General features: G+C 42.1%; 3 protein-coding genes across 4 annotated transcripts; 1 reads left to right on the forward strand and 2 right to left on the reverse strand.

The window, feature by feature from the left end:
- Positions 1 to 21720: 21720 nt before the first annotated feature.
- On the forward strand, positions 21721 to 35289 carry CHORDC1 (cysteine and histidine rich domain containing 1). The gene is made up of 11 exons (XM_039353142.1): positions 21721 to 21878; positions 24844 to 24893; positions 25633 to 25689; positions 26096 to 26256; positions 26601 to 26701; positions 26936 to 26994; positions 28005 to 28075; positions 28205 to 28310; positions 31118 to 31237; positions 32844 to 32906; positions 33987 to 35289. The coding sequence occupies exons 1-11, from the start codon at positions 21815 to 21817 to the stop codon at positions 34137 to 34139; spliced, it is 1005 nt and encodes a 334-aa protein (XP_039209076.1). The 5' UTR covers positions 21721 to 21814; the 3' UTR covers positions 34140 to 35289.
- A 5649-nt stretch (positions 35290 to 40938) lies between these two features.
- On the reverse strand, positions 40939 to 84284 carry LOC120312430 (N-acetylated-alpha-linked acidic dipeptidase 2-like). Of its 2 annotated transcripts, XM_039353143.1 has the most exons (19): positions 84154 to 84284; positions 76953 to 77064; positions 75798 to 75984; positions 74385 to 74486; positions 70394 to 70519; positions 68795 to 68981; positions 68071 to 68164; positions 65162 to 65260; positions 61113 to 61198; positions 59658 to 59777; positions 58456 to 58538; positions 55843 to 55906; positions 51684 to 51751; positions 50651 to 50742; positions 47795 to 47885; positions 44967 to 45231; positions 43844 to 43925; positions 42988 to 43080; positions 40939 to 41489 (listed from the first exon to the last, which is right to left on the reverse strand). In XM_039353143.1, the coding sequence occupies exons 1-19, from the start codon at positions 84233 to 84235 to the stop codon at positions 41282 to 41284; spliced, it is 2241 nt and encodes a 746-aa protein (XP_039209077.1). In that variant the 5' UTR covers positions 84236 to 84284; the 3' UTR covers positions 40939 to 41281. The 2 variants fall into 2 exon arrangements, with proteins under 2 accessions (XP_039209077.1, XP_039209078.1); XM_039353144.1 differs by lacking the exons at positions 74385 to 74486; positions 75798 to 75984; positions 76953 to 77064; positions 84154 to 84284 and having other exon boundaries at positions 68795 to 68923; positions 70394 to 70514.
- A 6109-nt stretch (positions 84285 to 90393) lies between these two features.
- Positions 90394 to 121605, reverse strand: LOC120312431 (putative N-acetylated-alpha-linked acidic dipeptidase). The gene is made up of 14 exons (XM_039353145.1): positions 121470 to 121605; positions 119629 to 119722; positions 118588 to 118686; positions 110954 to 111039; positions 110084 to 110203; positions 107899 to 107981; positions 107060 to 107123; positions 104078 to 104145; positions 100501 to 100592; positions 98694 to 98784; positions 96999 to 97263; positions 93272 to 93353; positions 92962 to 93054; positions 90394 to 90798 (listed from the first exon to the last, which is right to left on the reverse strand). Exons 3-14 carry the CDS (start codon positions 118680 to 118682, stop codon positions 90558 to 90560), a joined length of 1380 nt encoding a protein of 459 aa, XP_039209079.1. The 5' UTR covers positions 118683 to 118686; positions 119629 to 119722; positions 121470 to 121605; the 3' UTR covers positions 90394 to 90557.
- Between the last annotated feature and the right edge of the window lie 5864 nt (positions 121606 to 127469).

Genomic DNA, 127469 nt, shown 5'->3' on the forward strand with positions numbered 1-127469 from the left:
GTCTATGCTACAGTGATAATTACAGGACCAGTTGTGTTAAAGGGAGTTAAAATGCAGATTTTATGGAGAAAGGTTACAAAGAAAAGGAGTAGGGAAAAATATATTTTATGTATAAGCAGAAAAAGATGGGCCCATGTCTTACTTTCTAGCAATTTTGTAGCTGTTGTTAATGATATGCTATATTTATTCTTCTGGGCTATGCTCCATCGCGCATATCTCAGAAAACAAATATATATATTGTTATGCCATAAGCTAAATAAATATATATATACATTACACCTAGATTAGTAAAACCAATAAAATATAAATGTTAAAAAGATCTATGTTCAAATATCAATGTCTAGGACATCTAACCATAGAAGCATCATTTATATTAAAAAAATTCGGATTCTGGCCTGATATATGCCCTCAGCTTATAGCTGGTCACAATGTGATCTACAGTTTGATGTGGGAGGATACTGTGCCCCATTTATACAGAGAGTCCCAGCAGACACCGTGTGAGATGCAAATCCTATTCAGGATTGTCCATGGCTGATGTGATAGCTCAAAGCCTGACACCTTTTTTTGTGGAGTCATTTATATATCTGCCTGTGTCTGGGTGTTCGGTGACCCATTTGGCTTTCCATTGGGAATTAATGGAAAAGTTGCTGGGCAGTTGCTATGCAAGTGCCAGTGGGAGCTTCCTGGATTTGAATCTTCTGCCTGCCTAAGTATGGGTACAATTTACATTCTCACTGACCCCAAATGAATAGAATAGAATAGAATAGAATAGAATAGAATAGAATAGAATAGAATAGAATAGAATAGAATAGAATAGAATAGAATAGAATAGAATAACAGAGTTGGAAGGGACCTTGAAGGTCATCCAGTCCAACCCCCCCCACCCAAGCAGGAGACCCTACACCATTTCTGACAAATGGCAGTCCAGTCTCTTCTTGAAAGTTTCCACTGATGAAGCTCCCACAACTTCCGAAGGCAAGCCATTCCACTGGTTGATTGTTCTGTCAGAAAATTTCTCCTTATTTCTAGGTTGAATCTTTCTTTGATTAGTTTCCATCAGTCTGGCCTTCAGGTGCTTTGGAAAATAGGTTGATCCCCTCTTCTTTGAAGCAGCCCCTCAAATATTGGAACATTGCTATTATGTCACCCCTAGTTCTTCTTTTCATTGGATTAAACATACCCAAGTCCTGCAACTGTTCTTCATGTTTTAGTCTCCAGGCCCTTAATCATCTTCATTGCTCTTCTCGGCACTCTTTCCATAATCTCAACATCTTTTTATAATATGGCGACCAAAACTGGATGCAGTGTTCTAAATGTGGTCTTACTAAGGTTGTATAAAGCACTACTAATACTTCATTGATCTTGACTCTATCCCTCTGTAACTGTAATTGGTAATTGTTTATACAATGTTGCATTTATTTCAAGAATGGCTGAAAATCTTCTGATTGTCACAGACTCTTCTATGTAACATGTTCTAGATATTTTTGAAGAATTAATACATTTAATTAAAAACTGCCTCAAATAAAATATCTGACGTGATTTAAAATTTGAAGTATATTTCATACCTCAGATGCAAAGAATATTTCGAATTTTCATTTGTGGCAAATATCAGCAATTGATTGAAAGCAGTTTTTAATTAAATGTAGGTTTATCTCACTGTCATGGGTCAATTACGAGAGGAAGATTATAACTTTTAGGAATTAAAACCAAAGGTGTACGTTTTAATAGTAAATCCTAGATGTCAAGTCAAACGTCTGGGGCTTCCATGGATGTGTGGGATTATATTGTGAACCCCTCAGAGTTAAAAGAATAGAACTGATTTATTAATCCAGATCGTGGGCATAAATGCATAGCTTAAATCATCATTCTAAATTGAAATAGACTTCATCCCCCTTATTAGGGAAACTTTAAGCAGTTTTAAAGTAATCCCCTCCCTTCATCTTTCTGTGGAGTCCTTAGTGCTCTCTGAACTTAGTTGTCTTCTTGTAAACATTTGTTCAACCCTGAGCTGCAAATATTCTCTTCTATTGGTACCTTCATGTTTATATATCATTTCCTTAATTATTATGTGCTATCAAAGAAGGGGACAACAGAGAATGAGGTGGCTGGATGGAGTCACTGAAGCAGTAGGTGTGAGCTTAAATGGACTCCAGAAGATGGTAGAGGACAGGAAGGCCTGGAGGAACGTTGCCCACAGGGTTGCAATGGGTCAGACACGACTTCGCAATTAACAACAACAATCAAATTGGTGTCAACTGCTAGCCACTGCATGGGTGAATTTTCTCCATGCTGATCAATTGATCAATCAATCAATTCATCAGAATAGAGCTGTTATTCTGTTATTCCCATCATTAGAGTCTTGTCCAGAGAGTTAAGTCTTTGCATAATGTATTCAAAATAGAATAATTTGAGCCTGATCATTTGTGTCTCAAGAAACAGTTTGATTTGCTCAATGAACCATTGCTTTATTTTTTTGGTTGTCCATGAAATTCTCAAGAATATCCTGCAACTACAAAGCATCAGTATTCTTTCCAACCTGCTTCTTCAAAATCCACCTTTCACTTGCATAGAGTGTCACAGAGAATAGTGTTGCTTCCAGGATTCTGATTTGAAGGTACTGGGTGAAGTTTCCTTAATGTCCAAGCTAAATTCCCTACTTTCGTAAGGAAATAATGTGGAACTTTGCATAGGAGATTTTTTTTTCCTTAGAAAGAATTTTGGTCATGGTTCTGACGGATGAAACTCTTCAAAGAACTTTTAGGCATTGTTTACCTTAAAGAATCTTTATTTGAGAAACATAGCATCGGCACTTACATAGCCAAAGCCAAAATCTGAATTCCCCTCCCCTTGAGCACATAGTATCAAAGCGCAATTCCCTCCTCTAATTTACAGTCATAAATCACATTCTCCAATTAGTTTGAAATGCAGGCTCTCCCTCCAGTTCTCCAGCCCGCCAATTCTTATCATCTCTTATTTAAAAAGCCTTGATTCTCACACTGGTTACAGTATTATTATGTCTAACTAAACTCCCATACACATTCCTCCTTCCCCCCCCCCCCCAGTATCATCTAATTCTAACTCTAAGAGTAAAACATAAGAAGGAAAATGGTTGGATCTCCATATGTTGTCAAAGCAAAAACATCCGATGTTAGCAACATTGACAATTTTCCCAACACAAAGTTGTTCGAAGAAAGAAAAATTAAAAAGCATTTCTGACCTCAGAAAATATATAAAGTCCTTGACTTACAACAATTCATTTTATGACTATTCAAAGTTACAATGGCACTGAAAAATGTGGCCATTTTTCACAGTTACAACCTTTGCAGCATCCCCATGATCATGTGATCAAAATTCAGACACTTGGCAACTGGTTCATATTCATGACCATTGCTGTGTCCCAAGGTCATGTGACCACCTTTTTTGTCACCTTCTCACCAGCAAAGTCAATGGGGAAGCCAGGTTACTAACCTATCAACTGCAGTGACTCACTTAACAACTGTGGTAAGAAAGGTCGTAAAATGGGGCAAGACTCACTTAACAAATGTCTCACTTAACGACAGAAATGTTGGGCTGTAAGTGTGGTCATGAGTCGAGGACTGTCTGTATGCTTTACTTTTCCTGGACACTAACTGAAGATGCAATATCAAAGGTCATGATAGTATATTAGGCACCCTGGATTCCATACAATCAAGTGGGTCCCTATTTCATTCAGATCTCCTTCAGGGCCTCCTTGTATTCTCGTATCATCTTTGTGCGTCCTGCTTCCTTACCAGGAAGGAAATATTTCACAAAGCTGAGGAACAAAGAAAACTTTGGCGTTGTTGTTCTACCTCTCTCTCTCTCTCCACAGCTAAATTCAAACTTTTCTCTGTCTGATGATCTACCTCAGGGGTCTTCAAACTTGGCCCTTTTATGAATTCCGCCTGACTGAGGAATTCTGGGAGTTGAAGTCCACAAATCATAAAAGGGCCAAGTTTGAAGATCTCTGATCTACCTGAATCCTGAACAGGAAAGGCCGCAAGGCACCAAATCACAAATGAGGTGTCTCTCTAAGGTGGGGCTTTTAACTAGGCTGGCGTTCATTCCAGCCTCTGTTTTTTCTCTTTTATTCATCAGAAGCCTTCCAAGAAACTGAGGGTAGCAACCAGAGAGGGAATAAATATATATATATATAGAACTGATTCTGCCTAAATACAGATAACTGAGCCACAAATATTATTCATTATTTTTAGAAGGCAGGGGAAGATCACACAAGATCACTTGAAGGAAGGCAGAAGCAATTTATTTTCTGTGGTACTTACATTCTTTGGTTAGCAATGGCTGTAGATTAAAGCCTATTTACAGGCTCAGTGTGTATTGTGAGTTTGGGAGAAAGGAGGACAGAATAAATTATAGCCTTTGGCAAATAACTGGGAAGCTGACTCTCTCGTGTTTAAGATGATCGTTCCTTTCTGAATCGCTCTGGGGAATGAAGCAGCAAAGGACTTATCGTCAGAAGAATTCTGAGAGATTTACAAGAGCAGCAGAAAGGATGGCCATTTTTCCTCCTGTTTCCATGGCAGAGCTCCCTTTAAACAATATATATAGGGAAAAGTATTGCAGGCCAGGAAAAATAATACTTGGAAAGGTTTTTGACCTATTGGCTCTTTGTGGGCATTCTTATATCTAAGACAAGGATGAACAAGCTGAGGACTAGAATGATACACATCCCCAAACACCATTTGGTTAGATCACGAGTGTCAAACTCACCATGTCATGTGATGTGTCGCGACGTATCACAACTCTTTTTGGATTGCCGGCAATTGGGTGGGCATGGCTTTAGTATGAGGAAACCGGTCCACAAGCCAGCAGTTTGACACCCCTGGGTTAGATGAAGGCTCCAAAGAATGTAATTGGACTCAGTTCAGTACAGCTCACTTAGCTCAACTCAGCTCAACTCAGTTCAAGTCATCTCATTCAACTCATCTAGCTCAACTCAGCTCAACTCAAGTCAACTCACTCAACTCAATTTAGCTCAATTCAACTCAGCTCAACTCACTCATTTGAACTCAACGCCACTCAGTTCAATTCAGCAAAGCTCACTCTGATCAGCTCACCTCAGCTTACCTCAGCTCACCTCAATTCAAGTCAACTCACTCAACTCAATTCAGCTCACCTCAACTAACTCAACTCAGCTCAGCTCACCCAACTCAACTAAGCTCAGCTCAATTCAATTCAACTCAACTCTTGGTGTTCGTATAGATCAGATGCTTTAACTTACAATCTTGGCATTTCTTAGTAGTATCGAAGTCCCAAGCAAATCCATTCTTGCTGAACGTTTTGGTTGTGGCTTTGTATTGTACTTTTGAGATCTGACATGTTTGGCTAGGTGCTTCTAATCTTCCCCCACCCCCCAAAAAAATATAGCAATTAATTTCTGGTCATTTTGAGACAAAAGCCTCTATAGTTATCCCTGGAAAGTGTTCAGAGAAATGTAAATTATAAAGCTGCTTATTAAGCTAAGCAGCTTTGGACTTGGCTTGTACTTCAGTAGAAGACCAATATGAGGTGTGACACATAAAACCCAGGTTCAGCTTTGATAATACCATTGTGGTGATCATCTTCTTCACTTTATTGTAATATACCCTCCAGACATCTTTGGTGGAATTATTAGGGTGGTAGACTAAATAGAGAACTTCAGGGGAGGGGATCCCTGGGAGAAGGCAGTGAAAAACCAGTGCCATATTATTCCCAAGAAAATTAATTCATGAGATAAGCAGGAGGATCTTGCAGGAATCTTTTTTTTATTTAGCCTAATGACTATACAGGTAATCCTCAGCTTATGACCACAATTGAACCCAAAGTTTCTGCTACTAAGCAAGGCAGTTGCTAAGTGGGTTTTGCCCCATTTTACGATCTTTTTGCCACAGTTCTTAAATGAATCACTGCTGTTGTTAAGTGAATCGTGGGGTCATTAAATGAATCTGGCCTTTCTGATTGATTTTGATTATTGGATGCCAGCTGAAAAAGTCACAAATGGGGATCACATGATCCCAAGACAGAGCAACTATCACAAATACAAGCCAGCCTCCAAGTGCCTGAATTTTGATCTTGGGAATGTTGCAATGGTCCAAAAGGCGAAAATTGGTCTTAACTCACTTTTTTTAGTGCTGCTGTAACTTCAAACGGTCACTAAACGAATGGTTGTAAGTCAAAGACTACCTGTATACAGAAACCTCTTGTCTGTATCATTTTATCAAGGGTCATTTTTTGGGGTACTGGGCAAATCAATTCCCTCTTATTCTTTTTTCCTCCTGGTTTGTCATTCAATTGACGATAGAGAAATTTTCTTTCAGTATTTATTTTGAAAGAGAAGAAAAAAATCTGTGAAAATCTCACAGGCAGATTATGGCATTCTTGCACTGGAGAGGTGGCCAGGGGCTGCGTGTGAATCATGTCCTGTCTTTTGTTGGGAAATTGTCTTCCCAGAAATGTGCCCCCCCCCGGTTCTTACACGTATGTTAAAAGTGAAGACATTAGGATGTAAAGAGTCCCTATGGAGCTCTTTAATATCGGGCTTATTATCACTTCTAACCAAGAAACCTGCATTTCATCTCCTTCCTGGATAATGGTAGCACAGGAAAATAGGAATTTGCCCATCTTGCTTCTCTGCCCACAAATTTTACCAAGAATTTTTAAAGACCATCTGGTGACAAATGTCCATCATTTTATCACTCGTCTACTCTCGAACTAGAATTCTGAAGGGTTTTAAAATCTCCCACAACATTGAATACTGAGGTGAGCAACGTTTGTGTGATGGTTAAGTGTTCTTCCTTATTAGCTTTGCAAAAAAAAAAAAAAAGGAATAAAACACCAAGATTTGTAGGAGATCAAATGGGATGTGATTATGTGGCCAGTGATAACAGGATTGGAAAATTTGGCCTCGTTTGCCAAAGCATTCAATATTACGTTAATTTCTGCTAGGAGACTAAGAAATTACAGCACCACACTAGAAACCAGTGAGTTCTAGTTCCGCCTTAGGCATGAAAGCTGACTTTGGGCCAATCATTCAGAGACTGTGAGTTCTAGTCCTGCCTTACACATGAAAGCTGACTGGGTGACTTTGGGCCAATCACCTGGAGACTGTGAGTTCTAATCCCGCCTTAGGCAAGAAAGCTGGCTGGGTGGCTTTGGGCTAGTCATTCTCTCTCAGCCCAGAATCACAGATCCTCTCGAAAAAGAGCCTTAACGCTGGGAAAATCTGGCTAAATTTCAGATGTGTGGACTAAGTCAAAACCAGAATTCACAGTCTCCTGGTTATTGGCCCAAAGTCAACCAGCCAAATTTCATACCTAAAACAGCACTAGCACTCACAGTCTCTTGGTTTAATAATAGTGGTTCCCAGTATTTTTTTTTATCAAATTAGCTATTTTCTGGGGCACAAAATAGTCCTAAACAATCTGAAAAGAGTTTGGGTTTTCTGACAGATTAAGTTACCAAGTGGTTAAAATTAACCAGGGTTAGCATGCTGTGTTTATGAAGCTGCTGGATTGTTTGTTGATCTGGAAAAAAATCCCACTGTGAATTTATCAGGAGGCCTTTCTGAATATGTTTACCCCAGATTGCCGCTCTTGAGAGTTATATCTAGGTTAGGATTAAATCAAACCTAAGAACTTCTCATTTCACAATGTTTTCATTGATACATTTTTTTTTCTGTTTATATTCCTGTGAGAGATATTGACCCATTTTATCTTCCAGCCTATAGCATCTGCTTCCTCTTGTGCTATTCTCTAGTGGGAAACAAGCTAGCAAAAATAGCTAAATCCAGGCATGTTTGATGCCCGGCTGAGAAGTCAAAGAATCACAGGCTCCTGGTTGCAAAATCATGTTTGCCATCTTGACTTTTTTGACCACTATCCCCCATGGTCCTATCTGCTAAATCCCTCATCATTGCTGATAAAGCTCTTGTGGAGTAGAGGAATGTGATAGATTAACTTGATTTATGCAGGTTTTATATCTGGGATTCTTTTTCTGTTTGTTTTTGCTTGCTTGATACATTTTTATGCCCTGAGTCTTCCTACCATTTAGTATCCAACTGCAACATTTGGTGTTGAAATGCAGATACCTAGAAAGGACTATGTCTGGGTCTGTTCGGGATTTTTCTTTCTCCCTTGCAGAGCTATCTTCATAATGAGCAAAAGAAAAAGGAATCTTACACTGCCACCTTTTGGAAAACCTGTGTCTTCCAGGGAGTTAAATTTTATGTCGCTTTTGTAGGCATTTCAATATCTATGTTTTAATAAATGCACAGTACTTTGATTTAAAAATGGGGAAGGAAAGAAGGAAGGAAGGAAGGAAGGAAGGAAGGAAGGAAGGAAGGAAGGAAGGAAGGAAGGAAGGAAGGAAGGAAGGAAGGAGGTGGAGGCAGATAGGGAGAGAAGAGAAGAGAAGAGAAGAGAAGAGAAGAGAAGAGAAGAGAAGAGAAGAGAAGAGAAGATTCTTTACTGACCAAGTGTGATTTGACACACAAGGAATTTGTCTCCGGTAGGAGAGGAGAGGAGAGGAGAGGAGAGGAGAGGAGAGGAGAGGAAAGGAAAGGAAAGGAAAGGAAAGGAAAGGAAAGGAAAGGAAAGGAAAGGAAAAAGACACACAACACGATTGGGAGAATGTATTATGTGGTTGCTTATACAATTGACATCTGGAGGTAAGAAAAATAGAGGCAAAAAAAAAGAATAGAATAGAGGCAAATAAATATTTTCCATCACTATTTCTACCACCTTAGAAAAAGACATCCTGAATTTGTCTTCAGACATTATAAATTAATGATTTTTTTATTATTATTCCCTTAAATCGTGGACAGGACACTTGCTTCTACAGAATCATTTCATTCAGTTACCTACGTTCCTGCTTACCCTCACAGAGACTTGAAAGCTCTGTGAAAAAAAAATCATTTTTGAATGGAGATTTCTTTCTCACACTTCTTTTTCCCGTTGCCTATGCGCGATGTTAGAGGGTGTAAGAAAGAAAAAAGAAGGGCCTCAGAATAGGAAAGTCTAGTTGGCCTGATCCAACCACATCCCCAAAGGGGCTTGGCATACAGGATGCTGTACTAAAGCTGATAGCCAGCTTGGTCCAGTAAATATGAACCACTGGATGTCCCCAAAGGGAAGAATGCATGTCACTGCCCTCTAGCCAATTGCAGTCCCCAAGGAAAAGAACTCCTGCCTTGCTTCTTTCTCCAGGGTGTCAAAAATAGCATTTTTTTATTGTTGCAGTTATTGTAATTTACAGGTAATCCTCGACTTACAACAATTTGCTTAGTGACTTTGAAGATCACATGACCCTGGGACACTGCAACCATCATAAATACGAGTCCGTTGCCAAGCATCTGAATTCCGATCATGTGACCCTGGGGATGCTGCAATAGTCATAAGTGTGAAAAATGGTCATACGTCACTTTGTTTCAGCGCTGTTGTAGTTTTCACCAGTCGCTAAATGAAGGGTTGTAAGTCAAGGACTACTTTTAGCAGCTTCTTCAGAACTGTATCCCCTTGGTCTGATTTTGAGCAAATATCTATAATCTATCAATCATCTATCTATCAGTGAGGGTGAAGGTTTGTTATCTGAGCTTGTGGATTGGTTTCTGAATGTTTCACTGCAACATTATATTGGGATAGGGATAGGGATAGGGATAGGGATAGAGATAGATAGATAGATGGATGGATGGATGGATGGACGGATGGACGGAGAGAGAGAGACAGACAGACAGACAGAATGACATTCCCTAAACTCTGCTGAAGATGTTACCTGGTCTGGTAACAAAACATTCAGAAACCAGCCCACAAGCTCAAAGAACAAACCTTCACCCTCACTGACAGACAGGCAGATGATTGATAAAGATATATAGATATTCCTGCAATGTCCTTCATTACTATAAAATTGTAAGCCATCTCAGAAAGATTCAGAAAGGACATATACAATCCTTCACTTGTAAGCACACACAGGCACCCAAAAAAAGATTATAGTTGTGTTTGGAGAGATCTTTTCCTCCACAATGTGGACTGTTAAATGTGGCAATTTTGAGAAACTTATAGATAATGCCTTTCTACTATGGTAAACAACTTATGTTTCATCTCCCTCCTGATTCTGGTCCAGCTAAGGATAATTGCCTGGAAATTCTCTTTACTAAATTGTCATTTTTTCTCCCTTGGACAGACTTTATTGCATTTCGTGTTATGGAGAGTCCACAAAAAAAGATTTTGCCTTGCAGCAAATCTTTGGGGTGTGAAATTCTCCTGTTTCTGCACTCAAACAATGACACTCCACAGATGAGTTTGTTATTAGTATGTAAGGCAAATGCCCTCCCCCACAAACTGGGGGGGGGAGGAATTCCATATCGATTGAATTTATGAAGTTCGCCATGCTATAATATCACAATTGCTCTGAGCAAACCCTACTGCACTGGAAAGACATTAATTTAGAAAATGAAATGGAAAGGGATAGAATTGCAGTGATTGTGTTGCATTTAGAGGTAGTCCCCGACTTACAACCATTTGTTTAGCAACCGGCTTTCACACTTTTGACCCGATGCAGCATCTCCATGGTCACGTGATCAAAATTTGGGTGCTTGGCAACTAGAATGTATTTATGATGGGTGAAGTGTCCCAGGGGGTCATGGGATTGCCTTTTGCGACCTTCAGTGGGGGAAGCCAGATTCGCTTAAGGACCACATGATTCTCTTAACAACTGCAGTGATTCACTTAACAACTGTGGCAAAAGGTCATAAAATGGGGTGCAACTCAGTTGACAACTGCCTTGATCGGCGATCCATTACGGTCGTAAGTTAAAGACTACCTGGCATCCATTTCTCCAAATGACAGATTATTCGCCAAATAATTACCCATGAATTATGGGTGCCATCATAAGAAAACCAAGAAAACCATACATGCTTGGGGAAAGACAAATGGTGCAAACCAATGTTTCTCAACTTTGCCGTCTTGAAAAGGTGTAGACTTCAACTCCCAAAATTTCCCAGCCAACCAGGCTGGCTGGGGAATTCTGGGCATTGAAGTCCACATATCTTCAAGATATCGAGGTTGAGAAACACTGTTGTAAACAGTGGCAAATAACTCTGCAAAAAAGCCTGGTTTAAATTCAAAATCAGGCCTTGTCTGGGTGTGGGAGAAGCTTCTTTCCTGTCCTGTAAATATTAGCCATTTTATAATGCTTCCCAATCTTTCCCTAACCAGATATCTCTTCCTTTCTCATCTCAATTTGGGGTCGGTTTTTTTTTTAAATCCTTCTGTTTAACTACTCCTTCCTCTTCTCTCCTATTTTTTTGCTTGTTTTACCATTTCTGCTGAGAGGAGGGAGATAAATGCATGGATGGGTGATACGTTTGGGTGCCACCATATTTCGTACATGACAGAATACTTAACATATGCAGATTGGCAGTCAATTAACATTATAAATGGGCTACCTTCCCTTACAGGCTATTAATTTTAATCAGTCATTAAAATTACTGATTTGTCATTTATAGTATTTGGCGTTCCCCATCCCTGCACCATTTAAGCTGGGGAAAGAGAGTTACACCACCACAAGTAAGTTTAAAGCACTCATGTATGAAAGGGGGGGGGAATTGTCAATGAGTGTGTGTGCATATGCACAATTTTTCCTGAGGGTAAAGAATTGTCTTAAATTTAGAATAGAATAAAGAATGGAATGGAATAATAATAATAATAATAATAATAATAATAATAATAATAATAATAATAATAATAAACTTGGAAGGGACCTTGGAGGTCATCTAGTCCAACCCCCTGTTCAGGAAGGAAACCCTATACCATTTCAGACAAATGGCTGTCCAGTCTCTTTTTAAAAACTTCCAGTGTCGGAGCATTCACCGCTTCTGGAGGCAAGTTGTTCCACTGGTTAATTGTTCTAACTGTCAGAAAGTTTCTCCTTAGTTCTAGGTTGCTTCTCTCCTTGATTAGTTTCCATCCGTTGCTTCTTGTCCTGCCTTCAGGTGCTTTGGAGAATAGCTTGACTCCCTCTTCTTTGTGGCAGCCCCTGAGATACTGGAACACTGCTATCAGGTCACCCCTCGTCCTTGTCTTCATTAAATTAGACATACCCAATTCCAGCAACCGTTCCTTATATGTTTTAGCCTCCAGACTTCTAATCAGAATGGAATGGAATGGAATGGAGTGGAGTGGAGTGGAGTGGAGTGGAGTGGAGTGGAATGGAATGGAATGGAATAGAATAGAATAACTTTATTGTCACTTTAAATGTACATTGATCAGCATATATTAAAATGAGATTTCGTTGCATACAGCTCTCCAATATACACTGCGTGAACATAACAATAAATAAATAAACAAATAAAATTATGCATATACTCACATATGCACACATATATGTGGCCCAGAGAAACAACACAGTCTAGTTCGGATGTATACATACATATACACGGTAAGATAAATGAATCTGGCGAGTTTACCAGACGGATGGCATGGTTTAAATTTGCCTGCATGGTTTAAATCTGGTAAATGGAAAAAGAAACAGAAGGAAAAGCAGAGTTTGTTGTTGTTGCTGTTGTTGTGTTGTTATGCTCTTGTAGCATCTTAGAGGGGACTGATAGCCAGTAATTGGGAACACGGCACAGGAATAGCCTTCACTGGATGCATCATTAACTTAGGAAAAGTATGAATGTCAATAAAAGGAAACATTCATATAATTCCACAGGACTCCTAGTGTTTCCCAACATAGGCAACTCCAGATGCAGAGCTGTCAAAAGGTCTAGTAAAAATAAATTCAAGATGCCGGCTCCTGTGATGCCATCGAAGCTTTGCCTGTTCTACGTGCATTGCGCATGAGACAAACATTAAAAACAAAACAAAAAAAATTTGAGTGCCTCATCATAGCAGCCATTTTGACTTTTTCCATCACACCTTGTGGACAACCAGGTTCAGATGTGTTAATTTCAATTTCCAGAATTCTTAGTAAAGGCTTGGAAATTATGACAGTGGGATTTGATAAATCTGGAACTGACCAAGGTTTGACATGCTGAGTTAGAATTCACATACAGCGAGTCTTCAAATTACAGCTATTTGTTTGGGGACCATTCTAAGTTACAACAGCACTGAAAAAAAAATACCTTCAAACTGGTTCTCAGACTTATGACCATCCCAGCATTGCCATGGTTACGTGATTGTGATTCAGATGCTTGGCAACTGGCGTGTATTTATGACAGTTGCACGATCCTGAGGTCATGTGATCACCGTTCGTAACCTTTCCAACTGGCTTCTGACAGGCAAAGTCAGTGGGGGAAGCCAGATTCTCTTAATGACAAGTTTTCACTTAACAACTACAGTGTCTCACTTAACAACCTTCGCAAAAGGTCATAAAATTGTTCACGGCTCACTTAACAACCACCTTGCTTAGCAACAGAAATTCTGGTTCCGGTTGTGGTCATAAGTCAAGAAATAAGCTTGACCTGAAAGCATCTTGAGATGGATCATGAATGTGTGACAGTGACACACATTCTCCAAAATTTGTGAAGAATATATTCATTTCTGAACTTCCCAAAAGAGAAGAACCTGAAATGTGCCTTTTAAAAAAGAATTTAATGATGCAGGGATAACCAGCAATAATGTCCTGTATCGAGACAACAACATCTTTGTACTGTATAAGAAAAAGGGTGGGCAAATCTGCTTTTCCTGAAAGAGAAACTACTGAGAAAAAGGAGGTCATGGTATGAAAAATACAAAACTACAATGTCTAAAAATTCAGATATTCGGAGTGGCACGCATGAAAATAAATCAAAATATTCATGTAGAAGTTTGACAGTCAAACGTATCAAGATATACAAAACTGAAAACAAATAATATGAGTGACAAGTTATAGCAAGTATTTTTGCAGAGTCAGAAAAATGATTGACTCGTTCTCCTAAGCCTAACAGTGATCATTTATTTATATTTTTACCCTGTCTTATTTTTACAAATAACTCAACTGGTGGTGAACGTATCCAACACGCCTTCCTCCTCCTATTTTCCCCACAACAACAACCCTGTGGGGTGGGGTGGGCTGAGAGAGAATGACTGGCCCAAAGTCACTCAGCCAGTTTTCATGCCTGTGAATTCACCATCTCCCACTTTCTAGCCCGGTGCTTTCACCATGAGACCAAACTGGATCATCACTGGTCAAGCTGAGGAGGAATGCAGATTCCAGAATATTCCAGAATCTTCAGCCATGGCCGGAGAATTCCAAGAGGTGACGTCACCCTTGTTCAAGGTACTTACATCTGGCAGGTTTAGATGTTCCCCATGTGCCCTTAACTGTACAATCTACCATACACCAGATGTTTTTACACTATGTCAGCATTTTCATAACAGATGTGCAAGGCTTTTCTCTGGCAGACCCAATGATATAGAAAAAACTCCCTGAAGATTTAAAAAAAAAAAATGGAAAGCCAGACAGTAGTCCAAACAATTTAAAACAGCTTTTAGGTAGTTATCAGTGTCCCCCCCCCCCCAGATGTTTGGGAGAATGGGGAAGCAAACATCAGTGCAATAGCCTGGATAACATTACCTCTGACACATGTAACCATCTATTTTTCACTGCTCCAATTATTTCATAAAATGTCAGCATCTTAATTCTAACAAAAGGATTTATATTCCCTGTTCAGTTACAGATAAATACTACCATTCTGAGTATTTACCATCCCACCTTCTCTGCTTTTATTTACATAGCCTAATTCCCTCTTCTTTTTAAATAAAAGTTTGTTTTGACTCTGAAAGTTATCCTTTGATGAAGTAATTGCTAGAGGATTCCCCCCTCGCTCCCTCATCCTTAATCTCTCTTTAATTCCTGGCTTAATTTTTCTTTTTTTGTAGAAAAGAACAACAAAGAATCTCTTGGCCTGAAATTAATCTCTATATAGTGTCCCAGATTTTCATGACATGTGAAAAGAACAAAATACATACCAATTTCAGGCTGGGTTCTTCTATTACCATATAAAACATAAACACACCGATGTGTGGATCCAATCCAACGATGGAAAAACCTGAGACCAAATTGCCTTGCATTTCAGTGGAAATGGAAACTGAGTTTTGACAGTTATCAAAACGAATTCTGCACAATCTGGGAAACAGCACAGTTGGAGGCCACTAACATTTTTCCTTTCCTTCTCAAAATTCCTCAAAAGGCTTTTGTTCATGAAACAGTCAGAGGACTACAATGTGCGATGCAGATAAAAATGGGGCACATACCTAACCAGCTCTGCAAAATTAGAAAAGCTGCAAAGGAAAAGAAATTGACAGACACGCCAATCAATTGCATCTATATTCGTTTGCAGCTTTTTCTAATTTGTAGGGTTTTTTTTTCAGAATTTCTCTTAGAATGTATCTATTATGCAGGTGTGTGTGTGTGTTTTTTTTCTCTCCCCCCCCCCATATGTGTGTCTGAGTATCCATCTTATCTGAGCAATATGGACAAAACCACATTGACTGCCACAGTCTGAGTATAAAACTCTCAGAGAATGCCAGCTGAGTTTCTGACAACATCAAGAAACTCTAAAATCTCAACTTTGTCTTGAGAAGCTGCTTAAATAAAGATTAAGATCCCAACAAAACATGGGAGATAAATGAAAAATCCTACATTGTCAAGAGAAGGGCCCCTTGAATATGCTAAGAATGAGAATTACAGAACCTGCAAACATCCTCCTGTCTGAGTTCACACATTGCATTAAATCTTGGCTTGTTATCCCATGAATTATTGAATAAATCACAGGTGGCTGAGTTCAGCTCTGGCAAACCATAAACCAGTGGTTTACAAACCCACGGGGACTATGTTTGCCCTGAAGAAACCTGAGGACACAATTGTGACTTAATTCACAGCATCAGCCACTGTCATAACAAAGTTAATTCAATTTTAAAAGCTTTAAAATGGCTTCTAGTGTGACCCTTGTAATAGGCAACCACTATAAACGTCCAGAATTTCCCATTAGATTAGAATACACACTGAACTACTGTACGGATGAATCCCTTTTAAGGTGAATAAATTATTTCCCATATGGCCTCCTAGAGCATTGTTGGGAAAAGAATTGGAAAGAGTCCCAGAAGCCCTCTTCTCTGGGCTATACCTAATTTACTTATCCAATTAAGTGGAATTATGTTTATTTATTTGTTCAATTATTCCCCGGCTTTATTATTTATTATAACAAAGTTGGAAGGGACCTTGGAGGTCTTCTAGTCCAACCCCCTGCTCAGGAAGGAAACCCTATACCCATGGTGGCAAACCTATGGCACACGTGCCACAGGTGGCACGCAGAGCCCTCTCTGTGGGCACTCGCACCATCGCCCCAGTCCTAGGCCTTCAGCTGGGTTTTATAAAACCTTTTCACTTTAGGCCATTGGTTCTCAACTTTTTTAATGCCGCGACCCCCTACCGGTCGTAAGTTGAGGACTACTCAACCGGTCGTAAGTCGAGGACTACTCAACTGGTGCAGCACCGTTTGCAGAATGGGACTTTTGGCGGGCTCAGCAGGGCAGAGACAGCCTGGACAATTCCTATTGGCTTTTGAAAGCCAATAGAATTAGACTCTATTCAAGAGAGTCTATTCTATTGGCTTTCAAAAGCCAATAGAATAAAAGGGAGTAGCACAGCTAAGGAAAAGGGGAAAAAAAATGGCGGACTGCGTTTGGTGACCCCCGTGAAATGGTCGTTCGACCCCAAATGGGGTCCCGACCCATAGGTTGAGAACCACTGTTTTAGGCCTCCACCGCCATGTGCAAAAAAAGAAAGATTCAATCAATCAATTTCAACTTCTCAGAGGAAAAAAAAAGATCTCGCAAAGTTGGAATTGATTGAACTTTTTAGTCCCACCCAGTCTGCTGTTACCACTGCAGCCACACCCACCCAATGGGCCACGCCCACCCGGCACTCGACGATACATAGGTGGGTTTTGGGTTGCAATTTTGGCACTCGGTCTCTAAAAACTTCCTGATGCCTTAATCACTGGACCAAACTGTCTCTCTGTAATGTTGGGGTAATTATGAAAGGGGCCTCAAGGAGCTGTCTATTCAGCAGGATAACTCTCTGAAAACTAAACAGAACTGGACAAAATTTTGCATGGGGAAAGATGCAGCAAAAGAAAGATGAAGTCTCAAAATTAGACCATTTGGGGGAAGAATCCCATTTCAGCATCCCCATGGTCACATGATCAAAACCCAGATACTTGGCAACAGGTTCATATTTATGATAGTTGCAGTGTCCCAGGATCAACTTTTGACATCTTCTGCCAAGCACAGTCAACTATGTTACTAATAAGGTGACCAATCGTGCTCGTTTAGGGAGGACAGTCCTTCTTTTGTGAGTTCTGTCCTCTCTCGAAAAGTGTCCTCCTACATGTCCTCCTTTTCAATTTTTGAAGACTAATTTCCGTATTCGATTGATGCCGATCCGATCCGTTGCGTGTGATGTGACGTATTTGTATCTGACATTCGTCAAGGCTCGGTACAGAGCAGTGAGACACGATTATGAGACACATGTGCTCCGCACAGGAGAATTGTTTTGAGAGAGTGTGCTGCGCGCAAGCTCGCGCGCAAGTGGCTTTGTTTACTTACCAAAACGCGACATGGCACACACGCACGCATTAGACTCACTTCTTTCTCAGTGAATATTCAATCGTGCACAGGTGAGCACAATAATTCACGTTTTATTAATTCGTTATCTATTTAATAATTTCCAAATATGTATAATTTTATTTACAAGTTTATTCGCTTATGTTATTGTTACAAATGTTTTTATTATGCATTTATCATATTATAGTGTATTCTGTATTATTGTTACAATGAATAAAATGTTTTTTTTTATTTATATTTTTTTTCTTCAATTTATTTGTGTCCTCCTTCTCATTGTAAAAAAATTGATCACCTTATTACTAACTTTACAACTGCAGTGATTCACTTAACAACTGTGGCAAGAACTGAGCCCAAAATTTCCACTGCTAAGCTAGGCAGCTGTTAAATGAATCGCTGTAGTTGTTAAGTTACTGCAGGGGTCTTCAAACTTGGCCCTTTTATGACTTGTGGACTTCAACTCCCAGAATTCCTCAGCCAGCGTGCTTGGCTGAGGAATTCTGGGAGCTGAAGTCCACAAGTCATAAAAGGACCAAGTTTGAAGACCCCCGAGTTAGTGACATAGTTGATAAGTGAACCTGGCTTCCCCATTGACTTTGCTTGTTAAAAGCTCCCAAAAGGGGATCACCTGACCGCAGGGACACTGCAACCATCATAAATACAAGCCAGTTGTCAAGTCCCTGAGTTTTGATCACATGACCACAGGGATGCTGGTCATAAGTATGAAAAATGGCCTCTAAGTGACAACTACCAGTAAAGATTGGAAAAGATTTCTGAAGCAATGCTTTGTATTTGATACCAATTTTGCTGCTTTTAGGCTGTTTCTTTTAGCCATAACTTTCTCCCATTTGCTTTTTTCATGAGGAAAAAATAGTTTTTCCCATTGAAAAAAAAGCAACTAAATGAGCCCTTTGGGGGAGTTAATTAGCTGAACTGATTTATTGGCTGGGTTTGCAGGCAGTTAAAACAGGAACAGATAATCTGAGGTTCAGGATGTTTATTTAGTCAGCCAGCTATTGCCTGAAAGCATTATGGGAAACAGATGATCGTGTTAAACCACGATATGCTTTTGCCTAAGCATGAGAGGTTATGTGAACATAGAAATTATACTTAGTTAAAATGGACTGAGGTTTATGTTACTGTATGAAGTCCATCATTGATTCTTCATTTGGTCTTGAAGTTGTTTCTCACTAGACCAGTGTCTGTTAACTTTGTCAAGTTTAATAAGTATGGACTTCAACTCCTAGAATTGCCTAGTCAGTTTGGCTGGGGAATTCTGGGAAATGAAATCCACACATCTTCAAGTTGCCAAGCTTGAGAAAGAAGGCCCTTAGATACAATTAATGTTAAATGTCTGGAGGTGTGTAACTAGAGCTCAAATAAAACTGGACTTCTCTGCAATTGAATCAAATATAAGAAAGGCTGAGCGACAAAGAATTGAGGCCTTTGAACTATGGTGCTGGAGAAGACTCCTGCGAGTCCCTTGGACTGCAAGGCGTTCAAACCGGTCAGTCCTAGAAGAGATCAACCCTGACTGCTCTTTAGAACGCCAGATCCTGAAGTTGAAACTCAAGTACTTTGGCCACCTAATGAGAAGGAAGGACTCACTGGAGAAGAGCCTAATGCTGGGAAAGATGGAGGGCAATAGAAGAAAGGGACGACAGAGAATGAGGTGGCTGGAGGGAATCACTGAAGCAGGAGGCGTGAGCTTAAATGGACTCCAGAAGATGGTAGAGGACAGGAAGACCTGGAGGAATGTTGTCCATAGTGTCGCGATGGGTCGGACAAGACTTCGCAATTAACAATAGTTTCTGACTGTCATCTGAGGGCTGGGAGCAAAAAAATTAAGAGATGTATAAAGGAATAGTATGATCATCTTGGGGTTTTTTACGCAAACATACCCCCTCCCCCCAAAAAAGTTTTTACTGTTGAAACTCAAAATTCATCGTTCAGTTGCTTAGCTGTTACATTACATCTTAAGATATAGATGGCTTGGTTTGTTTCTGAGCAGCCAAATCAGAATCCAGAATCAATGACTTCCACCACAGTAATTTTCTTAGGTAGATTCAAACTAGAGAGGCCAAGAACTCAATCTTGGTAAGGAGGAAGATGGAAAATGGGCAAGGACACTCAACTTTATTTCTGAGAACTGGAAATTCTAAGTAATAGCTTCATCCAGGAGTATTCAATTTAGACCTTCAAATAGGCTGGTGTTTTCTGAATTAGATCCTTGAGTGCCATCTACTGCTACCTTTATGAACTTCCAATATATTTCAACCAAAATCAAGTATTCAAAATTTAATTACAATGAAAGGAGCTTGTTATTGCTTATCATTTTATATTTCATAATTTAAACACAGGAGAAACTAGTTATAAATACAATACATACAACAGTATTCTTAGCTATCTGCAAGGAAACCCAAACAAGGCAAATGGAAAAAACATACATTTGGCTGGAAAAGAGACCAGCCTAAATTCTGCCCTAACAAGATGGCAGCAAAAAGCTAACCTTGGTTGATCTTGAAAGATGCTAAGCAGGACTGCCAGGCTACCGTGGGAAATCAGCACACCCTCCCCAGAAGGAAATATTAAAGAGGCAGAAAAGCATGCCCAGTTTTTTTAATAGCCCAAGTCTCCCTCCCCCAAACAGAAACCAGCTCTATAGAAATGCAGATGTAAATAATCCAGGAAAGTTGGAGGAAGCTTACGAAGACAAAGAAACCTAAAATCTACATACCCCACCCAAACTCTAAGACAGAATTGGATTAACCCAGATGCACACTCAAACTCAGATCAAAGTTCATACAACGGGAACAACTCCAAACAAGATGGTATAAAAACCCACTCCCTACATGTGCTCACTCTTTTTTCTTCCAGAGCCATCTTTCTGTCTGGCTCTCTTCTTCAATAAACTGCAAACTTCTTTCTAAAGCAGTCACCATGTTGTTTATTCCTGGCTTGGACTGAACCATGATGAAGACTTTTCCTTCAACCATTGAATGAAGGATTGTCAGAAAATCCCATGAAAAATAACTAGAAACTCCAACAGCAATGTTCCAGTATCTGAGGGGCTGCCACAAGGCAGAGGGGGTCATGTTATTCACCAAAGTATCAGAGGGCAGGACAAGAAACAATGGTTGGAAACTGACCAAAGAGAGAAGCAACCTGGAATTGAGGAGAAATTTTCTAACAGTGAGGACAATTAACCAGTGGAACAGCTTGCCTTCAGAGTTTTTTAAGAAGAGACTAGACAGTCACTTGTCTGAGATGGTATAGGTTCTCCTGTTTGAGCAGGGGGCTGGACTAGAAGACCTCCAAGGTCCCTTCCAGCTCTATTCTATTCTATTATTATTCTATTCTATTTTAAACTATTTTCTAGCTCTGCAGAGTTGACATAGATTGAAATTGTCCGCCTCTTACAGCCTGAATCTGTGCTGATGGGTTCAGAAGTACTTCTACAGTTGTGTTTGTACTGTGTTTGTTAAAGATTAAAGCTCCAATTATTACATATAGAACATAGAACATCATCAAAGTTGGAAGGGGCCTTGGAGGTCTTCTAGTCCAACCCGCTGTTCAAACAGGAGATCCCTATACCATTCTAGACAAATGGTTTGTCCACTCTCTTCTTAAAAGCCTCCAGTGATGGAGCACCCACAACTTTAAAGCGTCCCGAAAGCAATTCCTTCTCCGCTCCTCCATGCCTCTCTTCTCCTCCTTCCTTCTCCTCTCCCACCTGTATCTTGCGCGCCCATTGCTCTTTGTCCTACAAGCAATCCGTTCACACGTAACACCTTTAACCCGGTTCCTGGACTGACTTGATTTCCCGGATTGGTGCAAGACCCAGAACGGACCGCGCTAGCTCCGCTACAAACAAACATTTCTTGCCCAAGTTAATAATCGCCAGGATGAACTTTGCAAAAAACAGCTGCCCGACTCGCCTCTCTCCGAGCAAACTTAAACTCGCGCCCTAAGCCTGTCCGCCGCTCCAAAATGCGCATGCGCCGCTCATCTCCCTCCCATTCCAAGCGCCGGTGGGTTCTGCGCCTGCGCCCACCGGCTCAACTCCGCGAAGTTTCGCGAACGTTCCCGAAAGTGCCGATTGGCACCGTCCGGAATGAGGAAGAGGCGGCGACTTCCTTCCTGTCAATCACTCAGTCAATAGTGCAGGATCGACCGGCTTTGCTCCTTCACCCGCCATGGATCTGCTCTGCTACAACCGGGGATGCGGGCAGCGCTTCGACCCCGCCACCAACACGGAAGGTGAGCGCCTTTCCCCCCGAATCGTCGCCTTCCCGCCTTCCAGAGAGCGGGAACTCTAGTCCCCATGGTCCGCAGCCAGCACGGCCGGCAGAGAGCGATGGGATTTGGAGCCACAGCTCCTCAGGAGGGAAGGCCGTGTTACGGGTGCTTATGGGGATGGTAGTCCCGCTAGTCTGGGGAGGGCGAAGGGGGTTGTGGAAACTTTGTGGTTGGGGGAAGGTTTAGCCTGCCTGACGGATTGTGGGGGAGGCGGAAAAACAAAACCTCGGAGGAAGGGAGAAGCCTACCAGAAAGCCCCTCGAAGATAGATGGACTTCAACTCCCAGAATCCCCCAGCCAGCCTTTCTGGTTAGGGAATTCTGGGAGTTGAAGTCCACCCGTCTTCAAGCGGCCCAGATTGAGAGACATCGACTTGGAGCAGGGGTTCTCAACCTTGGCAACTTTAAGACTTGTGGACTTCAACTCCCAGAAGTCCTCAGCCAGCAAAGCTGGCTGAGGAATTCTGGGAGTTGAAGTCCACAAGTCTTAAAGTTGCCAAGGTTGAGAACCCCTGACTTGGAGCCTCCTTTGGAGTCCAACTTGACCCCTGAATTTCTCTTGACCACTCCGGCTAAAGTGATCTGTGGTGATATAAATAAAATAAATGTATTTATACGTAAGAGCGTAGGTACACCCGTATGTATGTGTGTATATATGTATGTATGCATATAGCATACTTGTATATGTGTTATGTATGTGTACACTTTTGAGAGCAGACAACAGAATTTCATTTTTTAATGTGTGCCAGTGTGTCCACAGTAAAAAAAAAAAAAAAATGACAAAGGTTATCTTAAATAAAACAGAATGGCAGGATTGTCTTCTTCCTGGATGGTGTTTTGACTTGCCTGCTAAATGGGCAGCTGTGGAATTTGGTCTGACTCCATTTGGACTGTCAAGGTCCCCTAAGGTCATTAGTGCTAATCATCGGTGGTAAACTCTATATAACACGGTTTTACAGTGTTCAACAACACAGGAGTGGTCCATAACTGCCTTTTTGTAGAATGCTCTTTGACTTCTTCATCTGGTACACCTCAACACCTGTCTGGCCTACAACCCTGGTAGTCCACTTTTGAGATCTGTAAAAGTTTGCTAGGGATAGTAAAGAAGAAAAGAGAGGAGACTTATATACAATTGTTATACACAATAGGCTTTCAAGAAATACACAGAAACTTAAGTTGGCTGGTGCTTTGGTCAGCTTGAGATGTCCCCTTAAGATGTCCCCTGCGGCCAAAAGCTTGATTATTGTCATAATTGTTCATTATCTGATGGATTTTAATTTTTCAGTTGTATGAATCTTATGATTGCTTTACATTCTGTGTTTTTTAATTGCCATAAGCTGCTTTAAATATTGTAATAAGCTGAAATAATAGTACACATGTACTTCTCACCTATTGGCAACTCCACAATCCCTGTAAATGATGTTTGACAAGTTCCAGCAGGTGAAAACATGTGGGTTCTTCTGTGCTTTATTAACAGCTTTCCCCCCTTCAGATCTGGATCACTGCACATCCCTTGTAACATAAGATAGCATTTGGGATATTAGCAATTTTGTGTGTGGGGGGGGGTGAGCATTCTTAGCCCCCTTTTGCATATGTGGAAATGTTTAATTATAACTTCTAATACCTAAACTGAAATCATTGTTAAGTACTTTTTGGAAGTTGCAAATATGTACATGCCTATCTTTTTCTTCCATGTCTCTTTTCAGCAGCAGTTTTCACCACATCTTTTTTAACCTTATGATATTTTGTGATAATGTTAAAGAAGAATACTTTGTCAGAAAGAAACTGCATGGATTGAATGGTTGAAACACCAGCAGACTGTGACCAGCAATCTCCTTCCATGTCTTCTACCTTTGGGAAGGCTTTAATTGTTATTTTTCAAAATGTTTTCCCGAATGGAGTTCTTTGTGGCATGTGTTCATCCTCGATCAGTAAAGAATTGGCAACAACATAGCAGAGGGCTAGTGAATGTAATGTACAGTCATTTTTAATGTGTGCCAATGTGCCCACAGTAAAAAAAAAATGACAATAAAGGTTATCTAATTCTCAATATTTATAGTAGCTACTTTCTGTAAAGATGCGAACATTGAATTGGTTAATACTGAAACCTCAGTTGTGAATGTGTTTGTCAGACGATTCAAATTTTTTGCTCTGTTGCATGTGCGTGAATGACCATGAAATCACTGCAGATACTGATTGCAGTTACAAATTTTGGCAAGTAGGCAAAGTCACAAATACAGAATAATGTGAATAATGTGAATAATGATAATCTACTATATTTATCCCCATCCCCTTATCTGATGTTTAGATGTCATTGATTGTTTTGCTGAGTTCTTCCTTTTTTAAAAAAAAAACATGATTTAAATATTTGTGAGGTAATACTAATATTTCTGCGGAGTTTATGTGGTGGTCATTAAGGAAGAACTTTATTTCTCTTGCACAGTTAATAGTTCAACCCTATTTTAGAACATAACTTTAAGCAATATGCATGACATTCATGTGGAATGTACACTTATAATGCTTGGTGGGATACGTGTTGTACAAATGAAAGTTTAATATAACAGAATTATGATTTACTAAGAAAAAAATCAGTTATATTTCTTTATATAGCAAATATTATATACTGTGGCAGTAATAACTAGAGCAAATATTATTATATAATACACTGCGGCAGTAATAACTAAATGACATTCTCTTTCCCCGAATAGCCTACATTCTAAATTTAGACTAACAGAACCCAGCAGAGATGAGAGAGAGGGAAGGACAATCAATCAGTAGAGAAAAGGAATTTGTAGGGAATTGCAGGCTTTGCTTCATATCTTGAAAGTGTCACTGTTGCATAAGACTAAATTGTTCAGCCAAATATTGCTTCATATAAAGTTACTCACTGCTGAGTTTGGCTGAGCTATCTTTTTTTTCTTTTTTAGAATCATGCACATACCACCCAGGTGTCCCTGTCTTTCATGATGCTCTTAAAGTAAGTGGGCAAATATAAATTTTTTCAACAGCTTTTAAAAAACTGAAACTAAATCATTTAATTCAGTTAATTCAAGTGTCGACATGACCTCTGTCAGTTTTCCTCAAATAACACTGACCTTCGGTATAAATACAGGCTAAATCATGGGGGGGGGGGAGAAGGAAGGTTGGTACATGCAGCCAACTGAATTGTGTGGAATTCTTTTCAGTTTATTCATTTGGGGGGGCTCAGTCGGGCAGAAGGATATTTACTAGATAATGATTCATATTTTGTAAAGTTAATTAACTTGTTTCATTGCTTAATCAAGCCTTAGTTTGATTAAGTACAAACAGAGATGAAAAGAAATGATGCAACTGAAAGACAAAAAATAGGAACCATGTCAAATAACTTAAGAGGAATATAGCACCATCAGATTAGCGTAAAATCTTCTTCTTTGTAGTTCACATGATTTTTAATAATATTCACCAGAAGCTGGAGAGCAACCATCCTAGATGGGAGGAGGGCTCAAGAAAGGATTTAGCTTGGTCTCCCTAACTAAACACAACAGGTCTAGGTCTAAACTCCTTCCCCTTGAATCACTTAGACCTTATTTGGTCTTTTCTAGACAAAATTTGCCAGTCTGGGTAGATTCTTGTACTATAGGCAGAGAACAATAAGGTAGCTCTATACGTGTGGGTCTGGTTGTTTGCACCTGACACTCGATAAGATTTAAATGTTCAATGTTGCCATATTTTTATAGGGCTGGTCGTGCTGTAAAAGAAGAACGACAGACTTTTCTGATTTCTTAAGCATTAAGGTATGTATTAGCTATGTAGGTTTTATTTATACTATAGTATGATATTAGTGCTTGAGTGCCAAATTCAATCAATTAAATTTTCCAGGAAGGCGAACACATGCAAATGCTGGCTGGTTTTATTTAATTTCCTACATGGCACATGGTGTTTAAATGGAACTCTTACTATCTAAGCTTTTTAAAGCACAGGATCTCTGCTGTCCTAACATCTTACAATAGGTGAAGAACAGAAGTTGGTGTAGGTGTATACATATGATTACTCTAGTTGAAAAAAAAAAAGGAATATCCGTTTAACCAAGCATACAAATTAGAATGATAAAGAATCTGAAGGCTAATAAGAAAGGAGACATTTTCAATTACATCGATAGAACTGAGTAGCAATTTGTATTAAACTGTGTTTTTACAACAGGGTTGCACCAAGGGCTTCCATAATAGTGAGAAACCCCCTGAACCACTCAAACCTGAAGTGAAAACTACTTGTGAACAAAAAGAATTAACTGATCTGAAACCTAAATTTCAAGAGCACATAATTCAAGCACCAAAGCCAATAGAAGCAATTGAAAGACCCAGGTAACAATACTACGATAACACCAATTAAGATTGGCAATAATGTCAAGTCAACTTCATAGGTTATAACTTCATTTTTGTTATATTTATTACTGGCTGTCTAAGTAAGCATAATGTGTTAAGTGTATTTTATTTTACTTTTTTCCCTGAAGAGAAGAAACCCAAAATATCTTTGTAAAGCAACCTCAGATAAAATTGTAAACCTATAATATAATCCTTTTTAATGATAATAACTACCAAGAAAATTAATATGAAGAACTCTTTTTTAACTTCTTTTAAATATTCAAAATATTTAGTTGTTGAGACTGAATAATTAAAATGATGCATTTTTCCCTATGATTCCTTAGTTCTGATGAACCAATGAGCTGCTTGCAGTTGAAAGTGTCAGCTTCCTTGAAACAGTCATTAGAAAAGCTAAAACTATCAGCGGAAAATGAAATAAAAAAGGGTATGTAGCTTAGTAACATTCCAAAGGATTTTTACCAGAGAATGTGTTGTGTCCATTATTATTATCATAATACTCCATTCGTACAGTGTGCACGGTGTTTTCATGTTTGAAAAGCAAACATCCTGGACACAAAATACTCACTACGAGTGCTTCTCTGATCTCTTGTACATCCCCCCCAATTTCTTTTAAGCATGAAAACTTAGAAACATTCTAAAGAGAGTTCTTATTTTACAGAAGATGATGGCGATGAGATAAAGATTGGGACTATGTGCAAAAATGCAGGTTGTTCAAAGGTAAATATCTTAAATCTTAGATAAACAACACAGTAGACCTTCTGTTTTATTTCAAGTGGGTTTTTTTTAGTACAGACCTGCTAACCAATATTAGATCAACATATCCCATGAATAGGGGTGTGTGTGTGTGTGTGTGTGTGTGTGTGTGTAATACAGCTGCCTAGCATGCAAGCTGCCCAGGTTCGAATCCCAGAGGGGTATGACTAGCTGATGAGAGCTAAAGAGCTTGAAATAGCTATACTAGTCTCCCACTAACTCTTCGTCAGCCACAAACTTTTGAATTTACAGTATTCACAGTATGTGACGTCTGCCTGCAAAACATGTTCCTAGATTGGAGCAAAACGCAGAACAGACTGATTTATATTTGGTAGACCGGTGCTTCGCCCAACAGATAAGATATATCAAAGTGCATTTTCTTGCATTCTGAGCAAAGGGAGTTTTCACCCATTTTCTTATTTTTGAACACACGTTAATCAAGCCAACAATATTGTTAATTTAAACAAAGTCTAAAATTGAAATATTGGTCCAAATCTGCATAGCTAAATATTTTTCCAAAGTCCCTCAAAAAGAGCCACAGAAAAGCATTCCCTCCTCCCCCTTTCTTTCTCCTCCAGACAGCTGGAGGACACTTGGCTAATTGCGAGGCTCTCTTAGCTAATGACCAGTGGGAATTGCAAATTAATAAAAACGGCTATGAACCTGCATCACTTCTTCCTGCTTGGGAAGCATTGGGAAACAGAATGTCTATGGAGATTCCCAGTCATCCAGGTCACGATGGTCCCAAGGGTGCTTTTTCAAAAGGCAACTGAACTTTGTTTTTTCTTTGAAGACGTTTCGCTTCTCATCCGAGAAACTTCTTCAGTTCTGATTCAATCAGAATCAGAGAAGTGAAATGTCTTCAAGGAAAAACAAAATCCAGTTGCCCTTTGAAAAAGTACCTTTGGGACATTGGGATGCAGCCTGCTATAATTCAGTGGCTAATGAATTATTTTCTGCTAACGTTTCCCTAGACATTTGAAGGACCAAGCAGCACAGAAGATGTGTGTATTTATCATGCTGGTGTGCCCATATTCCACGAAGGGTGGGTATTGTGTGGCTTAATTAATTCTTAAAAATTTATATAGCCAAGCAGAATGTTTGGATTACTTGCCATAATGCTATGTGATTCTATGCAGTGTTTTTTTTTTCTCCTGCTCTTTGTAACATATAGGATGAAGTATTGGAGTTGTTGTAAGAGGAAAACATCAGACTTTAATACTTTTTTGGCTCAAGAGGGCTGCACAACAGGAACACATCTATGGATTAAGAAGGATGCCGTAAGTAGTTGCAGCTGTATTGTTTGACTGGATTGATTGGAAAAATCTAAATATTTTTGGCTTTGCTTTTAGTCCATTCGTACCTTAAGATAAAAGCTTGAATTCTGTAAAATTTCATATACAGGAAAGAAGTGATAGTTTGAACAGTACAGGTAGTTCTTGGCTTACAACAGTTCATTTAGTGACCGTTCACAGTTACAATGGCACTGAAAAAAATTTGACTTATGCCCGGTTTTTCACACTTACAACTGTTGCAGCATCCCCACGTTCACATGATCAAAATTGCGAGAATTGGGTATGTCTAGTTTAACGAAGAGAAGGACAAGGGGGGACATGATAGCAGTATTCCAATATCTCAGGGGCTGCCATAAAGAAGATGGAATTAAGCTATTTTCCAAAGCACCTGAAGGCAGGACAAGAAGCAACGGGTGGAAACTCATCAAGGAGAGAAGCAACCTAGAACTAAGGAGAAACTTCCTGACAGTGAGAACAATTAATCAGTGGAACAGCTTGCCCCAGAAGCAGTAAATGCTCCAACACTGGAAGTTTTTAAGAAGAGACTGGACAGCCATTTGTCCGAAATGGTGTAGGGTTTCCTGCCCGAGCAGGGGGTTGGACTAGATGACCTCCAAGGTCCCTTCCAACTTTACTACTTTACTAATTCTTTACTAATTTACTTACTAATTCCTATTTATGACGGTTGCAGTGTCCCAGGGTCATGTGATCAGCTTTTGCAACCTTCTGACAAGCAAAGTCAGTGGGAAGCCAGATTCACTTAACAGCTGTGTTACTGACTTAACAACTGCATTGATTCACTGAACAACTATGACAAGAAAGGTCGTAAAATGGGAGAAAATTCACTTAACAAATATTTCATTTTGCAACAGAAATGTTTGTTTCAATTGTGGTCGTAAGTTGAAGACTACCTGTATTTAGAGGATCCTCTATATAGAATGAAATGAAGGATTTATACATTAAACACATTTTACAAACATACTTCTTTGAGTTGTTCGGGCAGTTGCTAGTAGGTTATTCTATGCCTTATTCCACAGGTTAATCTCTTTTTCTAAAAATGCCATTGTACCAGAGGTTTAGCTCTAATTGTCCTTTTGAAGCACATTGCCAGCAAGATTTTGAAAAGTGTTTATTTATTTTTACCCCATCTTTTATTATTTTTATAAATAACTCAAAAATTAAAACATCGAAAATGACATTGATGGGTCCTTGAACAGGAGAGCTTAGGTAGAACTGTATGTTGTGTCTTCCACTCAGCATTAAACCTTAATCATACAGATTCCTTAGAATTGTCCAGAAAATATATTCTATGTATATTCTTTTTCCTACAAGAGGGGAGGGTGTCCTCAAAACTGGGTTACCCGTCTCACTTGATCCAGTAGATTAACCTATGGCTAGAATGGGAAAGAAACACCTTCCCATCACTTTGCTAATTGTTCTTGTCTAGCTCCAGTAAGCAAGGTATATGAGGACCTGTTCCTCTCCTGTTTAGCTCTCTGATGACTGGAGCTGGCAGATATTAGTAGCACTTAGACATATATACCATGTAGTGCTTTACAGACCTCTCTAAACAGTTTACAGAGTCAACATATTGTCCCCAACAATCTGGGTCCTCATTTTACCAACGTTGGAAAAATGGAAGGCTGAATCAACCTTGAGCCCATCAGGATCGAACTGCTGGCTGTGGGCAGAGCTTGCCTGCGATACTGCATTCTAACCACTGTGCCATCGGGCCTCCTATAGAAAAATCAAAGGAATCCATATAATTAAGGTTTGATGCATGGTAGATCATGATAAAATTCCTGGGCACAAATATTGATATTTGTTGAAGAAATATATTTTATTTGTGGAGCAGCCTTTTTACAAGTAGTCCTTGACTTAATGACCAATAACTGCGACCATAACTTCTTTTGTTAAGCTAGTCCCATCCAATTTAACAATCTTTTTGCAATAGTTGTTAAATGAATCATTGCAGTTGTTAAGTGAACCTCACATTGTTAAACAAATTCCACTTGTTTGTCAGAAGCCATCTGGGAAGGTTGCAAATGATGATCACTGGACCTCGGGACATATGCAACGATTATAAATACATGTCAGTAGCCAATCATCCAAATGTTGATTACGTGACCACAGGTCTGCTGCAACAGTTATAAACATGAGGATCAGTTGTAAGTCACTTTTATTAGGGCTGTTGTAACTTCAAATGATCACTAAATAAATGGCTGTAAACTGAGGACTACCTGTATTCCTTTTTATGACAGTACTGTTAAGAGTCTCTCTTGCAATGAACTTGCTGGAGTCGATTGTGCAAGTAGACAGGAGACAAAGTAATGGGGACTTACAAAGTTCTAGGACAGTGTTTCCCAAACTTGACAATTTTAAGGCATGAGGACTTCAACTCCCAGAATTCCACAGCCAGCAATGCTGGCTGTGGAATTCTGGGAGTTGAAGTCCACATGCCTTAAAATTGTCGAGTTTGGGAAACACTGTTCTAGGAGGTTTGGGTCTACCTTTCATAACCTTAGGAAAACTTAAATTTAAAAAATATATTTCTGTGCCTTGTCCTACTTGGTAGGGTGGAAAAAGTACAGATTCCTTTTGTTAGTTAAAGACACAGGTTCTGCCAACTGGGGATAATCTTCCTTTTGCATAAATGTTCCCATACTAGTTTTTAGGGAAAGTTTCTGTTCCAAACTGTGGCTGACAATGGCAATCTTCACTCCAATGGAAAAATAGATAGCAGAGATTTTTTGTAATGGAAAATTAACCGTGTTTGTCTGCTCAACTTTAAGGGGAAGAAGGTGGTCCCCTGCAGACACGATTGGCATCAAACTGGACGTGAGGTGACAATTTCAATCTATGCGAAGAATTCCATTCCTGAACTTAGCCGAGTAGAGGCAAACAGTACATTAGTAAGTTATTCTTTTGCTTTGGTGGGGCTGATGTACATGCGTAGACTTTTGGTTGATTGATTCATTGATTGTTGTTATTAGTTGCGAAGTCGTGTCCGACCCATCACAACCCCATGAACAACGTTCCTCCAGGCCTTCCTGTCCTCTACCATCTTTTGGAGTCCGTTTAAGCCCACGCCTACCACTTCAGTGATTCCACCCAGCCACCTCATTCTCTGTCGTCCCTTTCTTCTATTGCCCTCAATCTTTCCCAGCATTAGGCTCTTCTCCAGTGAGTCCTTCCTTCTCATTAGGTGGCCCAAGTACTTGATTTTCAACTTCAAGATCTGGCCTTCTAAAGAGCAGTCGGGGTTGATCTCTTCTAGGACTGACCGGTTTGATCGCCTTGCAGTCCAGGGGACTCGCAGGAGTCTTCTCCAGCACCATAGTATGTTTACATACCATCAAGTCGGTATTGACTCTCAGTTTACAGAGATAGTTTCCCCATGATGATCTGCCCCTGACCTGGTACTTCAGCTCATCCAATGATGTTCTTATTACCACTGTAATGAGTTAGGTTTTACCATCAAAAAACAGAAACAGATTTCAGGATACTGCATTAGAAAGCAGGGGTTATGTGAGACATCTTCCATAGAGCAACCTGACATTAAACTATGTCTATTAAATTAGTTACAGTAAAGGATATGCACACAAAGGATAAACATGTAGAGGTAGTCTTAGTTCTTTATAGTTTTTTTATTTGAGGCTGATTAAAAAGCTAATTGCCTGTCGGATGGAGGATATAACAATATAATGGGTACGCAATTGGCTCAAAGAGTAATCATCAAATTGTAGGCAGGTCTTAAGTGAGATGACACATAGTCCAGAACTGGAGCTTGTAATTTTTAACATTTTCATTGGATGAGAACATAGAGGGATCTCTTATCAAATTTGTAGAGGGCATAACATCGGGTGGCATAATTAATATTCAGAGGACAAAAAAAAATTCAAGTTAGAGGGATGGGCTGAAAATAGCAATGTAATATAATAGAAGCAAATACAGCATTCTTGACTTAGAAATTTAGCACATGGAAACAAGGTGGCAAATACTGGATTAATAATGGCAGTTGTGAAAAAGAGATCCGGGTGATTGGCAAATTGGATATGAGCCAGTGGTGCGAAAAAGACAGATGCAATTTTATAAGGCATCAGTCGATACACAATTTCCCAACTGTGGGATTAATCATTCTGTTTCACTATGTTTTATTTGATTATCTGAGATGGTATCAAGTTTGGAGCACCATGCTTTAAGAAGGACTCAGAGAAATGGCAGCAGGATAATCTAGAAATAAAGTTTTATAAAGAGTGGTTGAAGAATTGAAAATTCTGTTTTTCTTTCATACAGTGTTTCTCAGTCTTGGCCAGTTGAAGATGGGTGGACTTCAACTGGCTGGGAAATTCTGGGAGAGGAAGTTCATCCATCTTCAGCTGGCCAAGGCTGAGAAACACTGCTTTCATATATTTAAAAGGAAGGGTTATTTCCAAGTAGTAATAATAGACCTGGCTGGATAAATGTGAGTAAACGTGCATTTCTATTTTATTGCATAAACCTTCCTTTCTTTTGCAGGTAAATATCCATATTGTGTTTGAAGGCGATAAGGTGTTCAGTCAGAATCTGAATTTATGGGGTGTAAGTACATAATTCTGCTACAAATTTTCAAGTTTCTCTTGAAGCCTTTTTTTATGGATTCTGTTGTCAGACTTTCCTAACGGGGTGTGATTGTGTTTTTAGAAATAGGCAAATGCCAAAGTCTGGTTGACTGTTGTGGCAGGTGGTTGATGAATGGATTCTGGGCACATAAGTCATTATTAAAAGGGTGATTTGAAAAATTCCACATGGCACCGGTCAATCAGTTTTTCATTCATCACAAGCACAGCCTATTAGAAAATGAGTTAAAAACCTAGCACGCTGTCCTTTGACTCTCTTGAAATAAAACGGTGACATTTAGGGTAGATTGTGTAACTGCTTATTGATCTCAGAAATATAGATAAGCATTCAAAACTGCTGTTACCAGTTTCCTGTTTTAATACTTTGGGAGCAAAATTTCCTATTCATTTGCCAAGAACAGATAGTCCTTGGCTTATGACCACAATTGAGCCCAACATTTCTGTTGCTAAGTGAAACCGTTGTTCAGTTAATTTTGCTGCATTTTACGGCCATTCTTGCCACAGTTGTTCAGCGAATCGCTGCAGTTGTTTACGTTAGTAACACCGTTGTTAAGTGAATCTGGCTTCCCCCATTGGCTTTTCCTTGCCAGAAGGCCGCAGAAGGTGATCATGTGACCCCAGGACTCTAGCCGTCATAAATAGGAGCCAGTTGCCAAGAGTCTGAATTTTGATCACGTGACCATGGGGATGCTGCAGTGGTCATAAGTGTGAAAAATGGTCCTAAGTCACTTTTTTCAGTGCCATTGTAACTTCGGTCACTAGGCTGTAAGTCGAGGACTGCCTGTGTTCATTTTATGCACAATTATTTCAAAGGTAATATTGAGTCATGTGTACAAGTTGGATTCCCCCCCCCCCAGATTTGATGAACTTGAACTAAGAAGCCTCTTTCTGAAGTTATAATAGTGCTTACCGGTTTTTCTTTAATGAATAAGGACTATCATGTATTGATACTATAATTGCCCACTGAGTGTATCGCATTTAAGGGGGTCCATAAGCCACCCAGTTTACTGCTTGAGCTGAGTCCGCTATTTTCCTCTTCCAGGTGATTGATGTGAAAAGAAGCTACGTAAATATGACCGCTACAAAGATTGAGCTCACCATGAGGAAAGCTGAGCCCATGTTATGGGCAGGCTTGGAACTCCCAGCATCCAAATTGCAACCCAAAGAGCCTCAAAACATTGTGGGACAAGCTTGAAATCTGAAAAAGGGTCTGGCTGCTGTGCCTGGTGAAATGGTGACTTGGCGTTTTAACCCAGATTGATTTTATAGGCAGCCCACTTTTTAAAATATTTTCATTCCAGCTCAAGTGCAGTGCATGGCTTTTTAAGCAGTAGGGCAGACCACTGGTTTTGTTGTACCAACTCCTTATTTTGCCCAGTTATGGCTGATGCTTGTAGAAACCTTGCAAACCTCAGAATTTTCTCTGTCATCCTTATAAAGGGAGCATGTGTTCTCATTGGCCCAAACTAAACAACGTCTAGAAACTAATCGCCCCTAGCATTTTTCCAGGAAGCAGCCTCTTATATATTGAGAATCCAAGTCAAATTTTCATTTGGTAGTTAGATGCGTGCAAGATTCTTGTTTCTCAGTCTGTAGCAAGGAGAGAGCACAGGGGGTTATTGCTGCGTTTCTGTATCACCTTTTTTTCATGTCATTTGATGCAGAAGTAGAATGGCAGAGAAAAATCTGATGGTTTTAGAGTTGTCTGTGCAAAGAAGCTGGTGATTCTTTTTTTTTTAATTCTTTGGAATTCAGGAAATATAGTGTCAGTGAGCTGCTGAGCTACCTCTGTGCACTTATTCAGAAAGCCAAGGCTTTCCAAGAACAAAAATTTCCAGGCACTGGAAATTTTGGGTCACCGGGCGCTGTTTCATTTGCTTCTCTTATGCCTTGCCCTCCACCATAGAGGAAACAGCATATACAAAATGTCCATATTTGCACATCTGATTCTGGCAGCTGTGCTTTTCTGATCAATTTTTCCATCTCCTTTGTGGTAAAGCAAATAAGGCATCTTGGTATATACTGAGACTCTCAGTTTGCTACCTTTTGCCAAAAGTGTGACTTTTAATGGGAATAGGGGAAGCTGGGAGGGATGAAATTCCTGCAACAAGTGCAAAATGGTCAGCTTCCTGCAAAGCTAGGATCTTTGTATAAATTCCAAAGTGTGTTGCAGAATAAGTTACTGAACTTTTCGTATACTTGAAGATGGCAAAACTACTATGGAAGCAGAAGGTCTCAGTGGCAACACTCAAGTCCTAAGTGACTGCACGAAGAAGGAGGGGACTTTTTTAAAAAGTATGGTTACTTGTATTTATAATACTTCTTATTTTTTTAAAAAAGAAAAAGTTTTAATCTGGCAGTTTTTGGAGGAAAATAAAGCAGCCTTTCGTTTTCTAGGAAAAGATAGGCGCCCCAAGTCTGCAGCCCAGTGCCAGGCCGTGGCCTGTTGGGAACTGGGGCCACAAGTGGCAGGCAAGTGTGCCTGTGCGATGCTGCCTTGGTGCAAGTGGCATGTGCACACACAAAACCATCCCCTCTCCCTACCTCACCACCGGTGGTCCACAGAGCAGGAAAAGTTGGGGACCTTGGTCTAGAACAGAGTTTCTAGACCTTGACAAGATGTGTGGACTTCAACTCCCAGAATTCCCCAGCCAGCATAGCTGGCTGGGGAATTCTGGGAATTGAAGTCCACACATCTTAAAGTTGTCAAGGTTGGGAAACACTGGTCTAGAAGATAGACAATAATAAACCGTACATCTTCAGAATCTGCCTCTTCTGTCCTTTGTGCTCCAGTGTTAGCTCTGGAGCATCTGCTTTTCTGATCTGGATGATCTGTTTGTTTGAATTTCTGCCTAAAAGCCACCACACTACCCAAATCACCCTTGAATACAAGTATCCTGCATTCAAGTGTCTGGAGAAGCCATTCAATCACTGCCAGCAGATTCTTTTGGTGATTATAGATACTTCCTATGGTTTGACCTCTGAGCAAGACGACAAATTGCATAAAGACAGGTCAAGCAGAACTTTAATTGCAGACAAAGTAGAGCATGGTGAGTACAATCTCGTCTTCTGAAATTTGAAAGCCAAAAAAAAAAAACAACTTGCCCTTCAAGGGCAAAGCCATGGTTTAGAATAGCATGTAAGAATTGGTGGAGACCGTTCAACAAATCCAAGTTGATCCTAATTGTCTACTTAAAAGTTTATGGAGGGCAATTTTCCAACAAGAGATCAATTTAGTCTCAGAATATCAAATGGTTGCGCTTTGTTAACGGTGTATTTTTACTTCCCAGCATTGTCCTGTTTCATGAGCATGACACTTGGGTCCAATTCATATTGCATAGCTTTGTTCAAAGACAACGGTGCTAGCAAGAGTTGAAACCAATAGCTGCAGGCCCCTTTGGAGAACAGTTCTCCACTCTCCAGATTGTCATTGCGTGTTCATTTACTTGCTTTGATAAAGTCTGGTTTTTAACCACTAAGTTACCCCACTGTAACTTTCCTGGTTTTTGTTGTTGTTGTTGCCCATAGAATAAGCAGGTGGCACTTGAGTGAACAATTTCCACAGCCTTCTGTGGTTCATACTTATTTAGGGATAGATTCATTATGTGCAATCTTTCCCACCATTGTGTATTCCTGAAGGGACTTGCCAACATTCTTTGCCATTTTTGTAGTCTCCTATTGCAGGAGTCCCCAACTTTAGCAGCTTGTGGACTTCAGTTCCTGGCTGAGAAATTCTAGAAGTTGAAGTCCACAAGTCTTAAAGTTGCAAAGGTTGGGGATGCTTGTTATTGGGCAAGAAAAGCTGATCAATCGTTTAGCTTGGAGTGTTAAATTGCAAGGCCTCAATTTTCATGTTTAGAGTTGAATCACTTTTTCCCACGTAAAACGCATGGGCATTCTTAATGCAAAGTATGTTCAAATTGGGATCAAATTATATTCAGATATTAGTGCTATACAGCCAAGTCATCATTTCCACAGTCAGTACTGCTGGTTTTGCCTTGGGAAAAAAAAATAATCTATTCTGTATACTAATAAAAAATATTTGCTTTAAATTATAGCATGGGAATTTTTTAAAAAAAAAATCAGTGGCTGTTAACTTTTTTTCATACCTATCTAAGAACTTCACTTGTGCATGAAAAATGAAGAAGGGTGTCTGGAACACTAGGTTTTTCAAAAAAAAAATCATTTTTTGGTTTTTCCTATGCATAGATGTTCATTTTAAATTGTATTGGAGGATGTTTCTGGTTTCATGCGTTCAGATATTATTTATCAATTTTGAAATAAACAGTTTAGTGCCTAATTTCTACCTTTTGGGAAGAATTGTGAGAATATTTTATTCATTTATTTGTATACTTATTTGTTATATGTAAGAAGACCTGGTTGCTCAGATCCATAAAAGATTAGTTGAGTATTCTGACTTAGATTGTGTAAGTTTGCAGATGACAATGCAGAGGATGTATTTTATTGACAATTTTCATCAAAGCCGTTGGCAATTTAATACCATGGAAGGACCCATACAGAATGCTTTTATCATATCTGGAACAACTGCTACTTATAGAGAGAGATCGCTTTAAGCAAAGTTGAGGCATATATTTCTCAAAACAAAATCAGCTTCCACAGAGGATCAATCTACCCCATTCTCTCAACCTGGTTTGATGTTAGTTGTATTCAATGAGCAATGTAGCCTCAACATATCTGAAGAATACCATTTGGAGGAAAGCTGAACCCTATGTTATTAAGAAGCTGGGGGGGGAACCCCACTCTGTTTGGAGGTAACATGTAGATGACATTTGACATGGGAATGTACACAAGATATGAAAAACGTGTTGTATCTGACATGGAATAAACTACAAATACTCCTCAAACTTATGACTGGTCCTTAACAATGAAGTTACAGCAGACCTCCCCAGAGCTACTTATGACCTGTTTTCAGGGTTATAGTGGCCACACACATATCCTTTGTATCACATGGTTGCATTTTGGATGCTTGGCAACTTTAGGGCCATAATCACAATTTGCAACCTTTTTTTTTTACCATTTTTACCATTTCCCAGCGCCCATTCAGGAAAAAAAAACCCTATTTGCTTAATGACTGTAGCATTTGTTTAATCGTAAAAATTGGTCATGGCTTCAAATCCAGTCATGGGATGCCTCAACTTACACCCACAATGACTTACAATCATACTTCTGGACTCTGTTAAAGTTGAAGACTACCAGTGTTGCATTCCAGAGGCCCTGCTGAAACCTTCAAGTCAACTGCTGATTTGGGAGAACGAAATCCCACAACACTTTCAGTTGTTTGTTATTTCACACTTCTGAGCTGCCCATCTCTCTCTCTCTCTCAAAAAGGGACTTGTTCCACGTTTCAGGTCAAGCCCAATCTCTAGATCAGGGGTAGGCAACCTTGGCTCTTTTATGACTCGTGGACTTCAACTCCCAGAATTCCTGAGCCAGCATGGCTTAGCTTGAAAACGTCTCACTCTCCCCTCAGCCTGGCTGGCTCAGGAATTCTGGAAGTTGAAGTCCACGAGTCATAAAACGGCCTAGGGCAGGGTTAGGCAACCTTGGCTCTTTTATGACTCGTGGACGTCAACTCCCAGAATTCCTGAGCCAGCATAGATCAGCTTGGAAACTTCTCACTCTCCCCTCAGCATGGCTGGCTCAGGAATTCTGGGAGTTGAAGTCCACGAGTCATAAAAGAGCCAAAGTTGCCTACCCCTGCTCTAGGGCAAGTAGGGCAAGGCTGTGCACATAAGCACCTCTCTGTGGAGATTCCCAGCCATCCAACCAGTCATAGTTGTTTTCAAAAGGCAACTGGACTTCCTTTCTTTTTCCTTGAAGACGTTTCGCTCCTCGTCCAAGAAGCTTCTTCAGTTCCGACTGAATGGTGGAGAACGGAAGTATTTATGCTCCTTGCAGTCATCCGGTCCTTAGCCCTCTCTCTGAGAATCGTTGAGGCCACTTGGGGGTTTATCTGTGCCCTGGGGCTCACCTGAATAGTGCAAATGTGGGTGGGACGTTCTGGAATTACTGAAAAGATTGTTGTAAATAGTAGATAGATATTGAGAGAGGGCGGCTCAATCTTAACATAAGATGGCCTCTTTGATCTCTTTCAAGCCAATCGTCTTCTCTGTCCAGAAATGGGTCAAAGAACCCATGTACAATAAAATTGATACACAGCGGGAGGGACACCACCTGTCTCCCGTTTACAACACAGTCCTTTCAGCAGTTCCAAGAAGGTTCCACGCCCATTTGCACTATTCAGGTGAACCCCAGGGCACGGATAAACCTCCAATTGGCTTCAACGATTCTCAGAGAGAGTGCTAAGGACTGGATGACTGCAAGGAACATAAATCCTTCCGTTCTCCACCATTCAGTCAGAACTGAAGAAGCTTCTTGGATGAGAAGTGAAATGTCTTCAAGGAAAAATAAAGTTGCCTTTTGAGGGACATTCCCACCTCTCCCTCGTCACCATGGGCTTCCTGAGCTGCATAATCCATCGCTCCAAATTTTCCAAACAGCCTCTCTCTTTAGCTGCCATCAGGGATGACCCATTCTAGTATGTCCCGCTCCCTTGCCTGCCCCCAGATCTTTCAAGAGTCTTCTCTCCAGTACTTCTGCTACTGCTACTGTTACGTATCTTCCACTCAGCCAACAATTTCGTGTCTTTCCCACCACCCCACCACTTCTATCTTCATCATTTGTGCTCAGAAGAAAACAGCTATATTTTGTTTCATGCAATGAGCAGAAACAGCTTCGTTGTATTTTGCGCATAATCCAAAACACCAAAGCAGCCAGTCTGAAATCAGCTATCCCGTTCACAGGCCAATTTTTTGGGACAGAGCAATGTTGACATCCCTAGGCTTGATCAGTTGAAGCTAGATGTTTGGGACTGCCTTAAGCAACTAAATGCAGATAGTCCTTGACTTAACAACCGTTCATTGAGCAACAGTTCAAAGTCAGAGCAAAGCTGAAAAAAAGTGACTTGCAGTCGGTCCTCTCACGAACGTTGCAGGGTCCCCACGGTCACGTGATCAAAATTTGAGCAGTTGGCATGAATTTACAACAATTACAGGGTGCTGTGTTCCTGTAATTGCCATTTGTGGCTTTCCCAGCCAGTTTCTGACAAAGAAGGCAATGGGGCAGACCATATTTGTTTAACTACCCTTTGATTCACTAAGCCAGTGTTTCCCAAACTTGACAATTTTAAGGCATGTGGACTTCAACTCCCAGCAATGCTGGCTGTGGAATTCTGGGAGTTGAAGTCCTCATGCCTTAAAATTGTCAAGTTTGGGAAACACTGCACTAAGCAACTACAATTATTTGCTTAATAACCATTGTGTCTATAGAGATTCTCAGTCCTCCAGGTCATGGTTGTCCCAAAGGTGCTTTTTCAAGAGGCAACTGGACTTTCAATTAACCAGCAGAACAACCTGCCTCCAGAAGTTTTTAAGAAGAGATTGGACAGCCATTTGTCTGAAATGGTCTAGTGCAGTGGTTCTCACCCTGTGGGTCGAGACCCCATTTGGGGTTGAACGACCATTTCACGGGGGTCGCCAAACAACGCAGTCCGCCATTTTTCCCCCCTTTTCCTTAGTTGTGCTACTCCCTTTTATTCTATTGGCTTTTGAAAGCCAATAGAATAGACTCTCTTGAATAGAGTCTAATTCTATTGGCTTTCAAAAGCCAATAGGAAATGTCCATTGTCTCTTCCCTGCTGAGCCTGCCAAAAGTCCCATTCTGCAAACGGTGCTGCACCAGTTGAGTAGTCCTTGACTTACGACCGGTTGAGTAGTCCTCGACTTACGACCGGTGGGGGGGTCACGGCATTAAAAAGGTTGAGAACCACTGGTATAGGGTTACCTGCCTGAGCAGGATGTTGGACTAGATAACTCCAAGGTCCCTTCCAACTTTATTATTATTATTATTATTGGTTTTTCTTTGAAGACGTTTCACTTCTCATCCAAGAAGCTTCCTCAGCTCAGAACTGAAGAAGCTTCTCAGATGAGAAGCGAAACATCTTCAAAGAAAAACAAGAAAGTCCAGTTGCCTCTTGAAAAAGCACCTTTGAGATCACCACCACTGCCAAAAATATAAAAATTGGGTGTGATTTACTCGACAACCGCTTTGCTTAGCAACAAAAATTCTGATCCCAGTTGCGGTCATAAGTCAAGGACTACCTGTATTGGAGTAAAGGTGGATTTCAAATTTTCATTCCCCCACTTGCTCAGTGTTCAAAATCACCCTATTGGAAGCTGCATTACCATGAACGTGCTGGGATTGTAAAATTGCCCACATAATATAAATTTTCCGGCCATACAAATCAAATAGCTGCTTCTATTCTGCTGTCGTTGTCTTGTAAGACTCTTCCAGAGTCCCTGCAGCGGCCTGCAGCGTGAAGGCTGCAACAGCGATCTGCCTCTTGACTTCCTTCCAAGCTTTGTGTGGATCTGTCCTGCTGCCGATATCAAAAAGAGCATCGTAGATTCCTGGGAAGGACATGCCTGCATATTTGTTGCGACTGCTTGGAGCAAAAACAATGTGTCTGTAGAGGCAAAAAAAAATAAAAATAAGCAAAGTTGCACAAACTGACCAAAACTGAAGCCAATTGGCTTTTGAAAAGCACCTTTGAGACGTTGTGCCAGATAATAATCTTAACTCTAAATGTCAGGCTTTTAAAAAGTGCCTTCTGCGAAAGCTTGCAGAGCGTAAGAAAACAACAGGACAGCCTTAAAACAGATCCTTAACAAAGCTGCCTGAAATCAAAAGATCTTTAAAAAAACAAAAAATAACTTCACCTTATATAACAAACAGAACAATATACGGTAGCTGTTTTCTGATGCAAATTCTTGCATCAGCAAGAATTTCACAAAGGGAAATGTCCATCAGTGGTGAGATTCAGCCAGTTTGCACCACTTCGGTAGAACCAGTAGCTAATTTTTTGTTGCCCAGGCCCAGAATGGACTTCCGGAAGTGGCATCCACACAGAGAACCGGTTGTTCACATATTTGAATCTCACCACTGCTTACACCTCACAGGAGGAACTATATTTTACTGAAGTTGTGATGGCGCAGTGGTTAGAATGCAGTATTGCAAGCTAACTCTGCCCACAGCCAGGAGTTTGATTCTGACCGACTCAAGGTTGACTCAGCCTTCCATCAGTCCAGGTTTGATAAACTGAGGACCTAAATTATTGGGGGCAATAAACCGCTTAGAGAGGGCTGTAAAGCACTATGAAGTGGTATATAAGTCTTAGTTCTATTGCTATTGTTTTGCCAATTGAATGGGGAAAATCCACCTTTGTTTCACTACTGATTCTTCTACCAAGAAAATCTATTTTCTTCCAAGTGCAAATGTTCTGGGCAGGTTGACTTTTGAATACAACTATTTGTTGAACAACTGTTCGAAATTACAACAGCACTGAAAAAAAATGACATGACCAGTTCTCACATTAGGACCATGGCAGCTTCCCCACAATCATGTGATTAAAATGTGGGCATTTGGTTACCGGTGTGTTCGCTATTTGAGCCATGGTGGCGCAGTGGTTAGAATGCAGCATTGCAGGCTGACTCTGCCCACTGCCTGTAGTTTGATTCTAACCGGCTCACGGTTGACTCAGCCTTCCATCCTTCCAAGATCAGTAAAATGAGGACCGAGCTTATTGGGGTGGGTTTGATATGGTGACTTTGTAAACCGCTTAGAGAGGTCTGTAAAGTACTATGAAGTGACATATAAGTCTAAATGGTGTTGCTATTTGCAAACTAGCCAGCCAGCTTCTGACAAGCAAAGTTAATAGGGAAGCCAGATTCGCTTAATGACCTCATAATTCACTAAACAACTAAAGTGACCCATTTAACAACCATGAGAAAAAAATGATTGCAACATGGGGTGCGGTTCACTGAACAACCACCTAGCTTAGCAATAGAAACTCACAATTGTCTCAGTTGAGGACAACCTGGACACAGGAAAAAAAAAAAGTCAAGAGTTGCTAAGCCATCCTTGGCAAAAAAAAAAAAAAGTCTTACTGTACTCAAATGCTTTACCTGTAGAATGGTCTGCCTGGCAAACCAAGAGGATCAATGAAAGCTCTCTCTAGATACATCAGCTGATCATTCATGCTCCGTACAGCAATGGGACTGTAGAAGATAGAACACAGAGGAAAGTATCAGGAGACGGAATATAGGAGACAGAATAACAGAATTGGAAGGGACCTTCGAGGTCATCTAGTCCAACCCCCTGCTCAGGCAGGAAACTCTATACCAGTGGTTCTCAACCTTTCTAATGCCGTGACCCCATAATACAGTTCCCCATGTTGTGGTGACCCCCAAGTGGGTGTGGCCACCAATAAGAGGGAGTAGGACAGCTAGGGAAAAGGGGAAAAAATGGCGGACAGCATGGTTTGGCGACCCCCGTGAAATGGTCATTCGACCCCAAATGGGGTCCCGACCCACAGGTTGAGAACCACTGCTCTATACCATTTCAGACAAATGGCTGTCCTTCTTAAGAACCTCCAGTGTTGGAGCATTCACCGCTTCTGGAGGCAGGTTGTTCCACTGATTAATTGTTCTAACTTTCAGGAAGTTTCTCCTCAGTTCCAGATTGCTTCTCTTCTTGATTAGTTTCCATCCATTGCTTCTTGTCCTGCCTTCAGGCACTTTGGAGAATAGCTTGACTCCCACTTCTTTAATGTTTCTCAACTTTGACAACTTTAGGATGGGGTAGACTTCAACTCCCAGAATTCCCTACGCACCCATGAATTCTGGGAGTTGAAAGTCTATATTACACAGTGCTGAAGCACTGTGATGTGTAAGCAAAGCTTTCTCCTAAACTTGAAGGAATAAATGATTATCAATAACACCTATAAAGCTGCATTAACTTTTCCAGAAATATTAAACTTACTTATTCATGTCAAGCTGGGAAAGCCTGCGGTGAAAATCTGTTGCTACAGCTGCAAAATGATTCACGGCAGAAAAAATGGCATCTACGAACAGAAGAGTTGCAAGAAGAGTTTAAACAAGATAGAGAAAGATGGTCTCGCGCCACTTCTGAAATTCATTTTAACACCATCAAACTAACTCTGTCTTGGGTCACATGACCAAGAAGAGGGAGGGGGGCTCAGGATGGAGGAGCTGGCACTGTTTTGAGTCCCCTGCCCAACAGACCTTCCTATAGGGATGTATGGGCGGGGTTGGGGGGGCGATATTTTTCTGGATTTTTTTCCCCTCAGCAACCTTGGCATCACATTTCCTTTGCCAAACATAGGAACTAATTAAATGGCATTTAAAAATCCTTCAGATTCTATGATTCTGTAGACTCTCTATGTGTTAAATACAATAACAGATGGTTGGCAGAGGGATTTGAAGATTAGAATAACATAGGTTTGCGTTAACCTACTGACTACTTTCTTTACGTGTGTGTGTGTGTGCGCGTGTGTGTGTGTGTGTGTATGTAGGTAAATAGAATGGAATGGAATAGAACAGAATAGAGAATGGGGATAGGATAGGATAGGATAGGATAGGATAGAATAGAATAGAATAGAATAGAATAGAATAGAATAGAATAGAATAGAATAGAATAGAATAGAATAGAATATGATTAGATGTTGGATCAATTTGCTTATTAGATTTCCACATCTGCAATATTTGTTTATTTTATACAGCATTTTTGATAACTATGGATGGAAAAGTTTATTACTATTTGTAGACCCATCATATCAGGGGAAGAGAACCTATTAGTTTTGTTTGTTTGTTTTTCTGCATGCAGCTGGGGTGGATTCTTTATGTTTAATATTAGATTTATATGACATTTGGGGTTTTTTTTCTTTTTCCTTTTTTTATACACAAGATTTTTTTTTCTTTTCGCTACCAGTGTTTGTTTTTCTGTTCTTGTTCTTTTTGTTTTGTATTTTATTTTTGTTAAAAAAAAGATTCTATGATTTTATCTTTGGTGGACTGAATGATAGTCAATAGAAAGCTCAAGCATAAATTTATGGATTCCGAGTTACGTTCAAGAGAAGCCTCACCAAATGAAACTTTGTACTTGTCAAGTTCTGCTTTGTGTTTGTTGGCCTGGTCATAGATTTCGTTGGCATAGACTCTCAAAGCTTCTGCATAATCCTGACAGTGGAAAGGAAGGACTGGGGAATCAGAAAGCTCGTAGACCAAGCCTGCCCGTATTTGAGCCACAGTCAGCTGCTTCTGGAAAGAGGGATCGTAAAACTGCTTGACCAGTTCAAAAGTCTCATAGGTAGTGTGGTAGACCGGATAATTACTGTATTTGTCCATTTTCTGTCAAAAAAAAAAATTAAATGAGTCAGCAAAATGAAGTCCATATTCAGCTGCAAAAGTTTCAAATTTCCATCCAGACATCTCTTCAAAACCAAGAGGTAGGTCCTCAGATAGTTGTTGGAAATGTAAACATAAGTCAGGTACTTATTATCACGTATGGTGGACATGTGTTAAAGCAAAGAGGTACTGGGAAAAATACATACTTGGCTAAAAAAGATGTTGGGGAAACATGTAGATTTTAAACCTGAACTTTTTTTTATTAGGTATTATGCCAAAAAAGATTGATAAACAAAGTATATATTTGATTTTACATGTGATAACAGCAGCAAGAATCATATTCACACAATATTGCAAAAAGGAAGAAATACCATCAGAGGAAGAAATAATTAAAAAAATATTAGAATGTGCAGAAATGGACAGACTTACTATGAGGTTGAAAGAAAAAAAGAAACAGAATACTATCAGACTTGGGACTTGTTTTATCAATGGCTGGAGAAAAGAATAAAGGATTAGAAATTAAATTTGTATTAGTGAATGATAAACTCAGACAACACATTGTTGAATAAGTGCTATTGAATTGTATGGAAAAAATAATAAAAATGTTACACACACAAAAAAAAAACACCAAGAGGTAAGTCCACAGCTTCCCAAATAATCAGGACTTTACATTAATTTTATTTCAATTTAAAGCATCCAGGGTGATTTATACCACTTGTGGAATTATGGCATTATGCAAAGGATACAAATGACATGATTTGTCCAGCTTATGACATTTGTAGAAGGACCTTCTACAAAAGGTGTAGATCACTGTGATGAAGTACACTCATAGAAATTGACAGTTGGGAGCGATGGATATTCGATTAAAGCAAGGTTTCGATGTACTTTAGATCAACTTAGCTCTGAGGAAGCCATTTTTAGAGGCTCTCCAGAATGTAATTACTTTGCAGAGCCTCTTGGCCGTTTATTCAACTTTTCAAAAATAAAGGCGTCATCAAGTCAGATTCAGTCTTGCTATTTGCTATGGATGTGTAAAATCACCAATGAAATAATGCCACCTTGCAAGATGGGATTGGCCTGTACAGAAGAAGGAGCTTGCTACGAACCCTGTCAATCAAGGAATTTTGACTGGAAGGCTATAGGAGAAGAGTCTTTTCCACTGTGGTACCCTCCCTTTGGAACATCTTGCCACCAGAGAGGAAATCCATGCCCACCTTTCTATCCTTCTGGAAGGGCCTTAAAACCTGGTACCCTATGCTGGAGGTGGTTGATGGAGTAAGAGAGAAACCTTGTTTCCATCCCATCTAGGAGCTGTAGTGGCACAGTGGTTGGAATGCAGGCAAACTCTGCCCACAGTCTGGAGTTCGACTCAGGGGCTCAACATTGACTGAGGACCCAGATTGCTGGGGGCAAATATGCTGACTCTGTAAACCACTTAGAGAGTGCTGTAAAGCACTATGTGGCAGTATAGAAGCCTAAGAGCTATTGCTGTTTTAGTCTCTATTTAATTTTTATTAATTTTAACTATTTTTATCTTTTATCTTTTTTATCGTTTTGTAAGCTGCCCAGAGTTGCTCCAATGGTTTGATTGGTGGCAAGTAAACTTAATAAATAAATTAATAATATTTAATAAATAAATGTTAGAGAAGTGTCTTCTCCTGCCCCATCCTCCAACATCTACATGGTCCTGATTCCTCTTGCCTTAGAAGAGCCTAAAGCTTTGGCTGTTCTACCAAGCTCTGGGGCAGAGTGATTCATAACCCCCTTTTTGGTGACTGTTTTACAACACAGAATATCGGAGTTGGAAGGGACCCTTGGAGATCTTCTAGTCCAACCAGATGCTCAAGCAGGAGACCCTTGACCATTCCAGTCAAATGGGTGTTCAATGTCTTCTTGAAAACCTCCAGTGATGGACTACCTACATCTTCTGAAGGGAAGCTGTTCCACTGATTAATTGTTCTCGCTGTCAGGAAGTTTCTCCTCAGTTCTAGGTTTTATGGAATCCTTCTTCCCCAATGTGGTTTCACACGCTTGCTTCTTTATAGTACTACATTTCTGTTTTTAATCTCTACTCCCTGTATATCACTTAAAGCAGTGGTTCTCAACCTTTTTAATGCCGCGACCCCCCAACCGGTCGTAAGTCGAGGACTACTCAACTGGTCGTAAGTCGAGGACTACTCAACTGGTGCAGCACCGTTTGCAGAATGGGACTTTTGCCGGGCTCAGCAGGGCAGAGACAGCCTGGACAATTCCTATTGGCTTTTGAAAGCCAATAGAATTAGACTCTATTCAAGAGAGTCTATTCTATTGGCTTTCAAAAGCCAATAGAATAAAAGGGAGTAGCACAGCTAAGGAAAAGGGGGAAAAAATGGCGGACTGCATTGTTTGGCGACCCCCATGAAATGGTTGTTCGACCCCAAATGGAGTCCCGACCTACAGGTTGAGAACCACTGACTTAAAGAGTTGCTTCAATGATTCAAGCAGCTAAGAAATAGATTCACCGATAAATATATAAATATATCGACTGCTCTTGGGTAACAGCTTCCAAACAAGCAGTTCGGCTTACCCGGTTTTTAGTGTAACGGACTCTGCCAGACGCAATCCCTAGTCTTTGAAAGAAAACTTCAAAATCACTTCCCGATCCAAGCTTGTTGATCCTGGCCAGATAGGAGAAGGAAGAGGATAATTCAAAATTCAATCTTCTTGTAATATTTGGCACTTTTATATTGGGGATAAAAAGAATGGATCTTTGCTGATTGGTTAAGTAGTGTGGTGGTGTTCCCAAGACGGTGGTGTGCATTTAAAACAAAATGGTAGTTATACTGAGCCAGTTAAGAAACCTGGAGCATGGCTGGTGACATTGTGCTTTGGAGCTGAAGTCACTCATTTTGCCCCCTAACTTCAAATTAGAAAAAAAATAGACCAATCTGAGGAAGCAACCTGATTTTGGTCTTAAAGCTTAAAGCATTTCTTTTCCCTCTTAAAACTCTTCAAATAAAAAGGGGGAGGGCAGGAGAAGGTAATCTGAATTTCCCATATCTCACAAGTGAACCATATCATAAGACTAACTGAAGCTCAACAAATTTCTCTAACCCTGGATTCCTGCCCAGTTCAACCCCAAAAGATCTCTGTGACCCAGCTATCGAATTGGAAAAGTCCTGGTGCACTGCCTGAGTTCAGAACTGGGGAACAATATAACGGGAGGCTTCACCTAAAATTCAGATTAACAGTCGACAGTTGCTATATTTGCACAGCAGGAGATATTTTAACAAATGAACCGTTTTAGAGCTTAACATGATTACCTAGTCCAGGGGTAGGCAACCTTGGCTCTTTTATGACTCGTGGACTTCAACTCTCAGAATTCCTGAGCCAGCATGGCTCAGCTTGGAAACCTCTCCCTTTCCCCTCAGCATGGCTGGCTCAGGAATTCTGGGAGTTGAAGTCCACGAGTCATAAAAGAGCCAAGGTTGCCTACCCCTGGCCTAGGCCTAGGCCGCTTTCTGACCCGTGGACTTCAATTCCCAGAATTCCTGAGCCAGCATGGCTCAGCTTGGAAACCTCTCCCTGTCCCCTCAGCATGGCTGGCTCAGGAATTCTGGGAGTTGAAGTCCACGAGTCATAAAAGAGCCAAGGTTGCCTACCCCGGACCTAGTCCTTACAACATGCTGAAACAATGGCTAGGTTTTCCTGTGGAAGCATTCAGCAGCATATTATAGTAGTCCTGACTTACAACCACAATTGGGACCAGAATCTCTGTTGCTAAACAAGGTGGTTGTTAAAGAGCCATGCCTGATTGTTTTTTTCTCTTTTGTGCCACATGTATTAAGCTAAATCACTACAGTTTCTAAGTGAATCATGCAGTTGTTAAGTGAATCCAACTTCCCTCATTGACTGTGCTCATCAGATGCCAGCTGAGAAGGTGATCACATAATTCTGAGATGAGTCGTGGAGGCCTAGTGGTTAGAATGCAGTATTGCAGGTCAACTCTGCCCAGAGTCTAGAGTTTGAGCCTGACTGGCTCAAGGTTGACTCAGCCTTCCATCCTCCCGAGGTCAGTAAAATGAGCACTCAGATTATTGGGGGGGGGGCAATATGCTGACTCACCAGTTGCCAAGCGTCCAAATTTTGGTCATGTAACCATGGGAATGCTGTGACGATGGTAAATGTGAGGACTGGTCAGCAGTAACTTTTTTTTTAGTGCTGTTGTAACTTCAAATGGTCACCAAATGAATGATTGTATGAGGACAGGTAGTCCTCGACTTATGACCACAACTGAGCCCCAAATTTATGTTGCTAAGTGAGAAATTGGTTAAGTGAGTTTTGCTCCATTTTATGACTTCTCTTGTCACGTTTGTTAAGTGAATCATTGTAGTTGTTAAATTAGTGTAACGGTTGTTAAGTGAATCTGGCCTCCCCATTGACTTTGCATGCAAGAAGTTCGCAAAAGGTGATCAGATAGTCCTGGGACGCCACAACCGTCATAAATATGAACCACTTATCAAGCATCTGAATGTAAATTACGTGATTTGGGGGATGCTGCAATGGTCATAAGTGTGAAAAATGGTCATAGGTCATTTTTTCCAGTCCCATGTAACTTTGAACGGTCACTAAACAGCCTGTCGTAAGTCAAGGACTATCTGAACTTACACATATTATCCTGATCATCATCAAGAACACCAGGCTCTGATGCAGCTCCATTAGGGTCCTAGCCTAGTGTGTTCCAAGACCTGTTCTGATTCCTCGCCAGCCAGTGGACCCGGCAGCTGAGTCTGAGGAATCAGAGGAGGAAGAGGAGGGGCCTGGAGTGACATCAGAGTCAGAGGAAGACTCTGAGGAGCTCCAAGACTTTTAGTCTGACGAGGAGCCTGGCCCCTCTACTCGCGCTCAGGCTGAGACACAGCTCTGCTGGGAGCCTGAGTTGGACAATGATGAATCACAGTTGGGAAACATCCAGGATGCACAAAAGCGCAGGCAAGAGAAGCGAGTAGGACAGAGGAATGCAATGGGGCGGCTCCAAAGGCAAAGGAGAAGGCATTAGGAAGCCACGCCTTGGCTGCATAATAAAAGGGAAGGTGTGGCAGGTGCTGGTTGCCAAAGGCAACCGTTTGTATTGAGGATTGAGTTTCTGTGAACTGTGTTTGTTTGCCTTGGACATTTTGCTCAGGTCTGTGAATAATAAAAGGGGATTGGTTTTTTTCCTGCGGTTCCAGCCTGCTTGTTGGAAGAGGGGTTCTCCTTGTGAGCTTAACAAGGACTCACGTAGGCTGGGACAGAACAAGATTCTGGTCAATGTGGGAATAGAAACACACTGCTTTTACAGTTATGCAGCAGATATAAAAGCTACAGTAGTTCTCCCATGTGTGCAAAGGTCCCCAGGGCAGGCGTGCAAATAAAATGTAGACAACAAGAGAGCATAACCTACCTGGGTCGCTGATTATTTTCGCTGGAAGGATCCTTCTCAAGCCAACTCTCATAGAGAGATTTTCCTTCATATCCTTCATCAGGACTCGAGACCTGTGTAGGAAATGGAACTTGATCTATCACCCATACTGTTAGTTCTTTAAGCATTTTAAATGCTCTACATTCAAGCTGGTTGATTTGTTAGTTGGTTTGAAGGTTTACCCAGCACAACCAAGACATTCTTCTGGGTTACAAACTTAACAATAAGTTGATATAACAAGAAGTGTTATCGAAAGCAACAGCCAAAAATAAAGCAGGTGCTTTTACTACACGGTACAGTTTTTATTGTGTGACCTTGATTATATGTACGTTCCACAAACTAATATTGGAACCTCTGTGCATTGAGCCCTGTGTGGTGCAGTGGTCAAAGTGCAGTATTGCAGGCAAATTCTGCCCACAGCCTGGAGTTTGATCCTGACTGCCTCAAGGCTGACTCAGCGTTTCATCCTTCTGAGCTCAGTAAAATGAGGGCCAAGATTGTTGGGGGCAATAGGCTGACATTGTAAACCACCCAGTGAGTGCTATAAAGTGCTATGGGGTGGTATATAAGCCTAAATGCTATTGCTATAAAAATGATGTTACCATACAGTGGGCATAGCCAACATTTGTAGTTTGTTTTTGCTTAAGATTGGGATGGAGGAGGAGGAGGAAGAGGAAGAGGAAGAAGAAGAGGCGGAGGACAACGACTGTAGTGTCCTTGGTGCGCTCTGATCTTGGCTATTTTCTTGCAGATCTTTCATGACCCATGTAGGGAACATCATCAGTGCCAGAAGAGAAGGGGGCTTGTGGAGAGGAGGATGGGGGGGCAATGTGAACTGGCCTTCCTCTACTTGCCCTGCCTGAGTTTAATTTCCTCTGCATCCCAGAATAACGAAACACTCTGGATGTTGGTTCTTCTGAACCATCAAGGAACATCTGGAATTGGTGGTGCTTTCATTCCTGCTTCGAAACAAAACAAAATATTTCTCCCATTGTTGTGCATTGTCCAACTGTACCTCTTTTGTCAAATTATACACCAGTTGGTTCAGAAGAGGAGTACAGTCAACCCTCAAAGTGTAGTTGCCTGCAACACAAACACGGAAATGGTTTTGAATCAATGTTAACAGTTCCCTCTCAAAAAATACCCCTTTCTTTGGTCGGGGAAAAAAAAAATCAAATTTAAACATGGCCTCCGCTACATCAAACTGAATTTATCTAGGGAAGCAAACCTTCTCTCCTTCTTGCACTCCAGGGAATTTTTCTTCCTCTTGGGATGAATCAAGGCATAAGGTTTCTGACAGCTAGCATGTAAACAGACAGATACTTACATACACATCATGCACAACCATAGAACAACTCCTAGGAGACTGTGTAATTGACATCTCTTGGCAAAAAAAAAAAGGGAAAATACCAGCATCTCCTCTATTCTAAACCAATCCACAATATTATTTCTGCACTTGGATAACTGGAATGTAGTACTGTGCAGACATAGCCGTGGAATATAATCTAAAAATTCAATGAGAGCTCTAAATAAAGGCGATTCCTTATGGACTGAATTATTATGCATCTTTTTAAAGATTTTGCTGTGCAGGCTCTGGGGTTTTGCTTGATAAAAAAAAAAAGTACAGGAAAACCAGAAGTTGCCTTTCAGCTTTACATTTTTATTCAGCTGAACAAAGACGGGCTCGTCTAAAAGAGAGAAGCCCCGAATGACAAGCAATCCTTGTATTTATTCTTTCTGATTACATAAGCAATCCACGCAGCAAAGCTGACACACATATGATGAAAATTTCACCCAGTGAGGCTGGCACATTGCAGATAAGAAGGGAGAAAGCAGAAGGGGCTAAAAATGTTCCCTTTTGGGTGTTTCCCTAAAGACATTGTATGTTCCCGGGTGGGTTAGGACATTGGGTGTTTTCCTTGCTGTCCTTTCATGACCCTGCATCCATGACTCTGCAAGTGCCCAAAGACAGCAGGGCCATCTGCACATATTCACAAGGGATACTTCCTATACTGTCTCCTAATTCCAGGTCAATAATTTCAGCGCAGGTGGTCCTCGAGTTATGCAGACTGCCCATAATGGAGACTGCCCATTACAGTCATAAGTCACGATGATCGTAATGTTATGACCTTTTTTGCAGCGGTGGTTTAGTACGTATCTCAGTTGTTAAACAAACCAAAGGTCGACTATGGGCCCAATATTGCTGGCATGCGATTATGGGACACTGCAAATGGCCATGCATGGAGCTTAGTTGCCATTTGCCTGAAGTGTGGTCACATGGGGAATATCAACTCAGAAATCTGAATCCAGGTCATTAGTAACCCCCAAATAGATTCGTTGGAAATGTGAAAGGTTGCTAACCAACCGATTGTAAGTCAAGGACTACCTGTACAGTAACCATTATTCTATGTAAGTTTGTAACGCCATCATTGTCATCATCATCATCATTATCTTCAAACAATAGTAATTATAATAGCAATAGCATGAGCAATAGCACTTAGACTTAGCACTTAGACTTGTATACGGCTTCACAGTGCTTTACAGCCCTCTCAAAGCGGTTTATAAAGTCAGCATATTGCCTCCCCCAACAATCTGGGTCTCATTTTACCAACCTTGGAAGGATGGAAGGCTGAGTCAACTTTGAGTTGGTCAGGATTGAACTGCTGGCAATATGAGCAGAGTTAGCCTGCAGTGTTACAGTCTAACCACTGCACCACCACGGCTCTAATAGCACTAGTCAAGGAGAGAACCAACCTAAAATTAAGCTGAATTTTCCTGATAGTTAGCACAATTAATCAGTGGAACGGCTTGCCTCCTGAAGTTGTGGGTGCTTCATCATTGGAGGTTTTTAAGAAGAGACTGGACAGCCATTTGTCTGGAATGGTATAGGGTTTCCTGCTTGAGCAGGGGGTTGGACTAGAAGACCTCCAAGGTCTTCTAACTCTGTTATTCTGTTAACATCAGTGATGTTGATCAATCATGTTGGAGTTCAGAAGTTAAGTAGGACCTCACTTGGTTAGCATCTGGATGGGAAACTATAAATCCAAGGACTGGAGCACAGATGAAAAATTTAAAAAATAAATCCAGAAAGAAGGCACAGCTTCCCTACTAATGCCAAAAAAACTGCATGGATGTGTGAACAAGTCTACAAAATCACCAAACATCAGGCTCAACATGAAGGAGACTGTACTTGAACAGCTAATAATCATCTGTTTTTTAAATGAGCATTTGTTGCTAGGTAGATGCTCAATTGACTGCGCTAAAAATGTTTTTTTTTTAATTTTTTAAAATCTGTTTTATATCTGCTAACCCTCATTCTGCTGGAAGAGAAATTATTCCAATTTTATTTCTTCTTCCCAAAAGAGAAGGGCATTTCAGAAAAAAAAAAACCTGTCACAAATTAGGGCAAGGTTCTTATGCTTACCTTACTTAAAGGTGGCTGAGGCATTGATGTTGGCAATCTGTCTTTCACTGTAGCTTCCCACTTAATCACTGTGTCAATGCTGCTAACATTGGATGTTCTTGTTTTGACAATATATAATGAGGCAGCTGCTCTCTGCATAAGCTGTGTGGTATTTTTAGAGTTAAATTAGATGATGCTGGGATGGGAGGAGAAAGAATGTGTGTGGGGATTAATTAAGATAAGGAATGCTGGGGCTACAGAAAGGGAAGGGAACCTTTACCCTTCAAACTGATTGGAGAACGTGATTTATGACAGCAATTAAAGGGAGGGAATATGCTGGCAAAATATGTGCTCAGGGGAGGGGGACTTCAGATCTTGGCATCTCTCCATGCTGTGCCAGACACTCTGTTACATAATTAAAGACTTTTTAGGAAAACAATGCTTGGAAGTTCTTTGAAGTGTTTCATTAGTCAGAACCATGACACAACGGTTACTTAATTAAATTCAAGGGGACTTCTCCCAGGGGCTCTGTGTACATTAGGATGTGGGCACAGCCCATAGGGCTGCAAAAGATGGAGAGATGCTTATTAGAAAATAAATTTGGAAAGAGAGTCCGCCTAAGAATGAGGTAGTCTCCATCTATGTATAGTCTCAATATCTTTCAGGCACGAAAGAGCAAGACCACACATTAAGTTTCAATTAAACTGGTTTATTGCTCATGTTTATATACAGGAAACTAGTTAACTAATGGTTAGCACTATCTGGGCATTAGATAAGCCTTAACAGTGGCGCAGTGGTTAGAATGCAGTATTGCAGGCTACTTCTGCTGACTCCTGGCTGCTAGCCGTACGGCTCAAGGTTGACTCAGCCTTCCATCCTTCCAAGGTCAGTAAAATGAGGACCCAGATTGTTGGGGGCAATATGCTGGCTCTGTAAAACTGGTTAGAGTGGGCTGTAAAGCACTGTGAAGTGGTATATAAGTCTAAGTGGTATTGCTATTAAAGAGGGGTTGGACTAAGTTCATTTGCATCTATGTAGTGACTCTAGGCTGATTCCTCATTTGACTCCACCTCCAGGCTCTGCCACTTCTCCTCTTACAATGTCCCAGTGTATGAAGGGTATCCTTCATACACCAGCCTTGATTCCTGGTGACAAATGAATGTGTCCACATCCTTTTCTTCCCCCCCACTGCCAAACAAAAGAATTTTTTTTAAAAAAAATGGTTTGCCACTGCTTTTCTCCAAGTCTAATCTACACCCCACCTCCAATCTTGTTTGCAATAGCTTCCTAGTCCAAGCTAGGATTGTGTGTATGATCTAGTTTAAAATGACATAGAATGGAATTACTAAATAATCTGTAGCTTGTTTTATGGGAAGCTTAAAAGGCAAACCACATTTTGTTTCTGTGGCTAATTGATTACCACTGTGGCTACTCTAACTCATAATTTGATTGTAGGTTTGGCTCCTATATGGATATGTTGCATCCATCTCTTAATACAAGATTGGAAAACTGTGACCCTCAAGATATTGCTATAAAGAAAATTCTCCTTTGAGCTGAGTCCAATTCTAACTTTTTAAACACATCCATGCCATTTTCCTGGATGGTATAGAAATGGTTTAACCTTCTTCCAGAATATTTTTCAACCTTATGGCCTAGTCCACAGGCCCACAATTTCTTGGGTCATCTCCCAGCCAAGTCCTAGCCAGGTCCAATGCTACTTAAGCTTTACAAGATTGTTCAAGGTTGACTAAGTGTACTAAGGGATATTCACCTTCAATGGAAGAATCAGTGTTGATGTAAGCCACAGCCCGTGCCTGAAGAAGTTTGCTGTTTTCCTGCCATTGGAAAAAAGAAAAATAAAGAACTATGTTATGCCCATTACTATCAATCATGAATAGCATATAAATCAAAAATGGGGAACTGGAAACTTTCCAAAAGTCGCTGAATTATAAGAAGATCCCGTTGCCACAGCCAATGGAAGCTGAGACTTGAAGTTCATCATTATCTGTGTGGTCAAGCACTCTTCACCCCTGATGTACCAATCATGCTGCGCCCTGGTGGCACAGTTTGCAGTATTGCAGGCTAACTCTGCCCACAGTCCAGAGTTCGATCCCAACATGCTCAAGGTTGACTCAGCCTTCCATCCTTCCAAGGTTGGTAAAATTAGGATCCAGATTGTTGAAGGCAATAGGCTGTCTCTGTAAACTGCTCAGAGAGTGCTGTAAAGCAGGGGTCCCCAACCTTGACAATTTTAAGACTTGTGGACTTCAACTCCCAGAATTCCTCAGCTAGTAAAGCTGGTTGAGGAATTCTGGGAATTGAAGTCCATAAGTCTTAAAGTCGCCAAGGTTGGGGACCCCTGCTGTAAAGCACTATGGGGCGGCATATATCTAAGTGCTATTGCTATTATTATGTTCAAACTTTCTGAGAATTTCTCAGAAACATATGGCCATGAAGTCCTCTTGTCTACTATTTGACAAGTCTTCTCAAATAAATAGGGACGTTTGTCAAAATCCTAGGTGATCTCTTTCCTTTTCTTGATTCTGATCCTTCCTGGGGGTTTTATTCTGAAACTTTGAAAAAAAATGTTTGTTTTGTTAACTGATTAAGAGAAAACATAATAAAATCCTGCTATGTTTAACCTAACATTCTAAGGAATGTTTCAGAAAACCAGGTGCAATTCAAGGTACTGGTGATGATTATAAAGCGCTTTATGGCTTGTGGCTTGGATATCCAAGGGACCATTTTTCTCCCTTGCTCTGGTTCCCTGGCAGTGTGGCAGATTCCTGGTCCCATCCTTGAAGCAATGTCAACAAACAGTTCATGGAGTGTATCCTCTGGAATGACACCCTCCACCCCCCAAAAAGTTCACATTGCTCCAAACCTGTGGTCCTTTAAGTGAATCTTGAAGACCTGGCTCTTCTCCTAGGGTTCTGGGATGAAATCTTGTTTTCATTATACAACCAAGTCTTGTTCTTCTGGGTTTCATGCTAGTTCTGTTTCACTTGGGAGCCACCTTATTGGTTGTGTGGTTTTTGTAATTGGCTGTTTTATGCTAAGCATTCAGAATGCTTATGGAGATTCTCAGTCATCCAGGTCATGGTTGTCCCAAAGGTGCTTTTTCAGGAAGCAATTGGACTTTCTTGTTTTTCTTTGAAGACATTTCACTTCTCATCCAAGAAGCTTCTTCAGATAAGATCTTCTCTTCAGCAGAGCTGAAGAAGCTTCTTGGATGAGAAAGTGAAAGGTCTTCAAAGAAAAAAGAACGTCCAGTTGCCTCGTGAAAAAGCACCTTTGGGCTAAGCATTCAGAGTTGGTCAGAATTGGTCAAGTTGAGCGTCTCTGTAATTAATCTGATGAAAATAATAAAGTAGCTCTCAATTTACAGTTGGAACCTGAATTTCTGTGGCTAAGCAAGTTGTTTGTTAAGTGAGTTGCACATGATTTTACTACGTTTTTTTCCTACAGTTGTTAAGCAAACTTGGCTTTATCCGGCCCTCTCAATTCCTGGCAAATAGATGGGGAAGAAATGGAGATAGTGACAAATTTTATTTTTCTGGGCTCCAAGATCACCGCAGATGGGGACTGCAGGCAAGAAATTAAAAGATGCTTGCTCCTGGGGAGGAAAGCTATGGCAAATCTAGACAACACACCAAAAAGCAGAGACATCACCCTGCCAACAAAAATACATATAGTCAAGGCCATGGTTTTCCCAGTTGCAATGTATGGCTGTGAAAGCTGGACCATAAGAAAGGCTGAGTGCCAAAGAATGGAGGCCTTTGAACTATGGTGCCGGAGAAGACTCCTGCGAGTCCCCTGGACTGCAAGGCGATCAAACCGGTTAGTCCTGAAGGAGATCAACCCCGACTGCTCTTTAGAAGGCCAGATCCTGAAGTTGAAACTCAAGTACTTTGGCCATCTAATGAGAAGGAAGGACTCACTGGAGAAGAGCCTGATGCTGGGAAAGATTGAGGGCAATAGAAGAAGGGAACGACAGAGAATGAGATAGCTGGATGGAGTCACTGAAGCGGTAGGCGTGAGCGTAAATGGACTCCAGAAGATGGAAGAGGACAGGAAGGCCTGGAGGAACGTTGTCCATGGGGTCGCGATGGGTCGGACACGACTTCGCAACTAACAACAACAAATTGACTTTGTTGGACATTGGAAGCCAGCTGGGAAGGTCATAAATGGCAATCACATAATCCTGGGATGCTGCAACCATCACAAATACACGCCGTTGATCAAGCATCCCAATGTTGATCATGTGATTAAGGGGATGCTGCAACTGTTGGGTGAGGACCAGTCATCAGTCACTTTTTTTCAGGGGTTACAGGTCAAGGACTACCTGTGCATAAATCACACCATTTAAAAATCCTTCACTCACCTCTGCCCACTCTGTGGAGCCTAATAATCCAAATTCTTCTGCATCCCAACTGGCAAAAATGATTGTTCTTCTTGGCCTCCAACCTATGCAAGAAGAAATTGAGATTAGAGGGAAACCTTAATTCTATACCCACTGATGGCTGAAGATGCAAACCTATCAATGTCTATGGACAAATAAGCTTGCGTCAGTTTAAAAATGGAGCCAACAAATCCCTTTTAGCATGACCAAGGAGGTTTAGGCTGCTCAGTAAAAACTTCTATTGTGCCTTCCTTTATCTTTGGAAGAGGATTTTATTTTATGTAGAGATAGGGGTCACCATATGCTTCAGGAACCTGCTTGTTTTTTTCAGGGTGACCTTGAGTGACCTTAACTATTTTTCCTACTGAATTTTACAATCCCTTGCAATATTCTTTCAGTATACATGAAGCAAAATTTCGATATTTTTTTTTTAATTTAAGAGTCAGTTTCAAAAGATGGTTTCCAGCACCAGACCAAAAATACAGCTGGTTTGGAACTATTTAAAGCACTAGTGTCATTTTCTCAAGACTACTACGCCTTTAACAAGCAAAGTCAATGGAAAAAGCCAGATTCACTTAAAGTCTGCATGATTCACTTAACAACTGTAGAAAAAAAGGTCATAAAATGGGGGCAAAACATACTTAACTGTAGAGATAGGGGTCAGGTAGAGGTCGTGAGCAGCAAACTGCCCCTCCAAAGCCTGCATGCCTCTTCTCTCTACATGATCTCATCCGTTCACATTGCCATGGTAATGTGGGAAACTACCCCAGGCTGGTACATGACCTCACCTGGCTCACATGATATCAGCTAGCTTACACCAACAGGATGTTGCAGAAAACTGCTCCCTGGCTGTGGCCTCCTAGCTGGTATATTCTTAAGGATTGGCAAGGGGTTTCACCAATAAAAATGTTGTTGCTATGCTGATGTCATGTTACTTTATGCTACTTGGAATACCTGTATAAAAGCAATGAACACTGCGAAGGCAGTCAGACATCTTTGTATCCTGCAATGACTGGTCACTGATTCCAGCAGTTTTATTTGTTAGTTTTATTTAACCGGCTACACTTATTGAGCAAAGGGTCAAGGTGGCTTAGAATCCACATCCAAATGCATGTTGACATTTAAATCCCAGCGCATCCCCATCTCTGCATGGGGTTCCCAATTTTTCCATCTAGTAATCTTACCGTTCTCCATCATCTTGCCAAAGCTGCGGGCAACCTCTTGAAGGACAGCAGCTCCTGTGGTGGGGTCAATACCCCCAAAGACCCAGGAATCTCTGTGGCCTCCAAAAATGACATACCTATCTAAGAAAAGGAGGCATAAGAACAGTACACTTCCATAAAATTCAGAACAAACTTGTTAGATTTCTCTTTTCTATTTCAGAAATGGATGCAAAGGAGGTGGGATAGCCTGGCAGATGTCTTTGAGGTCCGATAGCCATGGCTTGAGATATTCAGTAGTGTTGACAGAAGAATCAGCACAACGACAAATAGTAGGGGTAAAAGTGAGTCTCCTTGGAAGATTCCTCTCTTCCATTCTATCAAAAGCAATAGCACTTAGACTTACAGTGCTTCACAGTATAGCATTATAAGTCTAAGTCAGTGATGGTGAACCTTTTAGAGACCGAGTGCCCAAAAACTGGCCCCGCCCCCTGCTCCACCCCCTGCCCTGCCCCCGCTCCGCATCCCCATCCCCTGCCCCGCCTGCCCGCAGGGCCACTCACCGCCTCCAGGGCCCACCGCAGATCACCCAGGCAGCCCAGCAGCGCTATGCCAGTCACGCCCTCTGCCCGCACCCTGCAGCATCAACTGTGCATGATGGGGTGTGAGGGCAGAGTCTTGTCTACACTGCCTGGCTGCCATGGCTGCGCTGCTCCGTGTGGGCCACGCTCAGGGGCGACTCTCCTTCAGGGGGGCTGCTGGAGAGGGGGTCGTGGGAGAGGCAAGGCTGGGGCAATGGCACATGTGGCCACAGAGAGGGCTCCGAGTGCCGCCTCTGGCACCCGTGCCATAGGTTCGCCACCATTGGTCTAAGTGCTATAACAATAGCATTTATATACCACCCCATAATGCTTTACAGCCCTTTCTAAGTGATTTACAGAGTCAGCATATTGCCCCCCCCCAAACAATCTGGATCCTTATTTTACCAACCTCAGAAGGATGGAAGGCTGAGCCAACCTTGAGCTGGTGGGAATCGAACCCCTGGCAGTCAGCAGAATTAGCCTGCAATACTGCATTCTAACCATTAACCACTGCACCACCATGGCTCTATTGCCACTGACCAGCTATCGTGTCTTCCACTGTGCCATCAATTTTTGCCCAAAGCTTCTGATGTTTCTACTGACTCCTGTATTTCTTGATATTGTTTTAAATTCCTACTCCCTCCTCAGAACTTAGGCATCAACCTTTTGAAGTAGAAACCAACAAAGAAGATACTATCAGCATTAAAACAGAATTAATATGACTGGGAAAGCATTAATTCCAATACCTCCCCGAAAACAAACAATCAGGGATATATAGTCCTCCTTACGCCATCCACTATAATTGTTGCCTTCCTTAAACACCTGCTCATTTTGGTTTCCTGCTACCCAAAACCTGTCCATTCTTGTGTTAAATAATGCAATCAACTTCAAAGCTCACCAGGCTCCACTGCTCCTTTGATGCTTCCGATCACATTATATATCCGTGTAATTTGACTGGAGCTATGAACATGCATCTTAACTTTTCTGCAATAGAAAAGGGGAAAAAAAAGATTTGGCGACAGAGTAATAAGGTCAATCATAGCAGGAGTAGCTCAAAGCATTCACAAGTTGTAGTTTTGCAAAAGGACTCAATCCTACTACAGGTGAAGTCAATCATTTGTTTGCAGCTGGACAGAAGCATGTTCAAATGGATCCCTGGATCAAATCTTCAGTTATTTCTGGCTTCATTCAATGATCAGCTTCTAGAAACAAATATCTAATCTTGGTCATAACCAAATCCTGGCTGGAATCTACATGTTTATCCAGAAAAATGACTAGTGATTCCAGAAGACCACAATGAGAAGGTTGGAAAACTGAAGAACAGTACATTATTGGGGTTTTTTTTGCAGCTACACCCATCCTTTCTAACAAGTGCCAGATACTAAGGTGGCCCACTGTGGTGGAATGTAGTCTGGATTCCCATTAGGGAGGGGCTGAATTCCAGAGGAGCAAGAGACAGAAAAGTTTAGATAGTTGATGAAGGAGAAAGAGAGTGAGAACAGCTCCTATCTAGTAGTTCTCAGAGTATATTTTTATTGATACAAGTGTTTCAGTTTGGCAAGATTTCTGTCTATAGGTGAAGAACACCTATAAATGAGGAACAATAAAGGAAATTGCTTTGGAGTACCTCAGATATTTCTTGATTTTAGAGCCTGACACTCTCATATTATAGATTTTCTCACAATTGTTAAACATTGAGTTGTTCCCAAGAGCCTAAAGAAACAGAGAAACTGGTAAAGTATCGCAAATTATTTGTATCTTATTGTATTTTTTTAGGGGGGGACTGTTCTGATCCTTTTCTTATGGATGTTTTATTGTATTACAAATATGTTGTTGTGCCCATTTGAGAGTCCTGTTGTTTGCAGCAGGGACAAATTGAACGAATAGGTAATAAATATGAGAGCATATATTTCTTCCTTCAGTTATGGCCACATTTATTTCAATTTACATCATTGGGCTGATTTCTGCTCTATTTCTTCCGTAGGCTATGTTGTAAAATAATCAGTATATATACAGTACTTCTCTCTTGTGCAAAGACCATTTCTTTCTATGCTTCTCCTTGTAATTGATTGATTGTTATTGACTATGTGCCATCTACTGTAGAAACTGCAGACTCTTATCAACCACATAGATTTTCTCCATGGTGATTATCCTTAACCTGGTCCGTCAGGTCTTTCAACGATGCACTCATTGCCACACAAGAGTAGGTTGTCCCTTACTCTTTCTTTCCAACTTTCCCAGCATTAGAGCCTTCTCCAGATAGTTAGTTATTTCCATAATATATCCAATGTGCCTCAAGTCAGAAGTCAGCAGGAGGAGGAGGAGGAGGAGAAAGAGGAGCAGGAGAAAAGAAGGGAGAGGAGGAGGAGGAGGAGGAGGAGGAGGAGGAGAAGGAGAAGGAGAAGGAGAAAGAAGGAGAAGGAGAGGAGGAGGAGGAGGAGGAGAAGGAGGAGAAGGAGAAGGAGGAGCAGGAGAAAAGAAAAAGGAGGAGGAGGAGGAGGAGAAAAGAAGGAGAAGGAGGAGAAGGAGAAGGAGGAGAAGAGGAGGAGGAGAAAGAGGAGCAGGAGAAAAGAAGGAGGAGGAGGAAAAGAAAAAGAAGAGGAGGAAGAAGAAGAAGAAGAAGAAGAAGAAGAAGAAGGAGAAGGAGAAGGAGAAGGAGAAGGAGAAGGAGAAGGAGAAGGAGAAGGAGAAGGAGAAGGAGAGGGAGAGGGAGAGGGAGAGGGAGGGAGAGGGAGAGGGAGAGGGAGAGGGAGAGGGAGAGGGAGAAGGAGAAGGAGAAGGAGAAGGAGAAGGAGAAGGAGAAGACGAAGAAGAAGAAGAAGAAGAAGAAGAAGAAGAAGAAGAAGAAGAAGAAGAAGAAGAAGAAGAAGAAGAAGAAGAAGAAGAAGAAGAAGAAGAAGAATAAGAAGAAGAAGAAGAAGAAGAAGAAGAAGAAGAAGAAGAAGAAGAAGAAGAAGAAGAAGAAGAAGAAGAAGAAGAAGAAGAAGAAGAAGAAGAAGAAGAAGAAGAAGAAGAAGAAGAAGAAGAAGAAGAAGAAGAAGAAGAAGAAGAAGAAGAAGAAGAAGAAGCTCTTCTGAGTTTCCAAATTTTGGCAATGGAAAGGGAAAGAACAGAAAAATGAACTTTCAAAAAAGAAGTGCTTTAAAAAAAGTAGATTAAAGAGCTTGCTTCTTAATTAGACAAGCTAGGACAATGGGCATTGCATAATCAACCTTCTTGCAGTAAAAGATGGAGATGATATATAAGTTCCCACAACCTACTTTATTAACATAGCAACGTGACTGGCAGCAGCAATATACCAGCAAGCTAAAGATAGCACTTCAGCACTACAACATTGAGGTCTTATTCTGAATTCAGGATTGGCGCTAGAAGCTAAAATGTAGCTCAGGTAATTCCTACGTAGTGCTTGTCCAGAATTTAAATGGCCAGTTCGCAAATCAAGACTGACTATCCAAGCAACAAAACAATTTCACATCGTTTCACCTATGAACCATCAATTACTAGCACCAATACTGATAATTTGATCCTGTCAGCCCTAATTTCTGCAGTTGTTTCCTGTTTTGTAAATTAGCTGACTTGCTCTGACTTGCATGTGTAACAAATCTTCTAGGGCAGGGGTGACAAACTGCCAGCCCACAGGCCGGTTGCATCATATTAAGGCCGTGGCCACCCCAGTTCCGGCAATGCAAAAAAAGTCGTGATACGTCAAGATGGACACCCATGTTCTAGGGCAGGGGTAGGCCACCTTGGCTCTTTTATGACTCGTGGACTTCAACTCCCAGAATTCCTGAGCCAGCCATGCTGAGGGAAAAGGGACAGGTTCCAAGCTGAGCCACGCTGGCTCAGGAATTCTGGGAGTTGAAGTCCACGAGTCATAAAAGAGCCAAGGTTGCCTACCCCTGTTCTAGGGCAACTGATTTAGCCATCTAGTTCAGTGGTTCTCAACCGTTTTAGTGCCGTGACCCCCAACCGGTCATAAGTCAAGGACTAAACCGGTTGTAAGTCGAGGACTAAACCAGTCGTAAGTCGAGGACTAAACCGGTCGTAAGTCGAGGACTTTCCCTGCCCAGGAGCACCACGCATGCGTGGTGCCGCCCCCTGCGCCAGCCGAGGTGTAGCTGGCAAGCTGCAGAGACAGAGCAGGCCGACCACTGGCTAGGCCACCAGCTGGCCCAGCCCAAGGGAGGTAAGGCACCCGCTGGAAAAGGGGAAAAAAATGACGGACAGCCTTGCTTGGCGACCCCAGTGAAATGGTCAATCAACCCCAAATGGGGTCGCGATCCATAGGTTGAGAACCGCTGATCTAGTTGATTGCAACATGTAAACCTTACATAGTATAATTCAGTAAGTACAAGTAGTCCTTGATTTACAACCATTTAATAATAATAATAATAACAACAACAACAACAACAACAACAACAACGTTGGAGGGGACCTTGGAGGTCATCTGGTCCAACCCCCAATTTGTTTGGTAACCATTTGATGTTACAACAGTAATGAAGAAAAGTAATTTGCAACTGGTCCTCGCACCTACGACCATTGCAGTGTCCTCAGGGTCACAGGCTCAAAATTTAGGCATCTGGCAACATGTAATTATTACAGTTGCCGTGTCCCATTTGTAACTTTCTCAGTTGGCTTCTGACCAGCAAAGACCATGGGGAAGGCAGGTTCACTTAACAACCAGGTTACTAACTTAATTTCAGTGATTCACTTAACAACTGTGGCAAGACAGGTCGTAAAATGGGAGAAAACTCACTTAAGGAATGTTTTGCTTAGCAACAGAAATTTGGGGCTCCGTTGTGGCTGTCAGCCGAGGACTCCCTGCATTCACCCAGCCCCTAAGACAGACAATGGTCTCTCAGAAAATGAAAACCGCTTTAAGTGGATATGCCCAGTTGGGATGGCAATTGAAGCAAAATGATTTTGTTAAAAAATGTTAGAACTAACCTTGTGGAATAGTGATCTAAAAATCCAGGCCCAACATTGTAGGATACGTTGAGATTTCCTTTCCAACTCTTGTCTGGAGCTGCAGAACCACCCATGAATCTGGGAAAACAAAAAAAAACCTTCTTTGTCTTTTGTTTTTTGAGAACTTTTCATCTCCCATCCTGATAACGTTCTTTAAAAAAAAATAGCTGTCCTCCCAAGCCTTGGGGAGATAGGACATTTTGTGAAACTCAGACTGACTGATTGTAGGTGCAGTTTATCCAGACGCTTAGATTCTTTCCATTGCTTTTTATTTTTATTTATTTCGTTTTATCCCACCTTCAAGGGGTGCGATGGCTCAGTGGTTAGAGACGCTGAGCTTGTCAGTTGGGAAGCTGACAGCTCAAGTTTGAGACCTGGGTGTTGTGTGATAAAGTGAGCTCCCCGTTACTTGTCCCAGCTTCTGCCCATCTAGCAGTCTGAAAGCATGCAAATGCAAGTAGATAAATAGGTACCACTTCAGTGGGAAAGTAACCGCATTCTGTGAGCCTCGGCATACAGTTATGCTAGCCACATGACCGTGGAAGCGTCTTTGTGGACAATGGTGGCTCCCTCTGATAAGAAACGTAGATGAGCACTGTCCCTAGAGTCAGGCACAACTGGGCAGGGGAAACCTTTACTCTCTACATCCCGCCTTTATTCTTTTTTTACAAATAACACAAGGCAATGAACGCATCCAACACAACTTCTCTCCACAACAACAACCCTATGATGTGAGGTGAGTTGGGATAAGATAAGATAAGATAAGATAAGATAAGATAAGATAAGATAAGATAGGATAGGATAGGATAGGATAGGATAGGATAGGATAGGATAGGATAGGATAGGATAGGATATAGATGAGATAGGATAGGATAGGATAGGATAGGATAGGATAGGATAGGATAGGATAGGATAGGATAGGATAACCTTTATTGTCATTTTTTAACTGTGGGCACAACGGCACACATCAACAATGAAATTTAGTTGCCCGCTCTCATCTCAAAGTGAAACAGATACATGACACACACCTAAAACATACTATGTACAACATATGTATAGACCCACACCCCTACATATATATAACAAATAAATATTAAATACTGTCCATCTTGAATATATAACGGAAGGAGGAAGCTTGAGAGTTCACAAGTTAATGCTGTATGGCAGTGGTTCTCAACCTGTGGGTCGGGACCCCATTTGGGGTCGAATGACCATTTCACGGGGGTCACCAAACCACGCTGTCCGCCATTTTTTCCCTTTTCCCTAGCTGTCCTACTCCCTCTTATTGGTGGCCACACCCACTTGGGGGTCACCACAACATGGGGAACTGTATTATGGGGTCACGGCATTAGAAAGATTGAGAACCACTGCTGTATGGAATGAAACTATGGCTGAATCTGGATGTTCTGCTTCAGATACCATGAAGCCCCCTCCTCCGAGAAGGTAACAAGGAATACAGGTTGTGAAGAGGATGTGTAGTGTCCCAGATAATCTTACGGACCCTGCTCAAGCAACACTTCTGTGCTATGTCCTAGATGGAAGGGAGGGAGCTGCCAATGATCTTTTCAGCCATCCTCACCATTCTCTGCACCGCCTTCCTGTCTGAAGCAGTGATACTTCCAAACCAGACTGTGTTGCTGTATGACAGGATCGTCTCCCTGTAGAATTGAGAGCATTCTACAGGGGGTCCAAAGTAGCTGGCCCAAAGTCACCTTTTCCAGTGTGGCAGCCTGGCCCAGCACAAGGGTGTGTGTCTGAGTGGCAGGCACATGCACGCATACAGAATTCTACTTATGTGAGCAGTGAGCATGTGCAACTTCCGCTTGTGCGAATAGAGCTTCATGCATGAGCACCCTACGCTCGCATGAGTGCAGAATCATGCGCGAGCACAAGCACAAGCACCCTCCGCTCAAGCGCCCTCCTAGAGTTTCATGCGCGTGTCCTTGCCCATCTCTCCCGCGGTCTGGTTTTGAGCAGGCCTCGGCCTGGTAGTGGGTTGCAACCTGAGGCTTGGGGACCCCGGACTAGAACTCACAGTCTCCCACTTTCTAGTCTACCTTAACCACTGGACCAAACTGTCTCTGTTTTAAATATATGCTGCCCAGAGTATTTCTGGAGTCTGGTGACTACTAAAGCTAATCAATCAATCAATCAATCAATCAGTGGTTTATATCCCAACAACAACCCTGTGAATTGTCTCACTTACAGTGTTTCCCTGAAAATAAGACCGGGTCTTATATTAATTTCTGCTCCAAAAGATGCATTAGGGTTTATTTTCTGGTTAGGTCTTATTTTCAGGGAAATACGGTACTAAATGCATCCATCTAGTTCAGGGGTAAGCCACCTTGGCTCTTTTATGACTCGTGGACTTCAACTCCCAGAATTCCTGAGCCAGCATGACTCAGCTTGGAAACCTCTCCCTTTCCCCTCAGCATGGCTGGGTCAGGAATTCCGGGAGTTGAAGTCCACGAGTCATAAAAGAGCCAAGATTGCCTACCCCAGTCTAGCTGATGATTTTAACTTGGGCTTATTTTGGGGGTGGGGCTTATATTACAAGCATCCTGAAAAATTATGCTAGGGCTTATTTTCCGGTTGGGCCTTATTTTGGGGAAAACACAGTAGCAACAGAAATTTGGGGCTCAGTTATGGTTGTAAGTCGAGGACTACCTGTTTAGCATGAGTGACTAACCCAAAGCCATTTCCATGTCTTAGGGAAGACTAGAGCTCATGTTTTGTCCAGCACCATTGACCATTACACCAAACTCACCTCCTGGCTGGGTGAGCTTTCAGCCCTTTAAAATGAGCCAGGTCAAGAAACAGGCATGGATTTTCAAAATCCATGGATTTTCCAGGTCACGTAAGTATCGAACATAATTTAATATGTATACCTTAATAAAACCTCAGCATCGTGGTAACTAATGGGGTGTACTGGAATGGTGGGGATTCCCAGCCCATCACTAACGTCAAGTCTGAACATGTATTCTGAAAAAAAAAATCAATGAAAGTTTGAGATCAGTAGGATATGAACACGTGCAAGCAGTAATTAGTCCTCCATTTGCAATCATTTGCTGGCTGAGGAATTCTGGGAGCTGAAGTCCACAAAGTCTTAAAAAGGTTGAGGATTGCTGCTCTACAGGACCTATTGTAAAGAGTATGTCCACATTTTTTTCGAAGAGCTTAGAGAATATCTTCCAGCCTCATCTGAAGTGATCAAAACTTGTAACTGATAACTATTACAGGTAGTCCTCAACATAGAGCAGTTCATTTAGTGACCGCTCGAAGTTACAACGGCACTGAAAAAAAAGGGAATTAGGACCGTTTTTCACACTTAGGACTGTTGCAGCATCCCCATGGTCACATAATAAAAATTCACGATGGTTGCATGATCGAAGCCAGATTTACTGCAGCAGTTCCCTTAACAATTGTGGTGAGAAAACTCGTAAAATGGGGCCCAACTCATTTAACAACTATTTCACTTAGCAACAGAAATGTTGGGCTCAGTTGTGGCCATAAGTCAAGGACTGTCTGTGTATGGAAAGCAAATGTTATATCAACAAGCTCTGGTCTTTCCTTCCCAAAGGGAGTGTCATACGTGGGCCTATGGACACTGACCTTTGGCTGGATAGCCTGGCGTGAGAGGATCTCCTGCGCCGTTTAGATTTAACACATTTCCACGCTGAACTCCTTGTCCAGGAAGATTCCAGCCCTCTGGGTAGGGTTTGACCCCAGGCGCACAATAATCTGCAGGATCAGAGTAAAGGATAATTCCTTTTGCTCCTGCCAAGATGGCATTTTTAACCTGCAGAAAAATCAACTGTTAAGAAGCAAAACGCTCTTGCGTTCCCTTGAGTTTCAGGAGTAGCGTGAATGGGATTAAGAGGACGCCAAGGGTTGGTGTGCATGAATCAATCCATTTTGTAGCCTAACTGTGCCCATTCCTCTAATCTGGACTACTGCAATGCACTCAACGGGACCACAAATGGCCAACTTGTGCTGTAAGAGGAAATCAAGAAAAGAGATGAAATATAGTTGGGTTCTTAGGCCAGAGTTGGGTCTCTCTCTCTCTCTCTCTCTCTCTCCCTCCCTCCCTCCCTCCCTCTCTCTCTCTCTCTCTCTCCCTCTTTCCCTCCCCCTCTCTCCCCCTCTCCCTGTCCCTCTCCATCTCTCCCTCCCTCTTCCTTTATCCCTCCCTCCCTCCCTCTCTCCCTCCCTCTCCTTCCCTCTCCCTATCCCTCTCTCTCTCTCTCCTTTTCCTCTTTCCCTCCATCCGTCCATCCCTCTCTCCCTCTCTGTCTCATTCTCCCTTTCCCTCTTTCCCTCCCTCCCTCCCTCTCTCCCTCTCTCTCCCTCTCCCTATCCTTCTCTCTCCTTCTCCTCTTTCCCTCCCTCCCTCCGTCCATCCCTCCCTCTCCTTCTCCCTTTCCCTCTCTCCTTCACCTCTTTCCCTCCCTCCCTACCTCTTCCTCCCTCCCTCCTTCCCTCTCTCCCTCCCTCTCCTTCCCTCTCCCTATCCCTCTCTCTCTCTCCTTTTCCTCCTTCCCTCCATCTATCCATCCCTCTCTGTCTCATTCTCCCTTTCCCTCTTTTCCTCCCTTCCTCTTCCTCCCTCTCCCTCTCTCCTTCTCCTCTTTCCCTCCCTCCCTACCTCCTTCCCTCTCTCTCCTTCTCCCTCCCTCTCCCTCTCTCCTTCTCCTCTTTCCCTCCCTCCCTCCTCCCTCCCTCCCTCCCTTTCCCTCTCTTTTTCTCCCTCCCTCTCCCTCTGTGTGTTTCTGTGCATGTGTAGCAGGAAAACCTGGTAGACAGGTGAGCTGACATCAAGTCCACAAATAAGAAATTCAAGTTAGGTTCGGTGTGCTCATACAGGCAGCCCAACTACCAACTGGTAATCAGAATAGCATTAGTCTGGACTACATGCTAAACCAATGTCTTGAGAACAATTTGCCTCTACTACAGCTTAACATAATGGCTTGGCTCCCATGACTTATAAAACGCCAGCTGAATTCTCACCAAACATTCCGCCACAAATGAGTGAACTATTTTTGAGGCTTTTCAAAAATTCCATGTCGAATTAATTAATGGTATTCACTTTGGATCGTTTTCTTTTTTTGAAAACATATGTGCAGTATTTAAGCAACGCCCTACTAAAGATACTAAAATATTTCTCTTGGTGGTATCGTCACTGAGAAAACCATGAAGATGCTGATAACTTACTTTGTTTCCTCTGAATATTTTTCCGTATCGAGCAATGAGAATCTTTTCTGTGCAGTTTATTCCCATTTCTCTCTCTAACTTGAAAAAATCTTCTGTGCGTCCATAATTGACATACACCAGATCGGCCTTTTTAGGATGGAAACAAAATCAACATTTTGGGGGGCTTAATTTTATTTAATTTACTACTACACATGGAATCTGTTTCACTTATACAGGCAACTGTATCACAACTGCAAATATCCCCATAAACGCCCATTTGATTCCTCCTATCTCATTTTTTTAGTTGAAATGATTTATTAAAAGTTGGCAATATGGCAAAGCAAACATCTTTATTTACAGGACATTTAAGCAGTCCCCATAGACACACTTAGAAAGTAACAACAGAATGTTGAGTGTTGTGGTCTCCTGAGATGACTCATCTTCAGAAAAAGATGATGACTTATCTTCATTAATCCCAGATGCTTTCAATGACCCAGAGACTATTAATGCCTAGCTAAATACAAATACTATAAATCCTTTCCATTCCCCACTGGTTAGTTAGAACTGAAGAAGCTTCTTCAATGAGAAGTGAAATGTCTCCAAGAAAAGTCAAGAAAGACCAGTCGCCATTTTGAAAGCACCTTTGAAACAACCATGGACGACCGAGAACCTCCACAGAGGACTCATCTTCATCAACCAAGGTTGAAGATGGAAATTATCAAATCCTGAGAACGAGCACCAAAACACACAAACTAGAGAGAATTCATGATTCTTTTTAGGGACAGGCACAAATCTGCCGGATGCCAGCTGCAATGTCACAATCAAAAATCCACTTCTTGTACATGTGTGTGTGTGGACAAAGTCACTACATCTACAACAAGAGGAAGGCTTTGATTGCAATGCTTCACCTTCCATTTTTCAGATGTTGATGCGTCCCCTAACACAGGGGTCTGCAACCTTGACAACTTTTAAGATTTGTGAACTTCAATTCCCAGAATTCTGGGAGCTGAAGTCCACAAGTCTTAAGGTTGTCAAAGTTGTCAAGGCTGCAGACCCCTACCCTAACAGATGCTGCTGGAAGAACTAATCCCACCAATACACAGTAGCTACTTTTCCAGATTCCAGTCCATAGTCTTTGGCATACCCTAAAGCCTTAGATGTATCCCAAATTCAAAGTCAAATATCAAAAGGCTGAAAAGGAAGGGAGAGTCTAGTGCAGGGGTAGGCAACCTTGGCTCTTTTATGACTCGTGGACTTCAACTCCCAGAATTCCTGAGCCAGCATGGCTCAGCTTGGAAACCTCTCCCTTTCCCCTCAGCATGGCTGGCTCAGGAATTCTGGGAGTTGAAGTCCACGAGTCATAAAAGAGCCAAGGTGGCCTACCCTTGATTCTAGTGGAAGGATGATTTTTACTAGGAATTGCAACTATTTTTGAGTAGTTCTAATTCTGAGAAGCTATGCACAGCAGTTGGCCTGAAATAGGCAAGGATTTGGTCTGATGTAAGAAGTCCCTTCCCCCCCCCATAGAATGCAGTGCTAAAGAAAATTTATTTTGTGGTTCACCCCCGTGACATCTTGCCCAATCCAATTTGCCGAAATTCTGACTCTTCGGTATAAAGTAAAATAAATTCCTGATGACCCATCCATGTATTTTCTTGACAGCAACAGGGAATGCTATTGAAATTTTTGGTCTTCTCAGCCCACCAAATACCCCTGACATATCTTGATGGACATATCCATGTTCTCATGAAGGTCTTTTCTGCTGACTTTGCAAAGTTTAGCTAAGGCTGGATAGGTTTTACCATGCCTGATGTTCAGGGCTGTGGTGGTGTAGTGGTTAAAATGCAGTATTGCAGGCTAACTCTGCTCACGTTACCAGGAGTTTGATTCCTTCAGTCCTAACCAGCTCAAGGTTGACTCAGTCTTCCATCCTTCCAGGGTTGGTAAAATGAGGACCCAGATTGTTGGGGCAATAGGCTGACTCTGTAAACCGCTTAGAGTGGGCTGTAAAGCACTGTAAGTTGGTATATAAGTCTAAGTGCTAAGTGCTGTTGCTAGGACCCAATGTTCTGCTTAAACCTGTCTCCAGCTCTGGACTATGGACTGTCCTTGCTGTAATTGTCTTGTGTGTCCCGGACCATGGTTTTGTTAATGATACTTTCTTTGCTTTTAGCATCCTTGTTCTCCTCTGAAAGTTACTTCCCATTTCACATCTCCCACATATGGCCCCAATAGCGTACTCTTAGTTCTCTTGAACTAAGCAGGAAGATTAGGCTTCATGCAAAGGTCTTTATTGCACAAGGCATTAACGTCATGTGGAATTCCTGGCCATAGTGCTTCAAGAAAGGGATATATGATTTGCAAGGAATCGATATGCCAACCACTGGTCAAATAAGTTTAACCTAGAACATCTCTGTTCAGAAACCAAATATTGAAGTACTCAAAAGAAGAGGAGAAGTGATATAATCTTACTTTCTTGGAAACAGCTTCCACATATTGCAGACTGAGTATAAAGTGATGTTACCAAACACAGGCTGCAGAAATCAAGATGGCAGCCCAAATAACTGCACTCACTATTGCATTCTGTCTGGTGATTTGCAGCCCAAATATAGTATCCAAGCAATGCTTTGGTTTGATTGACAGCTTCTGCTTCTTTTTCTATACACTGTTCTTCATAAGCGCATAAGCAGCCCATCTAGTATATACAGCTTTTTCTCACAGTGGTCAACCAACTGCATAAGGAAGCCTACCCACCTCCCAGCAGATGGTCTGCAGAGACAGTCACACAGCCATCCAGGCAAATAGCCACTATGATTTTCACAAAACAGTCCAACTCTTTTTCAAAACCAGCCAAGCCTGTAGCCGGCATCACATCTCAAGGTACAGTGGGTACCTTAGTACTCATCATTATTTGTTTCTGGGGGGCACGATGAGTACCAAAAACAATGAGTATCATTTCCCCCATAAGGAATAATATAGTGAGTCACAAAGCAACCCAGACTGAAAAGTTCTAGCTTGTACCAAACAAACAATGAGTACTAGGACAAAAATTTTGTCTCAAAATGCATTGAGTATCAAATTTGAGTTTCAAAGTAGTCAAGTACCAAGGTACCACTGTAATAGATTTCAATCACTCAGTCAATCAGAATAGAGCTCTTCTTAAAAACCTCAAGTGATGCAGCCCCCAGAACATCTGAAGACAAGCTGTCCCACTGGCTAATTGTCCTCACTGTTAGGAAGTTTCTCCTTATTTCTAAGTTGCTTCTCTCCTTGATTAGTTTCCATCCATTGTTTCTTGTCTTACATTCTGGTACTTTGCAAAATAAATTGACCCCTCTTCTTTGTGGCAGCCACAAAGCCAAAGTGTTCACACAATTTTCACATACACACAAAAAATTCACACAAGTCGAATACCACTTTACAATGCTTGGTAAGGCCACCCTTGGAATACTGCATCCAGTTTTGGTCAACACGATGTAAAAAAGATGTTGAGACTCTAGAAAGAGTACAGAGAAGAGCAACAAAGATGATTAGGGGACTGGAGGCTAAAACATATAAGGAACGGCTGCTGGAACTGGGTATGTCTAAGGAAGAGAAGGACGAGGGGGGACATGATAGCAATGTTCCAATATCTCAGGGGCTGCCACAAAGAAGAGGGAGTCAAGCTATTCTCCAAAGCGCCTGAAGGCAGGACCAGAAGCAACAGATGGAAACTAATCAAGGAGAGAAGCAACCTAGAACTAAAGAGAAACTTCCTGACAGTTAGAATAATTAACCAGTGGAACTTGCCTCCAGAAGTGGGGAATGCTCCGACACTGGAAGTTTTTAAGAACTGGACAGCCATTTGTCTGAAATGGTATAGGGTTTCCTGCCTGAGCAGGGGGTTGGACTAGATGACCTCCAAGGTCCCTTCCAACTTTATTAATAATAATAATAATTTGTTATTTGTTATCATTACCGTATCAAATTCATTTTTATATTAAATATTAAATAAATGTTATCAAATCCTTACCAGTGGCTCACCCTGTGCTGAAAAAGCATTATAAGGTGGCAGCACTCCAGAAATATTTGCATAGCCTTCAGGCGGGGGCTCAAACAATGATGTGTTAAAAATCTATTCACAAAGGAAAAAAGACAGAAGAAGTTTCATTAGAGAGCTGAAATGACAACCTGGTTGGGTTGCAGACTTGGCAGGGTCCTAGAATTACAATTCTTTTGAAGGTTCCTATTTTGATTTTCAAATTTCAACAGAAATGTAGTCCTCGTAGACCTCTGCTCAGAAGGGATGAAGTCAGAAGACATATCCGCAATTCAATCAGATTTACTTTCCAATTGCTTATAACTGCCATGTAAAAGATTTAGAAGGGTGCTTCTTCTTTTTGCTGAAGTATCAGAATTACCATCATTTTAAAAAAAAATTAGCCATAGGTCAAATCTTTTTATTCTTATCTTTTTTTTTTCTTCAGGTGGACATTCATTACCGGTAAATGAAGATTCCTCATATTTAAAGTTTCCTGCATTTTTTTAAAAATGATTCCGTTAATGTTTACATTTGTCATTTTTATCTGCCCAAAGGCCTTTCTCAGCCTTACATTCTCTAGAGCAGTGTTTCTCAACCTTGACCATTTTAAGGCATGTGGACTTCAACTCCCAGAATTCCACAGCCAGCAATGCTGGCTGTGGAATTCTGGGAGTTGAAGTCCACATGCCTTAAAATGGTCAAGGTTGAGAAACACTGCTCTAGACATAAATGATAAGAACTCTCGGAAGTGGAGTTGGCCACGTGCCAGGATTCCATTGGCTGTACTGTCTGGGAATTCTGGGAGTTGTAGGCCCACCCACCTAGTTGTAGGCCCTCCTCATCTTGAGGGCATCTGTTTGGGGAAACTTCTATCTCTGAAGTGCTATTTTTATTCATTTTTTCCATACAAACAATAATAAGTTTTCAACCAACATGCTGCCTGAGTTTACATATGCTAATACATATTTAATTCCTAATCCTTTTTTCTTTCCCCTAGCCCAGAGGTAGGCAACCTTGGCTCTTTTATGACTCGTGGACTTCAACTCCCAGAATTCCTGAGCCAGCCATGCTGAGGGGAAAGGGAGAGGTTTCCAAGCTGAGCCATGTTGGCTCAGGAATTCTGGGAGTAGAAGTCCACAAGTCATAAAAGAGCCAAGGGTGCCTACCCCTGCCCTGTTGTTGTTGTTGTTGTTAATTGCGAAGTAATGTCTGACCCATCAGACTGAGGAATTCTGGGAGTTCTGGCTGAGGAATTCTAGGAGTTGAAGTCCATAAGTCATAAAAGGGCCAAGTTTGAAGACCCCTGTTCTAGAGGAATCTTAGGTTTTGCTGCCCCGCAGACATCCACCTAGTTTTTTCCCCTGGAAGCTCCCTCAGAGAAGAAGGCACAACTGCTTGCTGTACCTGTTTTCCGCCATCATCAGTAATGGAGACATAGTTGGGAGAGCTTTGATTTGGGTAAGAAAGGAGGACGTCGTAGTGAACCAGTTCTGCTGTGTCCAAGCCGAATGTCTTCCACTGAGTCTGAATCTGCCTGGCCAACCGGAGGTTCTGCTCTGTTCCGGCCACATGTGGGAATCTGGTGAAGGAGCTAGAAAAAGGAAAAGCCATCTCAGAGGATCACATCATCCCAGGTCACTGCAACTGTCATACATATGAGTCAGTTGCCAAATGTCTGAATTTTGATCACATAACCATGGAGATGCTGCAATAGCTGTTAATGTGAAAAATTGGTCATAAATCACTTTTTTCAGTGATCTAACTTTGAACATTCACTAAACGAACTGTTGTAAGTGAGGAACTACATGTATATGTATACAGTAATGTATGTGTATATGTATGTGTATACATGTGTGTATGTGTGTGTGTATATATATGTAAGTTCTCAACTTATAATAACCATTATACTCTCTCTCTCTCTCTCTCTCTCTCTCTATATATATATATATATATATATATATATATATATATATATATATATATATATATCGCTATCTCTATTTCTGTCATTATATCTATATCTCTATCTCTGTCATTGTATCTATATCTATATCTATCTTATCTGTTGGGTGGAGCACCCGGTCTACCAAATATAAATCAGTCTGTTCTGCATTTCGCTCCAATCTAGGAGCATGTTTTCCAGGGAGACGTCACATACTGTGAATACTGTAAATTCAAAATTTTGTGGCTGACCAAGAGTTAGTAGGAGACTAATCTAGCTATTTCAGGCTCTGATGAGAGCTAAAGAGCTTGAAATAGCTATACTAGTCTCCCACTAACTCTTGGTCAGCCACAAAATTTTGAATATCTATATATTTATCTCTGTCTCTATCTATCTCTGTATCTCTGTATCTCTGTATCTCTGAATCTATCTATCTATCTATCTATCTATCTATCTATCTATCTATCTATCTATCTATATCAGGCAAAATATGTCTGTGTGTATGTATGAATGCATGATCAGCCCACCCTAAATTGTTTTCCAAAACCTATATAATAATAATAATAATAACAACAACAACAATAAACAGTTGTAGGTGGTCAAAAGGGCAGACTTACTGTAGAAAGCCCTGGATATTTTCTGCCTTCATTTCTGAAAAAAGTTGTCTTCTTACACTTACAAAGACCTCGCTGGTGCCAGGTGGCCCAATTAAGGTTTTCACCAACCAACCTGCAAAAAAAGAACAAGGGGATAGATCTTTTATTCCTCCCCAATAATTAACAGAGTGGAAGGGACTAGTACAACCCCTTTCTACACCCCTCTTATAACCCAAAATCAATCATGTCAACTAAAAGAGACATGTAGACAGGATGTGATGCAATCGATCAACTTTTTAAAAATTTTAATTAAAAATTAAAACTTTAAATAAATAAAACAGAACAGGACGTAGTAGTAAGTGAGATCACAGATGAGCAGCCTAATTTAGAGACAGTACAGTGGAATTTACCCTACATTCAAAGATCATATTGATCGCACAGTGACAGCTATACATACAGTAAAAGAGATCAGAATTTCCCAGATATTATAGCAGGTAGGGAGTTATAACAATAAGTCCATGAATCCTTATAGAAGGTACAATATAGCAGAACACAAGCTGTGGTTTCAATGGTCCCTTGTCCACAGGGGCACAATCTCAGCACATCTGGGACTTTTTTGTATCAGCCCTGAAGGACTGCTGTGGGGAAAACATTACAACATGCACAAGTTAGTGCTCTCTGAAATTTAAGAGAGACACGGTGCAATTCTTGGTAATCCTGCAAAAACTGCTACTTTAGGCTATAATCAGAAAAAAAATTGCTGTCTAGGAATGGTAAGAGGGATGAATGGAGGAATAGAATAGAATAGAATAGAATAGAATAGAATAGAATAGAATAGAATAGAATAGAATAGAATAGGGAATAGGATAGGACAGGATAGAACAAGGAATAGAATAGAATAGAATAGAATAGAATAGAATAGAATAGAATAGAATAGAATAGAATAGAATAGAATAGAATAGAATAGGAATAGGATATGACAGGATAGAACAGAGAATGGAATGGAATGGAATGGAATGGAAGGGAAGGGAAGGGAAGGGAAGAGAAGAGAAGAGAAGAGAAGAGAAGAGAAGAGAAGAGAAGAGAAGAGAAGAGAAGAGAAGAGAAGAGAAGAGAAGAGAATTCATTATTGGCCAAGTGTGACCAGACAAACAAGAAATTTGTCTCTGGTGCATAAGCTTTCAGCATACATACAAGCAACGTTGACCTTATGATCATACTCACAAAATATAATCATCATAAGTCATAAGATACAACACTCAGTGATAGTCATAAGATTATGTTTTCTTTTAACAGAGAATTTGGGGGAAAGAGCCACTTTGTTCTAGTGATTAAGGCATCAGGCTAGAAAGCTGGTGAATTCTAGTCCCACTTTAGCCATGAAGCCAGCTGGGTGACTTTGGGCCAATCACCAGGAGGCTGTGAGTTCTAGTCCCGCTTTAGCCATGAAAGCCAGCTGGGTGACTTCGGGCCAATCCCTCTCTCTCAGTTCAACCCACCTCCCAGGGTTGTTGTGGGGAAAATAGGTAGAAGTAGTATTATATATGTTCCATGCCTTGTTCCTATATTTGTCAAAATAATAAAGACAGGACACAAACAAGCAAACAACATGCCAGTGCAAATTGCATTGCCTTTCTAGCACCGGGATGGCAACAGATCTTTTGCATTTCTGTCACCAGGATTGCAACAGATGTGATTCCACCAATGTGGAACAAAATTGCAGCAAAGAAATAATTGCGGAATGTTTTGCTACTGGAGTCTGGCTGGGGCAAAGTGAATAACAGCATCGTGAGGGCGGCTTTTTTAATAAAGGAGTAAAGTTTCTCTTGATTAGATTGCAACATCTGGAAAATTTATTTGCTGGAGAAGAAGGATAAGGAAATCACCTCTCCGAGAATTATTTCGGGAGGGAAAGGAAACTGGTACGACTTAATTGGCCATTTGCTTTGAGTTCAGTGGGTGCAGAGAGTTCAGCTCAATTTGGCAGGAAAGAGACACTTTGCAAACTCTTTGGAGAAACTACATACAGCTTACTATGTGCTCAACTCAGCTCTAACTCAAACAGATTATTTGTTTACAGCAGTGGTTCTCAACCTTTTTAATGCCGTGACCCCCAACCGGTCGTAAGTCTAGGACTACTCAACCGGTCGTAAGTCGAGGACTACTCAACTGGTGCAGTACCGTTTGCAGAATGGGACTTTTGGTAGGCTCAGCAGGGCAGAGACAGCCTGGACAATTCCTATTGGCTTTCAAAAGCCAATAGAATAAAAGGGAGTAGCACAGCTAAGGAAAAGGGAGGAAAAATGGCAGACTGTGTTGTTTGGCGACCCCCGTGAAATGGTCATTCGACCCCAAATGGGGTCCCGACCCACAGGTTGAGAACCACTGGTTTACAGCTATTTTTTCCCTCTATCCTTTTCTTGTTTATACATCAAGGAAGTGGTATGGACCTGCAGAAGAAGCTCTACTTTACATAAAGAAGTTTCCTGACCCCTTTAGATGGGGCTGGAAAAGTCCCTGCCCGAACCTTTTCAGAAAAAGGATCAAAACCTTAATACAGGTAAGTCCTTGACTTATGACCGTTTGCTTAGTGACCATTCAAAATTATATGGACCTGCTCGGGGATACTTACAATCTGTTTGTGCAGTTCTGGCGGTTGACCTCCCCATGGTCATATGACCACATTTAGGGCCATTTGAGGTTTGCCACAGTCATGGGATGGCAATTTCTTTCCAGTTTTCAGAAAAACTGCCTTATTGTGAACCACTGGTTCACTTAAGAACCTCGGTGTTTGATTAATAACCACAGCGTTTGCTTAATAACTGCCACAAGAAAGGTCATAAAATTGGGTCAATCATGTGGGCGAGCCATTTTACAATCATCATGACTAACAATTGCGATGGGCAGGTAAAATTATAGTCATAAGTTGTATGTACTACCTGTACTAACTATTAAGTTTGCCTCATGTTTTTCCATTAGAAAATGATGTTCAACATGGCCTCAGAAACACAACCCATTTCTTTTTTTATATTATTCTTTAAGAGATCAATAATAAATTGGCTATTAGAAATAATTCTAGTGGTCCAAATATGAAGAGGCTTAAATCCTTGCTAAAAAGGGAAAGAGTGGGATTCAACATTTTTGAAGCAGTGAATTTCACCCGCAGTGTTTCTCAACCTTGACAATTTTAAGGCCTGTGGACTTCAACTCCCAGAATTCCACAGCCAGCATTGCTGGCTGTGGAATTCTGGGAGTTGAAGTCCACATGCCTTAAAATTGTCAAGGTTGAGAAACACTACTAGAGACCAACATTTTTCAATCTTGGCAACTTTAAGATGTCTGGACTTCAACTCCAAGAATGCTGGCTGGATCTGAAGTCCACACATCTTAAAAGTTGCCAAGATTGAAAAACATTGGTTTAAAAAGTATATATGGCGCCATGGCTAATCAAACCAACATATTTTAGCTTGCATTGTGCAGAGTTTGACTGATTTGGTTAGTTTATTATTCAACATATCATAGGAACCCCCAACATGATATTTAAAATGGAACTGATTATATTGATAATTTGTGCAGAGGGAAAAAAAACATGTGTTGCTTTGATTCTATCATTGTGGCTCCTTTTTTTTTTTAATCATACCCTGCAGAATAAGCACCTCAGAAAATGCTAGTCAGGCATCATTTGTCCAGACAGCTCTGCAAAAACAGGAAACCTGTAGACCAGCTCCTGGGCTGGAGATGTTATTGCAGAATAACAGAGTTGGAAGGGACCTTGAAGGTCTTCTAGTCCACCTCCCTGCTTAAGCAGGAGACCCTATACCATTTCAGATAAATGGTTCTTAAAAACTTCCAGTGTTGGAGCATTCACAACTTCTGGAGGCAAGTCATTCCACTGGTTAATTGTTCTAATTGTCAGGAAATTTCTCCTTAGTTCTAGGTTGCTTCTCTCCTTGATTACTTTCCATCCCTTGCTTCTTGTCCTGCCTTCAGGTGCTTTGGGGAAGAGGTTGACTCCCTCTTTTTTAGAGCAGCCCCTTAGATATTGGAAGACTGCTATCATGTCCCCCCTTGTCCTTCTCTTTGTTAGAGTAGACATACCCAGTTCCTTCAGTTGTGTTACTTCAGGAATTGAGCATGACCAATTGGAGCGGAGCAGACCTGACCATCTCACCAACCACATGCTCTAGGATGGTGTATCTCAAACTTGGCAACTTTCAAATGTTGTGATAGAATGTAGTAAGGAGCTGGATGCCCAGGAGGAAGGAGGTGCATTCCAGAGAAGTAAGTTTGGATATGATGCGGGAGAGGAAAAACTTCCCAGCCAGCTACTGACAAGCAAAGGCAATGGGGGAAGCTGGATTCACTTAACAGGCATGTAACAATTACAGGGATTCACTTAAGAACCATGTCAAAAAAAGGCTGTAAAAATGTGACTCACTTAGCAAAAGAAATTCTGCTCTTAGTTGTGGTCATAAGTTGAGGACTACCTGTAGCAGGGCACGTTTGTCCTGCAGTAAGTGGAATAGGAGGAAAATCCCTAGCCCAGGGGTAGGCAACCTTGGGTCTTTTATGACTTGTGGACTTCAACTCCCAGAATTCCTGAGCCAGCATGGCTCAGCTTGGAAACCTCTCCCTTTCCCCTCAGCATGGCTGGCTCAGGAATTCTGGGAGTTGAAGTCCACGGGTCATAAAAGAGCCAAGGTTGCCTCACTGTGGCCTAGGCCTAGGCTGCTTTATGACTCGTGGACTTCAACTCCCAGAATTCCTGAGCCAGCCTGGCTCAGCTTGGAAACTCTCCCTTTCTCCTCAGCATGGCTGGCTCAGGAATTCTGGGAGTTGAAGTCCACGAGTCATAAAAGAGCCAAGGTTGCCTACCCCTGCCCTAGTTACATGGATAGCAAATTAAGACCTCCTGCAACTTGGGTCTTCCCATCTCATATTTGTACAGCACCTCCAGTCCCCAAAGTTGACCAAACTCTTTGGGACAGCCATTCTACAGCACTGCTGTGAGATGAATAGAGAGTTACACAAAACCTTGAAATAGAGCCAGAGCAATTTAAAGTGTGCCTGGAAAAGAAAAGAAAAAGAAAAAAAAAGAAGTATGATTGACTCAGAGAACTGGCGTAACATGATGTCTCTGTCCCACTTGCTAAGGAATAAAAGTTGCCACCTTTCATTGCCTCACTTACACTCTATGCAAGCTTTCTTTGTGCTTTGAAATTAATTGTTATTTTGAGTGAACCAGAAAAGTTACATAACATCCAGCTTAAGCAAAGTTTGTAAGTCCATGCTACCTTTTTCTACAATTTTCACCCCATAGAGAAAAAAAAAAGGACTGAGGAAAGGAACATTTGGGTTCATCAAAGTTATCACACCCACAACATGAGCAAGTTCAGGAAATGCCTTGTTAAGGCCACACTTGGAATACTGCATCCAGTTTTGTAAAACGATGTAAAAAAGATGCTGAGATGCTAGAAAAAGTACAGAGAAGAGCAACAAAGATGATCAGGGGATTGGAGGCTAAAACATATAAAGAACGGTTGCTGGAATTGGGTATGTCTAGTTTAATGAAGAGAAGGACCAGGGGATGACATGATAGCAGTGTTCCAATATCTCAGGGGCTGCCACAAAGAAGAGGGAGTCAAGCTATTTTCCAAAGCGCCTGAAGGCAGGTCAAGAAGCAATGGATGGAAACTCAACAAGAAGCAACCTAGAACTAAGGAGAAACTTCCTGACAGTGAGAACAATTAACCAGTGGAACAACCTGCCTCCAGAAGCGGTGAATGCTCCAACACTGGAAGTTTTTAAGAAGAGACTGGACAGCCATTTGTCCAAAATGGTATAGGGTTTCCTGCCTGAGCAGGGGATTGGACTAGATGACCTCCAAGGTCCCTTCCAACTTTACTATTATTAGTAGTAGTAGTTTGCTTTTGGGAGGACTAACAGGCTTTGCACACCCGGCTTGTTTGGGTGACAGCAGCTGGGAAAGAACAATGGAAAGTCGGAATAAAAATGAATGTTCCGCTTGGATTAAAAAAGTGAGCTTTTATCTTTCAGATTAAAAAAAAATACACTGAAACATTTTGGTCATCAATGAAAGCCATACATTTTTAAAAAAAAAAAAAAACAACAACAGCCCTTTCTCTTAGTTTTCTTCACGATAACCAACTCTTAAAAGGAACTTTCAGGAGTAAAACCACAGACGCCACGGGTGTTGATTATAAAAAGCAATCAACATTTGATTATCCAGAACAAACTTAAGAGCTGATCATCAGATAAAGACCATTAGTATTAAATTACAGGAAACTGGAAGAACTGAAACAATGAAGATATCTTGTTTCACATTGTTCAACAGGTTTGCCCAGAACTTATCCTATGGAACTCACTGATGCCGAGTCCATAATTCCACGAAGGGGAGAAGTTCTGAGGGGAAAAAATGGCTGTAAAATTCTGGAGTGTGGTGGATTTGCATTTGAAGACTATGTAACATCTGCCAGAAGTTGAAGCAAGACCCAGAATCTGTTCAGGATGCCTGGCCTGAGCCTTGGGAAAGAGTGCAAGCGAGCATGTGCAAAGGGCTTCTGAGCCTATGGACTTTCTTCTTAAAACGTGGAGGCCCAAATTGTGCTGCCACCCTGCCTGTGAGGACACTGAGAGGAGTGGCTGTGGGAGATAACAGAATAACAGAGTTGGAAGGGATCTTAGAGGTCTTCTAGTCCAACCCCCTGCTCAAGCAGGAGACCCCCCCCCTACACTATTTAGTTGTCCAATTGAATTGTTATTTTTCTTAAAAACCCGACTCTGAGGATGACACCGACTGGATGGTTCTGGGGCGTAAATTCGGCTGCGGAAAAGCGTCTTAGTTCTTCTGGCTGAGTAGGACTTTGAACCTGGGTTCTCGCCCAAGTTTTACGGCGGAATCGCGGCTGCTGGAGACGCCGAGGCACACGTACGCACCCATCACACCCGATCCCGTTCGTTCACCAAGCTGGACAGCCCGTTGGGCGCGGGGGGAGGGGGGCAGCCGGGCAAAGGGGCCGGTAGAAATCCAGCCCGCGTACCCGGTAAGGCGAGAAGGTCTCCCCGTCCAAGTCAGGCGCTCCCATATGGCGCGCGAAAGCGTCCGGGATCGCCGCAACTGCGCTCCGATCCAGACCCTGCGCCCGTCCTCGCCTCCCGCTTCCCCAAAGCGCCGGTGGGGAAAGGGGAGCCCCGCGCTTACCCGCTAAGAAACCCATCAGGAAAAGCGCCAGGAGCGCCGCGATGCCCAGCCAGCTGCAAAGCACCACTTTCCACCTGCCCATCTCGCTTTGCAGACCGAGGACGGCTGGCGCGGGACGCGGGACGGGAGGGTTCCCGTCCCGGCTGGGGAGCCCCCACCCACCTCCCCGCCCACTGGCAAATCTCTCTCTCTGGCGCGCGCGCACGCACACACTCCGAAAGCCAGCTGGGACGTTGAACTGGGGTTGGCTGGGTGGGGTGGGGGGGCATCCCTGGAGAAGCAGTTGTTCCAATCGGGGCATTGGGCACCTACTTCCAGCTCCCAGTCTGAAACACGCCTACGCACAACACAGCACAGCGCAACACACTGCCCCCTCTATGAATAAAGTGCCGGGAAGGTCGAAAGGAAGAAACACCACGCGGTATAACAGAACCACAGAAGAGTTGGAAGGGACCTTGGAGGTCATCTAGTCCAGCCCCGTGCTCAGGCAGGAAACCCTATACCATTCTGGACAAATGGCTGTCCAGTCTCTTCTTAAAAACTTCCAGTGTTGGAAGTTGCTTAGTTGCTTCTTTCTTTGGTCAGTTTCCATCCCTTGCTACTTGTCCTGCCTTCAGGCGCTTTGGAGAATAGCTTGACTCCCTCTTCTCTGTTGCAGCCCCTGAGATATTGGAACACTGCTATCATGTCCCCCCTCGTCCTTCTCTTCATTAAACTAGACATACCCAATTCCAGCAAGTGTACTTTATATGTTTATAGGTTGTTGTTGTTGTTGTTGTTGATGATGATGATGATGATGATGATAATAATAATAATAATGATAATAATAATAATAATAATAATAATAATAATAATAATAATAATAATAATAAGTTGGAAGGGACCTTGGAGGTCATCTAGTCCAACCCCCTGCTCAGGCAGGAAACCCTATACCATTTCAGACAAATGGCTGTCCAGTCTCTTCTTAAACACTTCCAGTGTTGGAGCATTCACCGTTTCTGGAGGCAGGTTGTTCCACTGGTTAATTGTTCTAACTGTCAAGAAGTTTCTCCTTAGTTCTTGGTTGCTTGTCTCCCTTGATTTCCCCCCCCCCCATCCATTGCTTCTCGTCCTGCCATTTATCTGAAATGGTACAGGCAGTGCTTTTTTTGTAAGGAAAAAAAGGTGCTGGAACTCACATCTCGTTAATCTTTTATTTTAAAAAAAATTATATTCAGTTCTTCATATAAATTTAATTTATTGTATTTAAGGAAGATGTTCATAGTAAATTCCAAAGTTTGGTCCAGTTCTCGTCTGGCAAATCTTCTCGACTCCTTTCCTGGCTGTTAGTATTTATGGCTGAATGTTGTCCTCTGAGTAACCACAGATCGACGTACTTTGAAGGATTGAAAAGTCTCAGAGGTGGTCCCGACAAGTTTAATGAACAAAAGTGCTGGGCATGGTTATTTTTGTGTGTTCTGTTGTTGCGTCTGTTAATATTCTATCAGGGCCGTTGGTTGAGAAGTAATTAACAACTTTTTTCATTTTTAAATTTGGGGTCACACTTTTACACTAAAAATTTTTTAAAAAAGATTTTCAATTCACCATTTTTTTTTAAATAATTTACCTTTTGTACATAGTCAATCAATGTACACACACACACACACATCAGTTATGTAATGAAACATAACGGTTGCCACCTGCAATAAGCACTCGGCGCGTGACCGCACAACCAATCACAAGCCGAGCAGTGCCACAAGCCAAGCAGCGCATCACAATCAGCGCGGACGAAGTACGCATGCATCGGACTCGACACACAAGCAGCCCGCATGCACCATTTTAATGATTTTGCCGCCGACCTGCTACGTTCGACAGGGCAATTCAAGTCACGTGGACCAAACATCAAATTTTCAAAAGTTACTTTTAAAACTTGGAAAATCTATCGAAAAAAGGTGCCGGAACTCTGTTCCGGTGCGTTCTATGACAAAAAAAGCACTGGGTACAGGGTTTCCTGCTTGAGTAGGGGGTTCGACTAGAACAGGGGGTAGGCAACCTTGGCTCTTTTATGACTCGTGGACTTCAACTCCCAGAATTCCTGAGCCAGCCACGCTGAGGGGAAAGGGAGAGGTTTCCAAGCTGAGCCATGCTGGCTCAAGAATTCTGGGAGTTGAAGTCCACAAGTCATAAAAGAGCCAAGGTGGCCTTCCCCTGGACTAGAAGACCTCCAAGGCCACATCCAAATCTGTTATTCTGTTATTCCAATGAAGGAGAGATTAGAACTGTTTTAATCCTCTATAGATACCACCAAAACTCTAAATCCCAGGAGTTAAAGAAAACAAAACAAAACTGCTCATTCCACCTCATGAGTTTACTTTTCCACAGAGAATGAACCTTGATTTATGGATATTGTAAATATTCTCTCTTCCATTCCAACCATCCAGAAGCATTATCCTTACCTAGAAGCTCATTGGTTTGTTTTACAAGGCCGTTTACCATTAGTGCTGTGTGTCCTTGGTTAGATTATTGGTTAGCAATGAGGGTCAGTTAATATTTCATTACGAAAAACTAATTCCTGGTGACTTGTGCGTTTGGATGAGACTGAAAAACCTTATCTGAGTAATCATGTACCTGGCTGTGGACATCTATCTTTTAGATCTATCTCCTCATCTGGAAAAAGGACATGTTTGTGTATATGCATCTGTTCATTGATTAAATCAATCTCTCTATCCAACAACTCTTACATTCTTTAATAAGAATCCTTCAATTTTTGTCATTTTAAAATTGCTTTTCTATTTAAAATGTAAATATTCTTATATTTTTATTGTATTGTAAGCTGCCAAAGTCGTTTCGGATAGTAGAATGGGTGGTATATAAAGGCAGTCCTTGACTTACAACAATTCATTTAGTGACCGCTTGAAGTTGTGACTTGTGACTGCTTTTCCACACTTAACAACATTTGCAGCATTCCCATGGTCACATGGTCAAGACTCAGCTTGGCCCCTGATTCACACTTATGACGGTCACCGTATCCCAAAGTCATGTGATCGCCTTTTGCACCTTCTGACAAACGAAGTCAATAGGGAAGCCAGATTCACTTAACAACTGTGTGTTCTTAACTCAACAACTGCAGCAATTCACTTAACAAATATGGCAGGAAATGGGGCAAAACTCACTTAACCAATGTCTCACTTAGCAACAGAAATTTTGGCCTCCGTTTTGGTCATAAGTCAAGGATCGGCTGTAAATTTAATAAATAAATAAATAGATAGATAGATAGATAGATAGATAGATAGATAGATAGATAGATAGATAGATAGATAGATAAAATAAATAAATCATCTCGTGTGAAAGAGAAGCAGAGATTTCTGAAACTGGGATCTACAAGACTCCTTTTGAGAGTCTTTGGGCAGAATGGGGAATGTTATTTTGTTATTTATTAAAGAAATGTTACCATCCCCAAGAAACTGTTCTTTGTGATTTTCTTCCTATGTAAGCAAGGGGCAGTTCAGCTTATATTTCAGTGTACCAAATCCTCATTCAGGAACTCGGCAATTTTGCTAGAGATGAATATTTGATCTCAGTGGCACCCACCCGTTGTTTCAGCTAACCTCCTGATCTTTGGAAGCTGAGATTGGGATGGGGAATGTATGACCCCTTTCTGACCTGTGGACTTCAATTCCCAAAATTCCTGAGCCGGTCACGAACAGTTCGTGAACTGAAGAAGCTTCTTGGATGAGAAGCAAAATGTTTTCAAAAAAAAAAAAAAACCCAAGAAAGTCCAGTTGCCTTTTGGAAGAAAAGCATTTTTTAAGATAACCATCTAGACAGCTCCTTCAGCTGTGAGTAGGTGGACAACATCTAACGTGTGTGAATTCTGTCTTTCTTTCTTCCCAACTGACATTACAGCTGGAAGAACCAGCTGGCTTCTCTGCCTGCAGCAATAAGGTGGTTCCAGGCCAGACAGAGTTGAAGGGTGGGGCAGTTTGTTCATACAGCCTGATAAGAGAAGTCCAGCTGCAAATTTCTGGACCTTATTTATTGCAAATTGCTGGAGTCTGTCTTCTCCCTGTTTCTTCTGTTCTCCATTCTCGGCCAGCTGTTTGGGGTATAGTCAAATACAGTTATGCCCAGATGATTAAGGAACTGGAGGCTAAAAGATATGAAGGTTACAGGAACTGGGCATGGCTGTCTAGAGAAGAGAAGGACCAGGGGAGACATGATAGCAGTGTTCCAATATCTGAGGGGCTGTCACAGAGAGGAGGGAGTCAACCTACTTTCCAAAGCACCTGAAGGCCAGACAAGGAATAACGGATGGAAACTGATCAAGGAGAGATTCAAACTGGAAATGAGAAATTTTCTGACAGTGAGAACAATCAACCCACGGAACAGTTTTGCCTTCAGACGTTGTGGGAGTTCCATCACTGGAAGCTTTCAAGAAGAGACTGGACTGCCATCTGTCAGAAATGGTGTAGGGCAGGGGTGTCAAACTACTGGCCCACAGGCCAGACGCGTCATCCGGAAGCCTCGCCCACCCTATTGCCGGCAATGGCAAAACCGTCCTGATACGTTGCATGATATCACATGACATCGCAAGTTTGACATGTCTGGTGTAGGGTCTCCTGCTTGAGCATGGATGGGGGTTGGACTAGATGACCTACAAGGTCCCTTCCAACTCTGTTATTCTGATTCTGATTCTAATAATTAAAAAGAGAATTAGGTAAAATTGTGGATGCTCTATTGCTGGAGGTATTCAAGAAAAGATTGGACAGTCATTTGTCCAGGGTGCAATAAGATCTTCTGCCTTGGGCAGGGGGCTAGATTATTACTATTCTCCACTCCATTCCATTCCCCACCTTCTTCATCAGAATAGCTTTTAAGTTCAGCAGGTGTCAAATCTGCAAACACTCTTCTGGCTGATGGTGGTTATAAGGAGGCTGGGTCTTTCTCCCTACCCTCCTGCTGAATTTCCAATGAAGCTGTGATCATGGAACACTTTTTATTGATTGATTGACTGAAATGAACAATCACATTGGTGTTGACCCTTATGAGTCACATAGATTTCCTAGATTTGTCCCTAGCCTATTATTTCAAGTCTTCATAGAACCCACACTGATCCTTAAAGACATTCTTATCAAAATACTGTTGAGGTACTCCACAAAATGCTGTGTTTAATATATGCTATATACACAGTGGTGTATATCCTCCAGTGGCACAGTGGTAAGAATGCAAAATTATAGGCAAACTCTGCCCGCAGTTTGGAGTTCGATCCTGACCAGTTCAAGGTTGACTCAGCCTTCCATCCTTCTGAGATCAGTAAAATGAAGACCCAGATTGTGGGGGCCAATATGCTGACTCTGTAAACCACTTACAGAGCACTGTAAAATGATATATACGTCTAAATGCTATTGGGAAGGAAGGAAGGAAGGAAGGAAGGAAGGAAGGAAGGAAGGAAGGAAGGAAGGAAGGAAGGAAGGAAGGAAGGAAGGAAGGAAGGAAGGAGCCATGGTAATGCAGTGGTTAGAATGCGGTATTGCAGGCTATTTCTGCCCACTGCTAGGAGTTCAATCTTGACTGGCTCAAGGTTGATTCAGCCTTCCATCCTTCTAAGGTCGGTAAAATGAGGACCCAGATTGTTGGGGGCAATAGGCTGACCCTGTAAACCACCCAGAGAGTTCTAGAAAGTGTTATGGGGCTGTATATAAACCTAAATGCTATTGCTATTGCTAATATGACAAAAGCACCATTTGCTTGTTCCAGTCCTGATTGTGATAGTAAGTTGAGGATTACCTTTATACGCATTGTTAGAAATCAGGCTGGGATCAATGGGTCTCCTCTGAGGTTGGATTTGGACAAAAAAATCAAGATGGCAGCTATGATTATCCAATTAAAGCATCACCCTCTTTTTTGCCTGCATTGTCCATGCAACATATGGAACCATGGCATGTTGCACGTCCAGTGCATACAAAAAGGAGATGGAGCTTCAATCCCATAGATGCCCTCATTCCTTCCTGGATTTAAATGACACAAAATGTCATTTAAATCCAGGAAGACCTCCAGCATGGGGGAAGTATAAAATAAAGTCATTAAAAAGTAAATAATTTAGTGCTTTAATTGTGTTTTAAATGGGAATTATTGTGTTTGTTACTGAATCCTGTATTTTGTTTACTGGTTGTGTTTTAATTATGTGAGCTGCTCAGAGTCACAGAGTGGGATGGGCAGCTATATAGAATGAATGAATGAATGAATGAATGAATGAATGAATGAATGAACAAGAGAAGCATTTTTTTCAAAATACTTGGAGGTTATTTGAAATTACAATAAATGAAAATCACAATGCATTCCATAGCATTCCATAACAAAAACATCCTTGGGATCAACCAAATCAGTAGGGCTTCTTTTGCATCAGTTATTTTATTTTTGAGAACTCAAGTGTGACTCTGTTGGAGCTTGCTTGGCAATCCCTCACTTGCATCCCCACAGGGTGTTTCATTCAGTGTCCCAGCTGCAGCTCTCACGGTGAAAGCAGCGATGAAGATCTGCTTCTTCACTTCTTCCCAGGCTTTCTGTTGGTCTGCTTTATTATCGATGTCAAATAGGGCATCGTAGATCCCGGGGAAGGACACTCCAGCATACTTATTGTGATTGTTTGGAGCAAAGATGATGTGTCTAGAAAAAGGCAATAATATCAATTGGCCCTTGGAATCCCATTATTTAGAACAGAAGTTCTCAAGGTTTGAAGTAAATCAGCGTTCTCTAACCTGCTACTTTCAAAACATTAAGAAGAACTTAACTGAAATCAGGAAAAAAAAAAGAGTCATCTAGTCCACATTCGGTGTCCCATCACCAACAACCAGATGCATTCAGGAAACCAACAGGATTAGATTGGTAGGTAAAAGATCCTTTTTGAAGAAGAATTTAAGATTTGTTTTTAAGCAGCATTTCAAAGATTAGGAGACACTAAGCCCTCTGCTCCATTGTCTAGTCTTCATATCTCAACTGACCATCTTTATACCTGATAGAATGACCTCCACCGTTTATTCAGATTTCATTACCTTTCAGGCAAATATGTGGAAGTTTTTCCAAACAAATCCAACATGTCATGATAGATAAGGCAATTTTGTTAGTTAAAAACTTGCGTGCAAACCAATGTCTGCATTTCCTGCATTGGATGAGGAGAGCCCATCTTTCTCCTTCTGTCCTGGCCACATTTTACAGAGGCACGATGGAGAGCATTTTTAACAAACTGCATCACTCTTTGGTTTGGTGATAGCAGAGCCTCAGATAGAAGGTCCATATAGAGCAGTGATGGCGAACCTATGGCACACGTGCTAGGGACAGCACTCAGAGCCCTCTCTGTGGGCATACCTACTGCTGCCATCATCAGCCGGTGCAGGTCCATTAGGCCACTACTGGTGCCCAGAACAGCAGTTCCACCCAGCACAAAGGAGGCAAAGCAGTTGGTTAGCAAGCTCGAGTAGAGGTGGTAGAGCGTGCCCCCCCCATGCGCTCGCTGACCTCTGTAGTGCAGGGGCTGATGGTGTCGCCTTGTCCCGCAGCAATGGCACCCCCACCCTATTCCCTGCCTCACCCCACAGGACAAGCCTCCTGCCCACTGCCCCACCCACCAGAGATCCCCTGGATCTCCCCCAATCCCACCCAGCCCCCACAGGCATCTCCCCACGAGCAACATCAAGGTGGCCATGCCCACCCCAGACATGCCTACATAGTCTGCTGTGACCACCACGGCCACGCCCACCCAGTGGGCCACGCCCCCACCCACCCACCCACCCCGAGGGCACCACAATGCTGATGCGGCCCTGGCACTTTGCAATAAATAAGTGGGTTTTGGGTTGCGGTTTGGGCACTCAGTCTCTAAAAGGTTCGCCATCATTGATATAGAGCAGTAGTTCTCAACCTGTCGGTCGGGACCCCATTTGGGGTCGAACGACCATTTCACGGGGGTCGCCATTTTTTCCCCCTTTTCTTTGGCCACGCCCCTGGCACCCGGTGATGTAAAAGTGGTTGGGGGTCACCACAACATAGGAAACTGTATTATGGGGTCGCAGCATTAGAAAGGTTGAGAACCACTGATATAGAGAGTGGTAAGTACAGCTGAGAAAATTATAGGAAGTTCGCTTCCCATTATTCAGGACGCTGCTTATAAGCACTATGTGCTTAGAGCTCAAAGCATTGTTAGAGACCCCAAACACCCACTTTACGGTCTGTTTCTGTTGCCCCCCTCTGGGAGGAGGTTTCGAAGTATTTATAGCAGGACTACCAGATTCTGTAACAGATTTGTTCCCTATGCCGTCTGTCTGGTAAACTCGCAAGATTCTTTTTTCTCGCCATGTATATGTACACATCCGAACTAGACTGTGTTGTTTGTCTGGGTCACAAATGTGTGCGTATGTGGGTATATGCATAATTTATTTTATTTTTTTGTTATGTTTATGCAGTGTATATTGGAGATGGTTATCCTTTGAGGGCTGTATGCAACAAAATCTCATTTTAATGTATGCTGATCAGTGTGCATTTAGAGTGACAATAAAGTTATTATTGTTCTATTCTATTATTCTAACTTTGAAGGCCATTTGTTGAGAGACCAGTGGGCTTCTTTAACTGTTGTGTGGTCACTGTGAGAACGGATTGTGGACTAGATGGGCCAGGAATCTAGTCAAAAAGGGTACTGCTTGTGTTCTTAAGATATATAAGGACTTTTAAGACCGGGAGAATGGAAAGAAGGTTGACAAGCCACCTTGAATCATTGGGTTAAGTTGGGTGGCTATAGAAATTGAAGAAATAAATATATATATATATATTTCTCCTTACCTATAAAATGGTCTGCCAGGCAATCCAAGAGGATCAATAAATGCTCTTTCCAAAAACATCAATTGATCATTCCAAGATCTTACTTCAATTGGGCTGGAAAATAGACAATTGAAATAACAATGTTAGAGGGAACATGACTTCTGATCAGGATGCACAGAGTTTTGAAAGCCCAGCAAAGGAAAGAGAAGAGTATTTTAACTGGACTTTCTCAGGCTAGAGCTTGCCATGATCGCTTAAACTTCAATTAATATTAGGAGAATGGAGGCTATGGCTATCTTGTCTGAATGACCACAAAAATTAGGAGACTTACTTATTGATGTCCACTAATTGAAGTCTGCGGTGAAATTCATCAGCAACTTCTGAAAACGTCTTTATGGAATCCCGAAGCAAAACTGGAATAACGCAGGAGAGAAAATGCTAAATTATGAGACTCTTGCTTTTATTGTTTCCATCAAATTAGCTCAAGTGTAGAGAACCTGTGGCTCTCCAGATGTTGAATGACAGCTCTCACATCCCTTTATTACCCATGCTGTTTAGAGGTATGAGAACTATAATTCAGAATTTTCCATAATGGCCCAGCTAGCTGGAATTCTGAGACAGTGCTGCAACTGAGGAAGTAATTGTATTATGGCAGGAAGCCCATGTAAACGAATAGTAGGAAGAGGTCAACAATTATTCACTCTAAGATCATTTTTGTCTCACAGCAGTTAACTGAAAAAAAAAACAAAGGGTTATTTGGCAAACCAAGGTGACTGGGTTAGCAGTTGCTGATGAGATAGGAAAAGACTAAAAAGTGCATGACACGGTCTTTCCAGTATCCTGTTAGTTAATCTCTTGCCTTTGGGTGCAGTGGCTCCACTAGAAATATGAGTTATCTGCACCTTTGTTCATATATATATGAATAACTCATAGAAATATGAGTTATCTGCACCTTTGTTCATATATATACATGTTAGAAGCAGCAAATACGGCTGTCTATGTTTATAAGGAGGATAATTCTGTTTTAACGGCTTGTCTCCAGTCCTGGTGATGATATATCCCACTGGTGGCGAACCTATGGCACGCGTGCCAGAGGCAGCACTCAGAGCCCTCTCTGTGGGCCCGCACGCCATGCCCCAGAGATGGCAACTGTCCCTCTTCAACCAGCCGCCTGCTAACTGGCCGAGGTCCCACATGGCCAGATGATCCCAGCACCCATGTGCTCGCTGGCCTCTGTGTGCAGAGGCCGATGGCGTCAGGCAGCAGCCACCCTGGCCCCTGCCTCACCTTTCCCTGTGACAATGGCACCCCCGCCCTGCCTTGCCTTGCCTCACTCCGCAGGATGAGCCTCTTGCCCACCACCCCACCCGCCAGAGACTCCCTGGATCTCCCCCAACCCTGCCCGGCCCCCACAGACATCCCTCCCCATGACCACCATAGCCACGCCTACCCAGTGGCCACCCCCACCTGGTACCTGCCAATAAATAAGTGAGTTTTGGGTTGCAGTTTGGGCACTCGATCTCTAAAAGGTTCGCCATCACTGATATATCCTATCTATTAGCCATTTATAGTTGCAATCTTGTTGCAGCCTTCGCATCTTGTGGCATTAGTTTCATGAAATAATTTCATTTGCTTTTTTTTTCTGAATCTGTTATTTGCTTCATGGAATGACTCTAAATCAGTGGTTCTCAACCTGTGGGTCGGGACCCCATTTGGGATCGAACGACCATTTCACGGGGGTCGCCAAACAACGCAGTCCGCCATTTTTTTCCCCCTTTTCCTTAGCTGTGCTACTCCCTTTTATTCTATTGGCTTTTGAAAGCCAATAGAATAGACTCTCTTGAATAGAGTCTAATTCTATTGGCTTTCAAAAGCCAATAGGAATTGTCCAGGCTGTCTCTGCCCTGCTGAGCCCGCCAAAAGTCCCATTCTGCAAACGGTGCTGCACCAGTTGAGTAGTCCTCGACTTACGACCGGTTGAGTAGTCCTCGACTTACGACCGGTTGGGGGTCGCGGCATTAAAAAGGTTGAGAACCACTGCTCTAGATCTACAGTAGCTTTAGGACTTTCCTGAAATCACAAGCAGGGAGAAAATTTAGATCTCGATTCCGTGATATTAATCTTCAACTTTTTGAGGTAATTGTCTTGGACAAAGTTCACAATATATCTGGAGCTTACACAGTTGTGATAAGCATTTCCCTTCCCCAACTTATTTAGCTGAAACAGTGAGGAGGTCACACCAAAAAGGAGTCAATTAACTCACAGGATGCTAAATCTAACCCCAAAGACCTGGCAGGGATACACAAGTTTAAATTCCTGTACCCAGCCAAGGGAGTCATTTTGCATATTTAACATTTCAAGAAAAAGAGCTGGAGAGAAAGTGGGGAAGTGGTGGGGAATGAGATTCCGGGAAATACAAGTAGCCCTCAACTTACAACTATTTGTTTAGTGACTGTTCGAAGTTACAGTGGTACTAAAAATTTTTTACTTACAACTGACTCTTGCACTTACCCCCCTCCCAGCATCCCCACAGTCACGTGATCAAAATTTGGCCCCTTGGCAACCAGCATGTATTTGGGAGAGAAAGAATGGCTAAAAATTAGGTATCCTTCACGTGGCTGCTATTGGGCTTCGCCCACAAGAATCCAAGATGCCCATAATTAATCTTTTTTGAAGAAATGTGAGGAAGCCCTAACCAAAGAATGCTATCAACTGCTGGGTTTCAAGATCAAGCTCTGTTTAGATCATGGATGGACAACTATGGCAACTTTATGACCTGTGGACTTCAACTCCCAGAATTCCTGAGCCAACATGAACTGAAGTCCAGAGATCGTAAAATTGCCACAATGCCCAACCCTGGTTTAGAGATACAGTATCTAAACTCTTGGGTCTATATTGCATGGAAGGCCCAGTTTTCTCTTGGGATATTTAGAACCATACAATGAATGGTTGGAGGTGACATGATAGCAGCCTTCCAATATGAACCCTGGTGGTGGTGCAGTGGTTGGAATGCAATACTGCAGGCTACTCCTGCGACTGCCGGCTGTCTGTAGTTTGGGAGCTCGATTCTCACCAGCTCATGGTTGACTCAGCCTTCCATCCTTCTGAGGTCGGTAAATGAGGACCCAGATTGTTGGGGGCAATAGGCTGACTCTGTAAACTGCTTAGAGAAGGCTGTAAAGCACTGTAAAGTGGTATATAAGTCTAAATGCTATTGCTATTTAAGGGGTTGCCATAAAGAAGAGGGGGGGTCAAGCTATTCTCCAAAGCACCTGAAGGCAAAATGAGAAGCAATGGATGGAAACTCATCAAGGAGAGAACCAACCTAAAACTAAGAAGAAATTTCCTGGCAGTGAGAATAATTAATCGGTGGAACAGCTTGCCTCCAAAAGTTGGGTGCTCCATCACTGGAGGCTTTTAAGAAATTGGACAGCCATTTGTCAGAAATGGTATAAGCAGTGATGGCGAACCTTTTAGAGACCGAGTGCCCAAACTGCAACCCAAAATCCACTTATGTATCATTGGGTGTCGGATGGGCGTGGCCCATTGACTGGGTGTGGCCCATTGGGTGGGCATGGCTGCGGTGGTAACAGCAGACTGGGTGGGACTAAAAAGTTCAATCAATCAATTCCAACTTTGAGAGATCTTTTTTTTCCAGCGAGAAGTTGAAATTGATTGATTGATTGAACTTTTTTTTTTTTTTTTGCACACGGTGGCAGAGGCCTAAAGCGAAAAGGTTTTATAAAACCCAGCTGAAGGCTTAGGACTGGGGCGATGGTGCATGTGCCCACAGAGAGGGCTCTGAGTGCCGCCTGTGGCACGCGTGCTATAGGTTCGCCACTACGGGTATAGGGTCTCCTGCTTGAGCAGAGAGTTGGACTAGAAGACCTCCAAGATCTGTTCCAACTCTGTAAATCTGTTATTTTGCAATAGTCAGATTTTGTTTTTCACTGATTGTATGAGAACTCACTTTCACAACAAGTAGATCAAAGGAATCGGGGAGGAATGCTGTGTGTTATTGAAGATCCTACCTTGATGTTGGAGATTGGTCTGCTTACCTAATGATACATTGTGTGCTTCCATTGCTGCCCGATACTTCATTGTTAGGTTGTAAATGATATCAACATAGCTATTAAGTGCCTTGGCGTAATCTCTGCAGTCAAAGGGGAGGATGACCGCATCAGCCAGCTCAAACACCAGCCCTCCTCGCACTTGGGCCACAGCCAAATGGTTCTTGAAAGTTGGATCATAAAACTTTTCCACAATCTCGTATGTCTCATAGACACTGTGATAAACTGGGTAGCTGCTGAACTTGTCCACTTTCTGGAAAGAAAGATGTCAGTAAATGTTTGATTTCATTTTGATAATTTAACAATGTCCGTACGTGAAGAAGTGGGGTTTGCACAATGTATCCAGCACTTACTTCAATTAGAAAAATAAAATTACTACGTTCCCAGATTCTGTCCTAAGAGCTAATATACATTGTAGCTGAACTGGATGATCTGGATTGCAAATATGCTAAAATGGATTGTCAGATGCAGTATCAATTGTCAGATGCAGTATCAGGTGCACTATCATTTCAATTTATATCTCACTTACATCGCATTAATCAAATTATTTCCAAATGATAATTTGTTAATTTGGAGATGAGCCCATTTTTTATTTTTTTATAAATAACTCAAAGCACTGGACAAACCTGATACTCCTTCCTCCTCCTATTTTTCTCCCAACAATATCCTTCTGAGATGAGTTGGACTGATAGGGAGTGACTGGCCTAAAGTTGCCCAGCTAGCTTTCATGGCTAACATAGGACTCAAACTTACAGGTTTGCTAGCTGGGGTATTCTGGGAGTTGAAGTCCACAGGTCTAACAGTTGCCAGATTTGAGAAACACTAGTGCTATATGAGCTAAATCATTTTCTTCAGTCTTCCTTTATTATGTTGCTTCTTTTACTCTGTATTTTATTATCATGTTTGAGTATTTATTTCTTTATTTTGCTTGTTATTTCTTGTTATTGGGTCTTTGACTGTAAATCAATCAATAAATAAGAAAAGTGATTTAATAAGCGGTTTTGTAGATCTTTAATATCTATTTTTGTAGCTAGATGATACAAGCTATAAGGTGAGACTCAAATTATATTTTACTTAGTACAGTATCATCTTGGGCTTTCAATCAGATTTCTGCAAACAGGGTCCTGAATTGTACAGTTTGAGATGGGAAAGGCCATCTGTTTCCACTGGAATTAAATTCTTAGGTAATTTACACTTTCTGAACAATTGGGAAATATTTGAGATAAGAAAAATGGACTTTCACAGGTAATTCTTATCTTTGAAGTGGAAAGATTTCAGATACTTCATATGGAATTCTTGCAGCTTTCTCTGTCTGGGCATTTTTCAGATGTTCTGCACTGCAGTTCCCACAATCTGCAGCCAACATCTGGAGAGTTTTAGGTTGGAGAAGGCGGTTTCCATTGGATTTCTTCATGCTATTCTTTGAACAGACCGCAGGTTTGGTGGTTAAGGAACCAGAGTAGAAATCAGGAGAGCGTTAGTTCTAGTTCTGCTTTGCATACATACAAAGCCAGCTGGGAAATCTTAAGCCAGTCGCTCTCTCTCATCCCTAAGAAGGAGGCAATGGCAAATCACTTCCAAAATCTTCCCAAGAAATCTGCAGGGAATGGTCCAGGCAGTCACCAGCTGTCAACGCTGACTTGAAGGCACCACTCTCCCCAAAAATGATTTGAACACACTTACAAAGTTTTTAGTGTAACGGGCTCTACCAGAAGCAATTCCCAATCTTTGGAAAAAGACTTCAAAATCATTGCCAGAACCCAGTTTGTTTATCCTGTTGGAAATAAAATAGGGAGGGGAAGGGGAACAGGTGGCGTAAGAAATTATAAAATTATTATTTTAATGCGAGACACTAAAAAACTCAAAAAGTTTCTGTACAATTATCTATCCATCTCCATCTCTGTAATGTATTGGCCACCACTGTTTTAAATCACTTGTTTAAGGTCTGACCTACATTGCTGTATTGTTTAACAGTTGCTGTTACTGAAAACCAGACTGGATGTCTCCAAGCTGATAATGAGGTTTGGGGCGGGAAACTCTTACTTTAAACCAAGGCTTTTCAACCAGTGGTATGGGTACCACCTGTGGTACATTGGCACCTGGCAGGTGGTACGCGACCATCCTATAAAAATGGTAGCGGGGGAGGGGAATGAGCTGAACCGGTGGCAGCACCGCACAAGCCTAAGTGAGAGACAGCTGGAGCTGCAGGGCTGTCAGGGCTCAGCGGAAGCGCCAGGATCAGCGCTTCTTCAGGACTGTCAGGGCTCAGCGGAAGCACCAGGATCAGCACCAGGCTCGAGCTGGAGCTCAGCGTTGATCCTGGTGCTTCTGCTGAGCCCAGAAGAAAGGCCAATCAGCTGGAATGTTGCAGCATCTCCAGGATCTTATGATTTACATTCTGATGGTTGGCAACTGATTCATATTTATGATGGTCACAGTGTCCCAGGGTCATGTGACGTGACCAAAACCTGCTGCAACCACCCAGCAGACAGGGGGAATAAAAACCAAACACCCCCTCACCCCACCCCCACTGCCAATCATCAACAGAAATGCTCACAACAATGAAAACCTCGGACAGGAGGAAGAGCGCCACCGGGCGGGCAGGCGTCTTGCTTGGCTGTGCCTTGGGGGGGCACTTTTTTCAGTGCCATTGTAACTTTGAACAGTCACTAAGCGAACTGTTGTAAGTGGAGGACTACCAGTACTTCATCACTTTTTTCCTTTCTTTTTTTTTGGTCATCAAGTTTTTGACACCTTGCTAGGCAACTGGTGGTACTCGGATATTGCCATATCCTAAAAGTGGTACGATGGGTGAAAAGGTTGAAAAGCCCTGTTTTAAACCTATTGGTTGCCACCTAGAGGCTAATTGTTTAAATAGCTGTGCAGCAGCCTTTAGGGCTGATTCTGTTCTGGGCAGTCTAGTATGTAGATCAGAGAGAGGGGGGAAAGTTGGATGTATATCTGCACATGTTCTGAAACTTAGATGGAGGGACACTATTTTCCCCAGCCAAATTGAATAACTTTGCCTGAGCAATGGATCTACACAACTTTTCTACTGTGAGCATCATGTGGAAGAATACTCACTTTATTTATTTTATTTATTTATTAGATTTGTATCCTGCCTTTATTACTTTATATAAGTATAACATAAGGCAGCAAACCCACAGTACATAATTGTTCTTCCCCCTCCTGTTTTTTTCCAGAACAACCCGGTGAGGTGGGTTGGGCTGATAGAGAGTAACTGGCCCAAAGTCACCCAGGCCTCTTTCATGCCTATGGCTAAACTAGAACTCCCTCTCGCCTGCTTTTTAGGCCAGCACCTTAACCAGTACACCAAACTGGCTCTTCTGCTTTCTATCTTCCAGAATAGGTCCCAGTGTATTTGGACTTTCACTTTTGTATTTGCATCTCAGCTACTACCAAAAATCCACTCCCTTCTCCGCAAGACAATTCAGCCTCTGATCTTCACCTTTCCCATTTTGGCATTTACCTTGGGAAGCCTTCATATTCCCTTGATGGGTTTTTCTCATACCAGCTTTCAAAAAGAGATTTGCCTTCAAATCCTTCATCGGGGCTTGGTATCTAAGAAGATATGCATTGTGTTAATGAAACTATAGAATAAAGGAATGGCATACCATTATTACCAAGCGCCATGGTGGCCCAGTGGTTAGAATGCAGTATTGCAGGCTAACTCTGCCGACTGCCAGCAGTTCGATCCTGAGCGGCTCAAGGTCGACTCAGCCTTCCATCCTTCCAAGGCCGATAAAATGAGGACCCAGATAGCTGGGGGGCAATATGCTGCCTCTGTAAACCACTTAGAGAGGACTGTAAAGCACTGTGAAGCGGTATATAAGTCTAAGTGTTCTTGCTCTTGCTAACCTTTTCAAGAAAATTGGAGCATGAATACATCACACATCTGTCTGGAGCCATGTGACCCCAGAAAAAGGTGCTGTTGCTTTACCATGTTGCAAACAGATGCTATATTTGCAATCCAAAACAACCTTTGGAGATTGAATCTTAAATGCTGTGTGTATTTAATGTTGCAAGGGTCTAAATGGGAAATGTGTAACGTAGCCTTTTTCAACTGGTTTCCTCCAGTTTATGTTATGCAACTTCCACAATGCCCAGGGGGTGTTATTTTGGAATCCAACACATGTGGACAACACCACACTGAAGGAGGCTGGTGTCTGACACAACATGCTTTTGTATAGTCATAGACTGTGGGCTACAAGCTATCTTACCTACTTAATCATGAGGGAAACCCCCTATACAAAATTAGATTTGCTGATACTGCATTCGTAAGCTACCAGCTTTGGTGCACCATCATTATCCAAACCACATGATTCTTATTTTTCAAGGTACTGTATTATTTACATACCTAGCAGAAAAGTGGTTGGTTTTAATTATTGTTATTCAGGAAGGCCTTTTTTTCTCAGACAAAGTATGAGCTCAACTGAAAATCATGTTCAACCACACTGTATTGTCCAGTCTAGAAGGACATTCCGTCCACCTCGGCAAGTTTAAGAAGTGTGGACTTCAGCTGCCAGAATTCCCCAACCAGCATGTTGAAGTCCATACATCTTAAAATCGCTGAGGTTGAGAAATCCTGTTCTAGACCAACTTGAGCTGCAGATATCAATTCTGCCCTTTGAGTCTTTAATCCTCTCATGTTGAGATGTCAAGATTAAACTTGTACAGGCTAACTCCGCCAACTGCCAGCAGTTTGATCTTGAATTTGCAGGATTTCCCTTCAAATCTTCAGCATGATCCTAAGAAAATATATGTTTAGCTTAAGATGCTACAGATCTTTATGCTCTAAATTGCCTTCCAATTGAAAATATTGCCCAGAAATACAATCTATGCCAAAAATCTGCAAACTTAGCAACTTTAAGACTTGTGGACTTCAGCTCCCAGAATTCTCTAGCCAGCTGACTGGGGAATTCTGGGAGCTGAAGTCCATAAATCTTACTGATGCCAAGTTTGGAGGCCCCTGATCCATGCTCTTATCTTATCTTTTTCAGAAAAGACTCCTATTTATGAAAGGGAGCCATTTTCCAGCCTGTTGAAAAAGTTTACAACTGTAGTATTGGGTTTTTTTAATATTCTTTTGTGCCACATTAAAGGTCTGAACATTCCGACATCAGGTTTTATTTAATTAATTTATTCTACCTTTTTCTTATGGCTAGAAAGTGGGTTCCAACATCCTGGTTGGGATATTAGTTACTTCTTGATTATTGGTCTAGAGCAGGGGTAGGCAACCTTGGATTTTTTATGACTCGTGGACTTCAACTCCCAGAATTCCCGAGCCAGCGTGGCTCAGCTTGGAAACCTCTCCCTTTCCCCTCAGCGTGGCTGACTCAGGAATTCTGGGAGTTGAAGTCCACGAGTCATAAAAGAGCCAAGGTTGCCTATCCCTGGTCTAGAGTTAATTTTGGTGTAGATACCCCAATCAAGGAACTACCAGCTCGAGTAAGCCAAGAGCAAACAACAGCCTTACTAAGGGACGAACAAAAACACTCCCACTAACACTGATAGGTCAAGCTACTAGTGTCAAGCTTGAAGCGCATGCACAATGTTGCCCCCCTTACTGCTTCTTATCTTGCCAACAGAAACTAAGATGCCAGACAACAAGAAATCTAACCATGTGAACCAAGGACGTTTCAGTCTGCATTTACCAACCCATATAGACACTTTCTTATAACAAACTTTTGACACCTGATTCGACAATGTGACATGCCCTAATAAGGGGAGGGAGAGGTGTGTGTTTTAATTGTAGCAGTTTGCACGGGGAATAACCAGAGCTGGTTTTGCTTTCAATCATGCCAAAATGATGTTCTCAATAAAGTTTTGCACAAAGAGATTGGATCGTCTCATCGGTGGTTACTTGGTTGGGTTCGTTGGTCAGAACCTTGACAACTAGTATATAAAAAGACAGCAAACCCTATTCCCTTCTAGCACTGATGATGTTATCTAGCTGGATAATGAAACGTCTGCAAGAAAACAACCAATTTCAGAGACCACCAAGGACACCACCAAGGACACCCAAGTCCTGTGTAATGTAAGGACCCACCCCACTTTGCATCTTAAGAAGACAGAACTCTTGGAATAATTCTTCCAACAGGAATCCTTTATTAAGAGAAAATGGTTGCAGGCGTTCTAGACAGGACTTGGGGTTCAAGCTCTCCCATTCGAGGTTTTAAGGGGTTTCCCAGTAGTCCCACCCAATCACCCCCCTCTTCCAGTGACAGTTTCAGGCATCACAATCCCACCCCCTTTTCCTTTCTGCCGGCTGGATGGAGACTTCAGAGAAAACAACATGAAAGGTAAATAGCCTCCTTTGTCATGATAAGGCCTTTTGGTGCTATCCACATTCAATCCCTTTGAAGTTGTACCGAAGGAAGTGAGGGCCATAAAGCCTCCTTGTTCACCCCCTTCCCTTTCTTGTATGACAGAATCCAGAGAGGGCAGAAATGGGGTTTTCTATAATTGATAACTGGAGATGAAGTATAATTGGATTCTGACAGTGGGAAATGTTTCAGAAAAGACTCTCCCTAGTTTTCCAGAGACTGAAAAGAGAGGAGGGAATACTCTCAGTCTTGCAAGATTGATGTCAGATTTGCAAGGTGGTTCAGAAAAGAGGCACACTTGGGTGAACTAATCCTACTTTACGACAAACCTTCCTCCTCCGTCTCCCAAGGTTATTCTCACATACTATTACAGATGACCGCTTGTAGTTTAGCAAACTAGAGAAATGGAGTCTTTCAGTGAAGAAATGCTGGTGGCCATGTAACCCAGTTATTTTTAAAGAGTTCTGTGAAACCTCATTAAAAAGGGGGGGGGGAAGTTGACATTTTCGCCAGTGTACCAATAAAAGAATGTGCAAATGGGATCCTAAAACACCTGAGACAGCAGAGATACCCATCTTTGTGGCAGAGAATAGAAACCAGGATGAATCCAGTTAGGTTGAAGATGTGAAGCTCCCAAGAACCTTACAGAGAATTGTTCTGAATTCTTCTCCAAAACTATAAGATATTGATCTGTGACTTGACAGTACATCCATATTTTACCTCTTTAGTTAGATTGTAGACCAGGCTGTGCATCGATGGGGTACAGTCAACTCGAAGGGTGTAGTTGCCTGAAAGAAAAGGACAGTATCTTTACTGTATTTTAGGAGGACTTTTTTAAAAAATAATTTTTATTTGGGGGAAACCCAACCAACAATTTTGAATGTGGATTTCTATTGTTTTTATGTTTCTGATTTTTTTAATGGTTTTGGATTTTAACAGAATTATACAGTTGGAAGAGACCTTGAAGGTCTTCTAATCCAACCTCCTGCTCAAGCAGGAGACCCTATACCATTTCAGACAAATGGTTGTCCAATCTTCTTATTAAAAACCTCCAGTATTGGAGGCAGCCACAACTTCTGGAGGTAGGTTGTTCCACTGATTAACTGTTCTTACTTTCAGGAAATTTCTCTTTAGTTCTAGGTTGCTTCTCTCTTTGATTAGTTTCCATCCATTGCTTCTTGTTTTGTCTTCAGGTGCTTTGGATAATAGGTTGGCCCCCTCCTCTTTGTGGCAGCCCCTCAAATGTTGGAAGAGTGCTACCATGTCACCCCTAGTCCTTCTCTTCCTAATAATAATAATAATAATAATAATAATAATAATAATAATACTATTTGTTATTGCACTGTTTCCTCTGTCAACAATACTGAATAACTCAGGACATGGCTATCAAACATTAAAAACATCTGCTAGACTATCCCACCTCCTCTACATGGATGATCTGAAGCTGTATGGAAAAACATCATCTGAAATAGAATCGCTGCTCAACACTGTCCGTATATATAGCCCAGATATTGTAATGGAGTTTGGCTTGGACAAATGTGCCACACTTACTATCAAACAAGGAAAAATAGTGAAAACTGAAGGAATCAAGATGCCCAACGAAAATAACATTAAGAATCTGGATGAGGAAGAGTACTACAAATACTTGGGTATCCTTCAAGCTGACAACATCAAGCACACTGAAGTCAAGAAAAAGATTAGAGGTGAATACATCAAGAGAGTGAGAAGATCTTAAAATCCAAACTCAATGGAGGAAATACCATAAAGGCAATCAACACCTGGGCAATCCCAGTCATTAGGTACACAGCTGGAATAGTGGACTGGACTCAAGCAGAACTAAAAGCAATGGATAGGCCGACCAGAAAAATAATGACAATGAATCATGCCCTTCATCCACGCAGTGACATTGATAGACTTTATCTACCAAGGCAAATAGGTGGGCGTGGAATGCTACAAGTACATCAGATGGTTGAAGGAGAAAAAATGGCTTTGGAAGAATATCTGAAGAACAATGATGAAGATGCACTGAAATTAGTATATCAGGAAGGCTTACTAACTACTGGAGAGACCAAACTGGCCTTCAAGAAAGACCAAATGAAGAACAGAATAGAGGCATGGGAAGACAAAGCACTACATGGCCAATACATGAAAAAAAATAGCTGGGAAAGCAGATAACAATAAACCCTGGCAATGGCTAAGAGCAGGAAAATTGAAGAAAGAGACCGAGGGACTAATTCTGGCTGCACAAGACCAAGCCTTAAGAACAAATGCATACAAAGTCAAAATTGAGAAGACAGCAACAGACAGTAAGTGCTGCCTATGCAAAGAAGCTGAAGAAACAGTGGACCACTTGGTAAGCTGTTGCAAGAAGATTGCACAGACTGACTACAAGCAGCGGCATGACAAAGTAGAAACAATGGTGCATTGGAAGATCTGCAAAAAATATCATTTGCCTGTAAACAAAAACTGGTGGGATCATAAAATAGAGAAAGTCATAGAAAATGATAAAATTAAACTGCTCTGGACTTCAGAATTCAAACAGACAAGCACCTGCAACATAACACCTCAGACTTAACAATTGTCGATAAGAAAGACAAAAAAGTCTGGATAGTGGACGTGGCAGTGCCTGGAGATAGCAGAATAGAAGAGAAAGAACTGGAGAAGATAACAAAATACAAAGACCTACAAATAGAAATAGAAAGACTGTGGCAAAAGCAAGCAAGGGTAGTACAATAGTCATAGGCTCCTTGGGTGCAATCCCAAAACAACTGGAGCACCACTTGAACACCATTGGCATTAACAAATTCGCTATTAGTCAATTGCAAAAGGCGGCCTTACTAGGAACTGCTTCCATCCTGCGACGATATCTGTAATACCATCAAACATCCACATCTGCCTATCCCAGGTCCTGGGTAAGGACTCGATAGGTAGACAAAATGCCAAATCCAGTCTGAACATCTGGCTGACTGTGCGATGATCGATAATAATAATAATAATAATAATGACTCTGGCAAAAGCAAGCAAGGGTAGTACCAATAGTCATAGGCTCCTTGGGTGCAATCCCAAACAACTGGAGCACCACTTGAACACAATTGGCATTGACAAATTCACTATTAGTCAATTGCAAAAGGCGGCCTTATTAGGAACTGCTTCCATCCTGCGACGATACCTGTAATACCATCAAACATCCACATCTGCCTATCCGAGGTCCTGGGTAAGGACTCGATAGGTAGACAAAATGCCAAATCCAGTCTGAACATCTGACTGACTGTGTGATGATCCATAATAATAATAAAAAGTTGGAAGGGACCTTGGAGGTCATTAAGTCCAATCCCCTGCTCAGGCAGGTAACCCTATACCATTTCGGACAAATGGCTGTCCAGTTTCCTCTTTAAAACTTCCAGTGTTGGAGCATTCACTGCTTCTGGAGGCAGGTTAATTGTTCTCACTGTCAGGAAGTTTCTCCTTAGTTCTAGGTTGCTTCTCTCCTTGATTCGTTTCCATCCGTTGCTTCTTGTCCTGCCTTCAGGCGCTTTGGGGAATAGCTTGACTCCCTCTTCTTTGTGGCAGCCCCTGAGATATTGGATATTGACTAGGAATACTCAGTTCCCACAGCCTTTCATCGTATGTTTCTAACTGTTCTGTCAAGAAATTTGTCCTTAGTTCTCAATTTCTTTAGAGTAAAAGAAAAGTGTGTGTTACCTTCTATAGAGGAATCAGCATTGATGTAGGCCACAGCCCGTTCTTGTAGTATTTTGACATTTTCCTGCAATGGAAAGGAGGAATTAAAACTAATTCAGATTAGTGACACAAATATTTCTTTATGGACTACTTTTCACATACAGGTAGTCCTCTACTTACAACAGTTCATTAAGTGACCATTTAAAATTTCAATGGCACTGAAAAAAGTGATTTATAACCATTTTTCACACTTATGACCATTGCAGCATCCCCATGGTCACGTGATCAAAATTCAGATGCTTGGCAATTGACTCATATTTATGACGGTTGCAGTGTCCCGAGGTCATGTGATTATTTTTCACAACCTTCTGATAAGCAAAGTGAGTGGGCAAGCCAGATTCACTTAACAACCGTGTTACTAAATTAACAACTGCAGTGATTCACTTAACAACTGTGACAAGAAAAGTCATAAAGTGGGGCAAAACTCACTTAACAACTGTCTCACTTATAACAATGCAAATTTTGGGCTCAGTTGTGGTTGTTGGTTGAATAGCTTTGTTATTTTAAATGATCCATCACAAATCTAACTCCACAGATGACGTTGAACTTATACTCATCTCCTATATTATCCTGAAATTTAAAATTTATAATTTTTCTCATTTTTATTAGTTATAACTCATTTTTATCAATTTTATTAGTTATAACCCTCTCAGGTGTCCTCAGAATCAAACTTATTTGCAAGGTAATGAAGATATTTGCAAAAATTTGAAGCAATGACACACTAGTTTAAAAAGTGCAGGATTTTTTTTCCCATGAAAAATAATTTATGTTAATATACATAATCAACTTTGTTGACTTACCTCTGCCCACTCTGTTGATCCCATTAAGCCAAACTCCTCAGCATCCCAGCTAGCAAAAATTATTGTCCTCCTGGGTCGCCAACCTATATTTATAATATTTAGAGTACCATTAGTTTAACAATCAAAGTGAAGCCAGCCCAAATGACAATATTCTGTACCCTGCTTCCTCTAGTTTAAATTCTCATTTGTTTTTCAGCAGTTTATGAATAACAAGCAGACACTTAAAAGTGGGATATAGAAAGGTAGTCCCATTTAACATCATGCTAAAACAAAAGAAAACAAAAATAAAATCTGTAATCTATATCCAAGGAACTAACCACACATGACTCCATCAACACTAACAGGGCAAGCTATAAACAGGGAACAAATCCCACACTCACTAGCACTGATGATATTATTTAACTGGGTAATGAAATGTCTGCCAGAAAACAACCAAGTTCAGACAGCACCAAGGACTCCATAGTTCAGTCCTGAGCTACAAAGATTCTCCTCCATTGGAACCAGGAACGTGTCCTATAAAACAGGGCTTTTCAACCTTTTCACCCATTGTACCACTTTTAGGATATGGCAATATCCGAGTACCACTAGTCGCCTAGCAAGATGCCAAAAACTTGATGACCAAAAAAAAAAAGAAAGGAAAAAAGTGATGAAGTACTGGTAGTCCTAGACTTACAACAGTTCACTTAGTGACTGTTCAAAGTTACAATGGCACTGAAAAAAGTGCCCCCCAAGGCACAGTCAAGCAAGACACCTGCCCGCCCGCCCGGCGGCACTCTTCCTCCTGTCTGAGATTTTCATTGTTGTGAGCATTTCTGTTGAGGATTGGCAGCGGGAGTGGGGTGGGGGTATTTGGTTTTTATTCCCCCCATCTGCTGGATGGGTGCAGCAGGTTTTGGTCACTTCATATGACCCTGGGACAGTGTGACCGTCATAAATATGAATCAGTTGCCAAGCATCTGAATGTAAATCATAAGACCCCGGAGATGCTGCAACATTCCAGCTGATTGGCGTTTCTTCCTGGCTCAGCAGAAGCGCCAGGATCAACGCTGAGCTCCAGCTGGAGCCTGGCACTGATCCTGGCGCTTCCTCTGAGCCCTGACAGTCCTGAAGAAGCGCTGATCCTGGTGCTTCTGCTGAGCCCTGACAGCCCTGCAGCTCCAGCCGTCTCTCACTCAGGCTTGTGCGGTGCTGCCACCGGTTCAGCTCATTCCCTCCCTCGCTACCATTTTTCTAGGATGGTCACGTACCACTTGCCAGGTGCCAATGTACCACAGGTGGTACCTGTACCACTGGTTGAAAAGCCTTGCTATAAAATTCAATGGACTAATCAATTGATGTTTATAGGATTGATTTCATTTTTCATTTTCCTTTTTATCTTTGCTTTCTTAGGTTACTATTTCTGCATAATGTATTCTAGAACAGTTATTCTGAATGCAGAATTTTTTTTGCTTTCAGAAGTTGTGAAGGTATATTTGGACCAAATGCATATGGCAATGAAGGCAGTTGAGAAAGCTTTGCATCAGAATGATAATAGTAAAGCTGATCATGCAAAGCATTCCAATATACTTATATTCTCTATACTGGAGCTGCACCCCCCAAAAACTAGTCTTTTAGTATTGTTTAGATTCCTGTTTTAAATTGTTACATGACTGCATTATTTAGATCAGTGGTGACGAACCTATGGCACAGGTGCCAGAGGCAGCACTCAGAGCCCTCTCTGTGGGCATGCGTGCCGTCGCCCCAGTCCTAGGCCTTCAGCTGGGTTTTATAAAACCTTTTCGCTTTAGGCCTCCGCCGCCATGTACAAAAAAAAAGGTTCAATCAATCAGTCAATTTCAACTTCTCGCGGGAAAAAAAAGATCTTGCAAAGTTGGAATCGATTGATTGAACTTTTTAGTCCCACCCAATCTGATGTTACCACCACAGCCACGCCCACCCAATGGGCCACACCCACCCAATGGGCCACACCCATCCGGCACCTGACAATGCGTAAGTGGGTTTTGGGTTGCAGTTTGGGCACTTGGTCTCTAAAAGGTTTGCCATCACTGATTTAGATGCATTGTTTGAGATAACTTAAAACATTTGGCAGAAGGCAGGGCGTGTGTTTACAGAGAACCACGCAAAACCTTCCAACTTTTTTCTCGGTATTTCTCAACTTCAGCAGCTTCAAGAGGTTTGACCTTACCTTCCTGTTTCAGCTTCCCGAAACTTCGGACAATCTCATGAACAACTGCAGCTCCACTCTGGGGATCAATGCCACCAAACACCCATGAATCACGGTGGCCACCCAGAATCACGTATCTATCTGGATCAGAAGGGATGGAAAAGCTTCACATTGTGATAACGAAGTTGGTAAAAGTTCACAAAAAGTGGCCTGCAAGTAGGCATGGGGCCACCGTGAACCCTGTCTTTTATTATTATAGAGCTTTTAAAAATGACACTTAAGTGAAAAATTAATATCACTGAGTAGGATTGTCTTAATTTACAAGAATGCTTCTGGAGTCCACTTCAGCTCCCGTGCATGTCCTGAAGGCATCCATCAGCAGGGACTAGGCTTTGAATGTTGTCCATGCTAAGGACAACTTGAGAGTGTCCTACGGATGATTTTAGAACACAGAACATAGAATAATAGGGTTGGAAGGGTCTTCTCATCCAGCTCCCTGCTCAAGCAGGAGACCCTATATCATTCCAGACAAATGGCGTGCCAAGTCTCTTCTTGAAAATCTCCAGTGATGGAACCGCACAACTTCCAGAGGTAAGCTGTTCCACTGATCAATTGTTCTAACTGTCAGGAAATTTCTCCTTAGTTCTAGGTTGCTTCTCTCCTTGATTTGTTTCCATCCATTGCTTCTTGTCCCGCCCTCAGGTGCTTTGGAGAATAGCTTGACTCCCTCTTCTCTGTGACAGCTCCTCAAATAATGGAAGACCACTATCATGTCACCTCCTAGTCCTTCTCTTCCTTTGATTAGACATACCAGTTCCTGTAACCATTTATTGAAAATGTGTTATAAAGCAAAACAAAATCTTACAAACTTGTGCGGGAGATAGAATTTACCTGGCTCTGTTGTTCCTCGGAGAATTCCAATCACATTGTAAATCCGTCTCACTTGCTTGAAGCTGTAGATGTGCATTCTTACTTTTCTAGTGCAATTAAAGAAAAAAAAAAGGAATTAGTGTTATCGTCAGGCTTGTTGTTGTTGTTAGTTGCGAAGTCGTGTCTGACCCATCGCGACCCCATAGACAACATTCCTCCAGGCCTTCCTGTCCTCTACCATCTTCTGGAGTCCATTTAAGCTCACGCCTCCTGCTTCAGTGACTCCATCCAGCCACCTCATTCTCTGTCGTCCCCTTCTTCTATTGCCCTCCATCTTTCCCAGCATTAGGCTTTTCTCCAGTGAGTCCTTCCTTCTCATTAGGTGGCCAAAGTACTTGAGTTTCAACTTCAGGATCTGGCCTTCTAAAGAGCAGTCAGGGTTGATCTCCTCTAGGACTGACTGGTTTGATCACCTTGCAGTCCAGGGGACTCGCAGGAGTCTTCTCCAGCACCATAGTTCAAAGGCCTCAATTCTTTGGCGCTCAGCCTTTCTTATGGTCCAACTTTCACAGCCATACATTGCAACTGGGAAAACCATGGACTGGACTATACGCACTTTTGTTGGCAGGGTGATGTCTCTGCTTTTTAGTATGCTGTCTAGATTTGCCATAGCTTTCCTCAGGCTAAACATCCTTAAAAGTGAAACAACTGGATTCTGAAAAAGAGTAGGGCTTACATTCTGCATTACTCTTCATTGCACTCATAGGCATACATTCAGGACAATTATTGTGTCCTAATGATGCTATTTCTTTTTCCTGAGGGATGCACATGATGAAAGTCCTTCAGGTAGATGGCCAGTAAAAACCAAGCCATACACTTTCATTTCATACTAAATTTGGTTAATGTTTCATTCATTCATTCATTCATTCATTCATTCATTCATTCATTCATTCATTCATTCAACCTCCTACCTTATTATTCCAATTCTGCTAAGTAATGTTAGACTTATCTATGGAGATTCATCCAAGTCGTGGTTGTCCCAAAGGTGCTTTTTTTCCCCTCCAGGAACCAACTGGATTTTCTTGTTTGTTTGTTTTTTAAGACATTTCATTTCTCATTCAAGAAGCTTCTTCAGCTCTGGAGAAGCTGAAGAAGCTTCTTGGATGAGAAGTGAAATGTTTTCAAAGAAAAACAAGAAAGTCCAGTTGCCTCTTTGGGACAATGTTAGACTTTTATCTATCTATCTATCTATCTATCTATCTATCTATCTATCTATCTATCTATCTATCTATCTATCATCTATCTATCATCTATCTATTTATTTATTTTGTGTGGCTGAAAAATTATTAAAACCAGAAAACAACAAAACGGCGCAAATTCATTGAAAAGGAAATCTCAAACACAATCACACACTACATCCTGTTGCAGAGGTCCAAATATATCATGTCAGCTTACAGTCAATAGGAAACAAGAAACAAAACAAAGCAAGCAACAGGAATCACCAAACTTTGTGGCCCAAATACCAGAGGGAGCAAGCTGGTCTATCACTTATTGTTTAATAAACTTTTGTGAATATTGGCTTAATGTAGTTGTTGAGTCCTTGGCGGGAAGCAGACACGAGAAGCAGTTGGAGTTCTCAGTTTTCTTTATTCTGCGTTCAGCTTACAAGTAGATGGCTTCAGCAGCTCCCAAAACCTCCCAGCTTCTTATATAGACATTTCCCGGGTAAATGCGATACTTTTCCCGCGCCAGCACCCGCGCATGCGCACGGCGCTGGCGACAGCCTGTCTGGTCTCGGGCAGCTTTGCACCTGCCCGGGACTGCCTGCAAACGCCCGAGCCGTTTGCAAGGCTCGGGACATAACACCCCTTTCCCCCGGGCTAAAAATACTACCAACATATAATCATTTATTTTATGCAGTGTTCTGCTTCTCAGTGCTCCTATCGTTACCTGGCTTTTGTTTAGCCAGCAAGGTTATGTAATCCTCTAAGTATTTAGGAGACTTCTTTGCTCTCTGTGACCTTCTCAGCTCTGGGTTACTAGCATGAGTTCCCTGACTGGAGGGAGATGTGAGCCTGTTCTCCTTATTTTGCCTTGGTGCCTTCCAAGGACTGTGCCCCCATGCCTGGCCTGCTTGCTTGCCCACCGGGCTCGTCAGGCCAGGGCTTCTGTCACTTTGTGACCTGGTTGACCTACCTAGCTGTAGACCCTCGGGCCCCTTGAAGTGATAGCCACTGCTGGGCGTCTCTGTTGAACCTCCTAGGTCCGTCCAAGACCTGTCAGGAGGCTGACCATTCCCTGAACCCCGTTCTGTGTCCGGGCTTGTGTGGGTTTCTGTACTGTCCCAAAACTCAGTTACTCCCTGATTTGGGCTAGAGGTGTTGTAGTCGGGACTTGGTTCCTCGACCACCTCCCTGTATGTTTGACCCCCTGTAGAATTTGTGGTAAGGTCAGGCCAACCTTGGGGATTGTGTGCCAGCTCTCTTGCGGGGAATGATTTGTTGGGATGCCCCCGGGTATCCTCCGTGACTGGAGTGCTGTCTGATGTGTGTGGAAAGTGAGTATGGCCCCGGGGTGACTCCCTGGCTGGAGTAGGCGTGGATGCCTGGTAATTAGGTAGGCTCATAGAATTCTTGTTCGGAGCTCTCGCGGAACCCTGGGATGGGCCGTTTGTGGCTCCATCAGTGGAGATGGGCAGCAGCTCGTGCCCTTCCCTTTGCTCCAAAAGGTCCCCCTCCCCCCCTGGAAAAGACCCAGGAGTCTCATCTGAAAAGTCCCGCCTAGGGCGGAGTTGGTCGATGTGCCGACGCAGGACACGACCGTTGTCCAGGGCTACCTCGTAGGAGAGAGGACCTGTGACCCTCGAAATAGAAGCGGGGATCCATGTATGACCAGGCCCGTAATTGCGAGCCCAAACCAGGGCACCCACAAGTAGTTGTCTAGGTGCCTTAGGATGTGAGGTAGATGAAGGCAGTCTGTCCGGATGCAACCGGTCAAGTTTAGTAGTAAGTTGACGCCCCCAACGAAGTTCAGCTGGGCTTCTCCCTGTAGAAGTGGACGGTGTGGTGCGATAAGAAAGGAGAAAGTCAGCCAACCTGTGATGCCAGTCCCCGTAGGTGAGTCTTTTCAATGCGTCCTTTGTGATGCGCACCATACGTTCAGCCATACCGGTGGTGGACGGGTGGAAGGGTGCAGACATGGCATGACGAATCATGTTTGCCTGTAAGAAAGCTTGGAATTCGGAGGAAGTGAATTGAGGGCCGTTGTCGGACACAATGACATCTGGCAGCCTGTGTGCAGCAAAAATCCCCCTCAGTACCTGAATAGTCTTTGCAGTGGTGGTGGATGAGACAGGTACAACCTCAAGCCATTTCGAATGGCTGTCAACAAGGACCAAGAAGAACTGGCCCTGAAAGGGTCCAGCGTAGTCAATGTGCACCCTAGACCATGGGGACTGTGTGTCCTCCCATCTATGCACGGGAGCTTGGGGCATCTCTGGGCGAGATCGTTGGCACAGGTGGCATGCATGCACCTTAGCCTCAATATCTTTATCTAAACCAGGCCACCACAAGTGGCTGCGCGCAATAGCCTTCATACGAACAATGCCAGGATGACCCTCGTGGAGGGATTCTAAGACCCTAGTCCTCATTGAGGTGGGAATGACAACTCTGTTTCCCCAAAGCAGACAACCCTGAGAAAGGGACAGCTCGTTCCTTTTGGACCAGAAACTCTTAAACTCAGGACTAGGGCAGTGCTCAGGCCAACCAGACAAAACCCAGGAACGGACATGTGAAAGTGTGTGATCTGTACCTGTTTCAGCGGCAACATCCCTGGCACAAAGAGGGAGCTCGGGCAAGGCTTGGATTGATAGAATGTTGACAGCTGGCGCAGGGTCAGCTTCTACTACTGGCAGAGGCAATCTACTGAGGCCATCAGGATGGCCCATTTCTTTTCCAGGCTTGTGGAGTAAAGAAAAATCATATGCAGACAAAAAATAGACCACCTAAGCATTCTAGGGGAAATGATTTGGGGAGTCTGCTTACGTGTGGTAAACAGTCCCAGCAGAGGCTTATGGTCAGTGAAGACCGTGAAGTGCCTGCCATATAGAAAGTCATGGAATTTTTTAATTCCAGCAACAACAGCCAGAGCCTCACTGTCTATCTGAGCGTAGTTGCGCTCAGCAGAAGACAATGTTCTGGAGTAATATGCAACAGGAACCTGAGTTCCATCAGACCTGAGGTGGCTCAGGACAGCTCCAACCCCGTAAGGGGACGCATCACAAGCGATGCACACAGGAAGGGACTCGTTGAAATGTGCAAGTACACTGTTAGAAGTGAGCAAGGCCTTGACTTTGTTAAAGCAACCTCATGTGTTTGTGACCACTGCCACACTGCTTGTTTGTCTAGTAGCCTGTGAAGAGGCTCAGCTACACTAGCTTTATGGAAGAAAAGAATTGTAGAAATTCAGGAGGCCCAGGAAGGCCTGAAGTTCGGCCTTGGACTTTGGCCTAGGTGCTTCTAAAATAGCAGTTAGTTTGGATTCAGCAGGGTGAATCCCAGCAGCATCAATTTTGAACCCCAGAAATTCAGTAGAAGGCACCCCAATCTTGCATTTGTCTTTTTTGAGCTTGAGGCCTGTTTTCCTGAATCTTAACAGAACAGCCCTTAGCCTTTCAGCTAGAATGTGTGTGGAGTCTCCTGCAATTAAGACATCATCAAAGTAGGGGCAAACCCCCGGTATGCCCCGCAGTGTGTTTTCCATTACGCTTTGGAAAATCCCAGGAGCGACATTCACTCCAAACTGTAGCCTTTTTACCTTAAAGGCTCCCCTGTGGGTCACAATAGTCTGAGCTATAGCAGCATCATCATCAACAGGCAGCTGTTGATACGCTTGAGCTAGGTCAAGCTTTGCAAAAACGCACCCCCCCCCTTGAGTGAGGCCAGAATATGACTGACCACAGGAACAGGATAGGCATGTTGCTGCAATGCCTTATTCAGAGTGCATTTGTAGTCAGCACAAATGCGAATGTCCCCATTTGCCTTTAGAGGCGTGACAATGGGGGTCTCCCAAGGACTGGAATCAACAGGTTCTAGGATTCCCTGTTGAATCAGTTTGTCTAACTCAGTGTCAATTTTACTCTTTAAAGCAAAAGGGACCCTTCTTGCTTTAATTCTAATGGGAGTGACAGTGGGGTCTAGCTTTAAGGACACAGGGGGTCCTTTGAATGTGCCCAGCTGGGGGCTGAAAACATCTGCAAATTCTTTGCAGACTTCCTGTAGGTCGAGTGTTTGTAAACTGTTGAGTCCTGTGACGTGTATCCCCAGGGCCTCAAACCAATCGAGTCCTATGAGACTCGTTCGTTCACCCCCTACTACTAATAAGTCTAGTGGACCTTCAAAACTCTTGTATTGCATGTTAAGGGTGGCCTCCCCCTTAACACACACTCTTGAATTTTGAAAATCTGTTAACACAATGTCAGAAGGCCTTAACTTGGCCTGAGTTCCACTACCGGAACAAATCTTCCTAAATGTATGCAAGGAGATAATTGAAAAGGCAGACCCTGTGTCTAGTTCCATAGATAATGGAACCCCTTGTAGCTTCACCTTGAGTGACAGCTTTTTCTTAATGGGCTTGTGTGTGCCTGTCCTAAGGATGCTTCTTCGCGAAGCGCAAAACCCTACCCTATTCTGGCTGGGGAATCTGGTACCTTTCAGGCGCAGTTCTTCCTGAGGTTGTACCTTTCGTCGGCCCAGACACACAGCTGCAATGTGTCCTTGTTTGCCGCATGCCCGGCAGGTAGCGGAGCGGAACTTGCAGTCGGTTCTCCTGTGGCGACCTCCACAGCCGATGCACTTGAGCGGAGCTGAAGAGCTTCCCTTCTGTTTTTCTTCCTTCGTGGGGTGGAGACGGTCGACTTCCTCGTCCGGATCCTCCTCGGAGTTTCTTTGGACGTCTTCCTGGTGCACGGATGCAACCTCTGGACTGTTTCTGATCGGCCGCATGTTCTTGACAGCACCGCCTGCTGCTTCTTCTGCGGTGACTTCCCTTAAGGCATCTTGGTAGGACAATTTTTCTTTAGCGAAAAGTCTCTGTTGTAGATCTCGATGCCTTAACCCACACACGAATCGGTCCCTCAGTCGTTCTTCGAGGTCTTTGAACTCGCAGTGCTTGGCGGCCTTCCGTAATGCGGCGATGAATTCTTTGGCCGACTCACCGGGCCGTTGATCCCTCTGCTCGAAGGTGTGGCGCCATGCGATGACGGACATCTTGGGGTGGAAGTGCTCCTTCAGTAGCTTCTTCAGATCTGCGTAGCTGACAGACTCTACTGGAACAGGTGCTGCAAGGTTTTCTGCGATGTCGAAGGCGTCTTGACCGCAAACACAAAGCAGGGTGGCAGCCTTCAAGCTCTCTTCCCTCACTTGGTTTGCCTTGAAGTAGTTCTCCACCCTGGCTACGTATGACTCCCACCGCTCTGGATGTGAGACGTCGAATTCCGAAAGCCTTCCGATTTTCGCCATCTTCAGGAGACGGGTCTATCAGCCAGCCTACCCCCGAATGCGCACTGGATTGGCGGGTAGCTGCCGAGTCGACGCCGTTCCGCCGCTTAGGACTCACTTGGGTAAGCTTACACTTCTTCCTTTCCAGGCGGTGTAAGGCAATCCCATCCTCGTCGCCAGTGTTGAGTCCTTGGCGGGAAGCAGACACGAGAAGCAGTTGGAGTTCTCAGTTTTCTTTATTCTGCGTTCAGCTTGCAAGTAGATGGCTTCAGCAGCTCCCAAAACCTCCCAGCTTCTTATATAGACATTTCCCGGGTAAATGCGATACTTTTCCCGCGCCAGCACCCGCGCGTGCGCACGGCGCTGGCGACAGCCTGTCTGGTCCCGGGCAGCTTTGCACCTGCCCGGGACTGCCTGCAAATGCCCGAGCCGTTTGCAAGGCTCGGGACATAACAGTAGTAACCAGGCTTAAGGTGTTGTGTGGACATTTCAGCATTTCAGTCCTCTTTGTGATCACAGAAATCATACTAAGGACTTCTGAAAATCTGGTTTTCTAGAAGAACGAGAGGACAAAAGGAACTGAACTGACCTCATTTGTTTCTCCTCCCATTTACAGGTAGTCCTCAACTTATGACAGGAATGGAGCCTGCCCATTATGGTCCTAAGACATGATGGTGGCAAAGTGAGTCACCCATGTGACCACACTGATTTTACTACCCACTTTTAGAGGTGTAGTTCATTGAACACCGTGGTCATTAAGCAAATCCATTGTTTGCTATGGGGCATTTTGCCTAAAACTCAGAAGTAAACACTGTTTACTTTTACTGTTTCAGCAAAAATATCATAAATATTTTTCGTGTGAACAAATTAAATGCAGGCTGTTGCCATGGGAGGAGCAGCCATTGGAACTTCATGGATACCACTTTGAAGCTGGGGGGGGGAGGGGGGTCATAATTCAAATGGTCACTAAATGAGGGTTATCTGTATTACCCCAAGCAGCTGCTTCACTTTATTTTGTGAGAGAGGTTGGTCAACTAGAAGCCCTCAATTACCTCCCACTCTAAAACTGAAAGTGTTCTTTTCTCCCCGTCCTTTTATTTCATTTATTATTTACTTCTTAACAAGTTTTACCAAAGTTTCTGTGAAAAGCGTCCTCACCTTTTTGAAGAAATCCCTATAAAGCCAGGTCCCACATTGTAAGGCACGGAAAGCTGTCCCTTCCAAATATTATCCGGTGCAGGAGCGCCTCCCATTTCCCTGTTGGAAACAAGAAGGGTTACAACTCTTGGGAATTTAAAATGGATTGGCTGAAAAAAAAACCAAGTCCTTGTACAGCATGTTCTTTTGAATATTTTTTATAAGCAGGTGTTGCAAAATAAAGATTTGCTACGATGCAGAGAATTTTCTTCAAAAGGGCTCTATTACTGCCCTCGTTCCTCTCTTCTCTACATCCTACACCAGGGGTAGGCAACTTTGGCCCCTTCGTAACTTGTGGACTTCAACTCCCAGAATTCCTGAGCCAGCATGGGAGAAACTTTGGCCCCTTCATGACACGTGGACTTCAACTCCCAGAATTCCTGAGCCAGCATGGGAGAAATTTTGGCCCCTTCATAACTCGTGGACTTCAACTCCCAGAATTCCTGAGCCAGCATGGGGGAAACTTTGGCCCCTTCATGACTCGTGGACTTCAACTCCCAGAATTCTGAGCCAGCATGGGAGAAATTTTGGCCCCTTCATAACTCGTGGACTTCATCTCCCAGAATTCCTGAGCCAGCATGGGGGAAACTTTGGCCCCTTCATGACTCGTGGACTTCAACTCCCAGAATTCCTGACCCAGCATGGGGGAAACTTTGGCCCCTTCATGACTCGTGGACTTCAACTCCCAGAATTCCTGAGCCAGCATGGAGGAACTAAGGCCCCTTCATGACTCGTGGACTTCAACTCCCAGAATCCCTGAGCCAGCATGGCTCAGCTTGGAAACCTCCCCCTTTTCCCTCAGCCTGGCTGGCTCAGGAATTCTGGGAGTTGAAGTCCACAAGTCATAAAAGAGCCAAGGTTGCCTACGCCTGTCTTACACAGTAGCAGTACAAGTAGTACACCGATTTCTGGCTGGTCACATAGTGACCATTTGAAATTTACAACCAACTTCCACAATTTAGTGACTGAGAGTGATATAATGATTGTATCATTTGGACTTACTTTAGCAGCTTCTCAGCATCGTGATAACCAATGGGGTGGACAGGAATATTTAAGTTTGCTGCACTTTGAGCTTCTTCCAAGCGATATGCATATTCTAAAATAAGAACGGTACCAATTACTATGCTATATCCTGAGGACAATTCAAGAGGCTGATTGTCACCTTTAAAACCATACTTGATTAAAGGCTTGGATAACTGCAAGGTCATCTTTTCTCTGTCTCCCAATAGGTTGCAGTGGGGTAGACTTGCCCCATATATTATATCTCAAGGACTGTCAAATGCAGGCACTTCAGAAACATAACATAAAAGAGCACTTCAGATGCTTAAACCACGGTGGTGCAATAGTTAGAGTGCAGTACTGCAGGCTATTTCTGCTGACTGCTGGCTGCCTGCAGTTTAGCAGTTCGATCTTCACCACCTCAAGGTTGACTCGCCTTCCATCCTTCTGAGGGTAAAATGAGAACCTAGATTGTGGGGGGCAATATGCTGACTCTGTAAACCGCTTAGAGAGAGCTGTAAATAGTGGTGAAATTGAAATACCTGAACAACCAGTTCTCTTATTGGATGCAGGCCTGGGCCTCCAAGGCCTAGAACGGACTTCCAGAAGTAGCATCCACAAATTTCCGGCGGGTCTCCTTCTAGGCCTAGACTGGACAGTTTCCATTCAGCCAGTTCTCTGAACTCAGCAAAACTCAGCCTCAAATTAACTACCAGTTCTGCCGAACCGGTGCGAACTGGTTGAATTCCACCACTGGCTGTAAAGCACTGTGAAGTGGCATATAAATCTAAGTATTATCGCCATTAAGACATCTACTAACAATAGGACTATAGCTGAAAAACCACATTTCTGAAGAGTCTGCAAAATGACACTCCTTGGGACAGTGGACTTGGAGCAAGTGACCGGACGGACAAATCCACATGGTGTTCTCAGCAATATAACATGAACATGATTTGCTCTTATCTTCCTCTAGGGCAGTGGTTCTCAACCTTTCTAATGCCGCGACCCCATAATACAGTTCCCCATGCTGTGGTGACCCCCCCAACCACTTATACATCACTGGGTGCCAGGGGCATGGCCAAAGAAAAGGGGGGGGGAATGGCGGACAGCCTTGTTTGGCGACCCCCGTGAAATGGTCGTTCGACTCCAAATGGGGTCCCGACCCACAGGTTGAGAATCACTGCTCTAGGGTGTTTGTTCCAAAGTTCCATTTTGGCTCTCATTTCTAGAACTTCTTGGGGTTCTCCTGTCCCAGTAATAACCAGGTATGACCCTACTTACTGTTTATTCCCTATGGCGGTTACCCTCTGAGTATTGCCATTTCATGTGATTCTATTCTTGTTGAATCTTTTTCTCTGTATTCACTACACTTCTTTTTCCCACTCTGGTGTTCTCCAATGTTTTGACCTCAGCCAACATTGTGGGACAACTCACTGTGGCCAACTCATCCTGGGACAACTCATCCTGGGACAATTCACAGTGGGCAACTCATTGTGGGACAATTCACCACGGCCAACTTGTTCTGGGACAACTCTCCATTGCCAACTTGGCAGGGGACAACTCACAATGGAACAATTCCATGTGGGATAACTATACACGCTAAATGTTACCTGCCACTGTTCTTTAACATTATTTCCATTTTTGTCAATGGAAATAATGTCAAAGAAACAGTGGTGGATAACATTTATTGCGTTGAGTTATCCCACATGGAATTGTCCCTCAGAGAGTTGGCCACGGCGAGATGGTCTCAATTATATCAGTTCAACAAATAAAGACTACACAATCAAGTGCTATTTTCTTAGGATACTGTTCTCATAAGTATTTGAACCTCAGGTTGTGCCTACTTTAGGATGCATCCCTAGAAGGCTTCTTTTCTGGTCACCTTTAGCTGGATACCCTGGGGTGAGAGGATCCCCAGCACCATCCAGCAGGAGGACATTTCCACGTTGGGCTCCAGCTCCTGGCAGATTCCAGCCATCTGGGTAAGGCTGAACTCCAGGAGCACAAGAATCAGCAGGATCCGAGTATAAAATGATGCCTTTGGCTCCAGCCAGGTAAGCGTTCTTAACCTAGGAATTAAAAATGATTGGTGAACTAAATAATTTTATTCATCTAGCTAAAAAAAAAAATCCATAGTTTGACTAACAGAACAATATAATAGAATAACAGAGTTGGAAGGGACCTTGGAGGTCTTCTAGTCCAACCCCCTGCTCAGGCAGGAAACCCGCTACCATTTTGGACAAATGGCTGTCCAGTCTCTTCTTAAAAACTTCCAGTGTTGGAGCATTCACTGCTTCTGGAGGCAGGTTGTTCCACTGGTTAATTGTTCTAACTGTCAGGAAGTTTCTCCTTAGTTCTAGGTTGCTTCTCTCCTTGATTAGTTTCCACCCGTTGCTTCTTGTCCTGCCTTCAGGTGTTTTGAAGAATAGGCTTACCCCCTCTTCTCGGAGGCAGCCCTTTAGATATTGGAAGACAGCTGTCATGTCACCCCTATACCTTCTTTTCATTAAATTAGACTTAACTAATTCTTGCAACCATTTTTCATATGTTTTAGCTTCCAGTCCCCTAATCATTTTTCGGTTTCTTGTAAGCGTTCCTCTCATGCTTGAAAGGCAAAGCTCATAATCTCTTACCTTATTTCCTCTGAAGATCTTCCCATATCTGACAATGACAATTTTCCCGGAACAATTAATTCCCATCTCTCGCTCTAATCTGTGGAAATCCTCTATTCTGCCATAATTCACATACACCAAATCTCCCTGGAATACAAAAGGTGTATTAACAACACACACCAATGAAGTGAGGAAGTTGCAAAGTGCACCCACAGGGGTAGGCAACCTTGGCTCTTTTATGACTCGTGGACTTCAACTCCCAGAATTCCTGAGCCAGCCATGCTGAGGGGAAAAGGAAAGGTTTCCAAGCTGAGCCATGCTGGCTCAGGAATTCTGGGAGTTGAAGTCCACGAGTCATAAAAGAGCCAAGGTGGCCTACCCTATACTATACTGTGCTTTTCTTCATTTGTTCCTATTTCAAATTTCAATAAAAGTTTATACAGTTTAGCAATTATACGTTCATCATTTGTACACAATTCTGTTTCCAATTCGGTCTTACAGTGTTCAAAACCACAAACCCTTTTGTCTACTTTAAATCTTTCTAATAACAGTAAATAAGAAAAACATTGTTAATTATATCCCTTTGCCACTGAGAAGCTAAATAGTGCTGACTCTTGAATCTTGAATACGAGACCACCTACTGCCTCACTTAGCCTGGTTAATACTTGGATGAGACAGTAAGTGGTCTCTCATTCAAGATTATCCAGGTTCAGCACTGCTTAATTTTGAGTTCTGTTATAAACCGTTGCCCCAAATCCATCCTAAATAGACTGGTGTGTGTGTGATTCAAATTTAATCACTTAAAATTGTCTTTGGGTTATTGCTGTCTTGGGTTAATGTCATAAACACTAACTAAAGTGCCTGTAGATCTCTTATTTACCTCCTCTACTTGTTAGGTTGTTTTTAGTAAGATTACAATCTTAAAGTAAGTAAATCTTAATTTTAATTTAATTTCATTTCATTATCTGAAGATCTAAAGTAAAATAAGCGCCATTTTGGTCTGGTGTTAAGGCATTGGGAGATGGTGAGTTTCAGTCCCACCTTAGCCATGAAAGCCAGCTAGGTGACTTTGGGCCAATCACCAGGAGACCGTGAGTTCTAGTCCAACATTAGGCATGAAACCTAGTCCCATCTTAAATGTGAAAGCCAACTGGGTGATTTTGGGCAAGTCACTCCTATTTTCCCCTCACAGGATTGTTATTGTGGGGAAAATAGGAGGAGGCAGGAGAATTCAGTACGTTCCCTGCCTTGGGTTACTTATAACATAAAAAGGTGGAATAAAATATCTAATAATTAAAAATAAATTATTTTTAAATAAAATTAAAAAGGAAAATGCCATTTTGCATCAGATTCTGGGTACTTCTTAATTTTACCTTGGATTCCATCTCAGCCTGTGACAATCAAGTCAACCATAAATGGAAAGAAAACACAAGAAGAAACTTCACCAATTGGCATCCTATAAATTGATCTTTTGTGGGCTCTGCCCATAGACAAACAGCCCATTTTTCCCCCAAAATATCTCTTACATTTCCCCAAATATACCTAATAACTGTAAAAAATTAGGGACTCCTATTCCAAACTACAGAAATGCCTAAAGGGAAAGGGCTACATAATGCAAGAACATTCATACATAACACCTAGGCAAGTCCCATTAGAGATGGATTTAGGCCTAAGCCAGGAGTAGGCAACCTTGGCTCTTTTATGACCTGTGGACTTCAACTCCCAGAATTCCTGAGCCAGCATGGCTCAGTTTGGAAACCTCTCCCTTTCCCCTCAGCATGACTGGCTCAGGAATTCTGGGAGTTGAAGTCCACAAGTCGTAAAAGAGCCAAGGTTACCTACCCCTGGCCTAAGCTAAACAAGCTAACTTTGGACATCCAAGTCGCAAAGAGCCTTCTCAATATTTCAGAATTGTTTTCATAATGAATGAATGAATGAATGAATGAATGAATGAATGAATGAATGAATGTGTTTTATTATAATTTCATATAAAAACACCACTGTAAATTAAGCCTTCTTATATGGCTCCTGTGTGATCCTCGATAGCTTGATAGATCCAGATATGCTTTCTTTCTTCATGCCTTCACTCCTTCTGTTTAAGGTGGGTTCTTGCCCACTCCTTCACAGCTTTAGGATGCCTTTTGGGGGCATCCATGCCACAATCAGTTGTTATACTGTGTTAAGTTGTTAAGACCTGTGATGGCACAGTGGTTAGAATGCAGAACTGCAGGCTAACTCACTGCTCACTCCAGCAGTTTGATCCTGACTAGCTCAAGGTTGACTCAGCCCTTCCATCCTTCTGAGGTGGATAAAATGAGGACCCAGATTGTTAGGGGCATATAGGCTGACTCTGTAAACCGCTTAGAGAGGGCTGTAAAGCACTGTGAGGCAGTATATAAGTCTATCTTCTCTGTTAGCACTTGTCAGATAGAACTGCTACATCTTCCTATGGCAGAGGGAGTGCAGTGGTTCATGTGGTTAGGATGCTGGACTAACGATCAGCAAGCTAACGTTCAAGACCCAGTTGCTGCTACATGATGGGGTAAGTTCCCGTCATTTGCTCCAGCTCCTGCCGATGCAGCAGGGTGACTGCGAGTAGATAGATGGGTACCACTTCAGTGGGCAATATAATGGGGACATGAAAGGGGCCCTCATCTGGGCATCCCCCAGGCAGCGGTGATGTCACAGGCTAATCCTTTCAACCCGGAAGCGTTTCAGTGCTCCTGACACAACTGTAGTAGTATTTTCCTAGAGCCTTGCCAGGTCTGAATGCCGCCCCAAATGCCTTTTAATCCTTACCTCTGGCTGACCCTGGGCTGAGAAGGCACTATAGGGAGGCACAATATCTTCAATGGTCTCATATCCTGCAGGAACAGGCTCAGATAGCGATGTGTTGAAAATCTAGATAGTTCAGGAGCCACAAAGGGGGGGAAATGGCATATAAAAAACAACATCTGATATATCCAACTTCGGTGTGGGCAAAGGTTGAGGAAGGGGATGGAAATTCATTTAAGAAAGGTATTTGCCAAGGGCCCATCAAAATGAAGCCAATTTAGCGAAACTCTAAAAAAAAAAAATGGTTGTGTTTGTCTGACATACAATGCCCAAATATTCTCTATGGTGGCTTCATGTAATCTTTAAGGCAATGCAATGATTCTCACAACACACTTAATTTTGAACTGCAGGTAGTTCTCAATTTCTGACCATTCATTTAAAGGCCAGAGTTATCATGGTGCTGAATAAAATGACTTACAACCCATCCCTGCAGTTCCAATTGTCACACCACCCCTACAGTCACCTGACTGTAATTTGGGCATTTGGCAACTGGCTTACATTTACAATTCTTGAAGCATCCTTCAGTCACGTGATCACAAACTGTGATCTTCCCAGCCAGCTTCTGACAAGCAAAGTCAATGGGGAAGACAGATTTGTTTAAGAACCATGAGAATAGAATAGAATAGAATAGAATAGAATAGAATAGAATAGAATAGAATAGAATAGAATAGAATAGAAATACAGAATGGAAATAAGAATAGAATAGAATAGGAATAGAGTAGAACAGAACAGAATAGAATAGAAATACAGAATGGAAATCAGAACAGAACAGAAGAGTAGAGTAGAGTAAAAAAGAAATACAGAGTAGAGTAGAGTAGAGTAGAGTAGAGTAGAGTAGAGTAAAATAGAAATACAGAATGGAAAGAATAGGATAGGATAGGATAGGATAGGATAGGATAGGATAGGATAGGATAGGATAGGATAAGATAACAGAGTTGGAAGGGACCTTGGATGTCTTCTAGTCCAGCCCCCTGCTCAGGCAGGAAACCCTATACCATTTCATTACTTAGAAACTATGTGTGATTTGCTCAACTGCCATGATAAATATGGTTGCAAAGTTGAATCCAGTCATGTGATCAATCATTTAATGATTGCATCACTTAGCAATGGAAATCTAGTCCCACATATAGTCATAAGTTGAGGTACCTCGCTACATAACCTCATATTAGCCTAGTGTATCAGGTTGTGAAACCTACTCCATATTCACAATCCAGCCCCTCTCCTTTACCTCTTGGCCCTGCTCGTCAATGAGTGAGATGTAGTTAGGACGTGTCTCATTGGGGTAGGAAAGCAGAACATCATAAGGAGCCAGTTGGACCGAGTCTAGGCCAAAGGCCTTCCAGTTTGCTTGTATCTGTTCAGCTAGATGCAAATTCTCCTGTGTGCCTGCCAAGTGAGGCTGCCGGGTGAAATTGCTAGAAGGAAGAAGATGGCATTATTTGCTCTGTGAGAAGTTTTATAACAAAATATATTTTATTCTTTATACTGTTTCTATCTACCCCCTAAAACATTAACAGAATCCACAATGGTCTGAGAATCAGTGTCCCCACTAGATAATTAACGGCCAAGCTGAATCTAAATTAATCCAATAAAAATAGCAAACAGGGAAAAATATTTTACTCAAACTCCCTCAACACCTTTAATAAGTTACCCAGACCTAATCCACATATCAAGGCTATGCAGAACAGATTTTTATTCTTCAGCATGTGGGAGAATAAATGAAATGTTCAGTGTGTAGTTCAACAATCAGCAGGCAGTAACACAGGGTGTGTGTGATGCCTCTTTGGTGGTTTAATATATTTATGGATCAGTGTATAAAGAATGTTTCTGGGGACAGTAGAAGCGTGTGGGTGGGAGGTGTGAATTTATGCAGAGGCTGGCTCAGAACTGAATTTATGTTCTGCTGGCTCAGAACTGAATGACTGAGTTGTGTCACTCAAATTTGTCTTTTTCAGTTCAGCACTACATGTGCTGGGATATGCCTCAAGACTTGCTTTCAACTTTTTTCTTGACATTGTCCTATGTTGGTGGGAGCAGGGCAGAAGACGCTGGTGTGCACCCCTTGCAGTGCCTATCATGTGACTTCCAACCCTAGAAAAATCTATTATCTCTTCAGTCTTGGGACAAGTTCAGACATTCTTTTCAAACCCATGCACATACACGTAGACACACACCGGCATGTGCAAAAGAATGGAGCAAAGAAGCAGAGCAAAGGAACTGTAACTCACAGATGCTTATAAAAGCTCTATAATTCATCATTTTAAAAGATGCTACACTTTCTGTTAAGCAAAAGACAGAGGGAGGGCGGGAGGGAGGGAGGGAAGGAGGGAAGGGAGAGAAAGGGAGGAAAGGAGGGAGGGAAAGTTGAAGGAGGAGGGGAGGGAGGGAGGAAGGAAG

The sequence above is a fragment of the Crotalus tigris genome, unplaced genomic scaffold (genome assembly GCF_016545835.1).
Source record: "Crotalus tigris isolate CLP2741 ecotype Arizona unplaced genomic scaffold, ASM1654583v1 scf7180000018498.346397, whole genome shotgun sequence".
Classification (NCBI taxonomy): domain Eukaryota; kingdom Metazoa; phylum Chordata; class Lepidosauria; order Squamata; family Viperidae; genus Crotalus; species Crotalus tigris.

Coding starts and splice junctions, on each gene's coding strand:
- CHORDC1 (XM_039353142.1), top strand. CDS start 21,815: ATGGATCTGCTCTGCTACAACCGGGGATGCGGGCAGCGCTTCGACCCC. Junction 28,076..28,204: donor GTGCCCATATTCCACGAAGG/GTGGGTATTGTG, acceptor TGTAACATATAG/GATGAAGTATTGGAGTTGTT. Junction 32,907..33,986: donor AGAATCTGAATTTATGGGGT/GTAAGTACATAA, acceptor TTCCTCTTCCAG/GTGATTGATGTGAAAAGAAG.
- LOC120312430 (XM_039353143.1), bottom strand. CDS start 84,235: ATGGGCAGGTGGAAAGTGGTGCTTTGCAGCTGGCTGGGCATCGCGGCG. Junction 77,065..84,153: donor CCTGATGGGTTTCTTAGCGG/GTAAGCGCGGGG, acceptor CTTTTTTTGCAG/GTTGGTTGGTGAAAACCTTA. Junction 47,886..50,650: donor GAAAATAATCAGCGACCCAG/GTAGGTTATGCT, acceptor CTATCTGGCCAG/GATCAACAAGCTTGGATCGG.
- LOC120312431 (XM_039353145.1), bottom strand. CDS start 118,682: ATGGGAGGCGCTCCTGCACCGGATAATATTTGGAAGGGACAGCTTTCC. Junction 110,204..110,953: donor CCGAGGAACAACAGAGCCAG/GTAAATTCTATC, acceptor CTTCTGATCCAG/ATAGATACGTGATTCTGGGT. Junction 104,146..107,059: donor TGCTGATTCCTCTATAGAAG/GTAACACACACT, acceptor CTTTTCTTTCAG/GCAACTACACCCTTCGAGTT.